This window comes from Oryza brachyantha, chromosome 5 (genome assembly GCF_000231095.2).
Source record: "Oryza brachyantha chromosome 5, ObraRS2, whole genome shotgun sequence".
In the NCBI taxonomy this organism is placed as follows: domain Eukaryota; kingdom Viridiplantae; phylum Streptophyta; class Magnoliopsida; order Poales; family Poaceae; genus Oryza; species Oryza brachyantha.
This window is the reverse complement of record NC_023167.2, coordinates 6,176,996-6,298,891: the sequence shown is the minus strand read 5'-3', so window position 1 is coordinate 6,298,891 and position 121,896 is coordinate 6,176,996. Positions and strand designations below refer to the sequence as shown.

Below are 121,896 nucleotides of genomic sequence, written 5' to 3'. Positions count from 1 at the left end.
TGTTCGATTTTTTGTCTGTTTGGACCAATCAATTGATTCTTTTTTGTCATAGATGGATAGAACATGGGTACGTGGGAGACAATTCACACCTGCGTATTTTATGTCTAGCTAATATGAAGTCCCTCAAATTTATAGCGTCCTATATTTTGTGTATTTTATGTCTCTACTTTGGTAGCTCATATTAAATCCTTGCAATTTGCAGCTTTCTATGAAAACTATGATGGAAGATCCTGAAGCCAATGGCGATGGACCAAGATCAAGTTCAGAGGTTGTCTCAAAGGTTTTATCTGAAGACATATCCAATTGTACATTTTTAAAGAATGCTGGCATGGAGACAAAAACCAGAAAAACAACATTATCAAGTGAAAAAGCACTCTAGGAAGCACTTGCAGCTGAGAAGCAGAATTCAGCTCTGCTTCGTGAAGAAGTTGATGCACTAAAGAAGAAGGCTGAAATTGCAGATGAAGCCCTGGCTAAGATGAACCAGCAACAGGAAGAGAACAATCTTCTAATTAGGCGAATCCTCAGCCTGACTGTGATGAACTGATCAATGTGATGAACTTCTATCTTTTGTGGTTGCCTTGTGGAATTTTGTGAATAACTGGAAAACTTGTGTGGAGGGTAAGACTTGTGAACTACTCAGTAGGTTTTTGTGGTTGACTGGTTACCTTTCAGTAGGTTTTTATTGGTGGACTGCCTGTTATCTGCTCTCCACTAGTTCTATAAACTTATCTGAACATGATATATACATATATATATATATATATATATATATATATATTAACTTATGTACTGTGTATGATATTCTGCTGCTGTATATATTTCAAGTTATTTCAATGTTGTGTATAAAAAAGAAGATAACACCTGTGACGATTCAATTCATCATAACATTACATATGTTGAAGCCACGTGGCTCAAACCTATGCATCCACGTGTCACCAATTTAGTTGCCCACGTGGCGCAGTAATATGCATCCACGTAGCGCAAAATTCACGCCCACGTGGCAAAACAGAACGTGTCCACGTGGCCCAACAAAAAGTGCCCACATGGCTGAACGGCACATGTACACGTGGCAGAATAAAAGGAGTCCACGTGACGCAACACATGTTGCCACGTGGAGGAATAGTGTGGTGCCACGTGGACCAATCCAATTCAGCCACGTGTTGTAAAAAGAGTATGCTACGTGTCATACAAAGGATCCACGTGTCAAGGCCATGTCACCTATCTACTGTCGGTGGCCAGCTGGAAACCAGTTTTATGATGTCGCTTACAAATGTCTATGACGAATCCTAAACGTCATAGGAGAAGTAGTTCTGTGACAACATGCTCTTCTTCGTCACAATTAAACTTCTGTGACGCGACTTCTAAGACGAAACCATTTTCGTCGTAATTTCGTCACAAAAGTTTATCTGTGACGATTTTTGCATCTACCATGACGATAATAGAATGTCATAGATATTATATTCTCTACTAGTGTTCGGTCTAAAATTTGCACTCCAACAAAGTTGCCAACCGGACCAAATCCTTCCCACTACTTGCCAAATATGGCCAGCTAAAAGAGACTTGCCAACCGTACGCCCCACACATGGACCCAGACATCATTTCCTTCCATCCTCCACGTCCCCCACCCAAGACAGTGGTCACAACCACCGCCGCCGACGCCGGCCAGGGCAACCACTGCCGCCATCGCCGGCCAGGGCAATCGCAGCCGCCGTCGAGACCGTCGCCGCCGTAGCCAGCCAAGACTTCCGCCGCCGAGACCGCAACCGTCGTCCAGATCCGCCGAGCGCCGCCGGCCTCCGCCCGCCCCTCCGCTCGCCGCTCACCGGGGATGACTGCCGCCGCCACCGAGAACCGCTAAGGGGCCACGGGGGAGCGCACGAGCGCCGCGCGCTAGCGGTCGCGCCGTGGTCGTCTTGGTCGCGGAGGCCATCGCTCGTTGCCGCTGCTCGGCGTAGCCCTCCCCGCCGCTATTGCTGCCCAGCCGCTCGGCGCCGCCATTGCTGCCCAGCCGCTCGGCGCCGCCGTCGGCCTCCGCTCGCCCTTGTCGCATCCGCGGCGGTTGTCACTGCCGTTGCCGCCGTTCGCGCGTGGCCGCCGCGCCGCCATCGCCCTCCCCCACGTCGGCCGTTGCCGCTGCTGCGCCTGCCGTCGCCGCTTTCGTCCAACGGGAAAGAGGGAGAGAGTGAGAGAAAGAGGGAGAGATTGAGGAGGAAAATAGTTAGTGAGGTTGACGCGTGGTCAATTATCATGGACTTAAAATGAAAAGGAGAGATGGAGATACTGTTAGAGTAAAAAACGAATTTAACTTACCAAATAAAAATTGAAAGTGACCAGATAAATATTTAGATAGCGAAATTTAGCTATGCAGTTAGAGATGCTACGAGGGAGGGAGGGAGTGCAAACTTTGGTGGAACCCAGAATATCCGACCAGCGTTTTCTCAGCAAAGCAAAGCAGCCAGCGTGAAGCGAAAACCAATCCCCACAGCCCCCCAAGTTTTTGAACTTCTGAACGGTCGGCGGCGGAAGGATGGGGAGGGCCGCCACCTCGGAAGGCGGCGGCGGCGGCGGCCAGCCGCCACTGGGGCTAGGCCCGGTGGAGGTGCAGGCGGCGGCGCCGTCGCTGCGGCGGTCGGAGGTGTTCCACGTCGTCAAGGAGCTCCTCGGCTTCGTCCTCTACATGCACCACCAGATCCCCTCGTAATCCACCCCCCCCCCTCCCCGCCTCTCCGTTTCAATTTCCTCCACCCGAAATGTGCCGGTAAATGGTCGATGTAGGGACGGGTTTAGTGGGTTTCAGTGTGATTTTTAGTCCTGAGCAGCTGATTCGTGTTCTGATTTAGTTTTTCATTGCGACTGAGGCGGCACTGGGCTCTGAATTTACTTAACCTAAGTTATCATGTGTTTGTTAGAGCAACCCTTACTGCTTGTGGATCTGATTAGGGTACGAATTGAGTGGATTTTGAGTTTAGATGAACTAGAATAGTAGCCCTACCTGATGGCTCTAGGCAGGATTGACAATTCCATTGATTGGAAATGGCTCTGAAATTTTTCGTGGTGTTCAGGGCCTTACTGTTGGGATTGAATTGGGCAACTCTCTTAGCGATGAATTAAAAACTAGGTCCAGTTTGGTAATAAGTTGCATGTATTTCCGTTGATTCTTGGAGATGTTTGTTTGGTATGTGGCCTTAGCTTGTTTTTTTTTCTTGTGTTAGTTGATGCGATATTTTAATTTACCTTACTGTAGCATGTCATATACTCCTGGTTCCATGTGTTGGTGCAGGGTGTGATGTTTGTTGGTGCATGCTCGTGTGCTTTTGTTCTTATGGTTTGCACAAATAAAATGGGAAAAATTGTTTTCCCTTGGAGAAATCAAAGTCTATGCATTTGTTTATCGTATAGAACTTTCTGTTGTATGGCTGTTTTTCCACAAAAAAATGCAAAAGGCTCACGTATGTTTGTGCCAACAAGAAGAAAAAGGTAAGAAACCAAAGTAGCAACAAATATATATGCAGAGGTTCAAAAGAACAAACCCCATAAACTTGCTGTATGACTGTTTGGTTTCTGCATGTGTTCTCGCGCTTCCCAATACCTGAGGACATAAACATGTCCAACCTAGTATGTCCAGTACAACAATGATAATGTTGATGCATTGGCGTGTGTCAGCTAAGTGGGGATAATTTTGTGAGGCTTACGTTTGGCACACATATAACATAAAACATTGCTATGCATTGGTGCTGGACTTCTAGGATGCATACATCACTGAAGATGAAACCTTTGAACAAATCTCCTGATACTGTGTTTTTAAAATTTGATCGTTGCACACCTGCACCACAATGGAAAAAAAGTGAACATCACGTAGTCTGGATTATGTTATTATCCATTTTGCAGATTATACTATTTTTTTGGGCGGGGAGCAGATTATACTAAGGCCGCGTTCGGCATGGAGGGTCTTAGTTAACTTATCCTTGGCACGGAAAACATACTAATAGATTAGTACATGATTAATTAATTATTATTTTTTTTAAAAAATATAGAATATATTAATATGATTTTTTAAAACAACTTTCCTATAGAAAACTTTTGCAAAAAATATACCGTTTAGCAGTTCGGAAAGCGTGCGCATAAAAAACAAGAGGATATAAGTTAATTTACAGGGGCATCGAACGTGGCCTAAGTTTAGCCAGTTATTCATGGTTTTATGTAATTATCACATGGATTTGTAGTTTATTTTGATTTTCCATATTTTCAGGGTATTGCAAAATCTTGAAAATGAATTTGCAGGTTTAAAGGAGGAAATGGTAAGTTCAGTACTCAGAAAACATGTTGCCGCTAGCATCTGTTTCTGTAACGAGCCTTTTAATATTTTGTGGGTATTTATAGACAGAGATGGCATTGCCGTCTGCAGAACTGAAACCATCTGATCAGAGAAAGTACAACAGACGAAAAAGGCAGGTTAGACAGAGGATCAAGAAGCAGGAGAAGTTAATGAATGGCCTCTCTAGCTTATGTTCTGCTCTTCAGAAAGCACTTGATGAAGTTCCTAGCATTGAAGGAGTTCTCCTGATCATCGGTGGTAGCCTTGTCAGGCCTTTGTTTGTCTATGACATTACAATTTCTCATGGTAGATTTGATGCTGGAAGTGCCAATGAGCATGGTATAAGCAAGTTAGCGCAGTCTGTTTCTCGAAAGGTGAGCTACGTTCTTGCTTAATACTCTGTGAATAATGTTTCCCCTTAGATCCTAGGGACTAGGGTGACTCCATATATTTAGAGATTTGTATTTTAGTTGAAGTACCATCCAGTTGAGATATGAATGTTGATGAAATTCATAATGTAGTAACCTTTGGTACCTACTTTAGACAGCAATATGGCAAAAGCGTATCTGAAATGTTCTAGTGTTGTACTTTTGCTCTGCTGTTGGCATTTTGTCATATAACCAAGCAGTGTAAGGAGAATCTTGCTATGTTTATACCCCCATTGCCAGGCATAATCATAATATTTTTACTTATCACTCTGCTTGCTTTGTCTTCATATGGTCCACTTTGAATAATAGCATGCACATGTATATTAAATAGGCCATCCGTGCTCTTATATCAAGCGGTGCTGGGAGTTTATCTTACACAGGTATCGGTTCTTCTGTATACTATATACTTGATTGGGAATGCCATCATCATTTTTAGCTTAATGATTTCCCTCCAATTTTAAAGGCCCTACCAAGCTGTTTGTTCTGGTCAGATGTCCATTTACATTGAACTTACCACTGGACTTCCTGCCGAAACGTGATTTTCGTTACAGCAAAAAGGTATTGTTCTTTTCCGAAGATTACTTTATGTATTTTTCTCTGCATTCTTTTGCGAAACATCTAATGCCACCTGATTAATACATGAGCCTTATCTTTTGACCACAGGTTATACCCCTCCATATGTGTATAACATGCAATGCAGCAGGCGTTGAAATGGATAATCAACAGATAACATCGATTATTGATGCTTCAAGTTGCAGTTCAGAATCTTCTATTTCTGATGTTATCTGGTAATATTTCTGCTCCTCTATTCACAACTTCCCATGGATCATTGTTTGCTTTCTGGTGCTATTTCTCACCCTCATGTAACGGTAACCAGTCTATATTGTCTTTAAGCAATGTTTCCTGGTGCCCTGCAAGATAAGTGCTCATCATGAGTCCATGTCACCTTATTTTTCTGAAGTTCAGAGCACTGCTGAATTCTACTAGAGGAGAAATTATGATTACGTATGTCCATAATTCCATTAGCAGTATCTTGTTAAACTGCATATGGTCTTGAAGGATAAAAGAAATTTCATTTACCCATCTTTCAATTATTTTCTTTTGTTGGCATGAAGTATTGCAGAGAATTATTTTGACAGAAATCTTGCCCATTTTGGTTTGATAAAATGCACTGATTTCCTTCTCTTTCTTTTCCCCTTAAAAACTACCTGCAAAATAGGATGTCGAGCAAAGAGAGTGCAATGCGTGTTGATGTTTATTGTTCTGTTTTTAAATATTTGGACATGTTTTGCCCGTTTTTCAATTTATCAGGCAGAGCTCCTGCCATTTTAAATTAAAGGGTGACTGCAGATATTTTGTTTCGTACTTCCGTAAATACAGGCAGTTCCAAAAACATCACATCGAATATTTAGATACCTAAATAAAGCATTAAATATATATGAACATTAAAATTAATTACACAGTTATGGAAAAAATCGTGAGACGAATCTTTTGAGCCTAATTAGTACATGATTGGTCATAGTGCTACAGTAACCAACATATGCTAATGATGGATTAATTAGACTCAAAAGATTCGTCTCGTGGTTTTTAGGCGAAATCTAAAATTTGTTTTGTAAGATTACGTTTAACATTTTAAATGTACGACCCTACTTGTCGATACGACCTCAACACAGCCACAGTTAACGGATGTGCATTAATTTTGCAGGTTTCAATGTAAACACACGGTAAGAGGCTTACCTTGCAAGTCATTGGAAGAGTGATCTGCCCGAGCATGTTGAAGCCGTCCAGAAAACAGTGGATGATGTAGCGATATAACTCCTGTTCTGACTTTGTAAATGCAAACCCAAAAGGATCGTAATCTTGTATGTTCTTTCAATTTCTAAGAAAATCCATGTGCTATGAAGTTTAGTTCGCGCCCATTGCCTCACAAAGTAAGAATTCTGCGTGCAAACTGCAGAATATAGAGCAAGAGCATAATTAAAGTGGAACCAGATCGTCTGACGTCGAGAGAACCTGGTCTGTCCGTTCGGTATCATATGAATCAAGCGAGCGAGGTGGGTTAATGGGCTCATGCTGTGCCCAAGACATTAAAATTGTCAGCTGTATTTTTTTCGTTTCTTTTTATGCTTGCAAGTCAAAAATTGAATTTTCAACTAATTTTAGGTTTTTTTCATCGTGGTTTAATTTTTAATCTTGGCTTTTATATCGCTAAAATCACGTATATAATTTAAATTTAAATTATAAAAATAAACAATGATAAAAAAAACTTCAAAATCAACTTTAAATTTAAGTTTTAAACTTTTAAATTTTCGCTTATAAGTATAAGCATAAATGAAAAGATGGGGATTATATATTTAGGTCGTAGCATCCTAGAGTTACATAATTGTGATGGGACCTTTATTAGAAAATATGGATTTAAAAGTTCCTCTAGCCAAGGAAAATCATTCCTCACACGTGAGAAAAAAAAAGTTGGAAACTTCCATATAGATCACCTAGAGCACTATTTAGATTTTGTGGCACACAAATGTGTGCTAGCAGTACTAAGGCCTTTTTTTGGCACACCCCAGGCTCCCAACTCCAAGATAGATTTATCTAGAGATAGGTTTTCTTAGCTCATGAATTTTTTGGATCTGGAGCTGTCTTAAACTAAGGTTATTAGACTGAGACATTTGGTTCATATTTTAGAAAGAAAAACAAGAGAACATAGCCAGTTAAAATGAGAAACACTTGGAGTCTTTAGCATTATAGGTTAATGGGAACTCCTTAATAAACACCAATATGATAACTCTTTTCTTATCAAGCTAAGCTACTTAAATTTAATCTGTATACAATCTATACGTTAGTATTATTTCACTAATAATTAAGAAATTAAAACCATACCAAGGATGTTAAGCTTACCAAAACTGTGAAGGAGGTGGATCCACCATGAGGCTGCAACCTCCCACACACTCGATCCCATAGTGTGGTGTATGTGCGTGTGTTGGGGGATGTTTTGGTGGTTGAATCCCCTCTTAACTGTGATGTGAGATGATAGGCTTGAACCCCATATTTGACTGAAAAATTGTATTAGAAAATTATTACGTTTTCATTAAAATTTATCTAAATAATTATATTTATTGTTGAACCTCAGAGTTGGTAAATCTCTGATTCCATCCTTGATGGTAACAAAAACACACCAAAATAATGAAATTAAAAGATAAAGAAGACAGGATACAATGGGTGCACACAAACAACCAAAGTATTAAATAGGCACAATATTGTATTGTAGCCATAACAACAATAGTAGGGTACACGAATGCAATATTTTCTGCTATTTAACATGGAATATATAAATATAAATTTTAATGTTTGAAATCAGATTTTACTGGTAAATATTGTTTGTCTTGGACATTTTTATATAAAAGTTGAGATATCAATACTAGCTTATCCATCTGAACAATTACAATTTATATAGGAACGCATTCTATATGTATTTAATTTTTTTTGAAATAATACATATTTTTATCTTTTATGTTTGGTTTGGACTTGTATCGCTATTTCATTATTATATTATAAAAGTAATTGACTTAATAATAAAACCAATTTTTAAACCTTTTGTCGTCCGCTATTGGAATATAAGGCATTATATTTGGGCCCCAATATACAGAACCAATCAACTTTCTATTATTTCATTTACATAGCAAAAGAAGTATTTGAAAACTTGAAAAACTTCCTATTACAAAATTTCGTCTGGGATAAAAAAGTTCACTTACAAAGCTTTTTACATGCAACATTTAATAGGAATGTTTCACAATGAATTGAGGGGAGAAAAGTGGACCTATAGTGATGCACAAACCATTCTTCAACAACTCCTAAAAGAGGGAAAAATAATTTCACACCTTGAAAAAAATAAAAAACATTTCATGTCAATATAAACATAACATTGAGTCTTAATAGGGGAGGATGGAAACCAAACCCTTTACCCTATTTTGATGAATAAAAATGTTAAAAAAATGTTTTTCTTATGCAAAACACACCGTATCCATATAAATATAACTGGAGTCTTAAGGGCATGCAAACTGTGGTGACCTGGTCAGCTAAGGCACGTCGGAGATTCCCCTCTAGCTTGGACCAACTCGTGTTCTTACAAAGCTACTCGTGCCCTCTACAAGGCACACTTGCCTTGTCAGGCTTTTTTTAGAGCATATAGTGAGGTGAGGGGAGAAGCACCTATCATGCACGCTGCGGATTAAAAAGACCAAGGTTGTCGATCTCCATCCGCACCGTTCCATCCACCCCGATCTGTGTCACCTCTGCTCCGATTTGCGTCATTGATAGAATGTGAGGGTGCACCTGAAATAAACAGGAATCCCACAAGCCACAACTGCCCAGGATGCAGTTGCGCACAGAAAAGGTATAAAAGCACAAGCTCAGCGAATTATACTTACTTATCAGCGAAAATATGACACGTTGGCCTAGCTTTTCAAAAAGACAACCAGACAGCAAGCAGAAGACCCAACAACACCACAGGCAAGCTCGAGCGAAGGAAGCGACCCTAACACGAACAACCTTGACGACGACCTGCTTTTCTGAACCACATTTTATGCAAGGGGTGAGTACAAGAGTACTCGGCAAGCCATAACCATAAATAAACAAATATATAACATGCAAGGAGTACAAAGGTATAGGGTTCATCAAAAGGGTTTTGATAACAATCCTATCATGAATAGTTTTGCCCTACTTTCATAAATATTTTGTTCATAAAAGGTATAAAAACGATATTTTAAAACAATAGCAATATTAAATCACTGTTATTCTCAACATTATCAAATCCACATTTTAATTATAAAAGAGTACTCATACCATGAGAATAGGAATCACCCTATGACGTATCTCCATTAACCGGGAGCACGGCGTATTCGAATACTGTACGACTCTGCAGTGTCTGCCCAGCTTTACCCGCACGATATCTATAGTTTGCAAGGCTGTAAATAACATAATGTAATACTGCCCCGAGCTCATCTAAGATCCACCTAGCGGGTTAAAGGATTTTGTGGCCGTTGGCCCCGTCCCGAACGTAGAGGGGGTGTGTTCCAACCCGCCACAACTTCCACCCACTATTGAGCATCTCAGAGGCACATCAGCTCCTCCTGACCTCTTTTGGGTATACACAGTACCCTGGGTACACACAGCACCCTGACTCATACAATTCTCACCAACACTCAGTGGCCAGTACACACCTAAGGCCGATATTGCCATATATACAGATAGGCTGTAGATCATCAATCCACTGGAGCAGCATACGCTAAGTTCGAATATCTCGATCATGCGGATGGACGCAATTACATCGCTTCACATGGCATAAGAAAATTATTCAAAACATCATTTTTACCCAGACTTAATCTCCATAGCACTCCAAACGAGGGATTCATATCAAAACACATTTTATACGGGGTTTTGGAGGTATTACCCACTATAATATTAATCTGATGTAGTATACAACCTATACCTAGGTCATCAGGGACACGATATGATAGTTTATGGTATTGGCAACGATAGTAAATTAATTATAGGGCAATAACTCATATAACAAGATTATTTGAAAATAATGGTACGCCAAAATAACTTTGAAAGTAAATAATGCATAAAATAACTAAGTGGTTCTCTACTTAGGTTCTCAAGTTGATCAAGGATAGAGTAATGGCTTGCCTTGCAACATGTGGTTTTCTAGGAGCTTCAACGTAGCCGTCTGGATCCACGTCAGCTCCTGTGGTGGCTTGATAGACCTTTCTTTTACACGATCTAGCGCACACACACAAGAACCAACAATAAACAAAACCATAAAACTAACAGCTATAAATAAACAATAAAATAGCAACAAAAGTTGGAGCTAGACAGAGATAATAGCTGAATGGGTGATTGAAGGAATTTGGAAGGTTTTTAGACTGATCTGGGATTAGGATCATGATTGCATATCTAGACAGTTATGATCTAGAATCAGAATGGTGTATAATAAAGATCGAAAGTAGGAGATATCAAAAGATTGTGACATGATTTTATGTGGCTTCGCATAACGCGAGATTGATTTAAATACCACATAATAAAGATCAAGGATAACTCGAGGTATGATTCGGATAAAACGGAAAATACATGTAGATAGTGGTTGATTGAAATGAAGATGATAGATTAAACTGTGTATATGGAAGAGGCTATATGTTAATGTGTCGAAAGAGAAGACGATGAGTCAAACGAGGTTATTTAGTAATAAACTTGGATTCAGGAGGATGACAACAATTGGGTTAATATATGAGCTATAATTACATGGTCGTACGACAGTTTGAAGCAGTGGTTCAAGAGATATTATGGTAAATTGAAGGATAGATGGAATTAAATGGGCTTTAACTATTTCAAAGAATAAGATTACAATTGGAGATTCAAATAGATATGGTTTAGGGCTTACAGTAGAAGACGATAATAGTGGAAGCTAGAGTTATGGGGGTGCGATGGTTATGCTATGATCCTATGTGGTCTTATAAGATGAGTGTATATATGAAACAACGAGCAACCTTGGGATTTAACTTAAGATATTGTCATGGACATGGGAGTTGGTATAGATAAAGCAATATAAATGAGTTTATGGTCAGTGATTGGTCACACATGATTAGATTAGGAATGAGAGTAACCGATTGAATTCTATACGCATTTAAGATTTAATTATGCGTATCGAAAAAGGGATGTAAGGATCAGGTATAGATAGCTTAAATCAAGGGGATGGCTAGATAGTGATGGTAGATCACTGAGTTATTGAATTAAATCAATAACTTGAATTGTATATGGTTTAACGTATAAGAATAAAAGAAATTAGGGATTAAATAAGGTCAGGTCGAAAGAAACAATATGAAATCGACGTTTCAAACATCGTCGATATATTAGGATAGACTTCGGATTTGACTGCATAATTATTTAGTGTACCGGAGTGGCTAACCAAATAATAATACCTGGAATCAAAGGTCAAGTTGATATTTGAGTGGTTTCGCCGGTATTAATGAATAGCAAACCATAGGAGCAAAATTAAGGTTACGACTTCGGAGTCTCGGATGGTGATGAAAGTGGTTTCATTGGACTCGAAATAATTCAAAGTGTCTAGAATAGGTCTTGAATTTGGAATCGAAGGTCAAACGGATGGTCAAATTGATTTAAAGGGCAAAGGGGAACTTTGGAATTATTTTCGAGTAGGAAAATCTCTATTTTCTCTCTCTTCTCTTTCTTCTTCCTTCCTTTCTCGTTCGTTCTTTCTCTCTTTCTTTCTTTCTTGTGCTCTCTCTTTCACAGGAGGCCGACGGTGAGGGTCGCAGGCGAGGGGAAGGCCGGCTCCGGCCGGGGATGGCTGTGCAGGCGGCGGGAGACCGAGGGGGATCGGTTCCCCTCGGTGGTGGCGGCCGGGAGGCAGCCGTCAGGGCTGGCGACGGCAGCCTGTAGCAGGCGGCGGTGGTACATGGCGCGGCGGCGCTCCGGCGAACCCAGGCGAGGCGCAGCGGCCAGAGAGGTAAAGGGGATGGCGGCGGAGGTAGCCGCGCAGGTGGCTGAGCGCGGGACGGCGCAGGGTGGCATGGCGCCGTGCAGCCGGTGGTGGTAGAACAGGGGAACGCCGGCAGCGACTCCGGCGAAGCTCCGGCGAGGGCACGATCGTGGGGAAGTTCAGGTGGAGGGCAGAGACCGTGGTGGCGCCGGGATTGGGCGCGGGAAGGCGCGAGGCAGCAGGGCGCCGGTCGACCGACGGCGACAAAACAGGGCAGCACCGGTCAGCAGCGCGGGAGGTGAACTCGGTGAAATTCCGGTGACGATTTCAACATGGGATGAGAGGGGAAATATTGGAAAGGAGGTATAGGTTCCATTTTTACCTTTAATTTTGGGAGGGAAGCTATGGTGGTGACCAATTTTGCGATGGAGCACCGGCGACATAAACCCTTGCTGTAGTCCGGCCGGGCTTGGAGGCAGCAATTCTGATAGTGACTGACTTTACAGCTTCAAGGAAATAAAGGAGGGGACTGCAACGACCTTCTTCATGGTCAGCGGCAGCAATACCGGCGACGACTCGGCCGGCAATAGTGAACAGATCGGGAGCAACGAGCTGTGCTCAACGTTGGCTTGCTTCTTCTCTCTTTTGTGCAAAACAGTGACGAGATGACAAACAGAAGGAATTTATAGGAAGAGGAAAGGCGGTGCAGCGAGGCGGTGGAAGGCAGCGGCAAGATGATATGCATCGTATAAAAGGGAGGAGTTTAAAATGGCGACGGCAATAACGTCGGTTGCGCTAGTGGCTGGCCGAACGAAGGAAATCTGAAACAGTGGAGAGAGGATGAGCATGATGACGACGACGTCGGCGTTATCGGTTGTGGCGCCGACCAGAGGCTTCGTTGAAGTTGGGATCGGTGGAGGCATTGGGCCGACCTGGGCTGAATGGGTTTTGGGCCGAGGGAAAGAATAATAAAAAGGTAAATACGGAGATTTCGGTATTTGGATAAAACTAGTATAATTAGAGATTCAGTATGAAGGTTGGATAGAAATCGGATGAAACGAAATTAAATAAATGTAATTGGAATTTCTGGATATCGAATGACTTCGAATAAAGATATTTATGAACACCAGAATTTTGTGGCATGAACTTGACAAGCGGATACTGGCTAAAGAAAATAAATTGATATTGATCTGTAGGATAAATTGTGGGAATTGGGTAATTGTTAATTACAGATGAATTTGAATTGATGACGGAGATTTAGGTGGATTGCGACGAAAGGAAAGGATAAAAGAAATGGAATGAGTTTTAAGAGCTCCAACTTGACTAAAACAAAGAAAAACAACTTAAAATATTTTCATAAAAATTTTACCCTAAAATTTCGAGGATGTTACATAGAAGGAGACGAGGGATCGACAAATGGGAGAAGGACCAAAGAGACCGCCTTAACGGTCTAGTTGCGGTCCTCTCTCCTTGCTCGCTCGTTGGAGACGCTTGCTGTAGCTGCGAGGGAGCGGCAACAACAGATCTGGACATGCCAAAGGAGTGGACGATGGCACTAGTGAGGAGAGATGGGAGCTGACGATGGTAGGACAACGAGGCAAGGGGAAGTGGAACCAGTGAGAGGAGAGTGCACCTGGGAGCGCCTAACGCCAAACTTCGCCACTGAAACGCGCGCACCGAGCTCTGCCACCATGACTCACTGTTCCAAGAGCTCCGCTACGAGGACTCACGGAAGAGAGCAAAGAAATGAGAGGCATCAGAGAGACCAAGATAGATGAGGCATGGAAATGATTAAAAAAAAGTTCTGTAGAACCCACTTAAAGAACCCTGCACTATGAGAGAGTATTCTATGCATTATTTCGTTCTACATGCTATGCTATTTTTACGTGAGACCACTCCATTAAAGAGCTTGCATAATGCATATCTTAATAGGAATGAAAAATCAAATCTTTTATAGTATTGGCATCGTCGCGAATATAAAAGAAGCCTTTTCTTAATCCAAAATTAATTTTTAGGGTCGACTGAATTTGTTATTTTGAGTTAGCATATCATTTGCACTTGACATTTCTTGATCTAGAAGTTTTTGCCCTAATTTCAATCGAACCCTATTATTTCCCCTTTTCGTTTGTCTGTTGAGCACGTCATAGGAGCGTTTTACCCTGCGCGACCGGCTCCCCCTCCCGGCGACGGCGACCCCCTCCGCCGCGCTATACTTTGGGTCTTTCAAACCCGATCTGCAGCTCAGCTCAGCTCAGCTCGTGACCACCGCCGGAAGCCGGGAAGGCGGCGAGCGCCATGGTGAGATCCCCGGACACCCACTTCCTCCTCTTTCTTTCCGTTCATCCGCGTGAATGGATTCGATGGATCTGGCGACCTAATTCGTGTTTCTTGTTTCAGTCGGCGCTGTTCAACTTCAATTCGTTCCTGACCGTGGTGCTGCTGGTGATCTGCACCTGCACCTACATCAAGATCCAGTTCCCCGCCATCCTCAACGATCGCACCGGGTAATTCTTCTTGTCGAATGCATCGTCGGGAAGAAAAAAAAGATTAGAATATTCAATCAAAGCGCAAATTCTTTCACCCTACTGCAGATCTTATGCTGCTCTCTAGATTTTGTAAGCGAAATACACTGGTCCGGCGCGCGCACCCTTACGTGAGCAATTTGCAGTTCTTTTTGGTCATAGAGGCAACTAAATCTAACAGTAAAAGCTAAAAGAAATCGCCTGGACGAACAAAGCTCTATCTTTAATGTGGAATTTGGGTCTCGGAGGTATTTGTATTCACATGCCATTGTCTTGTGTTCTGATAAAGAAGCTAATTGTGGATGAATTAGAGAACAAGTTCGTACTTGACCTTGAGGTTGTGTCCTTTTCTCTACCACCTATACCTGATTGAATTATTTGTACATGAATAATTTTGGAAAGCAGAGTGTCGTAGCTTTGTTTACTCCACCTTGATTTGGGCATGATTCATTTATTCAAGATATCTGTCTAATCATGCACTTTTACTGAAGTTCACATTGATTTACCAACTTGCATGTTATGCTAACAATGAGTACTGTTTCTGTGAAACACTTGCAGTTGTGTACAGTTAGTCCTTACAATTTCTTAGATTTTAGAAGGCCAAATGACGAATGGATCCTGTAATCCCATTACTTTTCAGAAAAGTAGAACTGTGGAAGAATGTCAATTACTTTCTATTTGAAGCTGCAGATATTATTACATTTTCTCATATATTCATTTTTGCACTTGAATTTCTTGACAGATTCCGTGGCTTCTTTTGGAAAGCAGCCAGAATAGGTATGATTCATTTCTTCCCAACTTGTTTCCATATTGCTTAAATCTCCTCAATGTGACTGTCCTTTCATTGTTTCACTTTGTGCTGTTGAGCACTGTTTTTTTTTGTTACAGTCCCTCCAGTTCCATAGTACTTATCGTTTTGGACAAGGACACAGTATGCAAAAAAAACCACTTTGACCACTATTTTCTATTGTAATATGTATAAAAATATCAATATACATAGGATTTTATTGAAGCATGTTTCAAGGTTAATCTATACATATAGTCTCCAAGTTTCTAAAGTAAATATTTTTAAAAATTTTAACAATATTTATAGTCAAAGTTCCAAAAGTTTGATCTTAGCCTTGTCTAAAATGACAGGTATTATGAAACTGAAGGGAGTAATACTTTTCTGTTATCATTTTCTATTTACAAAATATTTCAAAACATATTTTGTAAAAAATATCAACTATTTTGACTGTTTTAGGATAATGTTCATATATACATCATGTTCATTTGTCCTGTCAGATTCTTTGTATTTGACTAATGAGGGGAAAAAATCCCTCCTGATATTTTTGTCCATCTCTTCAATGGATAAAACAATAAATATATTTTTAACCAGGTAGTCAAAGTTTTGTTTCACTAGATTCACTATGTACTAAAATATTTGACAAAAAAGGGCCTTGTTTACACATATATATGGTAGCTATCACTGCTTTATTGCCATGGTCCTCATGGTCAATTCGAGTGGTAGTCTCTCTGTTGAGGCTCAAAATGTCAACTTTAATCTTTGAGAGCATTGTGGGCTAATGTACACTCCATCTTACTGAGAATAAATGCATTCCTAGTATCCTAAGGGGAAAAGACAAAATAAATGCATTCCTAGCATCATAACATTTTTGATGTGTGGAGTGAAGGTAGGTAAGACCGTAAGAGGGTATAAATAAACTTATCTCTAGAAATCATCTAATTTTGGGATGGAGACTATGAATGGGAATAGCGAGAAGTCACTAAACATGTAGTGTTTCTTGCTTCATTCTTAGTTTATGGAAGGTGCCCATAAGCTTTGATATAACGCTACAAATATGCTGGCCATCAACCACAAGTTGTGAACCAAAGATTTGCATTGCACTAAATATTCTTCTTTTCTGCAATTCCTTTTCTTCTCTATCAATTTTTCAACCCATGCATTTCACAAAAAGAAAAAAATTCAATCAATGTAACTTTAGGTCAAAGTAAAGGGCTTCATTGAAGAAAAGGTATCTAAAGTGTGGCTACTTTCCTTTGAGAGGAGATACTGTATCTGCTTTGTGTTTCTACAGTTTAACCTATGCGAGACTTTCATTAGAAATTGTCTCAGTTCCTATCAGATTTTGTATAGGTTTCTGGTTATTTTTCTTGAGCGGTTAATTTCCTATAATCCTATTTTCTTTGAACTTTATATGGCCTGGACAAATGAACTATGTAATTCTATTAAGACTAAAAATTGGTTAGCAAGAATCAACTATAGCTTATTAACTGCAGTTAAGTATGTATTAATCCCATTGTCATTGGGAATTGAAGTACAACTAGTAAATGCTGTGATATTTCTGATCTGGATCCTGGTCAATTGGGTCCTCAAGTCTCAACTGCATGTATGTAAAAATGATTGTCCATTTTTAGTGCAAGGTGATGGTTATGTGCTGGGGACAGCGCCAGGCCAAGTAAAGCACCATGGCAGATCTGGCTCTCTACACCATGTTGCTACTCTAGGTCTCAGGTCATTTAATTGAAAAAACAGTTCTCTAATTAGTAGGTTGCATGAACATATATGATAATTTGGTAGTTACTTATGTTAGCTACTCCCTCCAGTCATAATTTTTTGGTGTTTAGGACATGATTTAGTCACACTTTGACCACCAATAATTTCTCAATTGTTTAGTTTAAAAACAAAACAAAAAAAAGTATTGGCAGATTTGTCTCAAAGATACTATCATAATATCATAAACTTATAAGAATTTATAAACTTATTGTAATATAAAATTGATGGTTGAAATATTAAAACTTTGACCAGATCTAATCCTAAATGCCTTCCTGCTATCTAGTAAGTTTCTTCGGTGATAAGCTACCATTTTTATGTCTCCCTGCTATCTATTAAGTGGAAAGAATTAAATCCAAAGAGTATTAGTTTACACATCTCTCCATCTATTTTCTCGGTCTTGAATCTTTCTCATTGTCATAATTGGGCAAGATCTCTCCACTGGTGGATGACTATGGTGTGTGCCGCCCTTTCTCTTAGCCGGCCTGTCCAGCTGCACAGCATTTTGCTGAACACAATATTTAGGGCGATTGTTTTGTTTGATGTTCATTGATGTCTAAAATAACATATTGTTAACTACTTAACAGTGTCTTATAATGTCGCTAAATAACATATTGTTATATATATCGTATAATGCATCACTTGGTTCACTAAACATTTGGAATTCAATTTTTGTGGTTTTTTCTTTATCAGGTGAGCGCCTGAGCCCTTGGGTAGCTTTTGGGTGCTTAGCCATGGGGATATCCACTATCTTCTTCTAAGGCCTTCCTGATTTTAACCCAGGCTTCTGAAGAATTGGGAGGAACAGCGTGATATTGTTGCACTGTTTGCAAGAACCATTTTTGCTCCAATTTTACTGGGATGTGGATGTACTAGGTCAGGCAAGTGCCGCTTGTTTAATATCAGGTTGATGCCCTGTGTGCAAAGCAGAAATGATGCTATGGTGGTTATGATGCGTGTTGAAATTCGCTTATGTATTCTAGTGTCATTTAGATTCAGGAACTACTAGTGGTATATGGATGTGCCAGTTTACTGTACTGTCAGCCTAACCGAACATTTCTATGCTTGTAATTCGTCACGTTCAGTTATATTCCCTTCGCTCCAAAAAGAATCCGTACATATCTACGGGTCTATTTTAGGAGAGTTTCAAAAAGGTTCTGGGAAGCCGCCGATGAGAAGACAGTTTGTCAGAATCTAGAAAAAGGGCTCAGATGCTCACCTGATAATGAAAAACAACAAAAATGAATTCCAAATGCTCAGCGAACAAAACTGTTGAAAAACCTTCTAACGTCTAGAGGTTCTACGAGAATCTGCAGGTCACAGAAACTGTTCTAAACAGGCACTATGAATTCTTTCTGATCAAATGCTGGGGCTATTTGATCAGAATCCGACCGATCGTATTCATTCGGTCACTGTAAAGCCGTTCACTGATAATCCAGGATTATCGTCTGCTGTTCCGTTCACTGATAAAATGGATTATCGTCTGCTGTTTTTTCTGTTCTGGTGCAGTCCCATTACAAACTGCAGTGGTCCTAACCCGTTTCAGACTCATTTGGAACAAGGTGATTTTGTAGGATTTTCAAAGAATCCAAATAACATAGGAACTTTTCCTACATAGTCAAGTCCTTTGTATTGTAGGATTGGGCTAGCAAATCTCCTTTAGTGGTTGTTCAGATGGGACTAAACTTTTTAGCTGCACGTTACATCGGATGTTTGACACTAATTTGAAGTATTAAACATAGACTAATAAAAAACTAATTTCATAAATAAGAGCTAATCCACGAGACGAATTTTTAAGCTTAATTAATTCATAATTAACAAATGTTTACTGTAGCATCATATAGGTTAATCATGAATTAATTAGTCTCATTACATTCGTCTCGCGAATTAGTCTAAGATTATGGATGTGTTTTATTAATAGTCTATATTTACTATTTAGAATAAGTGTTCAAACATTCGATGTGACTAGCGACTAAAGTTTAATCCCTTGAAACAAACAGAACCAGCCCTCTCCACTTTTTGGAGGATTTGAAACCTAATGTGTTTGAGAAGTAACTCTTCATCTTGTCTCTCAACTCCATTCTAATAATTTTTTTCTCAAAAATTTCCGCAAGTTCTCAAGTTTACTGTGGGATATCTAAACTATATGTTTGATTACTGAGAATTACTACAGAGCGAAAATATTAATCGATATTTTCAATTCCCATAGGACTGCATATGTCATGATTTCTTTTTGTGAGCTAAGTTAGTTTCTTATGGTGGAACCAATTCACCGGTTTTGAGTCGCTGACTTAAACAAGGATGCATTTATTGCTAATAGTTCTTCCAATACTAGGCAAAGCATCTGATCGGATGTACATGCGTGGGTGAGTTCTCGTTTACGTATATTGTCGTCTACGTTTGTAACTTATTTGAAAAAAATAATGACATTCAAATTCTTGCGTTTCTTCCTGTTGAGTAGAATCGGTTTTCTCTTCATATGTTATCAATTTTATACTACTATAAAAGAGAGAGCAGTGGTGGTGACGGTGAATTTGCCACCTACTCTACCACCAATTCCCTCCTATTTTTTGAAAGAAAAAATAACATAGACATATATATCAAATCATTTTATTAACTCTATTTTAATAACATACTAATAATATTTTTAATAAAATTCCGTTATAACACGTTGGCAATATGCTAGTATTTTAAAAAAACTGTAATACATTGACCTACACAAAGAGGATTTCTCTAACATGAAATGCCACGTGACATGATCACTCGTCCAGGACAGCTATGGGCAGGCCCACTGATGCGTTGGGCCCCAACGATATCTGCAAGGGGTTAAAATGGGCCTTGATAGCGTGGTTTTGGTTACAAATGGGCCTGAAAATGGATTCAGCCCATGTTACGTTCGTTGGATTCCACGGCGGCTTCCTCCCATTCTCGATCATCCCCTCCCCTCGCCGGCGCGCCGTCTCCTCCTCCATGGCGACGCCGACGCCGTCCAGGTTGTTCGATGGCTCCCTCCCCTCCACACGCCCCCCAGCATCAGGCGCCACCGGACATGGTGAGAGGCTCGCCTCGCCTCGCCTCGCCGCCAAAAAGTCCTCACCTTGACATCTCATCTGACTCCTGCTATCTATCACCTGCAGGGAGCAGGAGCAAGGTGGTGTCGCGTCGCTCCCGGATCGGAGAGCATGCTGCCCCCTCGGTTGCTGGTGAGTCCCCATTGCCTCCTTCCTCGTTCCCTTCCCTCTGCCAGAGAAGTAGCACTCGAGCTCCATGGATTCGCATCCCCAATGGCTAAACTGAAAACAGCTGACTATGATTTGATCGATAGACCAATGGTTATCTAAGATGATTGTAACCTACTTGCTGGTCTAGCGCTTGTTCTGTGACAAACTATTTTCGGTCTCACTCGAATACTACATGTTATACTTACTTATTCTCGGTTGCTCCATATGTTCTATTTTACAAGATTTCCTGGTCCCGCCTAAATTCATCCATTGATCGGTGTATATGGTTTGTATGTATGTCTAGACTCATTAGTATTTATATGAATCTGGATCAGTGAAATAGAGAGAGTACCTTAATACATGAGAATGCCTTGTTAAGAAAATGGAAGCTAGCTTGTTCGCATGCATCCCGCTTCTATAACAAAAATATCGAGAAAGTCTTGATCTGTATACCACTGCCTCTTGAAATTTTGTGCCTCTTAGATGATAGTGAACTTTTACGGAATGTAATGCTCTTCTAGAACTTTACGCTGTGGCATTTAACTGTATTGTCACCAAGCTTTCTAACATGCCAACTTAAGTTACATGATATGTATAAAATATATGCATCATTTACAATGATCATAGACCACTTTCGGAAAGTAAATCCTTAGTGCATTGCTCATCATGTTCTGGGTTTTCCCAAATTGTTCAAGAATGAGTTCACTGCCACAACCTCTTGGCCACCCGATAGGAACTTCATACACATTGGTGGCTGCACCTTGAACATGTTGAGTAATGCTGACGGCAGTGTGAACAACCCTTCTCCACATATCAAGCCTGCCGCAACGGCCGATGACAGCATCTCTGCTTTTTTGGCATTGATTCTTGTCCAGATAAGCAGCAGCAGGCTCCCCACGCACATGTCGATGGTGAAGTAGGAGCCGGCAAAGAATGGCAGTGCAATTACTGTCATGCTGGGGATGTACCTGTGGACCCTCAACCCCCTCTTTTGTGAGACCAGCACAATGGCATCAATGATGACCGTCACACAGAAGGCGATGACACAGAACTCCACACAGTGCCTCGGCAACTCCTTCACCCCTCCAGTGCCGATCACCCCAATGGCGCGGTACAGACTCGCGAAGGGGCATGGGTAGTTGGACTGCTTTGAACCCACCGGTGCGTCAGGCTTCGCTGTGGACTGGAAGGCAAAGAAGATGCATGGGCTGACAATGGAGCCGATGGCCACACCGAAGAGCTGTCCGGTGACCATTGCACGTGGTGACGTCAGTGTCATGTGGCCTGACTTGAGGTCCTGCATCGCCTGCGATGAGATGTGGAGCGCCGCCATGATCACCCCGCTAGCTAGCAGGCTGGCCACGACTGCTCCAGGCTTGGCGATCCATGCCGCGAAGACAAAGGTTGTGAATTTGGCGTAGGTCGGTGCCACTGACCAGTCGGTTAGCCCTGTCGCATAGGTGTTGCAGAAGCTCACGACTGGGATGGCCATGTAGAGCACGATGACATGGTAGAATTTGATCTGGCTGAACATGGCTGGGATTGCAATCGTGCTGATGGCTGCACAAGTAATATAGGCTGCCACTGGGACAGAGACCGGGATCCGGTTGGCCAAGAACACCTCAATCCTCTTGCGATCATCATAATTGAGGCTTGGGTGTTTCTTGATATAGTTGGATAGTCCTGAATCATGCTCTTTGCTTAATTGGTAGAAGTTAATTGAAGCTGTAGTAATGAGTGTTAGAAAATTTATCATCCCGTCTGTAATGATCAGTGTCACACTGATGAACACCTGTTATATAAGTTTTATACATAGAAAAGAAACTTAGAGGAGCATGTCTCGGTAGCGAAAAACTAACTAGCAAATTGATCATGATACTAATGTAGCTTACGTCATCAAAAGTGCTGCAATGACTATGCACATAATTTCCAGTAGCAATACAAACAGCTCATGGTGAAGGTTAATTTAAAGGCGAAAATGTTGATTGGAATCTCAAAATTCTTACCCATGTGTAATAAATAATTAAAGAAAATATATGCTATGAAGTATGTACTCAGTTTGTTAAAGAATAAATGCAATGCATTCATGTTACATGAAAGTGTATGTAGGCCTTTTCTCCTTTTTTCTCTGCAATGCTGCCAACTTTTGCATTTACCCTGTCTAAGTGATAATACAACACAAAAACCTCAATTTTTGACACAATAGCACTAGTAACTATAACATCTCATCATCATCAACACCAATGTACAGTAGTGTGAACTTTGCATTGATATAAGATTATCTGTAATTTATCCTAGTATGGTACATATGCCTGGTCCAGCTTAAGCAATTACCAAGTTTTCATGTATTTCTTTTTCTTGTTTGCAGGTTTGCAGTAATCAATTCACAGATAGATGTGGAGTGGAAGTGTGGAACCTGCTGTATATTAAAAGAAAGAATAGTTGCACATATCTGAAAGTCATCTTATGATTGTTTTAACTTAATTGGTTATAGGAGTGAGATATTACCATTGTAGGAGATGTTCATATGCATTTTTAGTCCAGTATATAACATAATTGGTGGGAAAATATATCTTTGCATTGATTAGTAGCAGAAAAAGGACTGGGAATTTTAAATGACTCTACAATAATGTGCTTTTTTTTTTCGTACATACCTTATATCCATTTAGTCCATTCAAACTTGTAGGGCTGTCAGTTTGATACCATTGCCCACGTTTAGTTTCAAGGAAAGGATATAGAAATCCCCAAGAGATGATGGCCCCGAAAAGTAATCCAAAATTTACTATATGTGGGCAAATCATTCCAAGACCAATATATGTCGCAGAGAAATCAAAGTAGAACCTGTAAGCATGACATATATATATGTTAGTACTTAAACTGATATGCTTATCCTATAATATATATTTGAACCTGTACACATGCATTTACTGACCAGTGTCAAGTCCTACAAGTCGCATCAATTTGTTGATTCTATAATGCCTAAGATTCCTATGATCCATCGATGAATTCTGGACTGAGTATTTTATTCCCTACCCTCATAGTAAATAAAGCACATTGAGGAATTCAATCTCACCATTTGATAAGACATGTATGGCCTAATTGTCATTACCTATTTTCAAATTTGGTGCCACATCTTTTATGAGCTTGTCAATCTTGGACTTATATATTGTTAAATAATTGTTTATTACGTGTTTATTCTTTTTTGGATACAGATACATGACTTACATTACATACAAATTATTGAGATTATTGTGTAATACACTATTTACATGCAGTTTTCTATAAACCATTCTACATCTTTTGTGTATGATAATATGTTGAAACTCGAACACATTAACTATACACCAACTAAAATGCTGTATTTTTGTGAAGGTGGGGAGGACACAACTGCACCATATGTAACATCATTCTTTAAGAAAGATAGTAAGATACAATATATTTATCACCTGTGTTTGTATAATCCTAGTCCAAATGTTGGGAAGTGTTGAAATCCACAATCGTCGCCTGCAGTATAGAACCATTGGAACATAGACCAAGAAAAACTACCAAAAAATACTTTGAAAATAGTCGCAACCTGCATTCTGGATTACATGCAAATATTAGTGCAAAGATTCATAATATAGTTACATGAAATTCAGTTTGTCAATTTTCACTAAGAAAACAAGAGTTCATTACTTTGCTATGTAAGCTCCTTCCGGAGTATGCAAGCTATTAATAAGCTGAGCTATAACTGTTCCAGTTGGGAATAGTAATTTGTAGTCGATAATCATGACCTGCAGTATAAGGAAACCAACATAGGAGTTATGTTTAAGGATGAAATAATGCAAAACGATCGTCGAAATACTAAGTTCAAACTTCTAAAATTACAAATATAACTACGTCCATTAGTGAAAGAACAATCACCTGATTAAATGGCACATTCGATAAAACTCCTGTCATACCAATAAGGAATAGGTATACTATCCATTTTCCAGTTGGTACATGGTCAATAGTATCTCTTGGATCTGGATCATCAGTAAGTGATCTGGCCACCGTAGAAGTCATTCCAACGATATTGGTTGCAAAACCACCTAAATAGTGGTAACAAGAAAAATAGGCCAGTTAACTACAAAAGAGATGCAAAATGTAAAAAAACCTGGCTACAAATTGTGTCAATGTCTTTTTTCAAAAATTATTCCATTGTGCCCTTAAATACCTGACTTGTCCAGAAAATTAGTAATTACAGTTCTTGTTTCACACCTGAAAAAGCTACAACTCGTTGAAGAATAGCATTAAAGAAACCTACTATTTTATCACTTCCCTAGTTTAGTTGTCTGATAACCTGCAAGATGAGGTGATCTATATGGGGTTCCATGCTCAATTGCTCATGTGCTAGTCTTATGTGCCCTTTGAGTTGTGTGTGAGGGAGAGCCATGTGAGGCTGATGTGAGGGTCTGTCTATCTTTTTTTTATTCATTCCTTATAAGTAGTAGCTTTGTGTGCTATGTTAAACAAAAGTTATTGCCTTTTCCATCTAAAATAACATGTAGACTATAATAGTAGAAAGTTATATATTTGCAATATTTTTCCCAGGCATATAATGCTCATGCTTTGCTTACTTGTGAGGGTCAGGTTAAGGCAGGTGATGACGCAAGTGAGGAGGAACATGTTCTCCTGGCGTGTGAAGGGCAGCACGGCGAAGCCGCAGCTCTGCAGCAGCCTGACGAGCCACTTGAGGAGGAAGAAGCTGAGGATGCTCGCGGGCATGTTGAGCGCCGGCACGATCCCGGCCGTCATCTGGATCCTCATGCCGACGAAGCAGACGACGACGCTGAGCACCACCGAGACGGCCATGGACCGCGGCGTCACCACATCCCTGAACCCTGGCAATGGCTGCTTGTCGAACACTGCCTCCACCGACGTCGCTGACCTGGCATCGCCGATCGTCGCATCCATGGCCGGCCGGCCGATCAAGCTCCAGGTGAGGGGGGTTTTTGGGTAGTGTCCGGATGGCACAATTGGGAGGCATGCATCAGTTTTTTTGTCTGAATTGGGAGGTGGTGAGGAAATATAGTGTCGGCATGGAGCAAAAATAGCGCGTGTTGTGGAACCAATGTCGCTGATTCTGTTCCTTGTTTTCTATATATTGATGAAACGGATGTTGTTTGGGGGTTACACAGTACCGAATGCTTGCAAGTTGAGCACGGTTGCCATGGAATGGCAATGGACATGGTCGCAGCATCGGTGTCTACCGAATGCATTAACTAGTGTACAGAAAAACACAAACGGCCAGCCAACATGGATCGAACTTCAAATAGAAATTTGCAGAATATGCTAGTGCATTACTTTAAGACAAGATCACTCATGTCCGATTTGAAATGATTGGAAGATGGCCTTTGAAAAAAAATTGAGATGGCTTGGGTTAGGACGTGTTTGGTTGGCCGGATATTGTTGAATGGAAATGGGAAATGGGAAATGGCAGCTTAGTTCTTTGATATGTTATGTTTGGTGAGCGAAGCTCGATTGGGTGGCTCGGAAAGTAAATATTCCATGAAGACGATATGTTTGTAAATAAAAATAATAATTTATAAATAAAAATTTTATATACGTGTGTGGAGAATGTGGCGATATGTGCGAAGGAGAGGCCAGCATGTCACCTTGGGAGCTGGCATGGAGGGAGGAGGCGGTTGGGCGTTAGTGTTGAGGGGACGAGGCGGCCGGCTGGCCCGACTGGGAGCCTGGAAGGCGCCTGGGAGAAGAGAGGCAGAGTGGAGGACTGAATTAAAAATAGGATTTAGCTAAATGGGTTTTTGGTGGGCTACTGGGGCTGTATATTTTAGAGGTAGTTTAGATTTTAGGCCACGTGGGTTCTGACTCTCCATTCCTGCCCTGTCCCCGAAAATATTGGGTCCTGTCCCCGCTTTCGTGCGATGGAAATTATGCCATGTCCCTGTACCCATTAGGGCGGATCCCTGTCGGATCCCCTTTGCTGATGGGGAATTGCTAACCATAGCTAGAGCTTACCTCCATAGGGCCCTCTCATGTCTTGTTAGGTATTATGATAAATCAAGACAACAAACCTAGGACATGCCTTAATTACACTTGAATTCACAGTCCGTTAGTCCGATCGTTGGTCATCTGCAGGTCAAACTGCTATCATACTGTTGTTCTGGTCAGCTCCTGATAGAGTTTGACCGTCTTATTAGGAAAGGCTTGGGTCTTTCCATATCTAGCTATCATATTCCCCCCGTTTCATAAGATAAGATGTTTGACTTTTTTGTTTGTAATGTTTGATTATTTGTTTTATTCGAAAAATTATAGAAATATTATTTATTTTGCTTGTGACTTACTTTATTATTAAAAGAACTTTAAGCACGGCTTATCATTTTTTATATTTGTACTAAATTTTTGAATAAGACGAATGGTCAGACGTCGTAAAAAAAAGTTAAATATCTCACATTATGAAAGTCGTAGTTATAATGTAAGATAAACAAGGGGTTCTTTGGTCTTTTCTCCTTGCCACTAATTTTTTCTTGGGATTCTATGAATACACTTATTTTGGACTGAGTACTTACGTAGAAAAAGCACATACCGAGAAACTCCTGCTGACTACGACCGGCTTTTAAAATAGTGCCTATCAGATGACAGTGATTGAAATTTGTGAAATATATAATGCCTTTCATTTTAGAACTTAATACCGTGGAACTGAACTATATCATGCATCTCTTACATGTTGCAAACCAATTAAGCTCGCTCACATGTTATATATATATGCTCCATGACATATTTAAAATATGTGCATCATTATTTACAAAGATAATAATTAATTAGTAGTATATCTGAGTGCATCTATCTATCATGTCTTGGAACTGTTCAAGAAAGAGTCCACCACCTCGACTTCCTGCCCACCGGCCAAGAACTTCATGCACATCGGCGGCTGCACCTTGAACATGTTGAGCATCGCCGACGGCAGCGTGAAGAGCCCTTCCCCGCACATCAGGCCGGCGGCGACGGACGACGACAGCAGCGCGGCGCTGCTGCCCTCCATCCTCTTCCAGAGGTGCAGCAGCAGGCTCCCGATGCACATGTCGATGGTGAAGAAGGGCCCCGCGAAGAAGGGCAGAGCGATGACGGTCATGCTGGGGATGTACCTGTGGACGCTCCACCCCTTCATCTGCGAGACCAGCACGAGGGCGTCGATGGCGACGGTGACGCAGACGGAGGCGAGGCAGAACTCCAGGCAGTACTTGGGGAGCTCCTTCACCCCTCCCATGCCGATGATGCCGATGGCGCGGTACAGCCCCGCGTAGGGGCACGGGTAGCTCGACTCCTTCGACCCCACCGGCGCGCCGGGCCTCGCCGAGCTCTGGAACGCCAGGAAGATGCACGGCGCCGCCACGGCGCTGAGCGCCACGCCGAAGAGCTGCCCGGCGACCATGGCGCGCGGCGACGCCAGCGTCATGTGCCCCGACTTGAGGTCCTGCATCGCCTGCGACGAGATGTGGAGCGTCCCCATGGTCATCCCGCTCGCCAGGAGGCTGGCCACCACGGCGCCGGGGCGCCCGATCCACGCCGCGATGACGAACACCATGAACTTGGCGTACGTCGGCGCCACCGACCAGTCGGTGAGCCCCGTCGCGTAGGTGTTGCAGAAGACTATCACCGGCATGGCCGTGTACAGCGCGGCGATGTGGTAGAACCGGATCTGGCTGAACATCGCCGGCACGGCGACGGCGGTGACGGCGGCGCACGCGACGTAGGCCGCCACCGGGCCGGCGATCGGGATCCGGCTGGCCATGAACACCTCGATCCTCTTGCGCTCGTCATAGTTGAGGCTGGGGTGCAGCTTGTTTATGTAGTTGGCTAGCCCCGACGTGTCACCTTCTTGCCTCATCTGGTAGAAGTTTATGGCGGCTGAAGTGATGAGCGTCACAAAGTTTATCAACCCGTCAGTCACGATCAGTGCCACGGTGATGAACACCTGTCAAGTAAGTATATATGCACACTCAGACTCAGGGTGAGCTTGAGATCAGTAAGGAAAGAAGAAATAGAAAATCATGCAAAACAAGGTATCTTATGATCAGTTATGGATAAATAAAGTATTAGTTATTACAAACCTGAGAAATGAATTTTAAAACAACTTTTAAACAGAGATTTTTTTTGGCAAAAAACACATCGTTTAGTAGCTCGACAAGTATGCTGAGGGTATTTTTCTTTCTTTTCATTTGTTTCACTTGAACAGTGCTTTAAACAATTGATCTCACTAGGGAAAAGGGGGCTCTGATTGTGACACTGATGTGGTTTTTATCAACAAATTTAATTCCAAGTTACGAGCCATCACAAATGAGTGCATATCTGTAAGGAACCAAAACTATCTTTATGCCCGAAAGATTGTATCTTCCTCCTCCTGCTTGCTACACTCTATTAAAGGAGGAGAAAAATGATGGGTTAGCATGTCTAAAGAGTATTAAAGTTCTTTTGGATACTCATCATAGATAAATAAGGAAGACCTCAAAACGGTTAGGATGAAGTCCCACGACTATCATGTCCTACATAGCTATTCCTAGTTGCCATTAGGAACATTCTATCGCTAAAAATGCAACACACAATAATATGTTTATACTCTTTCTTTAACGCAATTGGACAGAAGATTATAGGACAAATGTTGTGAAAATCCTATGTCATCTTGAGATGTACTTCCCACATATGTTCTATGATATTATGGTAAACCTAACTGTCCACCACCTGGTGAAGCAAACAAAAGTGTGTAGTCCTATGTTCATGAGATATATAGATATACTATTTGAAAGGTACATGTGAATTTTGAAGGGTTATTTCGTACGGAACCGGATCCATCCAAAGAGAAGCATGATTCAAGGATACATGATTGAGAAAGTCACCAAATTTTATTTGGACTAGATGTTTAAGTCCAGGGCAATTGGAGTTCTATGGTTGAGGTACGATGACAGTCGTCTGGAAAGGGGTTGACAATTTGACATCGGAAGGAAAACTATAATGCTTGATCACGACCAATTTTACCGTACGTGTTACGGCATATGAGTGAACTAGTGTGGTACTTAGAGGAACACGAAGCAAAGATTCAGAAGGATAAATGTTAACCAATCAACCAATTTGGTCAGAAGAAAACACATTGCAGGGTTTCAAAAGAATTGTGTTTCAAAATCAGTCAACTTCGCAAGTGAAACCTTGAAATGATCGATTAGCACATGGCATGTACGGTATATTCAAATCTAGAAAGCATATGATATCGATGCAATGAGGAAAAAATATGAAATATGAGTTATGTGAAATTCAAAATGACGTTGTTGCGGTGTAGGTGGGTTGATCTAAAGAAAGCTAAGGTTGATTCACACTCGTAAATATGCAGTCCAATGGATACACAGAGTGATATTTCCAATTCGACCAATAAGAGAGTTTTATGTAGTTCGTGAAGGTAAAAGAAGAATTATTGAGGTATACGATGCGGTAGATTAGAAAGATTACAACAAATATGCCCCCATGCGCCCATGGGCCATGGTGCAGTGTGAGAAGCTACTCTTGAATAAGTGTGACAAGAAGACATTACGATGTACGCACGTGTAGACCATCAAGAAAGACATTACGTACCATGTATGCATATGAAATGCACTCAAGTATGTTAACGATATGTATTAAAACGTGCTGTGAGAAATGCATGGCTCTTAAGAAAAAAGTATATGTAAATTACAGGAGAAATGATTGATAAGAATTATTAAAATATGGTTTTAAAATGTGAGAACAATACTATAAATGAAATTAAAACACATCTGAATGTTCAAGAAGAATTTACATGAATTTTATAAAATGTGAGAACAATATTGTAAATGATTCATTAGAAAACAAGAATAAACTGGGTGAAGGGGTCCACCCGTGATCAAAATTAAATGTGACAGGTCTACAACTACATAGTATCACAACAATAGTGATTGCATATGATTAGTTAACAATTTATTTTTATTTTTAAGGGAACCTGTATATATTTATTTCGAGGAAACATATCATTTAGTTTGAAAAGCGAGCGCCACGATAAATAAAACAGTATCTAGGCGGAGAAGCACTTTCGAATGCTGCCTACCTTACTCAACCCTATATGATCTTATGTTTTGCGGTGATGTCACTAGCTATTTAATATAATATGATCGTAGGAATATCAATCATAAATAGTATGAACATTGCATGAATAATTTGATATAACTGTAGTGTGTTGGAATTTGATAACTTCATAATTGTGCAATTATCATGCATGCCTTTTTTTTTCATGTTCGCTGGCTGTGCAGTTAACCATGTCATAAATAAAACAAGGAATGGTACTTATTGCATACTGGCATATTGCATTGCATTGCAATGAGGTTTTCATTAAAAAAAATCAGAAGTATGTTATTACCATTATATTTCACATATATAATATCTTAATTGCTATATATGTGTATATGTCTGTGTTACTGATACGCCCCATGAAATTTTCCTCTTTCTATAAAAAATAGACTTGGAAAGGATGGCTGATATATAAGCCCTTTGGTTCCACATTAACCTTTTTTTTTTCTTTTAAAAACAATTAGTGAGTTGGTGATGTCGTGCTGGCAAATTCACCAACCACCTTAGAGTATAACATAATAAAAAAGGAATAACTGCATATATGTGGAAATCATCAGACGGTTTGTTCTCAATAGATATACAGATCATGATAAAATTTCAAAAATACGGGATATTAGCATAGTTGGATACCTTCATATGCATTTCAATTAATACTGAATGTATTAATTTGTGGGACAAAATTCTTTGCTTGCATTGATTAGTAGCACAAATGAGTGATAAAATTATAGATGATACAACAATTAATATGTGCTTATTATTTTCGTACACATATATACGTACCTTGTATCCATTTAATCCTTTCAAACTCGAAGGGCTTTCGGTTTCATACCACTGTCCTTGTTTAGTTTCAAGGAAAGGATATAAGAATCCCCAAGACACAATAGCTCCAAACAGTAACCCAAGATTTACCATTAGTGGGCAAATCATTCCTAGACCAACATATAATGCAGAGAAATCAAAGTAGAACCTGTAGGCACACAAAACATATATATGTTAGTATTTCTAGTGATGCATATCCTTTAAAATATATTTAAATTTGTACGTGGATTTACTGAGATCAGCATCAATTCCTACAATTAGCAGCAATTCGATCGATGGTTCCATAATCCATAATCCATAAGACCATCTTCCATCGATGAAATCAAGACTATGTGTTTTTTATTCCCTTACCCCTGTAATTAGTAAATTAATCACATTGAGCAATTGAGTCTTACAATTTCATAGGACACGTAGATCCCGATGGTCATTAGCTATTCTCCAAATTGCCGCTTTTACATAAGTATAAGCATAACTATGTTGAAATTAAATATTGTAAAACTATTAATTGTTTGCTCATTATTTAAAAATTAAACTACTGTTTGCTGCATATTTGATCCTTTTGTATGGGATACACAACCTATATACAAATTGTTAAGAGAACTGTATGATATGCTATATTGATATAACTAATTTTTTGTGTAACCATTCTAGATCATCTGTGAACGATACTATATATGGGCTTATTTGGTTTGGAGTCAATTTTTTTCTCTACCGATATTCTGGTACTGCCAAAATCTTGGTAAGTGTTAGTCCTACCAAATTTTATATATTCTATGAATTTGGTACCAAAGCAAACGTTAACGTACATATGGTACTATTGAAGTTGCCAAAATATTGTTAGGGCAAACATTGGATCCAAACCAAACAATATATATTCACACTAAAACATTGAGGAGTATTGACTAAACGCTTTGTAAAATGTCATCTTTCTGAGAACGGGTGAGGTCCCAGCTGTAACATATCAAACATATCGTTATTTAAAATATTGGAATATATATAGCTATCACCTGCGTTTATATAATCCTAGTCCAAACGATGGAAAGTTCTGAAATCCACAACCATTGCCTGAGGTATAGAACCATTGGAACACAGACCAAGTAAAACTACCAAAAAATGCTTTGAAAATAGCCATAACCTGCAGTCTGGATGAAACACAGATATTAGTGCAAAAATTCATGAATATAAAGTTAAACGTGATTCAGTGTTTCAATTTTCTTTGAAAAGACAAGACATAATTACTTTGCCACATAAGCTCCTTCAGGAGTGTGAAAGCTATTAATAAGTTGTCCTATGACCGTTCCTGTTGGGAATAGTAAGTTGTAGTCGATAATCATGACCTACAATAAAAATAAATAAACTAATGAATTAAATGTTTAGGAATAAGAACAATGCAAAACTATTGTGTTTTCTATATGCACATTAAGACAAGCTTTTTACAACAATCGACATGCCCATCAAGTACTAAATGGGTTAAACATTTTGAGCAATTAGTGGGGGAATGTTAACTCCATTTGATTGTTGTGACCAAGCACGAGAGGGATCTGATGGTTCTTATGTATCTGAGGTTTTGTCTCATCCTTAAAAGGTATACTCCAAGCCTTGGCTAACCAATTCACATGATCATCAACCAATTTAAACAAGATTAGAAAGTCTTATATTATGAAACAGAGGTAATATATACTACTGAACAGTACCTTTCCACAAATAAGGTACCAAAACTAACCCCATATGTGATAGTAGTATTAGAAATTTGTCTTTTCATCTACTCTCGTGTTTTCCTACAAATCTGAAAGGTATTAGTATAAAGTAGTAATCAGGAGGTACGTATCTCTATCGAGAGGTATATATATCTCTTTACTAATATTTAGGTATACCTACCTCTTTATACCTCTTAAGTACCAAAAAAGTCTTTACATCATTAAATTTAACTTTTGTTATGATCCTCAACCAATTTGATTTTCTCTCTCATGTAGTGGAGAGGTTTATGAGATATATACCTTGTAGGATGGGAGAAAACCTCTATGTATATCTATCCTTCCTATATAGGTTTTATCCACTAGCTACAAAGCTCAACATGCACACATGTCATGTCATCACCCACCAGCAACTATTATATTTAAAGCTCATACAAACATGTTAAGTAAGCTCAACATGCAAACATGACTATAAAGCTCAGCATGCACGCATGCCATGTCATCACCCATTAGCAACTATTCTATTTAAAGCTCATGCAAGTATACTACATAAGCTCAACATGCAAACATGGTATGTCATAACCCGTTAGCAACTTAAAGTTCATGTAATCATGCTATTTAAAAAATATATAATTTATTAGATTCTAAAGATTAATATGCAACCGTATCAAATCATTATCCTCTTTACTATTTTCATAATATTTTTTCATAATACTTGAACGTATATTCATCCATTATTTCAACTTATTTAACTTATATTCATCCATGTATCCCATGTTAAGTATATTAATGTATTATTCCAATATATTTAACATACATTCATTCATATATCACGCAACAAAGCGCGGGTATCATCTAGTATCCTATATTGCTGAACCAAAGACTCAATTGACTCAACATGCATTAGGCCACATCACCCATGGAACAAGAGCTGCCAATGGGATAATTCTCATGCTTTAACACAACCATCCACATTTATTATTTATCATTAATCGCTACATAACTCGTACATGTACTGACCCACTTAGTACGATCATTGCTATAAAGAAACCAACATGAGAAGTCATGTGATTTGATTTATCCTCTTTGATATCCTTGGATGGTGCTTTTATGGTTTAAATCGGCTCATAATCTTTCTCATACCCGTATATTGAAATTTCATAACTACATCGAAGATTGGGCCAGGTGGCATAGAAATATTTTACCCATGAGTATAGGTGGTAGTTTAGTCTACAGATTGATAGACATTGATGTATTCGCTCTTGTAATTTTTAGTGACTGTTTGGATGCATTTGGTTATGTGCATCTAGTTATACAGATGCCATAGTTGGACTCAATTTGTTTCTATCGTCTTAATGTATTTGACTTAGTTAAATAAAACTTCTATTATTTAAAAATATTGCACAAACTAACACACCAATATCCGTCCGTACAATCTCGGTATCATCTATTCCATCTGTTCCATATTATAAGATTTTTTTGGATTTGTTTAGATTTATCCATGTATCAATGTACATGTTTTCTATATGTATCTAGATTTATTAGCACACATATGAATTTAGGCAATGTCAGAAAGTCTTGTAATTAATATGGAACGGAGGGAATAGTTCTTTAGGTGATGTGGCTCAGTGCAGGATAAGTTTTATAGCAATTACTAAATCAAGTTCATTCAGTAATTTAAGTATGTAGGATTATATATTGTAGCTGTAGCGATGCATTATTTGTTGTCTTTGGGATGTAACTTGGACCACTGGCGTCTTTTCTATAGCACTCCATTCGAATGTATAAAGGAAAAACTTTATTTACAGAGCTGAGGAGCCTCAATGCTAACACATCAGCACTTTTTGAGACCTCCTTTTCTTGCAATGCTTTTATTTGCAGGCTAAGACGACAGATGTCAGTAGATGCAACTCGATCGACAAATGCAGTTTATTTAAACTTATGTGGTTGTAGGAGTACACACACTTAGTTACAATACTAGCTAATTTCATGAACTAACAAAAAGAAGAATTTGGTGCTAGTCTCCACTAATTTTATGAGTACACACATGCTGTGCTTTCAATATAATGGTTATGCACATATATAGCCACGTGATGTTGACATTACTTTAAGGGCAAAAGGCTGTATAATTTTTATTATTACTAATTCTTACTAACACCGATTGTGTCCATCTTGTTAAATCAAATGTTTAAATCGTTTTTACTAAGATTTTAGTAAGAAAATGTATGGTAATACCTACTACTATAAAGCCTCTAATAGGTGATGGCACATAGGTACCGATTTATTTAAAACCAACATCTATTGACCGTGTTCTACTTTTACGGGGCGGAAAATATAGAGCCATCACTATGGATACCGACACTACTTTTACTACTATAGGTGCTGGTTTATTTAAATCATGCACCACCATTGGTGCTAGTTGTTGGACTGGCACCAAGGTGCTGCCAATTTTGTGCCAACTCCAAATATGACACTAAAGTGGATTTTAGAGCCGACAATAGAAAGGGTTTCTACAGTGGTGACTGCTTTTTAAGTGTAGGTAGAGGATGCACAATGTCTATGGGGATTGTGTGAATTTTAAATTATACCCGCTTAAAAATACAAGAAATAAAAAGTACCTGGGTAAATGGTATATTAGCAAATACCCCTGCCAGACCAATAAGGAAAAAGTATAATATCCATTTCGTTGTTGGTACATTGTCAACAACATCTCTTGGATCTGGATCATCAGAAAGTGTTTTTGCCACTATAGAGGTCATTCCAATGAGAGAGGTTGCAAACCCACCTATAAAACATAACCATAAAATAGACCAGTTAAACTAGAAAAGAGGTGCAAATGAAAAAAATGGCCAAAATAATTTGGCTATGTTGTTTTAGAAAAATATTCCATTTTTAGGGAAGCAGTAGTGCTGCCATGGTGGAGTCGTGTGCACGTGACTGTACCCACCGGATTGAAATACAAGTGAGTACAAATATTACACATGTGTGCCTCCAATTGAAATTTAGTGAGTTTAGAAATTTGCGTATGATCTTTGCCTTTTTTAGCGTATGTTAAGGAAGCACGCTCACAAGTGCGTGAGTGCGGTGTGAGCACATAATGGTGTGTACACTGCTCTTAATTTTAATTAGGTACTAATACACCCGTGGATGGATTTACCTATATAGTTGTATGGCAACATTAGCTTCCCATGTCATCTGTCTTAGCCAAAATTTTTATATTCAATAATTTATTGTTAGATGCTTTAATTATAATCCTGCAATAAAAACAATTACTGATAATCCAACCTCTCCTCTTGTCCCTTAGGCCTTGTTTGGCAACCCGGGATCCTGGCCTATTCCCTGGGTGGCCATCCCACGAGTTATTTTTCACGGGCCAATTTTTTCGCACGTTTGGAAGCTCACGAGCGAGGAAGTTTCCAGCCTGATCCGCGTGGGATCTGAGGGGGGAAAAGTCACGCCTCTCGCCATCGGGGGAAAGATCCCCTCGCGTTTTCCCGTGCGAGGTCGTCGCCTCCGCCTCCAGTGGCCATCGCCTCTACCTCCGCCTCTCGCGATGCCGCCGCTCTGCCTCCTGCTCTCGTGAGACACCGTCACCGCCACCTCCGCATCTGCCTTCGCCTCGGCTCTGCCTCCAGCTCTCATGAGGTTGCCGCCGTCACCTCTTCCCCCCACCCCTCTCTCTCCCCCACACCGCCGGCAACGAGTCTCCCCCGCAACCTTCACAAATGACGCCCTCCTCCTCATCCACGCCTTCCTCTTCGAGATCTGAGGTCAGCCCGTTCTTCTTCTCCTCATTTTTTTTCTAGGGTTTTGGTTAGTGTTGTGACCTAGGTTTATGATCCTGTTCTTGATTTGGTAATCATATAAGTTGGCAACCTATGTTTTTTCTTCAATTATCATCAATGGTGATCATCAATGGTGGACGGGACCTGACCAGGCCGGCAGCTCGCCAGCTTTGCTGTCCATCACACAACTCATAAGTCTGAAACCTCTCGAAGTTGAAAAGTAGAAGACAACTCCATCTCTGTTTATGTTTTTTATTATAGTTTATTTTTCTTTTTTTTGATTTTTAGAACATGTATATGAAAATTTTATTCATAACATAGTTTTTCTATGTTATGTAGTATAGGGCCATTGCTATTTACTTTCTGGTGTCATTACTATATTCTGAACAAAAATGAAAATCATTGTGGTGGTCAGGCCTGCTCAATGAGATGGTTGTTTGAACTCTGAGCAGGAGGTGATGCAACTGTGCACTTTTGTTCTCCCAAAAAAAAAAACTGCTCGTTAGCCACTTGTTGATGATGGAGGAGATGAATCTGCTTACTTCATTTGTTTATCACTTAAAATTGCAGGATTCAAGAGCTCCATATTTACTTTGGTCTGATTGGTTTCTGCCATGTTTGCAGTAGTTGTTTATCACATGGCTTTAAAAACACATGTATTTTCGCATTATAGCGTTCCTTTTCTATCTCATGTTTATGCAGCAACACACTAAAAAAACTCTGGTGAGTAAGCTACTCAGTAGCTGAATATTTCTTGGAGTTTAATTCATTTGAGCAAAGTAGAGCTCACTCTCCTTTTTTTCTTTATCAAATCCTGATATGCAATTGCTAATGTCAACCATGCCGCCATCCTTTGCAGGGTCAAACTTTGAATTGCTCATGATATGATAATTGCTGTGGTTTGGGAAGAGAACTGCCTGGGGAATTGATGATGATCTCCCTCCACAAAATATAGGATTAAGATTTAAGAGGCCTGTTGCTAATCTGATGCTGTTGCTAATATGATTGCTGATTGCATTGAACTACTTTGTTGTGGCTTTGCATTTTCAGGAAAATATTTGTGATTCTCGAAATTAGTAGTAACAGAAACTTACTTGTAGCACAAATATCATCAGATATATTTGTGATTGAGCAATGTAATGTACTGAATTACTCCAGTATCTGAATGTTCCAGCAAGAGCAAGCTACTTCTTTTTTGTCACAATTGTGTTTTTTTGTCAGAGGAATGAATGGATCAGTTCACAAATCCAATGCTTGAATTGTTGTTCAGCAATATGTGCAGCGATATGTTCAGTTATTGCTGTGAATTTGAAGCTCCTCCTCACCTTCCCAGCGCTGGACGCCGCCGCCTGCGCGGTCCCGTCCCCGCGGCACACCAAATGATGCTGGGGTTTCCCCCCGACGGGGATTTCGTGACATTCTCGGTGACATTCTGTCACTGACATGCGGGCCCTGCGTGGGTTCAGGCACATGCAGGGCTTACATATTAGTGACAGAATGTCACCGAGAATGTTACGGGACAATGTCACTGAATTTAAATCCTTTCTCCCTTGGGTGGAAGCATAAGCATCTTTCCAGGGAATGAAAGAGGATGCAAATGTCACATGAAAAATTCCCTCCCAGGAATATGTCCCTGGGGCCTTAATACCCTAGCTGTCAGGCCAGCTATTCCTGTCCCTCCAGCTGTAGGTAGGTTTGTCCAAAATTTCTAGGGTTACCATGCCAGCTGGTGATTTATTTGAATATATGAAGTAATTTCTTTTGTGGAGAAGCAATATGAATTGTTGGAATAGGAACAAGATCGGCACACCCTAATATGTTCTAGGGAAGTTCTACTGCATATATAAAAACGACGAAGAAGAAGCACATTTTCTAAACATGCATACCCGCGTGTTACTCTACTTCCCAATGAAACTAAACATTCTCAATTCCTGAAATAGGAGATCATGGGACCCCATCTGGATTAATTTCAAGATGAACATATACAGAGTGTGATGTTTCAAGACAGTTAGGACGTCTTGTGATATGCGTGATGAATAATTGGCAAAAGTTGTAATTTTTTGGTCGACTAATGTGATCAAGTTTCGAAGAACATGTTTCCGCTATATGTTAATTTCTTTGTGTTTGATACATAGATGAAGTGAGGAGATATAATCATGGTGAAAGATGAGGGACTGAGATTACGACATGGTTTCTACGATTAGGGTCAATTTGCGTATGTCACTGGATGGTCATTCTTAAGCTTGGGCAACATGGAAATGATACATGATGTGGAATTAATAGGAAAATTATATACAAGAGCAATTAATTTTACCATTCTTAAAGACGTACCATAAGGTAATACTGTTTTCTATATAAAATTTAGTAGAAATTATCAAATTTTAAGTAGAAAACAGTGCTACCTCATAGTAATATTCAAGGATGAGAAAAATACTCTATACACAAATATGGTCCATGGCTTTCGGATATGATGGAGTTGGAACTGCTAGTGGGCCAGTAGTTTAGTTTGTAACTTAATTATGAGCTTATGAATCCATATGGATTAGCTGGGACAAGTTAGATCGATGATTATTACACCATTTCCACTTTGTGGTATAAAAGGTAGATTGGTAGGGATGGCGAAGTGCAGCGAAATAAAAGAGAAAACTATTGTTTTTTAGGGCTTGGAGGATTAGAGTTAAAATAGATTGAGTGCTTTTGTAGGCACCGCTGGAAGATGACTTCATCAGTTATGTTCAGAAAATTCATCCTCAAGTCCATTTTATTATTTGGTTATTGTGCATGGTGAGTTTGACAAAGTTCTGCTAATCTTAGATACTTGCAGATTTAGGTTAACCGTTGAATCTGAGTGAAGTTTTTTCTATTAGTTTTGTAGTGAAGTCTAGTTTACGCAGGCCAATTTTGATACAAATATATTGATTAGTTTTTAATCCATATATGGCTTAGCTCACGCTTGTCATTTTTCATTAAGATTAATGTTTACCTTAGAAGTTTAAACCCATCAATTCCCTCTATTGTTTTTCCTTCTTTTTGGCAAAACCTGAACCTAGCTAGGAATTTTTTTTTTGAGTTATACACATAAGACGGATTTGAATCATTGAAATTCGAACGATTTTCTCATTCAGCAGTTTAGGTGATTTTACTGATCCGTACTCTTGCATCGCGTGTACTGTATCAGCGTGATTAACTTTAGGAGCAATTTCGTTCTTTATCATGTTTTGATATCTGATACTGATTTTACCTTTATTTTCGATTTTTATTTATAACCCTTCTTTTTTTAACTCAATCCACATTTAGCTCCTATTTTAGATGAAAGTTAGCGGACCTAAATAGTGAAATGAAATAAATATAAAAAATAACTAATTCAAAATTTATTGAATGACATATTTGCCCCTGTTAGTAGCAACTAGCAAGACAACAGGAGAGAGGGAAGGGGTTATTCGCATCGTTGTCTCCTGCAACCGAGCAGCAGTTGGGTGGGGCGGGCAGGCGGCGGCTTCTGGGAGGAGAGAGAGGCGCTGGGCGGGCAGGCGCTCGCTTGGCGTCCTAGGAGGGGAGGCGGTGGTAGGTCCAAGGGACGACGGGAACGGCTAAAATAATTAACGACGTAAAAGTTAACGGCGTTAGAAAAATAAAAGAAGTATATTAGAACTGTTAGCTAATTTTGTGATACTTGAAAAAAGAGTTTCCACCAATCTAAATACGGAATAACATGTAGTACGTATTTCCTAGAGTAATAACCCAGAAAGTGTATCCCTGCAACATTTACTCGCGCATTATGTACGCTGTGCTAATAAGTTGCTAATTAATTAATTATTAATGCTTACCAGTGACGGTGAGGTTAAGGCAGGTGACGACGCAGGTCATGAGGAACATGTTCTCCTGGCGCGTGAAGGGCAGCGTGGTGAGGCCCCCCTTGTGCAGCAGCCTGACGGAGCACTTGAGGAGGAAGAAGCTGAGCACGGTGATGGGCATGTTGAGCGCCGGCACGATCCCGGCCGTCACCTGGATCCTCAGGCCGACGAAGCAGAAGACGACGCCGAGCACCACCGAGAGCGCCATGGACCTCAGCGTCACCTGCGCCCCGAGCTCCGGCAGCGGCTGCTTCGCGAACACCACCTCCACCGACGTCGACAGCCTCGGGTCTTCGATCGACGCGTCCATGGCGCCGGCCGGCGACGGTCGAGAGAGAGCTCCTCTCCTCGCCCCGGCGAGGAGTGTCTGTGATATTGGGAAGACACAAGTGGGTGGTCGTCTTCTTCTTCTTCTTCTTCTTCTTCTTCTTCTTCTTCTTCTTCTTCTTCTTCTTCCTCCTCCTCCTCCTCCTCCTCCTCCTCCTCCTCCTCCTCCTCCTCCTCCTGTGGGGTATAGCTAGCTAATCCTTGGAGCCCGGCCGTACGTGCATGGGTTTGCCTGAATCGGGAGGTGGCGAGGGAATGTAGTGTCACTGTGTGGAGAAAAAATAGCGTCAGTGTTGCGACGGGGCTTACAATCAAGCCACTTGATAGCTCGCGGGGCCACGTGGATAGCATGACGATCGAACACTACAAGCTTTAATTTAGTTACTCTGTTTCATGTTATAAGATTTTTTAGATTTACTTATATTCATTCATATATTAATGTATAAGTTTTGTATTTGTATCTAGATTAATTAGCATACAAATAAATAATCTAACTATGGAAAAAAATATTATAATGCGTAATAGAGAGAATACTGGTGTTTGATATTTTGATTGGGTGGGAAAAGACTTTTCCGGTACGTAAAACCATCAAGTTTATAAACGTTTGATAAATTAAGTATTAGTGTGTGATTTTTCTATTTTTTTTAGAAAGACGTATCGTTTAGAAGTTTGGAGAAAGTGCTCGTAGAAAACGAAAGAGTTTTGTTGGGAACTACCCATTACTGATTGCAGCCTTAGAATAGGTTTTGATCTGAAACACGTGCCGTTGAAGGCAATGTACCTAAAATTTTAACCATTTCCTTCAAGATTTGTAAAATTTTTGTGTGTCAAAACCATTCAATGGAATGGCAATGATAAATAGTCTCAACGTTGTTCTCTACGTAAAGCGCGCATTAACTCTAGGGAAAAGCTAAAGCACGGTGTACTATGCCGCATAACGCATGGAACATGATGTCCATACGAACAATATCCGCACATATGCCATGCAAGCGGTGTGAGGCTGCATTTATTCTATGTGTTGTCTCTCGCATGCATAAGCATTTTCTCATTGGGTCAAGACTATTGTTGGCTGGGCTTATGAAAGTTAGCACGCTTCTATGGTCCTAGGTTAGCATTGCAGCGCATGAAGAACTTGTAGCCACGCATGCTGTGTTGGAAACATATGATGGGTTTTCCAATACTAACAACATCTCAACCTGTTACTTGGGTTAGATTTGTACATTCTTTTATCATTTTTTCAATTTATCCTTTTTGTTAAAATTAAAATATTTTAAGGTGTCATTATATTTTAGAGTATCTTCCTTATACCACTGAGTGTTGCCGAAACCATCTTGTTAGAAGATATGTCAACTAATACTACCTTAGTATCAGCTACTACCACCATAGTATCAGCTAGTATTGATGTAGTATCATATCTAATGTCGATGAGGTATCATCTTTTGTACCTTACAGGAACCATTTTATTTCAGAACGGAATATGATATGATGGCAGCCCCTAACTATATTGTATACAAATTTCAAAACACCAAAATACATAGATCAAACTTTAAGTATTCCTGCATAAAAACGGTAGTGCGTGAATTTGCCTTTTGCAAAACACAGAGCATCTCTAAGAGATTGCTGAAAATTGATTCCCAAAATTTATTGAGAGTTGTCCCAAAAATAATTATCCTCGTAAATTTTTACCAAATCCAACAATGCTCATATATTTAGAATTCTTAATTTAGTTAGTTTGCCCCGTAGGCATGACTCCTATAAATTTTTCCAACTCCAACGACACCTAGACGGAGACGGCACCCTTGGTGCTTGGGTGGAGTTGTTGAAGGACACCGAAGGCGGGCGACCAATGTAGGGGAAGGAGGCTAGGCGCGGGCGGCGGTAGCTGAGCGACAGGGGGAAAGAAGGCTAGGAGCAGGCGGAGGCGGTCGAACGTCGCTGGAAACGGAGGAAAAGCACGAGAAAGGAAAAAATATGCGTCGAGAAAGAACAAGGACGTGTGAAAGATGATTTTTTAATCTATTGGAGCAATTGGGAGTACCAAAAATACTTCCAAATCTGGCTCATTTTTGGGTCAGTATTAGCAGCAGCGTAAAATTGGAAGTATGTATTAGAGGCTATTGGAGATCAGTTTCTAGGATAATTTTCCAAAAGTAAGTTTTGGAAGACTAAGGCTGCGTTTGGATGCATGCCTTAGTTATCTTACCACCCTCTTTTTCCACGCGCACGCTTCCCAAACTGCTAAACGGTGTATTTTTTGTAAAACTTTTATATAGGAAAATTATTTTAAAAAATCACATTAATCTATTTTATATATTTTAAATAATTATTAATTAATTAATCGTATACTAATCTATTACTACGTTTTTCGCGCCGGATAACTAACCCACTCCACCCCACTCCCGAACATGGCCTAAATTAGCCATGATAGATATGGTCTTAGCCCTTGGGGAAACAGTGCAACCACTCTAGACTCCCAAATCTAGGATCCCCCAACCCCAGCATATAAAAGGCCTGCAGCCATAGACGGCCCAACAAGCAACAAGCAGTCCAAGTGACATCACTCTTCAGCTACTTACCATTAGTTTGTTGGGCATTCGGTCTATCTACCCTATTGTGCATAAACATGATTTACTATCATTATCCTCATGTGACACATCCAACGGTCTGAATCAATATATACTAGATCGGACGGCTGAGATCAGCAATGCCTCCCTCGCTCCCATCCCGAGTGCCCACTCCCTCCACTGCCTCCCATTTCCTAAACCCTAGCCGCCGCCAATCCATCCACGGTCGCCCTCCCTCCTAGGTCGCCCTCCCGCCACCGCCGCCCTACTGCCACGCCACTGCCGCCACTCCCTCCTCAGTCGCCCTCCCTCCGTCGCCCTCCTTCCTTAGTCGCCCTCCCTCCGTTGCCCTGCCTCCTCAGTCGCCCTCCTGCCGCCACTCCCTCCTCGGTCGCCCTCCCTCCATCGTCTTCGTCGCCTAGCTGATTCCTCTTTCCATTCGATTTGATTCGACTCCCGCGGTTTGCTCACGCCGCTGGCTAGTTGCTTGGGGCGCGGCCTGAACCCTAGGAGGTGGATTTGGTGCTAGGCGGGGACGACGGCAAGGAGTGCACCGACGGCGGCGAGTACCTCAATCGCCATGCCGTCTTCTCCTGCCTCACCTGCGAGCCCGCCGACGTCGAGGGTGTCTGCACCGCCTGCAGCCTCGCCTACCACGACGGCCATGAGGTGAGGTGTTCGATCTTTTGGGATCATCATACCGTGAAAGAAAACAAATTTGTAATGAACAATTAAATGCTCACTTGTTTTTCCTGAATCTACGTTAGCATGCTATTGATATGGATACTTTTTTTTATATATACTAAATTATTTACTTAGCTTTCTGGAGTCTCGACTTGGCGCTTGAATAATTAAGGACGACCCATTTACTCTACACAAAGCAGACAGAGCATTCACCTTGCTGCTTTTGAATAATTCATCTATAGTATACTCGAGATGAATGAATTCGTTTACCCATAAAAACCGAATTCTGTTATTTCAACGTTAAAAATATGTTTGGCTCATAAAAACATAAGTTTGATGTCTGGGTCAAATATATATATATACATCTACATGGTGTAGATCATTTTATACATCTACACAGGGTTCCCCTTACCGTTACCGCCGTGAAACCATAGTACCGCGCTCCCGTGGATCCCGTATGGTAACCGCAAAAACCGCAACGAATTTGAAAACAAAAAATTTGAATTCAAAACCGCACGGTTTTGCACGGTAACCGCGGTAAGTACTGCTGAAACAACGCATGAAAATGGTGGAAACAGTGGTTTCCCGCGCGGTTTTTGCAGCTAAAACCGCGGTTACCGCAAGGAAACCGTGGGTGTGATGTCAAATGAAAAAAATATTAAAAAATCTTGAAAAATAGATGAAAAATAGGAAAATATTTTGTGACTATATTTGCGAGTTGTGACATAGGAAAATAGGAAAATAGGACATGTTTTAGGGAAAACAAGAAGAAAATTTTCATATGAACTTTTCTAAATTTTTGATATTGCAACATACAATACACCGACATATGACTCATATCACCCATCACCAAATAATTCACACCAATAACAAGTAATAACTTCATTTTGATTACTGCGTCACAACTATAACTACTACGAATTATTACTAACGTGTACGTATAATTTTTCTCCATACATATTTTCCATATATCCATCGTTGTATATTTGTATTTCAACATTATGTACCCTACTGTCTAGTGTAAATTAATAATGACTTAACAACAAAATATTCTTAACCATCTTCCTATGAAATATTATTTGCAATAGGCTATTTTTTAATTTTTTCCCGAAATTCTTATTTATGATTTTTAGTTACGGGAAATAAATTTTTTCCATGAATTTCTTTGAAAAAACTACATTATATATCAACATATACAGCATATATTTTTTTATTAAATTTTCTTAAATTTTTTAAATTCTCCTCAAATTTAAACTCAGTTACCGCGGCTTACCGAAACCGTGCCTTCGCGGAGGGCGCTGTTACCGGCGCGGTAACCGCGGTTTCGGTAACCCTGCATCTACATGGCGCATCTCACAAAAAATATAATAATAAATAATTCTTTTAGACTTGTACTACTTGTGTTTATCAAGATTTAAATCATAGTGTACTACAAGACATTGTTATGTTATGGACAAATGCTGATCTAATTTCCTTATTAATGTGTAGAATCAACATTTTATTTTTATTATGAATTAAGGGACATTGCAGCGACAGTGAAGGGGAAAAATTTCTTTCTGGAAAGTGATATATAGGTACCTACTTTAAATCTTGATAACAGATGGAAAACTAATCTTGATTGTTCCAATGATTGTTTGTTATAGAGAAAAAGAAGACTTCTAAGTTTCTAATTGTTCCATCACTATAAATTGGTATGCTTGTATATAGATTATACGTTTGTAGTTATATGGACTCAAATCCTATAAAATTAACACAAGTTATAAAATTTTAAATCTATAAATCTTAGGAGAGTTTAGTCCCATAATTAATGGTATAATGCAGGAAGTGTGACCTTTCAATTTATTAGTTGATTATAGTTCAATTATGATGAAATCACAGCTGATGGTTTTAGAATAAAGCGAGGATTAGGAATAAAATGAAGAAAATAAGGCCTACGTGTAAATTTATTTATGATTTTGTTATTTAGTGTTCTTGTAGGAAGTTTTTTAAAAGAAATAAGTCATTGATGTGTACACTAGATTGTTCTTTAAAAATTGAGTAACATATGATCTAATAAATGCTAGAGCTTACAAAGCTACCGCTGCTGCTGTTGGAGCTTATAAACTTGCCCGACTCATAATTGCCCTTTGAAAACTAATCCTTGTCTTCTTCTTGCAATTGGTAGAATTAGATGTGGTCAAAATGTAGTTCAAGGTAATCCATCTAGAAGTGATAAGTAAGCTGTCTTTTTTTCAATGGTCCCATATAAATGCTCTACTGCAGGCAATGCTATCTGAATTATTTTAGGATTATATCACTTTTGTTTACTATTTAGATAGATGGAGGGATGGCATATATATATATATATATACACGTGGTGGCGCTACACAGCGCGTCACACAGATGATGCGTGCTACGAAATAACATAGCGTGTCACACATCGATCAACCAACCACCCTCCATGTGTCAGCCCACCCCCTCTCACCACCACCGCCCCCAATAAAGCTAGTGGAGTTAAAAAGATAACCAACAAATACGAGTGTTTAAGTTAAAAAATAACTTATATATGAATCTTTTCTACGATACATCGTGGAGTTAAATTTTAACTGATGATAACATAAAAGAAATGTGTGCATTTACTAGTTGAGGAGTTAAAAATTAACCAATAACCTCCACAGATTTTTAGTCCCATGAAAGTTTACGGAGTTAAAAATTAACTAATGACAACACGGAAGGAATATGTTCGTTTACTGGTTCATTTGTAGTCGTTCGATCTACAGATAAATTTTAACTATCATTCAAAATGTTTGCGTGAGATTGCTGCCTGGGAAAATGACCTAGTTATTGCGATGTTGTACTTATTGAGATAAAAAATAACTTACCGATGGTCATGACAAAAATACTTTCGTTCATGCTTAACATCTGTTTGGTCAAAAAAATAACTAAGACAAACTCTCATCGGCACCAAACTAACAATTACATGGCTCGGTACGTGATAAGTTAAAAATTAACTATTGTGTAAGATAATTATTTGTTAGCTATAGTCAACGATGATCAAAACCTTAGCAGCATGCTTGAGTTAAAAAATAACTCACTCAAATAAGCATGTCGTGTACCCAATCACGTTGTGCCATATCCAGTATGAGTTAAAAAATAACTGGCTTCGCAAGTAGCATGGTGTTGCATGTTGAGTCAAAAATTAACTTAAAAATGACTGTCCACATATTGAACAATGTGTTGGTTGTTTAGTTAAAAATTATCTCGCGTTCACTAGCTTGTATTCGTGCTTTAGTAAGTTAAAATTTGACTAAAAATAGTCAAAACTTAACTCACTCTATTCTGGGCACCCCGCAAGTAATTGAAATAGTTCAAATTTAACTTCATCTTGTATAAGTGGGGTGGTTGCTCTATTGGTGTGTGGTGTGGGGCCTGGGTTGGTTGGGGTGTGTCACGTGTTGTGTATTGAGGGTGGTTGGTTGATTGCTGCGTGATGCATAGGCTGAATTGATCATTCAAATGATATTTTCTTTATGTACTATATATAATTGAATTCCTCTACTAGGTGTTTTCTGTTTGTTGCCTAAATTGTTAGAGAAGAAATATGACAGAGTACGTTGTATTTTCTAGGCTGAATTGATCATTTAGATGGCACTCTCCAAAACTCTCTGTCACGCCCAGAAATTCCTCACACGAATTTCTGAACTTAATTGTGTATTAAATCCCTGTCCAGGACCAGCCAGGGAACACAAAAAGACAATGTTGATTACATAACCATCGTTCTTAGAAACAACTGAAAATTACACTTATTCTAGCGGAAATGCAGCGGAAAGAAAAACAAAGGGGATAGACTAGCTCCAGCGGGTACGGCTCCAGTCCATAGGCAACACTTCGACGGCGGAACAGCTCACTCCTGAGAGGCACCTCCATCGGACTCGACTTCTAGCTCTGGGGTGGGAAAGTTAAGCAAGGCTGAGTACAAACCACCGTACTCAACAAGTAACACGGACAAGGGGAAAAAATAAATGATGCATAAGGATTAACAAGGACAGGCTAGGGTTAGTTGCAGTAAAGCGGCAGTTTAAACAAATAACAGAGATTAAAAGAACAAAGGTAATTAAGTACAGTAAAGCATAAATAAAATAAGCAGTTGTAAAATACCACAACACTGTCCAACGTTACACCACGTTGCAACAGGCCCAACCACTACTCAACGTTACACCACGTTGCAGTAGTCCCGAGTGAAAACCAATTACTCAAGTTATTAAAGGTTCACTAATCACAGTGAAGCTGGGAGCTCGCCCGTAACCGTGGGCACGGCTATTCGAATAGTTTATACTCTGATCAGAGATGTACTACTGTACCCACAAGACACATCTCCACTACACTTGAACGTGCGCCGACATACCACCACGGCATACCGGAAAGGAGACCGTGATAGGACCCGTTACACAATCCTCCCTATTTAATCGTACCACACTTCAGGTTTCACCCCCTCCTTTACACCAAGTCGGGCAGTCCCCTCTTATGCCTTGGTAGATCCGGAAGCAGGAGAAGCTTTCGTTACACCACGATTGCCCGTCCATACTCCATCACGCCTACCCTTGCCTGGGTACGTCAAATAGTTCGAAGTCGTGCTTCAAATCCCACCTTACCCATTTCGGCATGTGGTTAGCACTTAATCACTTCTAGGGTTTCCCGTGAACCGGTCCTTAGTTGCCATGGGTGCGACTCTCAAAACCATGCACCCACAGCCCACCATTATCAATATTTTAGTTGACATTAACCCGAACCGGGTAATGAATCATTATCTCAGCTATTCAGAACTAAGCATGATTAAATATGATCCCATGAGCTATTTGTTCTAAGCATGGCTAAGCATTAACCTAGGCCTATCTCTAGTCAAGTTACCCCTGGTCCAGCAATGAATAAAGTTGAATAAACAACGGCATAATAATAAGGTTACCCGAAAATTAACATAAAGTAAATACTTTAATTAAAACAATGCATATTTAAAATAATAAAGCGGGGAATTTGCAATAATGGGTTCAATATGTTCAGGGATGAGTGTCACTTGCCTTGCTCTGACCCTTGGGGAACTTCGGCGACGATCTCGAAGTAAACCGGCTCTTCGGCGGGGTCCGAATCTAAGCGACAAAGCACAAAAATAAATAAAACAGGCACAAACTCTACTAAAACAGCAAAAGAAACTATTTTTAATGGATTCTTGATAATTTTATGAATTTAATAAAATTTGAACGGACCTAAACGGAGACTAGATGAATTACTTATGAATTTTAGAAGTTTTCTGGGTTTTTTAGCTAAACAGAAAAGTCCTAAATCAATTATTGCGCAATTAATGGGCCTGCTGACGTCAGCGAGGAGAGAGGAAGCTGACGGCTGACAGGTGGGAACCACCTGTCGGTGAGAGAGAGGGGAAGGGAGAGACTGACACGCGGGCCTGGGGAGGAGAGAGAGGAGGAGGGGCGCGGGGAACGGCTGACGGGTGGGGCCCACTCGTCAGCGAGAGGGGAACAGAGAGGAGGGGAGCAGAGCGCGGCTCGGGCGGACGGCGGCGGCCGGCGGGAGCTGCTGGTGACGTGGCGGCGGCGGCGCACGGCGACGGCGACGGCGCGACGACGACGACCGGCGTCCGACGACGGCGCGACGGCGACGACGGCCGAGGCGGCGACGCACGGGCGCACCCGGCAGAACAGCGGCGACAGCGACTGGCGAGCGGCGACTGGCGAGCGGCGAGCGCGGCACGCGCGGGCGCAAGCGACGGCGGCTAGACGTCGGCGACGCGAAGGCGACGACGACCATAGCGGCCGGCGACGAGGGCGAGCTTCGCACCCGTCCGGCGACGGCGTGCGACTCGGCGGCGGTCGGCCGGGAAGGGGGAGAGAGAGGGGAGGAGGATAGGGATGCTCACCGGCGGCGGCGAGAGCGCGGACGGGTCGGCGAGATCGAGGCGAAGGTGGCGACGCGGGTTGGAGCGGGAGATCGGCAGCGGCGGCGGAGATTGACAGGCGGCGGCGAGGGGGCCGAATGCGGCGGCGAGGTCGGAGGAGCTGCGACGCGTCCACCGGCGACGACGAGAGCCCGGGAAAGGTTGGTGACACCGAGGCGGAGGCGATGACGTCGCTAGGCGGCGACGACCGGCAACTGGCGGCGAGATTGCGCGGCGGCGGCGAACGGCGACAGCGCGGCAGCGACTCGAGCGACGACGGAAAGTGAGCGACGGCGCGCGGCGGCTCGGGATTTATAGGGTGGCGACACCGGCTAGGGCGGGCGGAGGTTGGAGACCGAGTCGGGGACGACGCGGTCTCGGCGGCGGCGGTTGCGGCGGCGGTGGTTGCGGCGGTGGCGCGGAGTCGGACTCAGCGCGGGGACGGCGCGGCGCGGGCTGGCGCGGAGGCGGCGAAACGGTCACTGACAGGTGGGCCCCACCTGTTAGTGGCGCGAGAGAGGAGGGAGGTGGCGCAGACTCGCGGCGCGGGCGCGGGGGCCCCACCTGTTAGTGGCGCGAGAGAGGAGGGAGGCGGCGCAGACTCGCGGCGCGGGCGCGGGCACGGGAGCTGGGCCGAACGGCGGCCTAGGCGGGGGCGCGCGCGGGCGGAGGGAAGCGGCCGGCGCGGCTGGGCCGGCCGAGCGGGAAGATGGGCCGGCTCGGCTGGGCCGGCCCGGGAAGGAAGAAAAAGGAAAAGAAAAGAGAAAAAGAAAAAGAAAAAGGAGGGAGGAAAATTGGACTTCGGCCCAATTTGAGAAGGAAGGGAAAAAAAGAGAGGAAAAAGGAGGGAAAAAGGAAAACCCCACTTTTGCCGAGTTTTAAATTAATTTGTTTGGCCAAATTTTATACTTCTGCAATTTGAATTTAAATCCAGTTAGTCGATTTGCGAGCCTCGATTTAATTGAATTAGGTTCTTTTAGAGGGATTCTTCCTGAGTTAATTAAGCCAATTGTTATTTACGGATTTCCTTTTACGGTTTAGGCTTAGGACGAAACCCCGGGCGTGACACTCTCCCATAACTTTAAATATCTATATATCTTACTTGAACTAAAGGCTAACATCAGTTTTGCATGGTTCTTTAATTATCAGTGGATTATTTTAGCAGCATTGGGTTGTTCCATGCATATAAATTTGCACATGTTAGCAGCACCAGAAATTTTCCCATAGCTTCTATGTCAAAGCTTTGTATTACCGACTTGTTTAATCTACTGTCAACAAGTAAAATTTATGTCCATTATAACATAACCTTGCGGTGCATATCCCAAAGTAATATTCTAGCTCAATTCTTCTGTGTTTGTGGGTGTTATATCATACATAGTTGGAACTCGGATTTTAATTTATTTGTTAAAACTATAAAGAACTGACCTAAATATCGTTATTAGTATTTGTGTCATTATTTTAAGAACATATGTAAATACCGATGTCTATAGATAGCAACAAATCTAAACAAGTGTATTTTCTATTAAGGTATATTTTCCTATTTAGTTATATATTACACTTGAGCATTAGTGAATTCCATGTAAGTTCCATATAGGTAATGATAAGTTGCTAAAGTTTGCATTTGAAGATAATCAAACTTTGTCACTGCAGTTCTTTTCATTTAGAAAGAAAAGGTTGATTGTGCTGAAATTTTATAATTTAAATTGATTCTACCCTCTCAGTCCATTTTACTAACAAACTGTTTAATATCATTTTCTTTTCAATATAGCGGTACAGTTGACAATAATTATTGTTGACTTCTTTGAGTCCTTGATTCTTTGCCAATGAGTTATAAGTCAAATAGCATGTCTTTTTATATGAATAAGTCTACATAACCCCCAACATTTTGCCATCTTATTACTTTACCCCCTCACCTAACAAACCAGTTATTTAACCCCTAGTCTATCTAATACCGTTTAGATTACCCCTCACGGTGGTTTTGCTACTTGTTTTGCCATGCTGGCAGATTCTTTTTTGAACATGATTTTTTGATGTCTTGTATATTGCACTAATTCGGGTGAACATGATTGCATATGAACTAATTTGGTATTGTGTATATTGCACTAATTTTTTGCTACTCTGTTTCATGAATGACCGTGAAGTATCCTATTTTTGTGTCATGTTTAAATGGATTTTCTCCACATTTATGTTTTTTTAGTACTACTAAAGTAGTGGACATATGACTTATTTCTTGCACAAGTATGCAATTCAAGTTTTAATGGTAATATTGATAAAGGAAAAAATTAGTTAAATGGTACCGATAGTTTTCAGTTTCCGATGATCTGGCAAAAAAACTTTCAGTTTTCTAATGCAAATGAAACTGTTAGCTTTCAGTTTTCTAGTCCATATAAAATCATGTTCAGCATGGCATAAAAAATAATGCAATATACAAACTACTCGAATTAGTCCATATGCAATCATGTTCACCCGAATTAGTGCAATATACAAGGCATCAAAAAATATGGTTAAAAAAAACATCTGGCAGCATGGCAAAACAAGAAGCAAAACCACCAAAACCATCGTGAGAGGTAATCTAAACGGTATTAGGTAGATTAGGGGGTTAAATAACTGGTTTGTTAGGTGAGAGGGCTAAGTAATCAGGTGGTAAAACGTTGGGGTTATGTAGACTTATTCCCTTTTTATAAGACTGTGCTACTCATGCATGGAATTTTATAATGAACTCAAATATAACGTGCTGCTCCTTTCCAACCTGTATATACTATGAGTTTTTCTCTCAATTTGGTATATGTGGTTTTGAAGCAGTCTTCGAAATAGCTAATGTACAGTTAATACTGTACTGCACGCTGCTATTAAGAAGAAAATCCATTCAGAACATTGCCTCATTCTGTAAGATGTAATGCAAGACAAACATTGTCAAATTTCTGTTATGCTATAATTATTTTCCTTTTTTACTTGGGTTTGATCATTCCATTACACCGCCCAGACTTTTGCATGATTTTGTCATAATATTCAAGTAATATCTATATTTTCTTCTTAGCATCTCAAACTTTGGAGCGTCTCACAATATTTTTTAATTTCCTTGACTTAAACTACTATATTTGTTTTGCTATCCTTAAGTATAGGACTTATAATTAACACAAGTTAGAAATTACTATAAACCTATAGATTTATACCTCTTACGTATTGAATTATATATCTAGGAAACTTAAAACATCTTTAATTTTATTTTTCTTACACTGAATTTCATCTAAAGTTATACATATAAGAAATGAACTCCATCATTTGTATAATAAAACAGTTCCTTAGAAGCATCGGTTCTCATTGCATTCTAATTTTTTTTGTTTGGAATAGCTAGTGGAGGAGAAAATGAGACAGAGTTGTTTTAGTACATCAATTCCCAAACCTTTTTTTCTTTGGTCACCAGATTTATAATTTATTCTTGTACGATTGGGAACAGACCGTTTCTAAGTGTCGTTGCCACTGCTTGTCGATGCGTCGCCTGTGTTGCATGTCGCTGACCTGTTGTTCACATTTTCTTCCACCTAACAATTTTTGCCTTGCTTTTCCGCACTTAACCCAGACAAGTGAATATAATGCAAGCTCTAGAAGAAGTCTATAGTCTGCCACATTTCACACTTATTTAGGTGGTGATGGCAAATTTTTTTTCTTGATGTCACCTACTTTGTCTGCCTGCTACCGTATGTGTGCATGAGGCCAGTCTGTTAGGTTAATAGCTGTTGAAGTTGTTTGATTAATTAATCAACTAATAAAGCTACTCAATGTGCTGAAATGCCACAACAATTGTTGTGTCTCCAGAATCAAAAATAAATAGATGCTCTGAATTATTCTAATTTGATCAGCACCTTATATTAACGTAATTTTATAATTCTCATCAATACCATGTAATTTTCAAGATAATAACCTAATTTAGAAATTCTCCCATGGGGTACTATATCAATTAAATATATAGATGTTGTGATTATAAAAACTTAATTTATAAATACATACTTTTACCAATTTACTAGCATCAGGAAGGCTTGATAATATCCAAAAATTATAATTTTAGAAACTCTACCATGGGCTATCTCTACGATGGTTTGATAATATCAAAAAAATCTTATTTTAATGTGTTGGCGATATAATAATTGTAATTTCATTTTTTTCTTATGTAAATCTTAATTATATCTTATTTATATATGCTAGCTTGTCAAAAGACATATCGAATTTTCACTTCTTTGATTTGTCTTATAAAATATTCCATAGCGTTAGCACGTACATATAAAAAGTAGAAAAGTGTTTTACTATGCATGCCCATTTTTCTGTTTTTTAATTCAGCGAAAAGTTACAAGCCTGTGTTACGATGGAGTTAAAAGTGGGTGATAATTTGGCTCTCATATCACTGAATTTCTTTATCATATATACTTCCAAATATCTAATTATAATGTTGCACACAGAGAGGGAAAGCTTTGTAGAACGCAATGAGGGGATGGGGGTGCTTTACGACCAAACTCTTACACTAGCTGTATTGCCTTCTTTAATGAAAAGTGAACAGAATGCAACTCGCTACCAATTTTGTTCATTGCTTCTGACTACCAAGAAAAAATAGATTTGTTGTTCTGAATTGCCTACTAACAACACAAATATACCAGATTGTTAGTAGAAGCATGTGACAAGAAAATCCTGTAGTATGTAATGCAAAAAGCCCTACTTGTTGTGTTAATGCTGAAGCAGTTTGCGTTCCAATTTCAATGGTTTGCATCAAACCTACAAGGATACACAATTTGATCTCATTTGGATAAGAATGATACCGTAAATTTTGTAATCTTTTGTGATAAATTTCTTAAAACATGCATTGATACTTCTCGATTTGTAGGAATGACAAGATTGATTTATACACTGCACATGCACAATTATTTTAATATTGTTGTAACATTAACATTGTTTATGCATGCCATAATTCTATAGGCACAAGAACAAATGCTAACCCCACAATCTATATGTTAGGTATGGATGCAAAGAACCAACCTTACTACGAGCGTATAGTATTTGGGGAGATAACAAACCAAATAAATGTACCGCGAACAACTCATCCAACACCTAATGAGGTGCAACATAAGAGGGAACAAGCTAGTAGAAGACAACGTGAATGTCCTGCTAGGAAGAAGGCAATAACAAATAATCCATATCATGGTATATTATAACAATTGTTTTCTACATATAAATTGGTGTCATATAGACATGTATATGCCATTGGGAACATAATTTTGATTTCAGAGGCTACACAGTGCATATACAGTACAAACACACTGTCCACACCAATGCAAATGACTTCTTTTTCTACAAAAAGTGAAAATGACAACGTCAGTTAATCAAAAATGCCCAAGGATGATAGAGAAGAAAAGAAAAGAAGGATGAACAAATTGACATTGACAGTACTGTAATATCAAGCGCACTAATGTACTCGACAAATGATTCTCTTTCTCACTTGATAGGTGACAATGCCCATCAGATTGTAATGTCCGAGCAACGGAGGGAAGAAAGGAACAGAAAGCAGCATGAATACCGTGCAAAGAAGAGAGCTGAAGTAAACAATGTTGATGGAAATACAATGTCGGATACCTCAATGCAACCGACAACAATTTCAGTTCTTTGCTAAGTGAAAGCGATAATGTTCGCCAATCTCAAAAGTCCGAGGAACAAAGAGAAGATAGAAACAGAAAGCAACGTATATATCGTGCAAGGAAGAAGGCATAGTCAAACAAAGTTAATACAGAGGATAGTACACCGGCCTCATATATTATTGTTAAGTTTAGTGCCATGAGCAAAATCTAATCTTAGTAAATCAATCTAATTTTTCCTTTGGTGTAGGTACTTCCTCTACCATTGGTCAAGGGTCAGTATATGGAACAACATGTTCTACCACAATACAGGCCAAGAGCATAGCCGACAAAGAAAATATTGATCCAGATGATCCAACAGATTGGCTTTATAGAAATGATAATTACAGACGACGATGCAATAAGAGGAAGGCAACAACCACTAAAGAGCATGGAGAATCCACGGTCCGAGGTGAACACATTATCTAAAATTTAAACCATTTATATATGTTTCAAGAGTTTCATGATATTATTTACAATCTAATATAATGTTATGAATTGCAATTTTATTATCCGAAGATGGAATTACACAGGAGGATGCTCTATATTCCAATTATATTGAATTTGATAGTGAATTATCTAAGCATACGTTGCCTGAATGTACCACTAAAGGTCAGTTTTATGAGATAGCCTAGTAGTATATAATATTATTGTATGAGTTAAATGATTTTTTTTATCTTATATAGATCATGTTGATGCATTGATTTTTTTTTCATATTTAGTAGAAGAGGGACTGACTCAAGAGAAAACTACACAAGTGAGAACCATTCATCCGGATATTCCAGATTCCACTTACATTGAATTCGATGCTAGCCTTTTTGAGCCCCCGCTATCAAATTTTGAAGCTAAAGGTGAGTTTGATAACTAATTTTAAATTCATATGTTATTAACTTAAACCAAAACGTATATGATCTCATGAATATAGTGACTGTAATAGATCAAGCTGGTGTTCTCACATAGTCACATGGACTGCTTTACGTTGCACTTTTGAGAGGAGTGTCAAGGGAAACAATAAGGATTTTGGCCAAGCCAAAGAAAGAAATAGACTCCACTGGAAAGAGCACAAAGAATATTGTATATAAAGACGTTCTTGACTGGTAGTTAATGAGGATGATTTTTAATTATTTATATGCGAAGCGGAATATGAAGTCCACTGAATCCTCAAGAGTTTAAATTTATAATGCAAAAAATATTTCTTTACCAATTTAGAACTAACCACTATCATTTGCTTTTTTCAGAACAAGTCCAAGCCGACGGTGGGTACTGTGTGATGACCATTGACATATCGAGAGACGGTGCAAGTACATTAGTTATGACATACCTACTTCTGGCACATCATGACATATATTGTTTGGTAGCAAATAAGACTATAGCTTTCATATTTATCATTATCACGCGTGGACAATTCTTTGTATTACTCTTGGTAATAATCACTCGTATACTGCTTTGCGAGTTATTCATGCTAAATTATATTTCATAATTTATTTAATATTTAAAAATGATATCTTAAACTCTATTATTTTATAATGTATTATCGAACCTATGGCACCGTAGCGTTAGCATGGACACATTATTAATTTGGTTAATTTGTTGGTTAATTTGGTTAGGTCTTTTGGTCATCAAGAAAAAAATGTTATCTAAAACTAAAGATCAGAATTATTTTGCCAAAAAAACTTAAGATCGAACAATTCTGCTTTGGTTAATTCGTTTCAGTCTTTGGTCATGACTGAAATTTGTGACAGATTGTGTAGGTAAAAGTTCAGCCAAATTAAAAAATTGTTTTCTGGTATGTTTCGTATTTTATAACATTTTATATAAATTAAATAGTGTAAAATAATAAAAAAATATACAGCATAACAATTTACCAAGATAACATTGATTATAGTTGCTTTTACTTCCAATTTATGCTCGAAATCACCAAAAATAAAATATTTATGATATTTTTCTAATTTGGTGAATAAGGCCATTTCAGTGAATCAAGGATGGTAACTGAATTGATCAAATTAATTTCAATTAGCTACTCCCTCCGTCTCATAATGTAAGACTTTCTAGCCTTGTCTAGATTCATATGGATGCTAATGATTATTAGACATATATATAAATTAGATACATTCATCAATTGATGAATTTAGGTAAGGTTAGAAAGTCTTATAATATAAAACGTAGGTAGTAGTAAAAACTGCGTGACTCAGTAAGATTGCCAGCATTTCCGACGTGACCTGGCACCCACCTCGCTACCGTCTCACCTTTGTATTTATCTTTAATATATACTCCCTCCATCTTATAAAGTATTTATAAGATGTTTGACTTTTTTTTAATGTTTGACCATTCGTCTTATTTAAAAAATTATAAAATATCATTTATTTTGCTTGACTTACTTCATTATCAAAAGAACTTCAAACATGACTTGTTATTTTTTATATTTATACTAAATTTTTGAATAAGGCAAATGGTCAAACGTTGCAAAAAAATCAAACATCTTACATTATGAAACGAAGGTAGTATATCTATATCTATACTATTATAAAAAGAAATAAGGATTCTACCATGATTTTCGTCCATCATGGGCCGTCGGGCTGCTTCGCCAGGCCTCCACGGGCCGCCTGCTTCCTTCCTGGGCCGAGCCTCCCGAAATGGGCCGTTTGCGCAGGCGCCCCTTCGTCTTCATGTCCAATGCTTCCAGAACCGATCACCTCTCCGATCTGCGATCCGGACCTGATCGATCGATCCAAATCAAAACCGCAGGTAACGACTCGGCGCCACCACGAGCGGCCAGCCATGGACGTCCTGAAGCGCGAGCTGCAGAGGATGCGCCAGCGCCTCGAATCCGACTTGGGCGGCCAACGGCCGGCCGCAAGCTCCTCCGACGTGCCGAGATCGAGCGGATCTGAGAAGCCTAGCGCCAGCTCCTCCTGCAGAAGCAGCTATGTTCCCACCGCGCCGCGTCGCCCTCCGCTCTAGGGGCAGCTTCCGTTGGCGTCGCGGCCGACGTGTCACGGGCGGAGAACCGGGGTGACGAGGAGAAGGACGCGCTCTACGGCTGATGCGCCAGCCGGCCACGCTCTTCGGTGAGGACGACGCCGTGTGCCTCCACCGTGCTCGAGGGCGACGTCGACGCAGCGGAGATCGGGGAGGGGCAGACCAACGACTTTCTCCATGATATCCAAGCGCTGTGGGCGAAGGGCGTCGGTAGTGAAGCCCAAGGCTAGCGCCACACGCACTGTGAAGGGAAGAGCGGAGGTGAGGTGAGCCAGGTGAGGGAGGTACCGTTCGATCGAGGAGCTCTGTGAGGAGGACAAGATCATGGCCTTCTTCAAGTAGAGCCAGGAGATGGACGAGATGCCCGATCGAGGCGGACGGCGAAAGGGAAGGCAACGGTGGGCAGTGGCCACTTGCAAGCAGTGTGAGTGCTACCCTGAGCCGCTGTGCAATAGCATTCATGTACAAACATTTCCTTGGTTTGTTTCAGAACAAAATTGTGTGACTGTGGGTGCAGTAATTGAATTGGTTGAACCATGCATTGAACGACTCTTATGCTTTCGAAACCCCAATTTTGATGTAAGTTTTTAGGATCGATGTCCTTAAAGAAGCATATATGTAGCGCAGATGTCTGACAACATTAGAATTTAGTGGATAAAAACATGTTAGGAACTTGGGATTCTTCACTAAGGAAGGGGAAATGCAGTCCTTGCAGGGCACATGATATACGGGGTATATAATAGTGAAGAAACCAATAGGTTGTGTGAACTTCCAGTTGAAAATGCACTTCATAAGACATGCAACAGTTTTGATGAACGGGCTTAAAAAACAGTTTTGATGAACTCCAAACTGCCTTTGTACATTTGTATTGTGGCATATTGTAGATGCACAATTTATGGGGTTGTGTCATCTAGATTCTCAAACTCTCAAAATGCATATGTGGATCGTATAATTTGTTAAAGTGTGTTATTCCAATACTAAATTGTCACAGCCCCTCCATGATCCACATGGAGATGATGTGGCATGCCACATGGACACTAAAAAATAGACTCACTTAAAAATTTTACTTTTCCTTATTTTCTTTTCCTTTTGTTCTGCTTGTTCTTCTCTTTTTCCCCCTTTTGTCTCCTCCTTGTATTGCAGGACATGTCAGCTTCTGTATGGCATACCATGTTGTTAACACCAAAATTTGGTAAATTTTCGTATTGGATTCGGATAAGGAAAGGTGCAATCGCCGATAGAAATTTTATCTGGAAGAGTTCGAATCCGACAGGGAATCGTGAAGACCAAGGCTTGGCGGTGTAAATTTATCTATTAATTAGAGTTAGTTATGATTTGTTTTCTCTATAAGAGATTAGAATCCGATTAGGACTTGTATGTGTTTTATCTACTAGGAGTTAGAGATAAAGTCCACATAGGACTAGTTTGTTATTTCTTTTTATCTATTAGGAGTCGTATGTCGTGTCCAACACGGCCTAGCCTCAACCCGAGGGTATAAATATGTATGCCCGGGGTCATTGTTTTTCATCTACACATCAATTAGATCAAGTTCTTTCGGCGCATAGCCACCCTCTTGTCCGAGATTCTCAACTTCGGCGGAACTTGGCACCTGACGCGGGGCTGCATCGCTTCGATCTCCAACAGAGGGGTAAGTCCATCGTTTCGCCGGGCCACAGTAATCGTTCGGCTAGATTAGAACTGTCTCGGTTCAGTCTGATCTTCTAATCTAGTTGCGCGATTACTAGTTACCGTATCAGTTTCAACTTAGATCACTTTTGTATTTTGAGCTGATCTGGTCGACCACTTTGGGCGATCTATGTTGGTTTGATATTCACTATTTGACATATTCAATCTAGTACTGTCTCGGTTAGGTCCGATCTAGTAGATTGCATTTATCAGATGATTTATATCAGATCAATATATTTTGTTCATTGTTTTATCGGAGTACCAGCTGATAGGTTACCAGTCATCGGCTCATTAGCTTGATAGCAATCTAGATCTGTTTAGTATCTATCCTGACATTGCTAGGTTTAATCTTGAACTGTCTCGGTTGGGTCTGATCTTCTATAATTATTTTTAGCAATCTGGGCTAGGTATTTTATAGATCTTGGTTGTTTGTCTGTCGTCTATAGCCGATGATTTTTGCCGATCTACATGTTTATCATATTTATATCAATAGAGTAGCCGACTGCTTTGTTGTATTATTTCTATACCAATCGGCTTGATTTAGTTAGATCGGCAGTTATTTATGTTGCATCGGCTTATGAGGATTATATGCAAATTGGTTTTAGCCGATCGTAGCAAATGATTCATTATTTACTCTAAGTAAGTCATCAGTTTATTTATTAGCCTTATCGATCTTCCTGTTTCCTATAATCATATCGTGCTCGACTGCATACTCTCTTGGTTAAGTCCAATCTCTGTATGTCTAGTTCAACCTGGTTATAGGGGCTTGTTCAATCGACTAAGATTAATAATTGACTTGGTAGGTTATGTTGGTCTAATATTTATTTCAAGTTTATTTCGATCCAGTTTCTAGCCGATCCAAGCTTTTTATAACCGATCGTTCATTCTATCGGCTAATTGTTACAGTATCAACATCCGATCGGCCGGATCCTTAGTTACCTATCGGCTCGATAGCCGATTGGATTGTTTTACAGTTTATCTTGTCAGTTGCAGGATCAAACTGACTGGCACGCCCGCGCATCATTCTAAGAATTTAGGTCCTGCACTGGAGCTGTCTAAGATTGACTCCCAGGCCTACGTGTGTGACCGTTGATTGTTATTTTCAGCGTCAACACATGTCAATGCCGTGTAGGATCCCAAAGGAACCGTGACTTTGAGGCTGAAATTGCATACTCTGATAAGATCCAGATGTGTATTTTGAGAATATAGGAATTTAGATGACACACCCTTGCAAATTTGTAAGGACCGTCTATGCATTTGTGTATTTCACTCATATTGCAAGATTCCTTCCTTTCCAAGAACACCAAAGTTACATTGTCTACTTCCTCCGTCGTAAAATAAACCAATTTTTCACTTTTTACCTATAATGTTTGAATCTTCGTCTTATTTAAAAGAAAATTGTGATTAACATATTTGTTTTTATTAGATGATAAATCATGAATAGTGTTTTATATGTGACTAATTTTTTTAATTTTTTGAAAAATTTTCAAATAAGACGGATGGTCAAACGCGGGACACGGAAACCGAAAGTTTGTTTTATTAATGGACGGAAGGAGTAGTCAGGAAGCCAGTTTTTATACACTTAAAACTAACAAGTGATTTGAGTGTGTTGGCGTGTTGCTATATGTTTTGATGTGCTCTTTTCTTAGTTCCTTGTAGTATGAAGATAGTGACAGAACCTGGCAATCACAACACATCCAGTGAACATGACATCAGATATTACATGTATTACTCTTAAGTTTCAATCATTGTGTTCTCATATTATCACTTTCTCACGTGATGCTTTCAGAGTAAATCTCTGTAGCACAGAAACACTATATTTGACTAGTAATGTGCCCGTGCTAACGCTACGGTGTTAAATATATTAATTGTTATCATATAAAATACAATGAGGCTTAAAATCGATCCAAGTTATATATATCAAATATTAATGTAAAGTGCAAATAGTATGATATATATATATACAACCTGGTACCATCAAATATAATATTTTTATGTTACGAACAAATTACATCCATATAGAAAAACATAAGCATTCGGTAACACCATAGCTAATACAATGTAACAATTTTATTAAATATATCATTTAGCATTAGCAATACACTTAATGATATCTCGTGCGGCAACAGATATGTTGCTTTCACACTCATTCTCTTGGCATCCCAATAGATGTATCAATGAATGTCTCCTCAGCTCATAGCCATCCTACACATATATTTATTTATAAGTTAGAATGTTATGTTCTATCATAATAAATAATAAAAGAAAATGTTTTGATGCTAACTTGAAAGCAGGCAATTGTAGTTCATTATTTCTCCATGCACGAATGAAAAGAAGAACAAGATAACTAGATAGTTCAGTGACAAATAAATTGTAGTTCATCATTACTTACTTTTGATTTATAAAAAAATAAATTAGATGGTTAACTGGTGAAATTTTGGAGTAAAACATACCTGTTGTGAATTGGCACGTTTGAAACATTTATTTGACTCCAAAGATTTATATCTTCAGCCCACGTAGATCTAGGACATTCTATGCGCATGGCTTTTTTCAAATGCTCGGCAAGGCATAATAATTTTTTGATATATCTTCCATTCGGGTTATTTTTGTAAATAGGATTAAGAGGATTAGGATCTAGTATATGTAGTTTTCTTTTATTTTGATCCAATATAACCAGAATAAAGGTTCCACCCTGTTCTATTGGTACGAGAATCTGCAAAAGGTTATCCATTAAGATAGATACAAACATACACAAATACGAGGAATGTTTATATCAATCATACCGATTTGCATCTTGCAATGTTATAGTCAGTTTTGGACCAGCTACAAACTGTCTTTGCCAGTTCAACAATATCAAGATTTTGATGAAATTTTGGGTGTTGACCAAATCCAACACTAATCTGTATGATATAAACAACATTAGTTTTAAAAACATATGCCAAAAGGGGTTAATATAATTTATATAGTATAAAAATGTTACCCAAAATCGCAAGTCCAGACAATGCTTTGATACGAGAATCTGCAGCAGCATCAGTTCAGCTATTAAGCCCCCCATATATAATCCTCATAAGGATATCATGCATACAACTGAAGCTGACAACGTCTAAATAGGTGGATGCGTGTGTGTGTTTTCCATTACAATGTGAATACCAGCAAACAAAAAGTGGGGTAGATATGCAAATCATTTTCGTTTTATGAAGAGAAAAACTCTGTAAGCAATCAGATGTCCACGAATTAAAAATAAAAGACAAATATAAAGAAATTTGAGGTTAAATATAGCTGGTTATGGAAAATAGGGGAAAAACTATATACACGGTGTGGAGGCGGCGGCGGAACCGGCGAGGAAGAGGCAGCAGAGCACCTGGCGCAGAGGAGGCGGCCTCGGCACCTGGCGCAGAGGAGGCGGCGGCGGCACCCGGCAGAGAGCAAAGGTCACGTCCTCACAAAGCAGAATTGAGCTGTGAAATTGAACTTTTGTTATATTATATAAATTCAAGTCATGCATTTAAGCACATAATCTGAATTTAGTGGTATATCTCTGTAGCTCAGAAAAAACAGGACTTTACTTGCTGCTAATTATCGTAAATGAGCATACACATTATTCTCAAAATTTTGGAAATTAACACAATGGATCAAAACTGAAATCTTCAGTTGTAATAACATCTCTGAAATTTTGCTACTGGGGAAAAGGAGATGGTGTTGTGTAACCTTGGATTGATAGGAGAGGAGGTGGCGTCCAACGTGGGCGATGGTGGCAGTACAGTTATACTATATTAACCTGATAAAAAAACGGATGAAATCAGAATAATGTATGCAAAAACAATGCTCGATCAGTCGGGAATCACCCATATTTTTTAATTTAATCACTCAGTGTTGACTTTAATCACTTAATGTTGACTACAATAGAATGCAGATAAAATTCTAAAACAACCTAAATCTATATAAGTGATCCATTTTTATATATGCTGGTTAAGTCATTAGTTATATCCAAATAAATCTAAGGAACCATATGGCAAAGCTTAGTGTTGACTTTAATCACTTAGTGTTGACTACAATAGAATGCAGATAAAATTCTAAAACAACCTAAATCTATATAAGTGATCCATTTTTATATATGCTGGTTACGTCATTATAGTTATATCCAAATAAATCTAAGAAACCATATGACAAAACTTTGTGTTAACTTTAATCACTTAGTGTTGACTACAATAGAATGCAGATAAAATTTTAAACAACCTAAATCTATATAAGTGATCCATTTTTATATATGCTGGTTACGTCATTAGTTATATCCAAATAAATCTAAGAAACCATATGGCAAAGCTGCATTTTTGGCAGATGGGATGCCCGACAGCATGTATAGTAGTGTTCACTTGTCTGCATAGCTCCCTTATCGTACCCATATATCATCGACATTCAAGATCAAAATCAGTCAAACTAACCTGGACATTTTCAACCTAAAAATCAATCAAGCTAACCCTAACTAACTTTTCATTGCACTGGAGTACAAGCGGAGAGCAGATGATACAATCTTGTGACAGTTGAGGAGTAGAGGAGGAAAGAATACCTGGTTGGCGACGGGAACGGGGCGCTGGCGGTGGAGAAGCGGCAGACAGCAGCAGCGTAGGCTGCAGTGGGGACTGGGCGGCGGCGGTGACGGACGGAGGCATGGAGAAGTGAAGGCGAAGGAGACGACGGGGACTAGGCGGCAGATGGCGGCGACAGACGGCGGAATCGGTGGCGGACGGAGGCACGGAGAAGCGGCGGCAGAGGCGGCCTACCCGGCTGCGTGCGTGCGACCGAGGGAGGGAGCCCGTGTAGAGGGCTACGGCGGCGGCCTCGAGGTAGAGAAGGAGGCGGCGGTCCCGGCATAGAGGAGACGGCGGCTGGACGATAGGCGGCGACAGCGGGAGGGAGCGGAGTGGTGGCGGGTAGGGTTTGGGAGGCGGCCGGGTGTAGGGCGCTGGGGACGGGAGGGAAGCCGTCGGAGAGAGTGGCGGCCGTGGCGGCAGGGCGACCGAGGGAGCGCGACGGAAGGAGCGGCGGCGGCTAGGGTTTGGGAGGCAGGCGGAGGGGGGTGCGCACGCGGGATATGACGGAGGGAGGCATAGCTGATCTCGGCCGTCCGATCCAAATAGATTGATTCAGGCCGTTAGCCGTTAGATCTATCCAATGAGTAAATGAGTAAACTGAGTTGGTGCACTATAGGGTAGATCTAATTGTTCTCTTTGCCGTTGTAATAGGATGGCGCTATTCTGAATCTGGAAAGACAAATCAATTATCTGTTTGCAAGTTATACTTTTAGAAGCTTGGTGATTCCTTCGTGATTTCCTTTTCTTGATCCAATTTCTGCCTCATGATTGCATGAGGTTTCTCTACATATTACGTAAGTCAAATAAGAGAGAAATATATTCAACTTGGTCTGGACAGTTGGGCCTTTGTTCTGTGCATTAGAAGAGGGCCGCGTTCGTTAGGATGATAGATAAGTTACCTTATCCGGCGCGGAAAACGTAGTAATAGATTAGTATATAATTAATTAATTATTAATTATTAAAAAATATGAAATAGTCTAATATGATTTTTGAAGCAACTTTCCTATAGAAATTTTTTGCAAAAATACACTGTTTAGTAGTTTAGGAAGCGTGCGCATGGAAAACGAGAAAGATAAGATAACTTAGCTGGACTGCCGAACGCTGCCGAGGAGGGTTGGAGTATACAGAAGTTCTCACGATATTGTTGATGCATTTTATCTACTTTGCTGAATCTATATTCAAAAATTATGAATTTATATATTTCCATCACAACATATCTGATCAAGTTATTTAGAAGCCCAAAAAAAGTTTATTATCAGTACATACAGTATTCGACCAATCAAATAAAAACACCTTTCCAAATTCAAAAAATAAATAGTGTTTATTTTTTAAAATTACCATTAAATCAATATTTATAATCGGTACCACAAATATTTTCAACATTCGCTGCACATATTTCGATAGGGATGAAATTTCTAAATTTTAGTTTATTCTAAAAAAGTCAGCATTGTATTGAAGTTTACACTAAATAGTTGAATTCATTAATATAAAAATTTCCGTATCATTTACAAAAATAAAATAAAATTGTATTGTTAAAGCCCGTTGCAATAAAATAAAATTATATGGTTAAAGTCCGTTGCAACGCACGGGCATTTGCTAGTATGTATATATACATATATATATATATACATATATATTAATTTGATATATCTTTAATATATATATACACTTATTTCTAGAGGAAATACACTGTTCGGCAGCAGAGATTTTGAAAGTGTAGGATCGGTTTAGTCCCACCTCGGCGGGTGATAGAGAGGAGGCATCAGGGATAGGCTATAAAATGAGGCGGATCAAAGCGTGGTAATTCATGATCCTTCAGGCAGTTAAAGGGAGATGAGGAGTGGTAAAATTTCGCTATTTTTTACTGCGAGAGGGGTGCCCGCCCCAGCCAAGCCTGTTACGATAAATGGGGCATCCCCGTTTCTACCATCTGATCCCGAAAACTTTATTAATATTGCGAGTTCTGAAAACTTTGTTAATATTGCGAGTTGTTTTGACCAGGAGTTTTCATCGAATTTCAGGTTTTGTTTTGTTAATGGCTTGAAAACCTTTTGATTTCTTAATGGATTGCGAGTTTTTTTATAAATAATACCATTTGAGTGGAAAATGCAAAACTGTGGATCTGAGGTGGGAAATTGCAGACATTGAATATTAAAATGTATTGAGTGATAATAGGAGTGAAATAATAATATAAAATTAATGGTTTTATGAATATACCAACTATATTACATTAATCTGGTGATAACAATATTTGTTACGGACAAACTCTTTGTATCATAATTAGTGGGTGTTCGTATTTATTAGGTGTTCATATTTATTATGGTATTTATTATGAACGAACTCTTATCCAGTGTCGTAATAGTTGGTGTTCATATTTATTATGGACAAACTCGTATTCAGTACTGGGATAGTGGGGTAGATTTAACTAAATATACCTTTGTGCATAATACATTTATCACATAGAATCAGACGCCAATGTGAGATGTGGTTAGGTTGCTACATCATATGTTTTTGCTGTTGAACAAGGGCTAAGAAGTTCACACTAAATATAGTTATAGTGGTGAATATGGTTGGAAATAGAGGGTAGTGGAAATTTTATATAACGGTAGTTAGAGAAAATATGTTAATGCGACCGTAGGATGATGGTAGGCTATTATGGCATTACTCGTAAGGAGGAAACCAATCGTGAGACATTTAGGGGAGGCAATCAATATGGAAGTTGACCAAGAAGCCGTTGAACCTATGTAAGAGGTTTGTGTCCCTTGTGCGACTTTTACTATTATTGCGATGGAAGAGCCGATTATTTAATCCTGTGTTGATACTTGGAACGATGGCTCAGATGGTGAAGACTTGAATCCCCTTTGTGCCCAAATGCAAGAGAGGAAAATGAAGCTACAATGGAACAAATAAAAATGGATAATGAGGAGTTCCAAACTATGTTGGTGGAAGGACGCGATACGCAGAGTGGGATAAAAAAAGTAGATTTATCGGAGGAGTGGACAACTATTCCGTTGAGTTGTTTAACCGTCAATAACGGTGGTAGCTCCATCTAGCTATACAACTATGAACAGACTAAAGCTAGCCAAATCTTTCATGACAAGGGCATTTGCAAGATGTAGTAAAGAGATGTACATTTTTGCAACGAAGAGAGTTTAGGGTCAACATGTCTAATAAGATAACATATGATGTGAAGTGTACCAGGCGAGGATGTAGCTGGAGAGCACACGGTTACAAGCCATAATATGATAATTTATGGGTGGCTCAATAGTTGTGGAGCACATGTGTAAGTTATAAAATAGTATATGACATGACAACAAACTTTCAACGCTTTATTTGTCACGTGCTATGCTATATCTCGCATAGTAAGCACCATTGGTGCTATATAATGCTAACAAGTCCCCGCTTTACACCTCACTACACAAACGAACCTCGCTCTCCACCTCATTTTTCAACTATGATGCCTAAAAGAGGTTTCTGAGAGAACCCAGAGTAGAGAATGGATCCATGTGCTTGGCTATTGCTGCCATGGAATGACCGTCTATTGTGCTTATGTGGTGATCGATGCCATCTTAGAGCATCTCCGAACATAGATACTACATGTAGGAGGTACTAGTATTGTCGAAACTTTTCTCGGGAGGTATGGATTGTAATCCACTACCGTGTCAATTTGTCCCGTTGCAGTCTATCTATTGAAACTATTTATTTTGAGGACCCAGAGTAGAGAAGGGATCCATGTGCTTGGCTATTGCTGCCATGGAATGACTATCCATTGTGCTTATGTGGTGATTGATGTCATCTTAGAGCATCTCCAACCATAGATACTACGTGTAGGAAGTATTTGTATTGCCGAAACTTTTCTCAGGAGATATGGATTGTAATCCACTACTGTGTCAATTTGTCCTGCTGCGGTCTATCTATTGAAACTATTTATTTTGAGGACCCAGAGTAGAGAAGGGATCCATGTGATTGGCTATTGCCGCAATGGAATGACCGTCCATTGTGGTTATGTGGTGATCGATGTCGTCTTAGAGCATCTCTGACCTTAGATACTACATGCAGAAGGTACTGGTATTGCCAAAACTTTTTTTGGGAGTAGGGATGAAAACGGATCGAAAACAGACGGAAACCACCTTTACCGTTTTCGTTTCCATATTCTTTTCGAAATCAAAATCAAAATCGGAAACCACGGATATGAAAACGGAATCGAATATTATCGAATACGGTAATGGATATTTATCGTATTATAAAAACTCTCAAACTGAGGTTTTAATTTTATTTCTAAAACAATAGATCAAATTTCAAACATTAGCAACTAACCACAACATTTTTTTATCATTACAACCAAGTTCATAAGTTACCTTGTTAATGATTGTCTAAATTCCAAATAAAGACTATATTGACAAATTATTATAGTAAATACAAATCACTCAAATTATTATAAAAGTTCACATATGATATTATAAAATAAAATATGTATCATAAAATTTGATACAAAGTAAAGTGATTTTATATGTTTTTTGATTAAGGACTTAAGGCTAGCTTGCTGAAGTGGGCTGAGCCATTTTGGTTGATATTATGAATTTATGTCATATAGGCCTGCAGAAAAATTCCGGAAAGTTTTTGACTAATTCTGATTTCCGACAGATAGTGTCCTTACTGTATCCGTTTCTGTTTCTGAGAAAAAAATTCCGAATCCATTTCCGTTTCCGATAAATTCCAAAAAAATTCCGACCGACGATTTCCATTTCCGAAAACTGGTTTGAAATCCGAAAAGATTCCGAACCATTTTCATCCCTACTCAGGAGGTATGGATTGTAATCCATTACCATATGAATTTGCCTCGCTGCTGTCTATCTATTGGAACTATTTATTTTGAGGACACACACTATGAGCTGGGCAGTTGGCAATCGATTTAATATGCCAATCTCCACGTGAAGATTAAAAAACGAGGTCGTGAGTCATGTTCAGGGGGTGAGCAGCGAACGCAACAACAAACCAAAAGCCACCAACATCGCATTACCCTACTACATTTTCTTCTTTAATTGCTTTGCCATTGACAATTGTGTTGGTTAGGGAAACATATACTACCTCCATTTTAAAATATAAATATTTCTATACTATACATTTAGCATAGATTCTCTCTTAAACAATACAATGATTTCCTTTCCAAGCATCCGATTGACTTTGGAATCAGTATAAAAATATTCATATTGTGATATAAAATTTGAATCCTAGAAAAAAATTATATTTTGAGAGAGAGGTTGTACTAATAATATACACCTTTGCATTAATTGCCTAATTCGGCACATCTTGAATCAGACAACGCCGGCGCCTAGCGCGTGTTGCCAACTGCCTACAATCGGCATGACTAATTGGTACTAAGATTTTAGATTACTACAAATTAATCCAGTCCTTCCGTGTACTAAGAAGATATTCCTCTATAAAATTGATATTTGTACCATCATTTGTGGATTTGTATCAAGAAATGTCAATAGTAAAATGCAAGGTATTAAAGGCCCCTATTTGTAGTTTCAGTCGGCCACAAAAACCTCAAGACTGAGCTTGATAAACGCTTTATACTCATATAATGTATACATGCGTACATACCTATATAAACTTATCCAAGAGACTACCTCACATATCTTAAGATTGACGAAATTACTATATGTACTTCGATAGGCGCATCATATATTATTGAACTAATAATTAGACGTAAATACAAACACCCGAGCATATCTTAGGATTAACGAAACCACTATATGTGCTTCGATGGGCACGTCATATATTATTGAACTAATAATTAGACATAAATACAAACACCCGTGTGGAGAGACTTAAACCTACGTGGGAAGGTTCTACTTGTGTGATGAATTAACCGTAGCGCATGAACTTAATAGAAAGATTAATTATTTTTCATTTAAAATGAGGGAATTGTAAGAATTGCAAACAAGACTTTGATTTAAAAATGAAAACAAGTAGGAAAAATTCATGCCATTCATAGCCCTAAATATGGCTCACAATATCAACTGGATCCAAGAGATGGGGTTAATTAGCTTATCTATATTGGCGCTAGCATATAAAGCGACGACCATGGTAGAGGGACTTCCACATATGTCCGACACATTATATGATAGCTCCAACGGTCCTAGCTAAGTTCTAGGGCTGGGCTTTGGATCTTATCTACAATTAGAGTTCTAAAAATCTTTAGTCCTAAATGTTAAATATTTATGAGTAGAGAAAGTATACAGTAGCTGATAGACTGGTATGTAACTATCAATTGGCGTAGTAGTTTGAAAATAATCCATATGAAGTGCCATATTGATTGATAGAATTCCAAACATTGTTGTTGGAAGATGGTTTCATGAAGATGGAACTAGCAGCAGAGAGCTAAGTAACAGTCAAATGGAACTTTCCAAAAAAAGAGGTTTACCAATGGAATGAGGGTCTAAGAATTCGGTAATTTTGACTGCTTTTGACTAAAAGGTACTAGATTCTAGAGTGGATAATTGGACCTGAGAGTCCGTGGCAAACTGGCAATTGGGAAATTACATGTGGTGTGGGTCAATCTTCGGGGGGTGCCAGATGAAATGAAGGATTATTTGGGGTTATGTGAAGTGGGATCATACATGGGATGAGTGTTGACATTGAAAATAATTACCAACGTGTCACACATGAAGACCTGGGAATCACTTCTTAGAACATTCCAGTGCAGACCTAAATTCTTAGAAATCGGGCGTGCCAGTCAATTTGATCCTGTAACTGACAAGATATAACATGGAAAAGCAGTTAAACCGAAACTGCTATCAGCTGGACGGCTGATACCGTTTCAGGACCCTAACCGATGAGCTAGACAATCGACTTTACAGGAGTTTCATGATGGTGTATGAAAATATGCCCTATCGGCTAAATTATGAGTAGGACAATCACCAAGTGGCTCAATCAACTAACTAATTTTAAAAGATCAGACTTAACCAAGACAGCTTCGAGATTAACCAGCCGATTAGATTGATCTGGTGTTTATCGCACATGCAGTTAGCAGCCGATAGAAGACTAAACATGGAATCTGTGCTGGAATTGGCATAGCTAATACCATGTCGACGAGAACGTTACGGGTTTTATGGTTAGCCTAAATGGTGACATAAAATTCGTGATTTCTCACGTTTAGGGAATCAACGGTGCACCCGTGATTAGGGTCTGAGCTGTATTTACACAGGCACTGCTTAATATCGCCCATGGCACTTAAATGTGCTTTTTAGCCTGTGCCTAAACTTTGAGTAAACCTAAACATACTCGGTACTAACTGCTCGGCTATAACGGTTAAGCTAGTCAGCATGACCTACCTCTCGGGCAAGATAATTGTAATTATCTGTTTGAGAAAACATGACAATTATATATCTCCAAACCACTCGGGTTCAAATCACTCAGAAAGAGCAACCAGAACCAGTACCACTCGGGTCCGAAAGCACTCGGAACAGTGCTGCTCGAGGCGAGACTCGATATTTTGAGGGATGCATTTACGTAACAGCCCATAGAAGACTCTATGTTTAATTGTTACGCATTTAAGCATAGAGTCAGGGGCTACACCTATTAGGTGCATCTTCGATGCACCTAAGATTTTTATACAGTCCATGTAAGATTCTATGTTTAATTGTTATGCACTTAAGCATATAGTTGGGGCTACACCTAGTAGGTGCATCTTCGACGCACCTATCTTTTTCCTTCATTCGAGAGCCATCCACGGCCTCTACAATCATCACAGAGTACTCGGGATCACTCGGGAAAGCACTCGGGGAACGTCCAGGAAGCACTCGGGTAATGTCAAGCATACTGTGTGAAGATACACATGATGATTAATAATCTACACGGATGATTTACGCGGCTATGCATGACTCTAGGGGCTGCTGTGGAATACCTATACTATGGGTATCCCTAGACTATACATATGCGTATGGTAGGGGGTTACCGAATAGAAAAACAATTATATCTCTATGGTATCAACCGAAGTTTGGTAACTGTAGGATTGCATGTCGCGTATACTGGATCCGAGTTATAACCAAATTAGGATACATCTTGGTCTAATCAGATTAGGACTCTAATTTATCTGTAAGCCATATCCCCACTATATAAGGGGGACAGGGGCACCCCTCATGGGGGACATCATATTGAGATCGGCTATCTTCTAGTTGATTTGTCCACAATCGAATACAATCGCCAAGCAGGAGTAGAGTATTATCTCGTATATCGAGAGCCTGAACCTGAGTAACCATGTGTCTTCATCCTAACCATCGATTTTTATATCTCGCTAGCCATCCCATATATATTGCCAACATTCAAATCGTTGACATTTACATTACTTGTAAACTTAAACCTTACCACCTACCAGCCATGGTTATTTAAGATTAACAGAAGAGGTTAGAAACATCGTCTGTAAATAGTCAGATGGCCTGGAAGTTCTTGCTACATGGACTATCGATCGTACCCCATCTATTTGTACATCAAATAGCTGAGGGGATTAAGCAAACTGGAATCACCTTACAGTAGGTCACTTGGATCACTAGAGATGTGGAAAGGGCTGAGGGCTGTTAGGTGGTTCTGTTGATCATCAATAGCTTAATGCATTTTTCTTTTTAGAAAAAAGCCAGTTAAGCATACAGTAATACAATTTCCCTGTAACTATAATTGAGGTCTCTGTGTAATATCTCCTTTTTCTAAAATCATGCTGCAGATGTACTCTTCACTCCAGAAAATTATAGCACTTCCAGATGAGACGAGTGTATTGCGGACATGAATATACATTGGTGAATATCCAGTGTTCCTTTTTCAACTCCAAAACTGATCTTCATTGGCCTGTTATTTAATGCTTGAAGTATCTAAAGGAATACCTAAAGGAATATGCTGCAAATGCCGCTGATCTCCGCAAGAGGAATACACCCACGGTATTATAGTTATACAAACCATATAAATTCATTGTTTTCTTACCAATCCAATTTTGTTACACATTATTTTATACTGTTGTTACTTTTACTCCCAAGCCTCTCTGAGAGATTCCAGTTCATTTGGTGTGAGCAATTTTTGTTTCACAGTGCAGGCATCTGAATTGTTGAGAACCAACTATTTAGTTTGGGTCTGTCTAGTGATTAAATGTTTAAAAATTTTAATTCCATCAATTAAATTTGGCTATTATCATTGGATGATAATTCGATGGCATACACATAAGTCAAAAAGCTCGTACACACCCTCACCACTCAACCCTTGTGCATTGCACATGTTTGACGGAAGAAATAAGCTCAAACGTTTGATTAATAGCGAAAATGGTTTAGTTTAGTACTATCTAAAGGTGGCGGCCTGGGCGGATGTCCAGACTGGCCACGTCACCTCCATTTCCTTGGCCGTCGGATCCGGCGTCGGTGGATGGATTTGCTGCGCCGCTTCCTCGCTGCACGATTCCTCTACCGAGTCCGTCATTTACCGACAGACCGATGTGGGGCCCAGCTGGTTGCGTGTGATTTTACCTCCTCGTTGGCACCGTGCGCCGCCCAAAATTTAACGTGCATCCACCCCTCCTCTCCCTCTCCGATTCCCCCGCTCCGCCTCCCAAAAATTTCCCCTAAAACCCTAGCTCCCATGCCCTCCGACGGCAAGCCCGATTCCCCTCCGCCGCACGGCCCGCGGATCCCCCCAGCCGCCGCCAACGACGAGGAGAATGAGGACGTCGGGCCCAAGGAGGAGGACGAGCCGAACTCGGGCTGGAAGCAGGGGTGGCGGAAGAGGAAGGGGGAGGCGGAGGCGGGCAAGCCCGCGCCCGCGGCTCCCGCCGTCGAGAGGCCCTCCAGGGAGAGGAAGACGGTCGAGCGCTACTCCGAGCTCGACTAGAACATCGCCGTCATCATGCAGACCGTCTAATTGTTTGCCCCCGCCGGCGGCGGCGCCGCCGATGGCGCCTTGCTGGAGTCACTGTCTAGGGTTCTGCTGCAATACTACCCTCTCGCCGGCTCCGACTTCTTTCGCTCCGACGGCGCCGGCGCCTCCGGGATATCCAAGGTGAGAGGCAGGGAGGGGGAGAGGGTGACAGCTTCCTGTGCGTCCGATCTGGCGGCTTGGTGGTACTGTTTCGATGCGGATTCGATTGGTTCATGCCGAGGAGAGGATCGGATCTTGGGAATTTTGATTTGAGCAGTGACTATATCACCCTTCTCATTTTAGTTAAAGTAGTCTTCATTTATTCTATTGATGATTAGTTTTGTTCTTTTTTATCTTGTGGATAGTTGGCCTAGGAATCTTGGGGAATTCTCACTACAATCTCAGACTTTCATTTATTCATTTAGTTCCAACGCTATAAAACTACAGTTCTCAATGTTGTAGCGCAATTATTTTGTCTTCATATTTCATTGTTTGTATTTTTTTTAGTTCGTACGATGCTTACATGGTTTATTTATACATTCAACCTTCACCTATACTTCTTCATGTCTAATTCTAATGAACATTGACTCAGTACTTACTCTCTTAATAGACTTGCATCTCTATATTTCTTTTTTTAAGCCCAGTTCATCTTGCTGCAGAGATACCATATAGTACATGGATTTCCTTGTTTGGTTTTTCACTTCTTTCATTTCATTTATTTATTTCAGTTAGACCTTTTTATCTTGTGGATAGTTGGCTTGGGAATTTTTGGGGATTCTTGCCACAATCTCAGACTTTCATTTATTCATTTAGTTCCAAGGCTATAAAGCTGCAGTTCTCAATACTGTACTGCAATTATTTTTCATCATTCATATTTGATTGTTTGTATTTTTTAAGCTTGTATGATGCTTACATGGTTGATTTATACATTCAACCTTCACCTATACTTGTTCATGTCTAATTCTAATGAACGTTCAATGAGTACTTACTCTCTTGATAGAGTTGCATCTATATATTTCTTTTCTTAAGCCCAGTTCATCTTGCTGCAGAGATACCATATTTACTTCGATTTCCTTGTTTGACTGTTCACTTTTTTTCATTTATTTATTTCAGTTAGACCGGTCAGCTATACACAATATGTGCTGTCGTTGGGCTTCCTGACCATACTGTCTGGCTAGAGGGAATGAAACCAAAGGTTTGGAATTGACAGTACATGCTATTGTTACAGTATATGACCTGTTTGCATGTTAACTGTGATTTCCTGTTATGTGTGAGTTCATAATTGTACGACAACATTTGCAGCTTGAACTGGCAGCATCAGCTTTGTAAGAATCGTAGGCCAAATCCAGATATCAAGACTTCCTTCACTCATCATATGTCAAGGGCGTCGAACCCCTGACTGGCCGGACCTCGGCTACGCAGCTCGTAGCCCTCGGCCGTCTTCTCCGGTGAGGTTATTCCCCTCAACCGTAGGCTTAACAGAGAGAGAGGGGAATTAGGATAATGATCTTGCCTAGTTTCTTTCAAGTCCGGTTACAGGAATATAAGGTCTCTCGGCCACACACGCATGGAGCTAATTGCTCCTTAATCCTAGGCATGCAACAAACCTTTCAACTAACTATCAATTTTCCAATCTTAGCCACTGGATCCTGCGGCTGTTGCTGCTGCCTCTTGGGCGCGTTCAGCGCGCTCCTGCGCACGCCGCATGTCACGGGCGCGCCGTTGCCTGACGTAGGGGCGGCCGTACATGACATCTCTCCCCTCCTCGAAGACCAGCTCGTCCTCGAGCTGGAACGCTGGATGCCGGGCGCGGAAGTCGTCGATGGCCTCCCATGTCGCTGACTCGGCCGGTTCGCCGCGCCACTAAACAAGCACCTGGCGGACACCACGTGCCAAGCGAGCCCGCACCACCCGGGCTGGTTCAGGCACCACCGCGCCGTCGATGGTCGGAGGCAGGACTGGTGGCGACGGCGGTGGCGCACCCACGAACTTTTTCAGCACGCCAATGTGGAACACATCATGAAGACGAGCGCCGGCCGGAAGCTCCAAGCGCACAGCCACGTCGTTGATCAACTCCGAGACGCGGTACGGGCCGACGTAACGGGGCTTGAGCTTCCCAGCTACCGTGCGCGGCAGTGAGGCAGCGGCGCGCTGGCGGAGACGTAGAAGAGCCCAGTCGCCGACCTGGTAGGTGACCAGCCGGTGCGACTTGTCATAGCGGTGCTTCTGGACGGCCTGCGCCTGCTGGAGGCGGTAGCGCACGTCCGCGAGGAAGGCCTCCCGTGCCTCCATCTCCTGAGCCACTGCCTCGACCCTCGCCTCGCCCGGCTCGTAAGAACGGATCGAGGGGGGTTCACGGTCGTAGACCACCCGGAACGGCGTGTCGCGGAGGGAGGTCTGGTATGCGGTGTTGTAGATGTACTCAGCCCATGGCAGCCAGCGCAGCCATTGCCGTGGGCGATCGCCAGTGAAGCAGCGTAGGTACATCACAATGACGCGATTGGCCGCCTCCGTCTGACCGTCGGACTGCGGGTGGAACGCCGAGGACATGAGTAGCTTTGTCCCCATGAGCCGCATGAGCTCACTCCAGAAAGAGGACGTGAACACCGGGTCTCGGTCGGAGACAATGGACTGCGGCACCCCGTGCAGCCTGACGATGTCGGTGAAGAACGCCTGTGCCACGGACTCAGCGGTGTACGGGTGCGCCAGAGGGATGAAGTGGCAGTACTTGCTGAAGCGGTCGACGACGGACAGGATCACCGTCTTGCCGTGCACGCGGGGAAGCGCCTCCACGAAGTCGAGGCCGATGTCCGCCCAAACGACGGAGGGGACTGGGAGGGGGTGCAGCAGGCCGGCGGGATGAAGGTGTTCTGACTTGTACTGTTGGCAGGTTGCGCACGCCCGTACAAAGTCCTGCACCAGGCGCCTCATGTTGGGGAAGTGAAAGTCGCGGCGCAGTCGGTGGAGTGTGCGGTGAACGCCCTCGTGGCCGTCCTCGTGGACAGCTGCGACGATCTCCGGCAATAGCGGGGAGGCGGCGGGGATGTAGAGGCGCCCGTCGAAGGTGACCATGCCGTCCGTCACAGCCCACGGGGCAGCGCGTGTGCCGGCGTGTACCTCGTCGTGGACAGCCACCAAGGCGGGATCCATGGCCTGGGCGTGACGCAGGCGGCTGATGAAGTCGAAACGGGGTGCCGAGACAGCCAACAGCTCGCCCTCCTCGGTGTCGCGGCGAGAGAGCGCGTCCGCCACGACGTTCGTCGCACCCGACCTGTACTCAACAGAGAAATCAAAGCCCAACAGCTTGCCGACCCAGTGATGTTGTGGGATCGTGGCCAGACGCTGGTCGAGCAAGTATTTCAAGCTATAGTGATCGGTCTTGATGACGAACTACCGACCCCAGAGATACGGCCTCCAGTGCCGCACCGCCTGGATGAGGCCGATGAGCTCGCGCTCGTAGGCCGCGAGAGCGCGATGCCGGGGAGCGATGGGTCTGCTGAAGAATGCCACCGGATGGCCCTCTTGTACAAGCACGGCGCCGAACCCATGTGACGATGCGTCACACTCGACGATGAATATCTTCGCGAAGTCCGGCATGGCCAGCACCGGTGCAGAGGTGACCGCAGCCTTGAGGGCCGTGAATGCCGCACCCGCGCCGTCGTCCCAGGCGAAGCCATCCTTCTTGAGGAGCGCGGTCAGCGGGGCCGCCACCGTGCCGTAGTTGTGCACGAATTTGCGGTAGTAGCCCGCCAACCCGAGGAAGCCACGCACTGCTCGTACCGAACGTGGAGCTGGCCAGTCGACGATGGCCTGCACCTTGGCCGGGTCCATGGCCACGCCCGCCGCCGAGATTACGTGGCCCAGGTAGGCGACGGACGGGGCAGCGAACGCACACTGTACGCTTGACAAAGAGGTGGTGGTGGTGCAGCTCGTCGAGCACGGCGCGGAGGTGTCGAAGATGGTCCGCCCATGTCTTGCTGTATATGAGAATATCGTCAAAAAAGACAAGGACGAACCGGCGGAGAAACGGGCGGAGGACGTCGTTCATGAGCGCCTGGAACGTCGCCGGCGCGTTGCAGAGGCCAAACGCCATGACCAGGAACTCGTACAGCCCATCGTGAGTGCGGAACGCCGTCTTGTGGATATCTTCAGGACGCATGCGCACTTGGTGGTATCCAGAACGCAGGTCCAGCTTGGAGAAGTACCGCGCCCCATGGAGCTCGTCCAGCAGCTCGTCGACCACGGGAATGGGGAAGGCGTCCTTCACGGTGAGCGCGTTGAGGGCGCGGTAATCGACGCAAAAGCGCCAGGACCCGTCGGGCTTCTTGACGAGGAGGACCGACGACGAGAAAGGCGAGTCGCTGCGGTGTACGATCCCTTGCTCCATCATGGCGGCGCACTGGCGTTCCAGCTCGTCCTTGTGGGCAGCCGGGTACCGGTATGGCCTGTCTGCCACAGGCTGCGCGCCCGGCTGCAGGGTGATGCGGTGGTCGTGGGCGCGCTGCGGTGGCAGACCGGTCGGCTCGGCGAAGACGGAGCTGAAGGAGTCCAGGAGCGCGTCGAGGAGCTGCTCGCTCGCCACAGTGGCGCTGATGGCTGTGGGGCTGGAAGCAGAGACGCCGGTCCAGCAGATCGGGCGCCCCTGGGAGTGAAACGTCATGCGCCGGCTACCCAGGTCCCACACAATAGGCCCCAGCGCGCCCAGCCACCGTGTGCCAAGGACGACGTCGTACCCAGCCAGCGGCATGACGAAGAGATCGGCTGGGAACGGGGTGCCGTCGACGGTGAGGGGGGCGTCACGGAGGACCCCGGCGCAGGTGACGCGCTCGCCGTTGGCAACCATGGCGATGAGACGTGGCCGCTGGTGAAGGGGCAGTCCCGTGCGCCGCGCCGCTGCCTCGGAGATGAAGTTGTGGGTGCTGCCGGAGTCGAGGAGGGCGACCAGCGAGGCGGCACCAAGCGCTACGGCGATCTGCATGGTGTCAGCCACAGGCACCCCAGCAAGGGCCTGCAGGGAGAAACAGGGGGCTTCACCGTCGGCGTCCTGGGCCGCTTCGTCGGCGTCGACAATCTCCACGCCCTCCACGAAAAAAATACGCCTGCAAAACCGGTTGTGGCCACGCGTGTATTTTTCATTGCAGTTAAAACAGAGGCCCATGCGGTGCCGCTCTGCCATCTCGTCGGGGGTGAGGCGCCGTTGGTTGCCCTCGCCGCGGCCCTGCTGGGCGGCCACCGGTGGCGCAGGAAGCGCCGGCGGCTGCTGGGGCGCTGGAAGCGCTGGACGTGGCGCAGGTGCGGGCAGTAGACCGCGCGGGGGCGCCCGGGGTGCAGGCTGCGCCAGCCGGTCGGCCTCCATCAACTCCACTTGGCGTGCCAGGCTCATGGCGGACGCGAGCGACTCCGGATTGTGGATGCGGACGGCATGACTGAGTGGTGGCAGCAGGCCGCCGGTGAAGAGCTGGACGCGCTGGTGCTCGTCGAGACGACCCGCGCGAGGGAGAAGGGCTTGGAATCGGTTTACATACTCTTCCACGGTCCCTGTGCGCCTGCACTCTGCGAGCTCGAACAACGGAGCTGATCGGAGGGGAGGCCCAAACTGCAAGTTGAGGAGGTCCTTGAATCGTCCCCAGGACGGCGTGCCCTCGTCCTCCTGGAGTTGGATGTACCACAGCTGCGCGACGTCCTCCAGGTTGTACGAGGCCATCCACACGCGCTCCTCCGCCATGGTGCGCTGCTGGCGGAAGTACGATTCGCACTTGTTGATGAACAGCATGGGATCGGACTTGCCGTCGTAGCGGGGGAAATCCAGCTTCTGAAATTTGGGTGGACGATCCAGATCGCGCGGCACCTCGGCGCGGCCGCCGGCGCCGGACTCTGACGTCAAAGCCGACTTCTCCTTCATGGCGGCCATGTCAGCCTCCATGGCGGACATCTTGGTGGTGATGGACTTAAGCATCTCCATCATGTCCTTCATGGACGGCTCGGCCATGGTGGCTGGTTGCAGGATAGAGTCGGTGGGTGATTGGGGTGAAGGTGGAGGGCTGGTGTGTGGTGCAGCGGCTGTGGATGAAGACTTGGAGCGAGTGGGAGAGGATCGCCGTGACTCTGATACCAGGTTGTCAAGGGCGTCGAACCCCTGACTGGCCGGACCTCGGCTACGCAGCTCGTAGCCCTCGGCCGTCTTCTCCGGTGAGGTTATTCCCTCAACCGTAGGCTTAACAGAGAGAGAGAGGAATTAGGATAATGATCTTGCCTAGTTTCTTTCAAGTCCGGTTACAGGAATATAAGGTCTCTCGGCCACACACGCATGGAGCTAATTGCTCCTTAATCCTAGGCATGCAACAAACCTTCCAACTAACTATCAATTTTCCAATCTTAGCCACTGGATCCTGCGGCTGTTGCTGCTGCCTCTTGGGCGCGTTCAGCGCGCTCCTGCGCACGCCGCATGTCACGGGCGCGCCGTTGCCTGACGTAGGGGCGGCCGTACATGACATCATACCTGCACTCCGCCAAATGGAGGTCGTGGTTCACCAGTTTATGTACCACTGGCAGCGGATCCAAAGGTCGGTGGCACATACCAACCACTCACAGCTCATACTGTATGTTTGAGATTTACCATTTCTTCAATGCATGATTTTTCCAAATGCCTCCTGTCACTTTTATTTAATACAGCTCCATTCATGCATCCGTTCCAAGCTCCCGTTGGTCCATCTTTTGCTGGTTGGATGACAAATGCTGCTACTCCTGGTGCATCATATGTTTCATCTGCTGTTGTGACAGCATCAGCACTACCTGTTGCACCAAATGAAGGTAATGCGAGTGTACTGTTCTGACCTGGCCGTGCAATGTTTCATAATGTACAGCTTATTCACTAGGTATTGCTGTTTCTCTGACATTTTTCCTAGGTCATTGTACTAATGATCATTGTTTTCTGATTGGACATCTCTGACTTAATGCCAGTGTTCTATCTGATTCAATTATGTTCACAAATTCATTGTGTTTGAATAAAAAATGTTATAAGTTTAAAACTAGTGAATAAGAAAAGGTGAGTTGGGAAATATCCTGTCCGATCCATATTATAAGAAATTTATGGTTTGTCCCCAAGTAAAACTTAAAGTTTGATCAAGTTTATATGAAAATATAGCAGCATCTACAATACTGAATTGGTTTCATTAAACCCACAATCGAATATATTTTTATAGTATATTTGTTTTCTGTTCGAAATTTATGTTTTTCTATAAACTCAGTTAAAGTTGAGCAAGTTTGACTTTTGATAGAACCAAATCGACTTAAAATATGTAACGTAGGGAGTAATAGATAATCCTGTTGGCCCATAGAATAAAGTGACAATTGCATATCTGACCCTACTTTTAAGGCTAAATATGGATTTGACTCTTCTGTTTCAACTTTGCAAATTTGGCCCTCTTTTTCAAAAGTGAGCCATCCGTCTGACCCTGGTTGATGCATGCCATTAGGGTTTAGGGTAAATGAATTAAAAAAATAAATTTGAAATATGAATGAACTATTCTGCCCCTCAGTAATATTTTCCATCTCTCTCATCTCACTGTCTCGATCTCAGATCTGAGAGGGGAGGACTGAGAGGTGGCCGAGCGGGGCCGAGGGAGGAGCGACGTCGAGCCAGCCAGCGGCGGCGTCAGGCAGTGGGCTGGTGGGCGTGGTGTGGGGGAGCCGACACGTCGTCGGGCGAGCCAGCGGTGTCCTCGGTCGGTGGGAGGAGGAGGGCCCGAGCGGGGTTGGGGGAAGGGGAGGAGGAGGCCGCTCCATGCCGTGCCCCATGGGCCCTCTCTCCGGCGGCGCGGGCGAGGAGACGCTCACGATGCTATAGATCGGGCGGCGCGGCAGATCGGTCCAAGAGGCCACAGCGGGCAGGAAGGAGGCGACCGCCGGGGTGGTGGGGCTCATGGACCTCGTGGAGCCGGGGCTTGCTTGCGGAGCGACACGACACACCTCTCACTGCTCGGGTACAACCCTCACATCTACTATCGGGGCCCTGACGCCTTTGAGTCCATGGGCGCCGGCCTCGCCATGGCCCCCGGTGACATCGCCTTCAAGGTTAGGTTTCTCGGAGCACCAAATTATGCGAGTTGCTCTGGAATTAGTAAACTAGCTGAGGTTTTACTTTGGTATTCGTAACTGATTATTGATAGTTTGGATCGTAGAGCGTATTCTATATTGCTCGAATCAATAATTTCGGCCATGAGGATGTCCCATAGCCTAAGTGGTGCAACGCTCCGAGGCATATCAGCATAAAATATCTGAATGGATGGGGTCTCCAAATAAACCTAAATAATTAGGGTAACCATCCAATATCATCGTAGACTTTGACATATCTTGAAGAGGGCACTACAAAGGCTCTAAGCCATCGGATATGAAATTGAAAACACAACTGTTGGAATTAGGGATGAAAACGTATCGAATATGGTCAGAAACCAACTCTATCATATTCGTTTTCATATTTTTTTCGGAATCAAAATCAAAATCGAAAACTCGGATATGAAAACGGAATCGAATATTATCGAATACAAATACGGAGTGAATACGGATCGAAACAAATACGGTGACGAATATTAATCGGAACATAAAAAACATCTTAAACTATCGGAACATAAAAACATCTTAAACTAAGCTTCACGTATCATTAAAGAAATATAACTTGTTATTTTTTAATATAAGTATATAACTTATCAATATTTTTAAATATAAGTAATTACTAATACCATAAAAAGAAATATCCGTTGTGGTTGTATGGTCATGGATGCCTAGACTATTTGAAGCTAGCTAATCAGAACCAGTTAAGGTTAACACTAGTTTGGCTGTTGGGATGGACTTCTTTAGATCTAGCTGATTTGATTGAATGATAATGCATAGGTTCGGATATCCGGAAAAAAATCCGGATACTATCCGATGGATATCCGAATATGACGGATATTACTCGTATCGTATTCGTTTCTGTATCCGAAAAAAATATCCGAATCCGATTCCGAATCCGAAAATTTCCAGAACTATCCGACCGAAGCTATCCGAATCCGAAAAACGATCCGGTCGGGCGGAAATTATCCGAATCACTTTCAACCCTAGCTGGAATAGCCACACCAGTCATCTACGTCATATGCTCATTAACCACTCGATGGTGGCAACCAAAAGCGTACCCCAGATACTCGATCTCAACAAAGGCATATTTCCCGGTTATCTTAACCATTTCAAACCTATCCTCATGTAAGACTAGTCGCCTAGGAATGCAACATAGTTTCATATAAATCATCTCAAGTATATCCAAATAATAAGTGGTTCTAAGCATAAAGCATAAATAGTCTTGATAAGGTTCTAAGTTGTACTTGGCGACAAGCTATACATATTGGTTCATACGGTAAGTGTGCTACCCAAAAGCCCATAAGAAAACTGACTAGTGTAAATCCCTAGTTAGAACCATCCTGAAAATCTGTAATATCACAAGCTGCATCAAACTACTCATCTAAACAGTCATTACCTATAGCAGGGTCTGAGCAAAAATAAGTAAAAGGAAGCAAGAAATCAGTATATTAATCAAACTAATGTACTGGCAAGTCGGGAACAACCCTAGCATACTACATGTTGACCATATTCAAGGATAAGCTGTGTATAGGTTAATTTACATAAATGTCAGTTTTAGTTCACAACATATTTTACAACAAAATTTTATAACAATAGTATATAGTAAGTAAAATTGGTAACATAATGAATAAATAACACATATCTACCCCTCAAGGTAGATCATCACCACTTACCATCATCTCATCACCACTTACCGAACTTTACCCTAAGTTCACTAACAAAACAATCCAACCTTTTTCCAAATTCACAAGAGTTTATCAAAATCACCATCTATACTCATAACACTTTACCATGCCGCTCATGACCGTGAGCGCGGCTAATCGATTAGTTTTAGACTGTGGAGTTTGTACAACTTTTAAGCTCACATGATATGGATCGCTCTAGTTTGTTCGATACCCGTCGGTATCACCACACTCTACAGATTGAGTGTGATCTAGAGGCCATAACGAAATCGTTATATTGTTTATTGTCTAGTCTTGCAACAACACGATGTATGTTTTACCCACGCTACTAGCAAAGTAGCACCAGTAAGTAGCGGGCCCACGCTTTAACCTAGCGCCGTAAGGAACCCTGCCTGGAATCCCTCATGAGGCACGATACCGTTGTATTGGACAGACTGCCTGCGCAAATCATCACATACCACAAGTCATTAATTAATTTCATCACAAACCATAGGAAGTTCTGAGAAGTTACCAACCCAGTAACCCATACCCTTCGGCCTACTAGGATGCAAGGCTAAACTCTAAACAACTTAATAGGTTAATGCCAACTCATACTTAGCACATATGGTTTATACTATTTTCATTAGTTGGTGACATAGAGTGAGGTCCTTAATCGACCTAGGCGAACGCTCCCCCTATTGGTGTACAAATACCACCATATGTACATCACTCGCTGCTCAAGTCTAAAAACAAGTTAGCTCCATTTTCAGTTCACAATACTCGCACATTTAAATTTCTGTCCAGCAACATCAAAATAACCATTTTCACATATAACATTTATCAAAACGAGTAATTTGCAAGGCGGTAACCGAATATAAGCATATAGCAGTAATATAAGCATAGTATAATCCTAAAGAACACAATAATTGTATTCAAAAGCACCCTATGGTTATAATCAGCGAGGATTCAATATTTCAAGGTGGATTATGCAACAGCTAGGTCATATCTACCATTCCCACATTTATATAATTTCTTTTTACCAAAATTAAGGCTAGCTAATATATGCATGTTTGCAATAGAATCATTTAGCCCAATAAAACATAGAATCAATATGGTCAAAGGAGGGACAAACTTGTCTACGTCTGCAAACCCCTGAACCTGGTCGTCAACAAACTTACCCAATTCTTCTTCGACGTACTCTTTCTCTATGCAAAATACACGTATACGATAAATACAAAAATGCATAAAAACAAAAAATGTATGAAAATGCATGAGACTTATGTAGTGAGTGTGTGCTGAGACTTATGCAGTGAGTGTACTGGTCTCAGGTGGTCTCTAGTGAAGGAATTTTTGTTTTGTCACTTATTTTACAAAGATATGCATTTTTTGATTTAAAAGGTTTTAAAAAAGGGCTAAGTTTTATTAAGCAACATTTTTCTAGAGAAGTGAATAAAATTTCTTTTACAAAGTTATATAGAGCATGATTTTAGAAAGTTAACAGAAGTAGTTTCACAATTTTTAGAGCTATATTCAATTTGTTATGGATTTAACAAACTCTAGGCAACATTTATGGTAAAACAAAAATAAAGAAAAAGTTTGTCTAGAAAGTACATAGTTTTATATTTTTGTAAAATAGTTTTATGGATCTAACAAAGTTGGTTTCATAATTTTCGGAGCTAAAATGAATTTTAATTTTAGAATTATGCTCAATCTCTACTTTAAACAAAATTGAAATAAATTTCAAAATTAAATTCCAGCTGGGTCCACAAGTCAGTGAGAGGCGTTTGTAGAGAGGCCCTCGGAAGCTGGGGGAATCAACGCGTACTCCTTTGCCACATAGATAGCAAGGTTCATTAAGAGTCCTCGTTCTTTTGTTTATTTCCAAAAAGGTTCTTGCTATAGTAAATTTGAGTCTTGGCATTTTTTAGATTGATCCCTAGAGTTGATTAAATTCAAGAAATCAAGTCCCTAGCTAGCTCGCAAGTGTGTGCAGCCGTGGGTGAATTGGGTTTTCGGCTCGCCGGCGATGATCGATGGCCCAAATCGTTTCGAGCACAAAATAGGAAATGTAGAGGGGTTCTTGCGCATCTATGAGTGGTGGTAGTGAGGGAAATGATGGCCCGTAGTTCCACGCATGCAAAGGCTTGGGTAGTGCATGCATGGGCATGGTTAGTGCAAAAAGGGTTGGTGCATGAGCGTCTTATGGTAGCAGGGTGCTCACCAAGTGAAGAAACGGAGGCAACGAGGTCCACGAAGCGGCGAAGACGATCGACGGTGAGGACGGGACACCCACCACGTGCTTGACAAATTGGTTCTAGGGAAAAAGGGGTACGACTGAGCTCAGCGTGATGCGTAGATCATGTTCCATGAGAAGAAAGAGAGGGACTCATCGGGGGTACGACTGAGCTCAGCGTGATGCGTAGATCATGTTCCATGAGAAGAAAGAGAGGGACTCACCGGGGATGCACAACGACAACGGCTAAGTTGCCGGAGCCGAGGAAGATGGTCGAGCCTTGGGCATTGATGTGGGGAGTGTGCCCCTTGCTCCTCGCGCGTTGGCTTGGAAATAAGGGATGTGGGGAGTGTGCCACTTGCTCCTGGCACGTTGGCTTGGAAATAAGGGTGGAGTGGGGGAGTGAGAGAGATGACTAGTGCAATCATGGTGTCCCTTGGGCATCCATTGGGCATGGGGGCGGTGGATGTTGTGAGGGGAGAGTGGAAGGCTGTCATGTGGGTCCTAGGGGTGGGAGGTTGCCATGTTGGTCCTTACCGTGGTGGACGTCACCGTCCTTACCGTCGGCCACCATCTCCGGCGCTCCGTGGACCTTATTGCCTTCGTTTCTTCACTTGGTGAGCACCTTGGTACCTTAAGACGGCGGCGGTCGGAATAGCTTTTTTGGCGTGACTGTGCCTGCTAAAAATTTTGAGGGGGTAGATAACATATACGAAAACTTAGCTGTGCAAATTTCCTTTTTAGCAGCCACCTAAATAGGATCCACATGGCAGCCTCCTACCCCTAGGATCCATATGGCAGCCTTCCACTCCCCACACAGCATCCACCGCTCCCATGCCCAACGGACACCATGATTGCACTAGTCACCTCTCTCTCTCACTTTCTACTCCACCCTTCCTTATTTCTCACGCAAACGCACAAGGAGCAAGGGCACACCCTCCACATCACGTTCCAAGTCTAAGAAGACACACCCTACGCACAGAATGCCTAGTGCTCGGCCATCTTCCCCGGCTTCGGCGACTTAGCCATCATCGTTGTGCGTCCTTGGTGAGCCCCTCTCTCTTCCCTCCTATGGAACGTGATCTACGTATCATGTCGAGCTTACTCGTACCCCTTTTCCCTATAACCAATCTGTCGATCACATGGTGGATGTCACTGTCCTTATCAACCAATCTGTCGATCACATGGTGGATGTCACTGTCCTTATCGTCGGCCACCGTCTCCAGCGCTTTGTGGACCTTGTTGCCTCCGTTTCTTCAGTTGGTGAGCACCCTGGTAGCTTAAGACAGCTCTTGCACTAACCCTTTTTACTAACTAAGCCCTTGCATGCACTAACCAAGCTTTTGCATGCACATGCATGGGCATACTGAGATACACCGCTGCTGTAGCTCGTGTTTCATGGGCTACCGACCATCATTTCCCTCACCAGCACCGACCATCATTTCCCTCACCAGCCTCTCTACATTTTCTCTTTTGTGCTCGAATCGATTCGGTCCACTGATCGCCGTCGGCGAGCCCTAGACCAAGCTCAAGCATGGCTGCACACACTTGTGAGCTAGCTAGCGACTTCATTTCTTGAATGTAATCAACTCTAGGGTCTAATCTGAAAACTAGCTAGACTCATATTACTATAGTAAGGACCTCGTTAGAAATAAACAAAAGAACGAGGACTCTTAATAAACCTTACTGTCTATGTGGCATGGGAGTGCGGGTTGATTCCCCCAACTTCCGAGGGACTCTCTGCAAAACGCCTCTCACTGATCGGTGGACCCGAATGGAATTTAATTTCAAAATTTATTTCTATTTTGTTTTAAGTAGAGAATGAGCCGAACTTCTAAAATTTGTAGAAAATTCATTTTATCTTAAAAAATTATGAAACCAATTTTGTTAGATTTATAAAGTTGTGAACTATTTTACAAAAATATAAAACTGGTTACTTTCTGTACAACTTTTTTTATTTTTGTTTTGCCCTAAATGTTGCCTAGAACTTGTTAAATCCATAACAAATTGAATATAGCTCTAAAAATTGTGAAACCACTTCTGTTGACTTTCTAAAATCATGCCCTATAGCTTTGTAAAAAGAATTTTGTTCACTTCTGTAAAAAATGTTGCTTAATAAAACTTAGCCCTTTTTAGACCTTTTTAATTATTAAATGCATATCTCTGTAAATAAAAAGTGACAAAATAAAATTTTCTTCACTAGAGACCACCTGAGACCAGCACACACTCACTACATAAGTTTCATGTATTTTCATGCATTTTTTATTTATCATATACGTGTACTTTGCATAGAAGAATATGTTGAAGGAGGGTGAGTTTGTTGACAACCAGGTTCACGGGTTTGCAGACGAAGGCAAGTTTGCCCCTTCTTTGATCATATTGATCTAATGTTTTATTGGGCTAAATAATTCTATTGCAAATATGCATACGCTAGCTAGCCTTAATTTTGGACAAAAAATTATATAAATGTGGGAATAGTACATATGACCTAATTGCTGCATAATCCACCTTGAAATATTGAATCGTTGCTGGTTGTAACCATAGGGTGCTTTTGAATACAATTATTGTGTTCTTTGGGGTTATACTATGATTATATTGCCGCTATATGCTTATATTCGTTTACCGTGTTGCTAATTACTTATTTTGATAAATATCATATGTGAAAATGGTTATTTTGATATTGCTGGATAGAAATTTAAATGTGTGAGTTTTGTGAACTGAAAATAGAGATAACTTATTTTTAGACTTGGGCGTTCACCCGGGTCGATTAAGGATCTCACTCTATGTCACCAACTAATGAAAACAGTACAAACCACATGTGCTAAGTATGGGCCGGTCTTAACCTATTAAGTTGTTTAGAGTTTAGCCTTGCATCTTGGTAGGCTGAAGGATATGGGTTATCGGGTTTAGATAACTTATCGGAACTTCCTGTGCTTTGTGATATGATGAAATTGATTAATGACATGTGGTATGTGATGATTTGAGCGGGTAGTCTATCCAATACAACGGTATCGTGCCTTGTGAGGGATTTTGGGCTGGTTCCTTACGGCGCTAGGTTAAAGCGTGGGCCCGCTATCTAGTGGTGCTACTTTGCTAGTAGCGTGGGTAAAACACATATCGTGCTGGTGCAAGGCTAGACAATAAACAATGTAATGGTTTTGTTATGACCTCTAGATCACAGTCAATGTGTAGAGTGTGGTGATATAGACGGGTATCGGACAAACTAGATTGATCCATATCCCGTGGGCTTAAAAGTTGTACAAACTCCGTAGAGTCTAAAATTAATCGATTAGCCATGCTCACGGTCATGAGCGGCATGAAGTGTCATGAGTATAGATGGTGATTTTGATAAACTCTTGTGAACTTGGAAAATGGTTGGAATGTTTTGTTGGTGAACCTGAGTAAAGTTCGGTGAATGGTGATAAGATGATGGTAAGTGGTGATGATCTACCTTGAGGGGTCGATGTGTGTTATTTATTCTTTTACACTAAAAGTTTTACTTGCGATATACTATTATTAAAAAATTCCGTTACGAAACATGTTGTGCATGTTGTGAACAAAAATTGACATTTATGCAAAATAACATATACACAGCTTATCCTTGAATATGGGCAACATGTAGTATGTTAGGATTGTTTCTTGCTTGCTAGTACATTAATTTGATTAGTGTATTGATTTCTTGCTTTCTTTTACTTGTTTTTGTTTTTGGCTTAGACCTTGCTGCAGGTAATGACTGATCGGATGAGGAGTTTGATGCAGCTTGTGAAGTTGCAGATTTCCAGGATGGTTCTAACTAGGGATTTGCCCTAGTCGGTTTGCTATGGGTTTTTGGGTAGCATGTTTACTGTATGAACCAATACTTATGGTTTGTCGCTAAGTACTACTTAGAACCTTATTAAGACTATTTATGTTTTATGCTTAGAACCCCTTATTATTTGTATGTATTGCTTAAGATGATTTATGTGAGACTATGTTGTATTCCTAGGCGACTAGTCCCACATGAGGATGAGTTTGAAATGGTTGAGATAACCGGGGAATATGACTTTGTTGAGATCGAGTCTCTGGGGTATGATTTTGGTGTCCACCATCGAGTAGTTGACGGGCATATGACGTATGATCACTGGCGTGGCTATTCCGGTGGGTCTGTCTTCTATTTTGTATCTGATGGCTTGGAGCGTTTGAAGTGCCCTCTTCAAGACACGATGAGGTTGGATGGTTACCGTAACTATTTGGGTTTTATTTGAGACCCCATCCATCTAGATATTTTGCGCTAATATATCTTAGAGCGTTGCACCACCTAGGCTTTGGGACGTCCTCATAGCTTTGGCAAGTTGAAATTATCGAATTTTAAATTATATATCAAATTAACCTCAAATCAATTAAAGAAAATTCAAATTTGGAAGTATATTAACTTACATGTCAAATTTATTGAATTTGGAATCATATATATCAAACTAACCTCAAATCTATGAAATAAATATCAATTTCGAATTATAGTAATTTAAATTGAAATTTATCAGATTTGAAATTATATATATCAAACTAACATCAAATCTATGAAATATAGTTCAAATTTTTTCCAATATTTCTAAATAAATATTTACATTTATTTTCTATAAGTTAATATACAATAGTGTCAAAAAGAGCAAGGGCAAATCGGTCAAGTCCTTCTTCATTTAACGGTGTTAGATGGCCTTCACGAAGTAGGGTCATTCAACTGTATCGTTTTTAAGACTAGTAGTCATGCATGTGCCATGCACGTTTTCTATGTTATATGTCATAGTAATCATATAAGGGCATGTCTAAAAACTCATCGTACAAAGGACAATCTATCAACCTGACTCTGGACTAATTAATTTCTCATTTACATTCCGTCTGGTTAGCATATCTAATTAGAGTCAACGCATGTACAAAGCAGATTTTATGATCATCTCTTCATTTTATGTGCAAAGAGTTAATGTTTTACTGACTCCATGCAAAACAACTAATTTTCTCTCTCCTATCGTCTCTTCCACATCAACGAGCATGTAGTGGTAGAGACGACAATAAGAGCCTTTTGTATGTGCCCTAAGAACATACAAAATTTACTGCATTTTCAACTATATATAATACAAAGTACATAAACAGATTACAGTTTACGAACTATATGTCGATGATAATGTATTTTGACATACTATTTTAGAAAACCCATTTAAACACTAAACAATGCAAAGAAGCTAACAATCCCAAATATAAAATTTGTCATAGCTTGATAAACACTTAAAAAGCTAAAATCAAAACATTTGTCTTTATGCCATTGAAATGGACTGCAGCATTAATCGGAAAAAAGGACTCCACATCTCCACCATGTACACAAGAGCTCATCTTTGCGCACAATTTCAGATATACCCTTAGCTTGATCTACAATTAAAATAGCATTTAAATGATCACCGATGAGTTTATATCTCCTGCAATGCAAACAGTAATAGTTTATAGGAATTGCAAAACACGTAAATCATTTGTTAAAATCGTCTTCATATTTTCCTTGACCAGAACACTTATTTGGAATGTACCATATTGCTAAAATATGCACAACCAAATGCAGCCGCTGAAAAGATCAATATTTTTGAAATCCGACTACCCATTTATCAGACCACTATCCTTCATGAATTCCACAAAGGAGACTCTAGTCCACTGTTAAACTGGAAAAAGGGAATCAACTCTAAAAAATGGAAAAGCCATTCAGTAAAATTGGATTGGCATATACCTTTTTTCATTCAATGGAATCATGGAATCCATGACAACAGCTTTGGTGAAGCTACAAATAACAAATAATATGTATCCATAATTAAGATGAAATGGTTAAAAGTATGGATATCACTAAACTTGGAACACAGAAACATCGACCATAAAAATATGGTTCCTTATCACTGTAATTATTAGAGACCGGATTCCAAGCAAATTTAGAGCCTCCATTGGCCCGAATATTTTGATCAATCCAGGAAGAGCCTTATAATCCAAAAGCTTTATGGGGATCTTTCTATAGAAAACAATATATCACACAATCAGAATCATAGTTTGTTGGATAAAATGCACCAACACACTGCAAAATTTAAATTATCAGAGAAAACACATATTTCCTTTAAGAGATGTTACCAAAAGGGACTGCAGAAAAATGAATACATAAGGACAAAACATCTTAGGCTCTTGAGTAGTCTTCAATTAAAATTTTGTGCAGAAAAGGACTATTAGCAGCCTTGAAAGGGGAAGAAAAATAGAAATTCATCTCTGCTAGGTTTGCAGAATATACTGCAGGCAGAATGGACCAGGAAATGGGAAAAACATTAGCAATACAAATCATTATAACATCAACATGATCATATCTAAAATATAAGATATTATAGTAACCTGTCACCATAGGATACCATGTGTTGATTGCTTGCTAGCTGCATCGAGTAGTGCAGAATGAAGAGAGCAAATCAAGCAAAAAAATACATATCACAAATACACCTGATGTATTATAATGAATGAATGCACCTTCCCGCTTCTAGATCGCATCTACTCCTCTTGTGTGAAGTGCTCTCAATTCTCATTGTTAACATGTTGACAGGGAGCAAGCATGCAAATTGCCATGGTGTAGGGAGCAAGCGAATATCAAAAGCAGAATCTGAAATATGAGAATCACCTTGGCTATTTTTATACTCCATTTGTGTTCAATTGAGCCATGCATACTATTACCATGGCATAGGGAGCAAGCAAAATCATGGGCAAGGTACCTGCCTTTGGAGAATGGATGGCTTGGCCGATAGTGATTGCAGTGTTGTCCACCTGGAGGAGTTACCGTGGCCGATGCTATGACCTGCAGTGTCGATCAATGCCACATCGCTGAAGGGCGACCACTGCATCGGTGGAGGTCACGCGTACCATAAGCGATGACAGTGATGGGTGGAGGTTGTGCATATTGGTGGCGATGGCAACAACTCAATCTGCCATCAAAATCACAATATTTTCAACTAAAATGTGCAGCTTATATGACAGTCATATTCATGTAAGAGAAAGAAAGCCTGCAATGTGAGCGAGGAGAGAAATGCACATATACAGATTGAACTGATATGGATACTAAAGACCCGCACATAGATAAAATGTTACATCTGAATCTGTGCTTGATCTCTTCACTTCCATCTGTAGAAGGAAAAAGACATGTCGATGTCAAGCCTCGACCTACAAGTTCTGCTTGAGGAAGCATTAGTGCAGATAAGAGTCAAAGTTTTTCACTCCCACCTGCGACGGCCACCATGTGTCGAGGAGCGTCAGAGCAGGGCGGGCGGTGGCCTCCACGCATCGGGGCGGCGTCGCGCGTCGAGGCGGCGGTCAGGAGCGGGGCGCCGCCGTGCGTCATGGTAGGGCAGGGAGCGGCGGAGCAAGGCGAGCGGCAGCCTCCGTGCGTTGGGGCGGCAGTCGGGAGCGAGGGCGCCGTCCTGCGTCAAGAGCCGGGGGGAGGGGGGACTGGAGAGCAACTTCGCTGGGCGGCTTTCATGGAAGAGAGCGTGGTCACCCTTGTGTGTAGGATTACAAGAGAGTTGTTTCACATCATTTTGAGCCATTGGATATGTGCATTTAACGGTGCATAATGGGTGGAGCAAATCCCTGTATACATTTGTTGATGTGACCATAAAAAAATTACAACTACTCATTTTTATATTAGTATAGATGAGGTCCAAATTTGCAAAGTTAAAAAATAGGGTTAAATCCATAGCTCGCGTTGAAAGTAGGGTCAGATTTGCAATTGCCCCGTTATATAGGTCATGTTTGGTTTAGGTGACTAATCCATTAGTCCCTCTAGTTTAGTCTCATTTAATCCCTAAAAACCTAAACAGGAGGGATTAAAAGGGAATAAAATTATATTAGTATATTAGTCCCTTCCATAGGTAATTATTAGGACTAAAACTTTCTTTTACACCTGCCTCCTAACAAAAATTTTTATATATGATGTACTTTTAATCTCTTTTAGTCCCTCTAACCAAACAGTATAGACTAGATTTTAGTCCAAGGACTAATTTTTAGTCCTAGGACGAATGAACCAAACACCACCGTAGTACAGGCATCAACTATTTACCAATGCTATGTTCTTGGTTCTTCGCTGTTTTGCATAGTCTTTCTAACTAATACATCTAACACCCCTCCAGGGATAAAGGTGTAGTTCTATATGGCAACAAAAAAAGTGTGCATGAAACATTTATTATTTCTGCCCCGTATGTTCTGATGGGAATCTATTGTTTTCTTTTGCCAACCCTTTTTAATGACATACAATTTGTCATATTATTTCCTCAGCTGTCCTAATTTTGAAACAGCCAACTATAATAGAGTATCAAAGTGCACAATCTGATCAACTACTGAACCGATTGAGGCCTGCTGGACATGGTGTTAGAGCGAATGGAGAAAACTGTCTGTATAGCTCCCCAGTTCTTCCCTGGCTCTGTTACCTGTACGGTTAATTGTTATGTCCTGCTTCGTTATACCTTCACTTTGTCGTTTCCTTTCTTATACAGCTTTACATATAGACAGTCATCTAAATCACTATCTTATGATCCCGTATTTTTAGGTCGAATTTTGTTTCTTCTATTTTTTAGATCGGCCTCTTCTGCGTGGCACCAGGCGGTCAACTTTAAAAGGCCAGGGCCACTGATTAAGATAAGACTGTTCTACGCATATTATGTGTTCCTTCCCAATCAAAGTACTCGCCATTATTCCGTTCAATTCACACTTTTGTACGTCAGCTGCGCTGAGAACAAATTGATCGATTTTGTATGCACAAGAGTTCTATTTCTTCATGGCATCGACCCTTTACGTGCTTATCTTAGTCCTGCTTCATTTGTGCCTCATTTGTTCTTTGATGCCTGCTGTCTGCTTTTGTATGGAATGAATTGTTTGTCTACATCATTACTACCGCTTTCCTCCCCATTATGTACAAATTGCACAGCTAGCTTCGTTATTAATTTTTTTATATAATATCAAATATATCTTTATCTTTTATTATAAAATATAAATATTGAAAGTGGTGATATAATTTTAAACTCTAGACTAACTTGATCAAACTTTTACATCCGATGCTCCATGGAGTTAAATAATGGCTTCTTTTATATTATCTTAATAATATAATAGATCTAATAATAATAATAATAATAATATAATATATCTAAGATATACAAAATTTATGGTAATCTCTTCCTCCCTCAATCTTTGTATTAATATTACCGTCTTCTCTTCATATCTAATAATATTCTTTCACATATTTCGATCAAAAAAATATTCTTTCACATATCTCTCACCTACCAAAGATGACATATACTTATTTGTGATGGTCTCTAACCTGTTTTAAATAAGATAGTTTTAAATAAGATAGTGTTTCTCGTTATCGATACTTCGATTACCAAACTTCTTATATTTACAATATTTTCATGTTTACAAATAGAGTTGTACAATGTTATATTATTCTATTTCTACATGTTAATTAATGCATGCTTACCTTGCTCTTATTTCTATATATGACTCACTATATGCCACTTCACCGCTACAGTGGAATATTTACATGTCATATGTAAAAATAATTATTCGTCAAACTAAGATAGCCCTTGACATACCAATGTCATTTGCGGCCATCGGCCAAGGCTATCGACTGGCCTGATATATTTACAAATACAATAAACTCTCGCTGGAGGTGCTTTTAATCACATTGACAATACCATATTTAATTTAATGAAGATGGCTCCATGGCCAAGCATGCTAAATTGCTGTGTCGATGTCTTTAGGGCACGTACAAAGGGCTCTTATTGCCATCTCTATCGTTGCATGCTCGTTGACATGGAAGAGAGGGAGGTTAGAAAAGAGAAACGTGATTGTTTTGTATGGAGTCAGCCAAACATCGACTCTTGGCGCATGAAACGAAGAGACAATCAGAAAATATGCTCGGTACGTGTGCTGACTCTAATCAGAGACGTTGATCAGATGGAATATAAACATAGAATTAATTAGCTTGTAATTATGAAGAGTCAGCTTGAAACACTGTCCTTTGTATGAGGAGTCCTTTGTATGAGGAGTCTTTTCTACTGACGTGGCTTGAGATAGAGCCCATAATAAGCTCTACCATTAAACATGCCGTTAGTGTTACCGTGTGCTGGTTTTCCTTTGACATTATTGATGCCTATTGTGGTGCCGGAGATTTTTCCTCCCAATTTTAATATTGGATGGTGTACATGAACTCTTTTTCAACGTTTTTTATTTTTATCCCAAATTTTACATATTTCTCAAATGTAGTTATAAGCGAACTCTTTGGTTTAATTGAAGCCATTATAGTACATGCCCACACTTTAATGAGTGGCTTACATTTTCTTGTTTTCGATTAATATTGCAATAGTTTATAGCCATTTGTGAATAAGCGTGAGATATTATTGCACTTTATTTGTATTTGTCTTGATAGTATTTATCTATTTATAGGAATTTTGGTTATTTCTAAATTATATTTCTCCCTGGTCCTAATTTAGTATTTTTTCCCTTTTTCTCCAATTAATATGCGAATTCATATATTTATATATCGTATTTCTATGTGGACAATTCTCTGAATATTATTTTCTTTTTAATACGAATTTCTAAATTGTATTTATACATGGTTAAGGGAGTAAAATTCTGTAAACTCATAAAACATTAGTACCCTTGAACTTTTGCTCAAATATACAAATTTATTCAAATTGGTTAGCTTATCCGTGAGGTTAACATTTAGTAAACTGTTTTGAATAATGACACCCACGTCACGTTTGTTCTTCCACTGCTGGTTGGCTTGTTGCTGGTCTTCACATATACTACTATATATAATTATAGTACTATATATAATCGATTATGTGATCTATGCGCATTGGCTGCTTGCAGATTGCAGTCAATGGTAAATATCATGCTAAGCATTATGGTCGTTCTTTTTCTCACACGATACCCAATATTGGTGATTCACACGATTTATACAGCATACTTGTCCATTTCCAGATTACTATTTCCCATTTGATTCTTTTCAATTTTTCTTGTCTGTTTCCAAGTCATAGTATATTTCTGTTTTTTTTAATAGATGGCTCCGGACTTAATATCAATTATTTAAAATTTTTAATCTAAAATTTGGACTTTTATAACCTATGTTTGCACATGGACTCTTTATTATTATTTTTCTTTATTCTTAATTCCATAATTGTATTTCTAACCAAATTCTTTTTTCGATTAATGTGAGGTTTTCTAGCCCACGAGAGTAAATGTGGTGGTTGCTTCTTTTTCTATTAATTTTTATATATAATAGATTAAAAGAATAGACACGATTTCGTTCTCTAGTCAAACTGATCTAACCTAATTGGTTGTGTTATTAGAAATGGAATATTTGCTATTTCTAAATACACAATTATCTTCCTATACAACTATAACTATCACTCTATACCATTATAATCTAGACTTATCATGATCTAACGGCATATATTTTTCTTTTTCTCTCCGAATAAAGTGGTAATTTCTAACGCTATTCTATATATGAATCTAAGTCTATATATGTAAAAAGTCTATTGACCTATGTAAATACGACATATATATGAATCTAAGTCTATATACGTAAAAAGTCTATTGACCTATGTAAATACATGTCGTATGTTCAAAGCCTGAGTAATATTTAATAAATTGTACTATAGTACTTTTAAATAAAATATGAAAGCTAAGTCTCGACATTGGATTTATTTATTAAGTTGTATTGCAATGCTTTGCAAAGCCTGGGTGGCAGCAGAGGCAGACAAGAGTCCGGAGATCGATCAACCGGCAGCGTATGCCTGCCGGGCTATCGCTGAGACGCTGCTTTATCAAGAGTCCGGAGATCAATTTGATACCGATCGCGTTTTCTCGCAAGGCTTGCGACTATCCACGGCTCGTATGATCTATTTACTTTACTTTAGATCTTAACCTTTAACCTTATGATTTAGATATATTATAATCTAGATTTTTTCTTTTTTTCAATTAATCTGCACCGTTATAGTGTAAATTCACCATGATCTAACGGTGTATATTTTTTCCTTTTTCTCTGATTAATCTACGCCGTTATAATCTGGATCTACTGTGATATAACGGTGTAGATTTTTCTTTTTCTCCCATTAACGTGATAATTTCTATCCCCTCAGAGCGAACATGAAACCTCCTTTTCGATCCTTTTCGGGTTGTCTCTGTATTATAATTGATAGATAGATTGTAGATTTAACTTTTTTTTCGTTTTTATCCGGTTTTTAAATTTAAAGCAACCGGGCTGATCCTACTGTTAGGGAAAAAAACAAAATAAGAGAAAAGGTGAAAAGACAAGACTACCCTCATCCCGTTCCACGCACGAGAGGAGGGTTCTGGAGCGGCGGGCGGCGCGCGGCGGGGAGGCAGCCGGTCGCACGGCGGCGGCGGCAGCGGGCTGCGCGCGCGGGAGGCCACGCGGCGGCCGCGGGCAGGGGCGCGCGGGGAGGCAGCGGCGCGTCGGCGGCTCGCAGTGGCGGGGAGGCTGCGCGGCGGCCACGGGCAGGGGCGCGCGGGGAGGCAGCGGAGCGTCGGCGGCTCGCGGCGGCGTGGAGGCTGAGACTGCGCGGCGGCCGCGTGCACGGTCTGTGCTATTTTTCAGTTTATACGGCCACTGGATTTTTCTTGTGCATGCTTAATCTGGTTGAGTGTTCCATCCTTATATGAATGTTTTTATCAGTTTTGCCTGTTTGAATTGCTATGAAATTGTTATCTGCTAGCTGTTAGGGCTGTCAATTCTTGGTTGCTTGAAAATTTCTTTCCTAAACATTCAGATGATGTGTAGTTATGGAGCCTACTGCCCTGATAATTTCATATGTGCCTGTTATTTCATTGGCAATGTTCATCGTGAGGTTAAAATGTAACTTTTGCATTGTAGTATTGCCAATCTATAGTTTCTTATTTGAACTTGTGAAATTTTTCATGCCAGGATGCTACATGCTATTACACGAGATTTTTTGCTCGAGTCAAAATGCCCATAACTTGTTCACTAGCAGCTGACCAGGCCAAAATCCTACAGTAATTTTTTTTTCCTTATCTCAATAGGACTGATTAAGTAGGGTGTTATCATCACTCGTTTGTTTGATATCTCTGGACTATTATCTCGACAGTTAATCTGATATGCTGGTTGGATGTGAAATATATTGATCTACAGGCTTACAGTGCAGTGTTACAAAGTTCAGATGATGATACTTTCTATTTCGGCTTCGTTCTAGAATGCGACCTGAGATTTCCTATTAGCTAGGTCTGATCATAAGGTAGCTGAAGACAACATCAACGTTGTCTGCTTCAGAAAAGCCGGTTTGCCCCGGGGCAAACAGACAAAACCATGTCAAAATTTTGTTTAAATTAATTCAAATTTGAGCTGAATTTAGATCAAAATTTAGTACAATTTGTCAATTTAATCAAACTTCAGTCAAATATCAAACAAATTTGTCACAAATATTAAACATAAATCAAATATTACAATTAAATTATTTGTTACAAGGGACAGATGTACAAAAGTAAGCCAAATGTGCAATAAGCATTTACAAAGTAGGGTCAAATATGCAAGAATAAAAATGTCCATTCATGTCTCATTTAACACCGTTATGCTCACTTACCTGACTAGGGTCAGCCGATTGCTTCAAATTTAAAAACCAGGGTCAAATCTGCAGTTAGCTTTTAAAATAGAGTCAGTTATGCAATAGGCAATAGCCCCTTACATGTTCTATCTTGGTTGGCTTCAGCATTCATACCAACTTCGTTGTGCATTTTTTACATGCCTTGTGCTAGAATATAGAACATAGGATCAAATGAAATGAAGGCTTGACAAGCCTTTACTTTCATCATGCTGCAGGTTACTCTACTGCCAAACCACACAAAGAAGAGAGCACTGTGGTACCAATGGGCATGAAATTCAGAGTTGTTTGCAGGAAGTTGTATGATTACGTCAGGTATGATCTTAAGGAGATTGCTTTTCCTTCATCCTTGCCAGATCCTCCACACATCAAGAAGCGTCGAAAGCTCACCTGGAAAGAAAAGTGGTGTGTTCTGAAGGAGGCAACCAGGCTGTATGGGGCTTCTTGGGTTAGAGACATTGGCCCTGAACTCAGACCAAACGACTACAAGAAGGCCAAAGAGGAACCTGACATCAAGACTGAGGAGGGAAGAAGCGAGCCTACTGCTGTTGAGGACTTCCTCGGCGCACTAAAGGGTGGAGCAGAGAAGGCCAAGCCTGCGCTACAGCGGCTGTACATGGCTCGTGCCTCAAACTACACAGATGCACTGAAGAACTATGTCGAGTCCTACAAAGAAGCTCTGAAAGAGCATTTGGAGGAAGAAGCCATGGGTAAAGGCCATCGGCAAGGCAATGAGGCAACAAAGCCACCGCAGTCATCGTCATCGTGATTTTGTCTGAATATCTCATGTGTGATCTGTGATGCACATTGAAGTTTCAGCACGTCGTGTGTATGTGTTCAACCGCAGTTGATACATTGTAGCAAGAGGCTGTCTAGGCTGTAGACCGAAAAAAAGGCCGAATAGTGATTTTCATCTCGATTGCAGCATGCTTAACTGAAAACAAAGCTGCACTAGTGTCTACTCTGATGAAAACTTCCTGAATAACATTATTTCTTTTCTTTCCCTTCTGGTTGAACAAGCTAGCCTTCTATCTTACTTCTAAATATATACCAGCATGAGGGAGAAGCTGTGTACAGGGGCCTGTAACATGCTATGCATCATTAGGTTTGTTATTCTCATGTGACTTAATTACATTAATCTGGTCCTGTATCAGTAGTAGCATCTGAATCTGCATGGCTGGTTGGTGAATGACTTTGGTCGATCATTACTGGAGTTCAAAGGTAACCAACGAAGAACAAACAACTAGCCAATGAGAGCACATTAGCATACAGCTTTAAGTACTCAAAAGAAAAGTGTTTTAGCAATGAGCATATTAGTATCTAATTTCTTTATATTGAACACCAGAAAACCTTGATGAACAGCTTATAGATTTGGCAAATGCTGGTTTCCAGTTTTAGCTTCCTCTTATCACCGCCATGGTGACGGCCGGCCAGACTAAAAGAAGCTCTGGTTAATTACCTGGTGTAGTTATTAGTTAATTTCCTACTCCATAAACAATTTTATTTGGAATAATCAATTCATGGTAATGGTTTTCTATTATTGCTGGAGTAGTTATTAATTAATTTCCTACTACATAAACAACCCCATTTTATTTAGAATAATCGTTTCGTGGTAATGGTTTTCTATTATTTTTGGAGTTAACTAGAAGTTTCCGTAAATGAATTAGCTTCTTATCCATACATGAGTTACCTAGAACCTTCAAGAAATATTCCATTAGCCTATTAGTTATACATGAGTTAACTAGACAATTCAAAAAAAAAAGAATTAGCTTCAACAGGGAGAGATGTGTCTAAACACTGTGGTTTTGTGATATTTACTCAAAAAATTAAAGTATACCAGCTAGCATAATTTACTTTAACAGGCTGTAAGAGAATCTATTAAACATTTCTAGAATACATTTTTCATGTCCTTGAAGGTGTTTCCAAATTTCTTAAGAATGAATCCACCACCTGAACTTCTTTTCCGCTAGGAATAAACTTCATGCATATTGGTGGATGCACTTTGAAGATGCTAAGTAGTGCTGCTGGCATTTGAAATAGTCCTTCACCACATATCAAACCTGCTGCAAGTGCTGATGACAACAACTCTGCACTTTGTCTGTTGATTTTAGTCCAGACAAGCAGCAATGCATGACCCAAGCACATGTCTATGGTAAAGAAAGATCCAGTGAAGAACGGTATTGCTATTGCTGTCATACTAGGCACATAATTTTGAACTCCCCAACCTTTCTTCTGAGCAACCAATCTAAGGAAATTTATGGCTGCTGTGATGAAAAAGGCAATAAGGCAAAACAAAATACAGTGCTGTGGTAGCTCCTTCACACCTCCGATGCCCATCAGCCCAATGGCACGGTAGACACCTGAATAGGGACATGGGTATTCTGATTGCCTTGATCCAATCGGAGCATTCAGTTTGGCAGTTGTTTCGAAGGCAAGGTAGATGCATGGATTGATAATAGCGCCAATTATGACACCAAAGATCTGTCCTATGACCATAGCCCGTGATGAGGTTAGTGTCATGTAACCTGTCTTAAGGTCTTGCATTACCTGTGAAGAACAATGAACAGCTGCCATGGTTATCCCACAAGATACAAGACTAGCAATAATGGCATCAGGTTTGCCAACCCATGCTGCGATGACAAAGATTGTGATCTTGGCATAAGTTGGTGCAACTGACCAATCCGTCACTCCTGTTCCATAGGCATTACAAAAGGAAAAAAGTGGTGCAAAGGCGTATAATGCTGCCACATGGTAGTATTTAATCTGATTAAAGATAGATGGAATAACAACTGAGCATACTGTTGCAAATGTGATGTATCCAGATAATAATATAGAAATGGGCATTTGATTTATCAGAAATACTCCATTCCTTTTACGATCATCATAGTTAAGGCTGGTGTGTTTGGTGCTATAGTTAGTCATCCCTGAGTCCTTTTGTTGCCATTTGTGGTAGAAATCAATTGAGGCCCTAATGATGAGTGTGAGAAAGTTAAAAATGCCATCAGTCAGGATCATTGTTATGCCAAGGAATACCTGCATATAACTTATGCATGTGATACATCTTAGTCAGAAGAAACTTGTGTGATGAAACCAATAGAAAAAATGTAGAATTCGTGTAACAAGCAATATTGAACAGTTTTGAACAATTAATATAAAAACAGTGTAACAACAGACCAAACTTTGTTGGCAAAACTATCAGAAACTACACTTTTAATTAATAATTCCAGAGAACCATGCTTCACTTTATAGAAAAATTTCAAAAGACCACATTGTATGAGTTACCATGATAACGCACCCATTGGAATGATTGCTTGTGGCATCTGAAGGAAAAATGCAATGGAAATGTTGTTTTAAGATAGTTTGGACAGATGCAGTCGATTTATATAAAATTTACTCTAGAAAACCTTTTGTATCATATTATCAGGTTTAGGTGCAAGTGCGATAGGCATTTGTTGGGATTGTGATGAAACAAAATAAAGCAATGATAATTCCGAGAAGAATCTTGCTAATGATTTGATTCCATAGATTATTACTTAACTATACATATGAAACCCAAAATGATCACACATGTTTATTCAGATTGGTAACATTTCAATGTAGCATAAACTTTTTTAATACCATGACTTGACAATGTAAGCTATCCATGCGATCAACATGTATCCTAACTATAATAAATTACATTAATATAGTGCCAACTGTTTTGTTGGTAATATTATTTGTTTTTCAGGTTCATAGTACACAAACTCATCATGTAAGGGAAACAAGGGACTCAATCGGTGTCACAATCTACATTAGAATGTTGAAATATGAAGTGTAACTTCATAATTATTCAAACATACTGCTGTATTTTGTCCATTTAGAAATGTTTCTTCTCTGTCTATGTATTGTGTGATATCGCCATGGCTGTACACCGGTAAATTAATCAGATTTATGCTTGTGCAAACATATTGCACAATATCCATGTTGTCGCCAAACAAAATATTGTTCTGGCATATTTTGGTTAACTGTGTGTTCAGTGGGGAGGTTTGGCCTTTGACTCTTCAAAGATTAGGTTTCTACTCTATACTCACTGATCATAACACTTGTTGGGAATAGTCCCATATTGAAAGTTTAGGGGGAGTGGCACCAACTTAAAAGAGGAGAGTTTAGGAGGAGTGGCACCAACTTAAAAGGGGAAGAGTCTCTCACCTCATGGGCTAGCTTTTGGGGTGTAGAAAGGCTCCTCTCGGTTGAATCAACGTCTCTCCCGGTTTTGGGCCATCAATTGGTATCAGAGCTGGGCCCGCAATCTCTCTAGTGCCCGTGCACACTCGTGTGGTGTAAGCCCGAAACCCAGTGGACCGTGGGTGTGAGGCCCGTATGTGCCTATGTGCTTTTGGGGTGTAGAAAGGCTCCTCTCGGTTGAATCAACGTCTCTCCCGGTTTTGGGCCATCAATTGGTATCAAAGCTGGGCCCACAATCTCTCTAGTGCCCGTGCACACTCGTGTGGTGTAAGCCCGAAACCCAGTGGACCGTGGGTGTGAGGCCCGTATATGCCTATGTGTTGGGCCGATCAGTGGACCGTAGGTGTGAGACCTGTATGTGCTCATGTATGGAGCTGGTCAGTAGGGGCGGACCCAGGAAAAAATCATAGGGGCGCTGAACAAACCGGCTGCCCTGTGCGGGTGCGCCCCTGTCGCCCTCCGCTATGCCACGTGTGCCGGGCTCCGTGCCATGCCACGCGCCGCTACCGACCTAGCCATCGGCTACCATGCTGATGACCGCCTCCGCCGCTCCGTGCATACATCGTCCACCGCCAGCCGCCTGGGATTGGGTGGGTGTGAGTGTGTTACATCGTCCACCGCTAGCCGCCTGGGATTGGGTGGGTGTGAGTGTGTCGGCTGCCATGCTGATGACCACCTCCGCCGCTCCGTGCATACATCATGGGTGTGAGTGAGGATTAGGGTATTGTGGTGGGGAGGGGGTGTAGATTGGGATGAGAATGGACGGTTTGGATGAAAATGGATGGCTGAATGTTGATGACTGTGTTCTAAGTGGGCTAGGCCGAGGAAACAAATTTGCTAGGCTTCTTTTCATAACGGTCTAACTAACTTCATCTTGTACCTCCAAACACGAACTGAAGAACTTCATACCCCATCCCATAAAACCATGGAGAAAATTTGTATGGGGGCTTAGGGGGTCTCCATGTGATCGGCGCCGATAGTGGAGGCTCAAGACCCCCCAGCCCCCATGCCACCTCCGCCGCTGCCGGTCAGGGCTAAGGGGCACCAATGTGTGACTTGGGATTGTTGGAAATAGGGGGAGTGGCACCAACATAAAATGGAAGGAGTATCTCATCTCATGGGCTAGCTTTTGAGGTGTCAAAAGGCTTCTCCCAGTTAGGCCAGCGTCTCTTACGGTTTTGGGCCATCAACACTCAGGTCTTTTTAGTTGGTAGTCAAGGACGGTGGAAGGGCTAAGGAAGAATGGAAAAAAAAAGGGGTTTAACCCCAAGATTATTTTGGTAGCTTGGGAGATTTAGAAGCATAGAAACTATTGTGTTGTCAACGGAGCTAATTCAAGTGTGGAAGCGGTCCTCCAAGCGGTAGAGAATGAGGGCCTATTTGGTGCTTGGCAGAAGCATCAAGATTTCGAGAGCTTTTTGCTAAGGCTATAGTGCTAGCACTGTAATAGAAGTTAGAGCTTTGTGCTTGTTGCTTTCATTGGTTCGTGTTGTGTGTTGTATGACCCTGGTGGTGGGGTGCTGGGTTTGTTTGCCCTTTTCCCCATCACTGTTATTTCCTCTCCTTAATGAAATGATACACATATCTCTTGCATGTTCTAAAAAATATATTGTTGTGGCAACTAAGTGGCACCAGGAAACTAGGTGCATGTTAGAATTAAAATATGATGTTTCATGTAAGTGCAAGGATATATTCTAACTTTAATAGATGTGCCATGAGTAACTCTGTACATCTATAAGTTAGATTAAAGTAAAAATAAGCAACGGTAAAAATCATACTCCGTATTGTAATGGATGACGTCATTAACTTTTTGACACATATTTGACTATTTATCTTATTCAATAATTTTATACAAATTTACAAAAATAAAAGTTATAATTAAAATATATTTAGTAATAAATCCAATGATAACAAAATAAATAATAATTATATAACTTTTTAATAAGATAGATGGTCAAACGTGCACCAAAAAGTTGGTGGCATCATCTATTAAAATACAGAGGGAGTATTAAATTGCAGCTAATAATTACTTTTTTAACGTACCTTGTATCCATTCGACCCATCCAAACTTGTAGGACTATTTGTATGATACCATTGGCCCTTTTTACTTTCAAGATATGGGTATAAGAATCCCCAGGATATGATAGACCCAAATAGCAACGAAAAGTTTACCAGTATTGGGCAAATTATACCGAGGCCAATGTACGTTGCTGAGAAATCAAAATAGAATCTGCTGACAACATTATTTCATTAGTATGTTAAGTGTTGTTTAATAAATATGAATGTTGCTACTGACATGGATCTTATTTATATTAAAATCAATACTACCTCCCACATTAATTTTACATTTTTTCTGTCATCAATCTATGTTACAGAATGTTATTGAAAGAAGTTCATACAAACTCCCCTTTACACAAAGCCAATATTTGATAATTTGATGCAATTCAAATTGAAACTCTATTTACATATGGAGAACAAAGTAAACAAACATATTATGTGACAACACAAAATATAGGTTTCAAAGCTGTTAGTTTGGGGGAGGAGTTCGATGAAAGGATCACTGTTAGGAATCTGCAAAAGATTCTCAACTTATTCACTGAGCCTACAAATATGTGAGAATCCAATACTTTGATGACTTTGTCCTTAATTTATCAGGGCTGAGGCACCATGCTTAATATAAAGTAGGAAAAAAAGAAAAATAGTACTTGCATTCTGTTTTCCCAGATCAATTTGGAAAAATATGTTGACCTTAGCATTTAACAAATACCATGGCAAAAAATATAATATATTATTTAAAAATAGTATGGTTTGAGCTTTTGAAGAGTGCAATTTCATCTGACCATTCTAAATACTACCTAGATTAGTAAAGGAAGAATTGTATGACTACACATTCTTCACAAGCACACCTCTACAGGAAGTGGAAAGGATAATGTTTATAGATACATTCTGTACGGTCCTGTCAAAGAAAAAAAATTAGAATATATATCTCACCTACGCTTATATAACTCTAATCCAAATGCAGGAAAGGACTGGAAACCACAATCATTTCCTGCAGTATAGAACCACTGGAACAAAGACCAGGAAAAACTACCAGCAAATGATTTGAGTAGAGCCATGACCTGCAGACTGAATTAATGATGAATGTTTGGTTAAAAGATTCAAAAATGAAAATGTGGTCTATCTAATTATTTTTTAAACAAGAAAAGGACAAAGCATTTTTACTTGGCAACATATGCTCCTTGAGGGGTGTGGAAGCTGTTAATTAGGTGAGCTGTAACTGTTCCCGTTGGGAACAATAACCTGTAGTCGATGAGCATGATCTAAAGTGAGAAGAAATAATGTAAGTGAGCCTGAGCTACGAAATTTGATAATTTGTGTGATTACATTCTATTTATTGTGGAAGTTTGGTTTACAAAGTAAAATTTATTAGTTCCATACTGAAACTGTATCCATGTATTAAATCTTGTGAAACTATTCTCGTCAACAGAAATACCTTAAATGCCTTCTTATTATTAGCAGAAAAGTAGACCGTCCGTTCCAAGAAAAAACAAGAACAACTTCTAGGTTTGAATCTAGACATAATGTATGTCCATATTCAAACCCAAAATTCATTTTTTGAAATAGAGGGATTACACCTTTAGCTCAGACATTTTACATTTTCTTTTTCAGTTAATATAAGGATTAATACATTAAGCTATAATTAATCTTGTCAATATCCATGAACGAAAAATCATAGATCGAACTATGGATAGGCAAAATTCAGTGATATCAAAGTACTGTCAGCTAACTTGACAGGCTGCAGATAACAACTTATATCATGCCGTGCTCATCATAAGGACCGCATCAAGATTGTAAAGACCTTACATAAGTATTATGCCGATGGATTATATTTCTTATAGTGAGAATCTATAGTGTGGTTTTCCACTATCAACGAAAAATTTATACCCTCCTTTGAGACATCCATTTAGAATAATACGGTACATGAGAAAGTCCCAGGGGACCTTCCGGCTAGCACCACAAACAGTAAAACCGATATGAGAGCCCTTTCTCTCATATCCAGCGTTTTTAATAACACGATACATGTCTCTACTATTTAAAAGCAGAGTTGTATGTTATTTTCCCCATCCCCACTTCACACAAAAACCACCGCTTCCTCCCCACCACACGTTATGCAAAAACCACTGTTTCCACAAAAACAAGAAACAAAATTAAGTGATTTCTTTAAAAAAACCGTTTCTTTTTTCTATGGGTCTATATACTTGTGCAGTCCATCATCAATTATATGGGTCTATTGCAATGCATAGAGTATATTCTAGTAATGGTTAATGAAAGAACATTTACCTCCTTAAATGGTATGATGGACAATATTCCCATGAGACCAATAAGGAAGAGGAATAACATCCATTGTCCAGTTGGTACATGCTCAACAATTTCTCTAGGATCTATATCATCAGCAAATGTTCTGGCAACCGTGGAAGTCATTCCAATGATATAGGTAGCAAAGCCGCCTAGAAGAACCATAAACAACAAACACATATCAGTGGATGGATCAGAAAATGCTGAGCTAAAAAAAAAACACATCATGTAAAGAAAGTGATCAGATAAAAAGCAAGCATATAAACGGTAGATTATTTCATTTTTCCAGAGTACTGATGATTATACTTATGAAGAATGATGCTTTAGACTTCAAAGTTAAATTATTTGTGAACCAGGCATGTATTACTACTGAGTTGTTATATACCAGTGAGCGCGATGGTGATGCAAATGTTGACACTGGTGAGGAGGAAGATGTTCTCCTGGCGCGTGAAGGGCAGTGCGATGATGCCACAGCGGCGCAGCAAGGTGACAACCCATTTGAGGCAGTAGAAGCTGAGGACACTGGTGGGCATGTTGAGCCCCGGCACGATGCCGACCACCATGTGGATCCGGAGTGACACGAAGCAGAAGATGATGCCGAGAAGAATCGCTATGAGCATTGCCCGCGGCGTCACCTGCCCCCATACCCCTGGCTGCGGACGCCCCTCGAATGCCCTCTCAACTGACCATGCTGTGTTCGGGTCACCAATCGTCGCATCCATGGCGGGCTGCGGTATGCTTGATCGAGCCTCTTGATCAAGTGAGAGCTTCCCTGGTCACCTATGGCCATTGTGTGGTGTGGGGGTGTCACTGCTTCGTTCCTCCTCTAGGAGGAATGCATGCAGGCTTTGCTTGGAGCCGTGTGTTCTGAGAGGTGGAGCAGGAGTGTAGCTGGGGAGGAACAAACATAGCATGGAGAATGAATGCTGGTCGGGGCACCTGGTACTTGGTGGCTGTGAGCGCTCGAGGGGGGATCAATCAAGGATGTATTTTAGTTTGTGAGTACAATTATAGTTTAAGTTGATAAATTAGTCAGTTTTTTCTACATGCTAGAAAATACTATTAAATGATACTTCCTCCGTTTCATAATGTAAAATGTTTGACTTTTTTGGTTGCAATGTTTGATCATTTGTTTTATTCAAAAAATTATGGAAATATCATTTATTTTGCTTGTGACTTACTTTATTATTAAAAGTACTTTAAGCACGACTTATCATTTTTTTTATTTGTACTAAATTTTTGGATAAAACGAATAGTCAAACGTTGCAACCAAAACAGTCAAACATCTTATATTATGAAACGAAGGTAGTACTCTATTGAAAAAAAATCAGCCTTTTGCATGCAAGAGGAAAATACAATACTATTATTCAGTATACCAAGTTAGTCACCTTTGTGGCAGAGACACTTCAAGGTACTGAGGCCGTCGGATGCTCATGTGCACTTCTCAGAATATAGTCAAATCACTGCATCAGAAATAGCATTACTCTGCAACAAGAAGATTAAATTCAGGATGAGGATTTTGGGCATGACGGCGACGAGGTGATTTTGACGGCAGGTAAGTTAAGGAATGAGTAGAAGAGGACCAACGATGGCGGCTGGGTATGCCGTATGGCCGTTGGGGAGACAGCATTTACGTTGCTCCAGCTCCACTCGAACGTTTTTGGCACTATTTAAACTTTTTTTAAAAAAAATAATTATGAAAATAAACTGGCTTGAAAATTTATTTCCTGCGCCACAAGAGTTGGTGTGGAAGTCCAAGCCTCCTATACACCATGAACACCCAGGGCCGACATGGCATGTGAGTCAGCAAGGTCCCCGCGCGCCTACCCCTAAGACACGGACCTCATGTATGTGTATGTTCGCATTATCGATTCCAACAGATCTACGGGACTTAATACTGCAGTCGCTACTCCAACCAGTTCTTGTATTCTGACCCAACACTTTTTTTACCCAAACAATTCTTCTCGGCTTCGGCTTTGTCGTCGAGAAAGCAAATTCGTTTTTGTCTTCCGTGGCTTAGTGGAAGGACTCTCTTATAAGATGTCTATTTATCTTCGTAATTTTTTTAATATATATGGTATTGTATGGTTTCGTATATAGGCACAGATTTGGCACTAGCGCGAGGGTGTCTTTAGCCCCTACTACTAGCACGTGGACCATAAGGATCCCTTAAGCTCCCACTAAAAATTTCTTCCATAGATATGTAAGATGTGGGGGCTAGAGGTGCTTTTTGGTGGTTGGAAGGAGGGTCTAGAGGTTAAAGATGACGGTAATGATGTTATTTGGGGCCACATAGGAGAAGGAGCCCATGAATCACTCTCATTTATATTTTGGGCCACCCACTTGGCCACTTAGAACGAAATCCAGCCATTCATTCCCCTCTGCTTCTCTCCCAACTGTTGATTCCCCACCCCACCCATCCAACCTACTAATTACTGGTCTCCCATGAATCGTATGAACTTTAGGTGGTGATTGTGGTGTAAATTGTAATAGACCATAAATACATATTAAATCACGTATTAGGTTCATCCGTAGACTCGTAGACTTGCAATATGTTTATTGTGTAAGTATTTCCGATCTTTAGCTCCTAACTCTCCTAGTTAGGGTAGTCCTGGGAATTTTTGTAAGCATTACTTAGTGAGTTATAATCATCAAAAATATGATTTGATTGGAGTGGAGTAATAATTATGGACAAAAATACTAGATGCCGAGTGTTTTAGGGTTGGGATGATACATCCATTAGAAGATACGTCTCACTCTCACCAATTTTTAGAAGTTCTAAAATTATTTACATAGGTTGAAAGCACTTTAGATTGTTTTAAATATCTTAAGAATATTTTGAAACTTTGATAATGCATGGTGTCATTTATGCCTTAAAAAATAGTTTGAAATACAAGTTGTATTAACAATAGGAACAAAGGGAAATACTACCTCCGTTTCGTAACGTAAGATGTTTGACTTTTTTGGTCGCAACATTTGACCATTCGTCTTATTTAAAAATTTAGTACAAATACAAAAAATGACGAGTCATGCTTAAAGTTATTTTGATAATAAAGTTAGCTACAAGCAAAATAAATGATATTTCCATAATTTTTTGAATAAGACAAATGATCAAACATTGCAAGCAAAAAATTCAAACATCTTACATTATAAAATGGAGGAAGTATTATTTAGTAAGGTAAATTGTTTTAATAATTTAGATGGTAAAATAAGCCAAAAACTGGTTTACGGGGTTGTTAACACCAAAATTTGGTAAATTCCCATATTGGATTCGGATAAGAAAAGGTGCAATTGCTGATAGAAATTTTATTCGGAAGAGTTTGAATCCGACAGGGAATCGTGAAGACCAAGGCTTGGCGGCGTAAATTTATCTGTTAATTAGAGTTAGTTAGGATTTTATTTTATCTCTAAGATATTAGAGTCCGCTCGGAACTTGTGTGTGTTTTATCTAGTAGGAGTTAGAGATAGAGTCCGTATAAGACTAGTTTGTTATTTCTTTTTATCTATTAGGAGTTGTATGTCGTGTCCAACACGGCCTAGCCTTAACCCGAGGGTATAAATTAATATGTATGCCCGGGGCCATTGTTTTTCATCTACATCAATCAATAGATCAATTACTCTCGGAGCATCGCCACCCTCCTAACCGAGGTTTCTAACTCCGGTGAAACTTGGCACCTGACGTGGGGCTGCATCGTCTTGATCTCCAACGAAGGGGTAAGTCCTACATTCCGCCGGGCCACGTAATCGTTCGGCTAGATTAGGACTGTCTCGGTTCGGTCTGATCTTCTAATCCAGTTGCGCGATTGCTAGTTATCGTATCAGTTTCAACTTAGATCACTTTTGTGTTTTGAGTTGATCTGGTCGACCACTTTGGGTGATCTGTGTTGGTTTGATATTCGCTATTTGACATATTCAATCTAGTACTGTCTCGGTTAGGTTCGATCTAGTAGATTGCGTTTGTCAGATGGTTTATATCAGATTGATATATTTTGTTCATTGTTTTATCGGAGTACCAGCCGATAAGTCACCAGTCATCGGCTCATTGGCTTGACAGCAATCTAGATCTATTTAGTATCTATCTTGACATTGCTAGGTTTAATCTTGATCTGTCTCGGTTGGGTCCGATCTTCTATGACTATTCTTAGCAATCTAGGCTAGGTATTTTATAGATCTTGGTTGTTTGTCCGTCGTCTGTAGCCGATGATTTTTGCCGATCTACATGCTTGTCATATTTACATCAATAGAGTAGCCGATCGTCTTACTGTGTTATTTTTACATCAATCGGCTTGATTTATTTAGATCGGTAGTTATTTATGTTGCATCGGCTTACGAGAATTATATGCAAGTTGGGTTTAGCCGATCGTAACACGCGATTCATTGTTTATTTCAAGTAATTTGTCAGTTTATTTACTAGCCTTATCGATCTTCATATTTCCTATAATCATATCGTACTCGACTACATACTGTGTTGGTTAAGTCCAATCTCTATATGTCTAGTTCGATCTGGTTATAAGGGGCCCGTCCGATTGACTAAGATTAATAAATAACTTAGCGGATTACGTTGGTCTAATATTTAATTTAACTCTATTTTTATCAAGTTTCTAGCTGATTCAAACTTTTTATAGCCGATTATTTGTCCTATCGGCTAACCGTTTCAACATTCATATCTAATCGGCTAGATTAATAGTTACCTATCGGCTTGATAGCCGATCGGCTTGTTTTATCATTCATCTTGTCAGTTGTAGAATCAAACTGACTGGCACACCCGCGCATCATTCTAAGAATTTAGGTACTACACTGTAGTGGTCTAAGATTGACTCTCAGGCCTTCGTGTGTGACACGCCGAATCGCATTTTCGACGTCAACAGGGGTTATTTGGTCCATTCAATAAGTTTACAGGAGTAAAATGGACTTTTTAAAAAGTAATTTGTGGGTGCTAAATTTTTATATGCGTGTTCTTAGTGTCCTAAAAGGTAAACATAGAAAATAAACTATAATAAGAAAAGAGATTTTTTACCATATTTAAAAAGTATCTTGATTTACTATAGTATAAAAATTTGAGCTTTGCTCCGGTCCTTTCTTTTGTACCACGAGATACTAAAATTCTCACTTATGCTACCCACCTCATGATCAAGCTAGTACTAAAATCGTGACCATTGGTGATGATAGATCGAACGGTCACGATTACACGGTATCTCGAGGTACAACTTGGTCATGGGGTGGATCGATATCATTGGTGGAAATATTAGTACCTCACGGTACTAGCACCTCGTGGTACAAAAGAAAGGACTGGAGCAAAGTTCTAAGATTTTAGTACCCTGCGGTAAAATGTATGTTAAGGTACCATTATTTTGTATTAAAATTTTTGTTACTCAAATTACTTCTCAAGGACGATAAAGAAACCTAAAAAATTAATTTAAGAATTTAAATTCTGGTTACTAATAAATCAATCAGAACCAGCGCCTCATCAATGAAGTTATCTAGAAAATAATCATGCAAATTTTCCTCTGGATTGAGATTTCAAAGGTACTACATACTTACACCATGAATGAAATACTGGACACTAAGAAAATTAATGTCCTCAAACTCGACCGGACAAGAACATTATTATCCAGTCCTCCCGAACTTGTAGCATGGAATGCCATGGCTTGGCTTGATCTTGAACATATAACATGATCAAGCCTGCATGTTCCTAAGCAGAAACTACACCAATATTTACTCTCGAGGGGCGCAGAAAGCGAGCGCCACCTGATCTAGCCAGTAGCAAGTATCTACATTTACTTGTCGTCGTCGGTGGCGGCGGGGGCGGCGTCGTCCACCGTGTCGTCGACGGCGACCACCTTGGCTGGACCGAACCAACCCAGCCCGGTCACCGCCGGCACAAGCGCCTTCCTCGCCACCGTGCCGCGGCCGGTGTCGCCGCCGTTGGCCTTGCCCTCGTCACTACCGCCCTTTGCAGCCGCGGCAGCACCGGCAATGTCCTTGTCGCCGGCGGCGTCCTCCACTTTCTGGTGGTGGTGCTGCTGCTTCTTGCATTCGTTAAGCACTAGGTCCCGCGGGGGCAGGAAGCAGTCCATGGAGAGGCCTACGACGTTGAAGTCCACCTCCTCGATGCTCCACGTCTCCTCCATGGTCGTGCACGACCGCTTCCCGCGCGCGGCGGCGTCGGCGTCGGCGTCGCCGGCGCTGTCGAACCGGGACAGCGACACGACGGTGCGTCCGGCGTGCGCGATGTTGATGCCGTCGACGGCGCGGTAGTCGCCGACGGACGACTCCATGGTGGTCTCCCAGTACGCGCTCTCGCCGGCGGCGGCGCCGTGGAGGCGGACGCGCAGCAGGTGGCTGTCCTCCAGACGGACCAGCAGCCCCGTCCTCTGGCTGAAGTAGCCCAGCACGGCGTGCCGGACCACCTCGACGTCGCCGCTGCTCCTGGCGCGCAGCGCGGCGTGGCTGGCGTCGACGCGGAGCACGAAGCAGTCGTCGCCGTCGATGCACCGCTCGCAGACCCACGCCGCGCTCGAGAACAGGTCGGCCGTCGACTTCGGGTCCAGACCCTGCACCGCACGAAATAATAAAATTAGTTAATATAATCAAATCAAATCGGTAATTAACATACGGGTTTGCATGCACATGGGAGCACGTTCGTCCGCCCGGGTTGTCCGGAGCGATACACCATGTTCGTGTTTGCAAGTTTGATTGGCTCAATTATTACAAATTAATTTGAGTAAAATTTGATCTTGTCAGGTCAAAATGTGGTGAAAAATAACTACTTGAAAGATGGAACCAGGAATAATTCAGTACCTGGACGCATCGGCGGAGCGGCCGTGGCGGGCCACGGGAGGCGTGGGCTTCCTGCCATGGCGTCTGGCGCCACGCGACGTTGCCATCGCTGCCGGCGCTCATCTTGGTGCCGCCGGCGACGACCATCTCCACGCACCACAGCTCCGGCCTCTTCTGCCACACCACGAAGCCGCCAGCCACCTCGCCGCCGCCCTTGCGCTTGTTCCCACCCTTGCTCGCGATCGTCCTCATCCGCACCTTCCCCATGGCGTACATGCTCGTCGCTGCGCCCAGCGCGGCCTCGCCGCCGGCCGCCGCGACGTACTGCTCGACGATGTACCTCGCCTTGGACGCCTCGATCAGGGGCTCCTCCCCGGCCACGTCCCGCCGGGCCGCCACCATGGCCTTCCTCGCCTCCACGCGCTGCGGCACCAGCGGCGCGCCGACCACGCCGAGCATCAGCTGCACCTCGGCGCGCGACGGCGCCGCGCCGCCGTCACGCCTCCGCCCATTCCCGCCGCGCTGCTCCATCCTCGCCCGCACCCACGACTTGACCGCGCCGCCGCCACCGACGCGCCGCCCTCGCCGCCGCGGCGACTCGCGGTGGAGCTCCGGCACCGGCACCTCGAGCACGGTGTCGAGGCCGTCCTCCCGGTCAAGGTTGGGACACACCTTCCTCATACCCAAACTGCGCTCAACCACACGACGGTGATCAAAGAGAAAATTGAAGACGACGCAGCTGCAAATTGCAACGAACACGATGACACAATGGCAAAGCATGAACACGTCTATATATATATTGGGATCATGGATGGATCATGCCATCATGGCTAGTGTGGCGGCACGTTCTGCTACCTTTGCTTCACCCAACAATTCGCCACAACTTTTATTGGGTTATTGCTGCAACAAGATACGTCATTTTCTCGCATATATTCTGCAAGGGATCACAATAACAATTCTTTAATGCAAAAAATGCATGAGACGGATGAATAATCATTTGCGAATGATATTTACTCCGGTCCAATGAAAAGTACCTCGAGGTACCAAATCATTTCCAATCGTTGGATCTAGGATATGCACTATTAGATCTAGCGATCAGAAATAATTGGGAACCGCGAGATATCGATATCTCGAGTTATTTTTTGTTGCTTTTTGTTAGACTGAAACAAATCTCTTTGCGAATTCATGTAAATCAACTTGGTGTGTGTAGGGTTAAGTGGCAGCACTGCAGGGTGAGAAGCGATTTGGACAGATAGATCTGTGCTCTGCAAGAGGACACAGGTAGCTGATGCGAGATCGGAACACCAGCAGCGAATTTGCTGCAGGCATGTGCAGCGGCAGAGTAGCTGTTGATGGAGTTAATTATACGGAGATTGGCCTAATCCTGGTTTGGGATTGTGATTATTGGTAGCTTATTTGCCTTGTCGATCCGACAGCGAAATAATGTAGGACGGACATGGCGAAAATTCGGCGTTGATTAGGGGGTAGAGAGGAATGCGGTGTGTGTGATCCGACCGAATTAATGTGGATACTCCATATCGTCTAAATCGCCATAAATTGTGTCTGTTTTTAGGGAGCCCATGGACCTTTATTACGTGCGTGCACTCCCTGTCGATGCCAGGAATGGTAAATTGGTCTCTTTTGATTTGTTGTCAGTCAAAACTCTTTAAGTTTGACCATATTTATAGAAAAATATATAAACATCCATAACAAGAAATAAGTTTAATTGAATCCACAATTGAATATATTCTTATGTTATATTTATTATTTGTATTATTTATTGAAATGTTGTTGTATTTTACTATAAATTTGGTTAAACTTATAAATGTTTGAACCTATAATATGAACTAGAGATACTAGTTTTTTCCGATGGTATGCTTGCGGCTTCTCCTCGATCGTCATGTAATAAATACACTAGATGATCGTTTAGCTAATTTGGTTCGTTTTTTGTCCGAGCTAGTCTGATATGATGTGAATGGGAGGGTGATGCTTTCAATTTGAGGTTTTTCTCAAATACTTGAAGTGTTATATACTCTATTTCTTTTTATTTAACTCCATTAACTTTTATATCTATATTTCATTATTCACCATATTTAAAATGTTTACACAAATATACAAAATTAGAAGTTATTTTAAGGTTGATTTGGTAATAAATCAACTCATAAGAAATAATTGACAATTATATAACTTTTTAATAAGACAAATAGTCAACGTAGACTAAAAAATTAATGGCATCAAATTATATATATATATATATATGTATATATGTATGTATAGTAAAACTATTGTGTACACCCCTACGGAATAACTATCGTATACCACATTCTCTCTCGAGGCCTAAACTCACCTCTCATCCCCTTCCAAGAGCCTAAAACCCCCCTCTCACTTGGTTAAAAGTCTGATCAAAACGCTCATTCATCGGTCAAACCCACTCGTTGACTTTCCCCGTAGCCCACCCTTTGCTACTTCCTCTAGTATTGAAATAGTGTAGTAACATGACAACTAAAATATAGTATCATGATGGCTAATTTCCAGTAACAATATCAAAAGATAGTCATGAGAGATCTAGTTTTAGAAATTATTTTTTAAGCATCGTAGTGAAAACAATTTAAAAAAAATAGGACATGAGATATATTGCTCTCTAATGATTGACAATACAATCTTTTAGTTATCCACATGTACTAGTTCTACTACCATACTGTGTGTTACTATATTTTCGTTGTGATGTTCATATAAAATTTTAATAACTCGTAAGTTTTGGAATAACATATAGTGCAAGAAAAATAGACTATTACCAATTAGCCATGCTCATAGTCACAATTTCCGTGTTACTGTATTTCTATCACGATGTTACTGTAATTGTATAGTAATAATGCACATATTTTTTAGTAACATAGTGTGTTAGTATAATTCATTATAAAGTTAATATAATGTGTTATTACATGGAAGCAACTATATTCTTAATTTAGCATGTGTCTTCGATTTGCATGGTAGTGTAGATGTGACATTCATACGCAGCCATACTTCAATAGATTGTCAGGACGTGCGAGTGTTACTAGGTAGAAGTTACAATGTTACTGTGCAGCTATTTGCCATCGCATTAGTGTATACTTGTATAATTTATATAGATATTCTTAAGATTTTAAACTTTAAATAACTTTATCTGCCAACTCATATATTCCTTTTTAAAACGTAAAAAAAGTTTGTACCTCATTCTTAGAAAGATGCTTTAAAAAAATAGATCTCTCGTGACTATTTTTTGACGTTTTTCCTTCATATAAGTTGTACTATTACTACACGATGACCTACTGTTACTGCACAATTCCAATGAAGCGACGGGTGGCCTTAGACATGGGAGAACCCTTTAGGGCATCTCTAATGTGCATGCTAAGAGGGTGCCAAGAAGAGGGAGAAAGAAACATGAAAGGTGCTATACATTGGACCAAAGGTGCTAGCTTAAGATTTGAAAGCACCTGTTGCTTTTTCTAACACCTGGTGCTAAGGACTTTTTGTGAGAGAGTTAATGCTACTGCTGTACTACAAGTCTATCCATCAAATATTTTTATAATATATGGAAACCATCTTAGTATGGACTATAAGATTCTATACATTAGAGCAATATTGAGCTATAGTGCTAGTGGCTGACGTGTCCTTTCTAGCAAATTCTAGAGAACTAAACACTAAAGTTGCCCTTAACCGCCCTTTGGTTAAGGTGGGAGGTGGTTTTGGGGCTTTGGGAGGAAGGGGTATAGAATAGTTGTCCTATAGAGGTACATAATAGTCTTGCTCTATGTATGTATGTATGTATGTATACCATTGGATTCAGATTATTTTCAAACTACATAGTCCTGAAAAATTATACTTTGAAAATATTATACATAAAAATAAGTCATTTAAATAAAAAGAGAGTTATGTATGATGATAATTTGTATAGTGATAAATCTAGTACCATCATCCTTATTTGATTGAATTTTGGAATGGGTCATAACGGGTTCCCAAAAATTATCATGACTGAGAAATGTTGAATATTTTGATAAAAAAATAAATATTAGAATAACAAGTAATTTTAAATGAAGAGAGTAAAATTCATAAATCAGTTAGTCATTAAACATGAAGTACATACGGTATACCAGTGCTAAATGCTCTACTTCAAGAAAAACTCAAAACTAGATATGAAGAGAAATTTCTTGTTCTTTTCCTAAAAATAACAAGTTCTACCAACTACTTATTAGATTAGTTTTGGTTGTACTATCTTATTAGATTACTACAAATATTAATACATGTTTTAGTAGTCGATAGGTAACAAAATATTCAACCGATCGGGTTTTGGTGTAGCGGTGTTTAGCCGATAGGCGAGACAATCCACTGCTGAAAGCACGGATCGGCTGGAAACTTGATATAAATAGACTTGAATAATTAAATAAACAATGAATGCTTTGCTGCAATCAGCTAAATCTAATTTGCATGTAATTCTCATAGGCCGATGCAACATAGATAATCGTCGATCTAACTAAATCAAGCCGATTGATATAAAAATAACACGGTAAGACAATCGGCTACTCTATTGATGTAAATATGATAAGCATGTAGTTTGGCAAAAATCATCGGCTATAGACGACGGACAAACAACCATTATAAAATATCCAGCCTAGATTACTAAGAATAATCATAGAAGATCGGACCCAACCGAATCAGTTCAAGATTACGCCTAGCAATGTCAGGCTAGATATTAAATAGATCTAAATTGCTATTAAGCCAATGAGCCGATGACTGATAACTTATCGGCTGGTACACCGATAAAACAATGAGCAAAATACATTGATATGATATAAACTATCTGATAAACACAATACTAGATCGGGCCGAACTGAGATAGTATTAGATTAAATATGTCAAATAGAAAATACCAAATCGCCCAAAGTGGTCGATCAGATCAACTCAAAACACCAAAGTGATCTAAGCCAAAACTGATACGATAATTACCAATCGCACAACCAAATTAGAAGATTAGACCCAACCGAGACAGTTCTAATCTAGCCAATACGATTATCTTGGCCGGCAAAACGTAATACTTACCCCTCAACCGGAGATCGAGACGATGCGGCCTCGCGTCAGGTGCCAAGATCCACCGGTGTTGAAACCTCAATGAAGAGGGTGGCGATGCGCCGAAAGTAGTTGATCTAAATTATGATGTAGATGATTTAGAATGACCTCGGACATATATATTTATACCCTCGGGTGAATAATAGTCCATGTCGGATACAACACACGACTCCTAATAGATAAAAGGAAATCACAAATTCTATCTCTAACACGACACACGTCTCCTAATAGATAAAAAGAAATAACAAACAAGTTCTGATCGAACTCTAACTCTTTTAGAGATAAATGAAAAATCTTAAACTAACTCTAACTACTAGATAGAATTAAGTTACACGGACTGTGACTATTCCTGAATCTACCTGTAACATCATAGGCCAATCGCACTCTATCTCATACCCAATCCATACTCCATCGACTGAATCTGAGTTGTATTCCACTTGGTCTTCTGTCCAATTGTCCTTTTTCCTATCCGATTCGGTCTTTAATCGTGATTTAATCCATAGCGGCAATTTGCTGAAATCTGGCATTAACAGTCCTGCACAGGAGCGTTCTAAGAAGTGACTCCTAGACCTTCGTGTGTGACACTTCATCAGATCATATTTTGATGTCAACAGCTAGACATTAAACAAGTTCTAG

At 40.8% G+C, this 121,896-nt stretch overlaps 9 protein-coding genes, 2 long non-coding RNA genes and 1 other non-coding gene across 18 annotated transcripts; 6 read left to right on the top strand and 6 right to left on the bottom strand.

Annotated features, from left to right (window-relative positions):
* Nucleotides 1-2,230: 2,230 nt before the first annotated feature.
* LOC102710979 lies at nt 2,231-6,685 on the top strand. The gene is made up of 7 exons (XM_006654123.3): nt 2,231-2,700; nt 4,253-4,301; nt 4,384-4,692; nt 5,078-5,126; nt 5,210-5,304; nt 5,410-5,534; nt 6,452-6,685. Exons 1-7 carry the CDS (start codon nt 2,531-2,533, stop codon nt 6,504-6,506), a joined length of 852 nt encoding a protein of 283 aa, XP_006654186.1. The 5' UTR covers nt 2,231-2,530; the 3' UTR covers nt 6,507-6,685.
* Nucleotides 5,325-6,571, bottom strand: LOC121054403. Its single transcript, XR_005811785.1, has 2 exons — nt 6,484-6,571; nt 5,325-5,657 (listed from the first exon to the last, which is right to left on the bottom strand). It is a non-coding gene; the product is annotated as an uncharacterized LOC121054403 (long non-coding RNA).
* Nucleotides 6,686-8,788: 2,103 nt separating the features above from the next.
* Nucleotides 8,789-13,251, bottom strand: LOC102711259. Of its 2 annotated transcripts, XM_015837679.2 has the most exons (4): nt 12,627-13,251; nt 10,435-10,527; nt 9,174-9,314; nt 8,789-9,078 (listed from the first exon to the last, which is right to left on the bottom strand). In XM_015837679.2, the coding sequence occupies exons 1-4, from the start codon at nt 12,685-12,687 to the stop codon at nt 8,975-8,977; spliced, it is 399 nt and encodes a 132-aa protein (XP_015693165.1). In that variant the 5' UTR covers nt 12,688-13,251; the 3' UTR covers nt 8,789-8,974. The 2 variants fall into 2 exon arrangements, with proteins under 2 accessions (XP_015693165.1, XP_015693164.1); XM_015837678.2 differs by having other exon boundaries at nt 8,789-9,314; nt 12,627-13,248.
* Nucleotides 13,252-14,283: 1,032 nt separating this feature from the next.
* LOC107304156 (protein kish-A-like) lies at nt 14,284-18,473 on the top strand. Its single transcript, XM_015836935.2, has 5 exons — nt 14,284-14,542; nt 14,642-14,748; nt 15,509-15,543; nt 17,185-17,281; nt 18,014-18,473. Exons 1-5 carry the CDS (start codon nt 14,540-14,542, stop codon nt 18,015-18,017), a joined length of 246 nt encoding a protein of 81 aa, XP_015692421.1. The 5' UTR covers nt 14,284-14,539; the 3' UTR covers nt 18,018-18,473.
* Nucleotides 18,474-20,173: 1,700 nt separating this feature from the next.
* Nucleotides 20,174-23,200, top strand: LOC121054390. The gene is made up of 3 exons (XR_005811751.1): nt 20,174-20,372; nt 20,458-20,523; nt 22,910-23,200. It is a non-coding gene; the product is annotated as an uncharacterized LOC121054390 (long non-coding RNA).
* Nucleotides 20,804-25,476, bottom strand: LOC102711431 (probable metal-nicotianamine transporter YSL3). The gene is made up of 6 exons (XM_015836946.2): nt 25,140-25,476; nt 24,445-24,611; nt 24,217-24,314; nt 23,988-24,122; nt 23,196-23,382; nt 20,804-22,333 (listed from the first exon to the last, which is right to left on the bottom strand). Exons 1-6 carry the CDS (start codon nt 25,474-25,476, stop codon nt 21,206-21,208), a joined length of 2,052 nt encoding a protein of 683 aa, XP_015692432.1. The 3' UTR covers nt 20,804-21,205.
* A 1,670-nt stretch (nt 25,477-27,146) lies between these two features.
* On the bottom strand, nt 27,147-41,277 carry LOC102711885 (probable metal-nicotianamine transporter YSL3). The gene is made up of 6 exons (XM_006654126.3): nt 40,780-41,277; nt 35,786-35,952; nt 32,713-32,810; nt 32,481-32,615; nt 31,435-31,621; nt 27,147-28,501 (listed from the first exon to the last, which is right to left on the bottom strand). The coding sequence occupies exons 1-6, from the start codon at nt 41,114-41,116 to the stop codon at nt 27,377-27,379; spliced, it is 2,049 nt and encodes a 682-aa protein (XP_006654189.1). The 5' UTR covers nt 41,117-41,277; the 3' UTR covers nt 27,147-27,376.
* A 25,772-nt stretch (nt 41,278-67,049) lies between these two features.
* LOC121054576 lies at nt 67,050-67,159 on the top strand. Its single transcript, XR_005811964.1, has one exon. It is a non-coding gene; the product is annotated as a small nucleolar RNA Z279/snoR105/snoR108 (small nucleolar RNA).
* Nucleotides 67,160-74,778: 7,619 nt separating this feature from the next.
* On the top strand, nt 74,779-94,792 carry LOC107304298 (protein TPR1-like). 5 transcript variants are annotated; one of them, XR_005811772.1, is made up of 3 exons: nt 74,779-75,262; nt 76,235-76,316; nt 93,717-94,792. XR_005811772.1 is itself a non-coding variant. In XM_015837647.2 (3 exons), exons 1-3 carry the CDS (start codon nt 81,609-81,611, stop codon nt 93,782-93,784), a joined length of 282 nt encoding a protein of 93 aa, XP_015693133.1. In that variant the 5' UTR covers nt 81,589-81,608; the 3' UTR covers nt 93,785-94,792. The 5 variants fall into 5 exon arrangements, 3 of the variants coding, with proteins under 3 accessions (XP_015693133.1, XP_015693132.1, XP_015693134.1); XR_005811771.1 differs by lacking the exon at nt 93,717-94,792 and adding an exon at nt 90,842-91,158; XM_015837647.2 differs by lacking the exons at nt 74,779-75,262; nt 76,235-76,316 and adding exons at nt 81,589-81,684; nt 81,794-81,931.
* Nucleotides 94,793-99,738: 4,946 nt separating this feature from the next.
* Nucleotides 99,739-101,957, top strand: LOC102712167. The gene is made up of 4 exons (XM_015837413.2): nt 99,739-99,761; nt 100,107-100,195; nt 101,016-101,056; nt 101,154-101,957. The coding sequence occupies exons 2-4, from the start codon at nt 100,149-100,151 to the stop codon at nt 101,564-101,566; spliced, it is 501 nt and encodes a 166-aa protein (XP_015692899.1). The 5' UTR covers nt 99,739-99,761; nt 100,107-100,148; the 3' UTR covers nt 101,567-101,957.
* Nucleotides 101,958-102,475: 518 nt separating this feature from the next.
* On the bottom strand, nt 102,476-110,143 carry LOC102712443 (probable metal-nicotianamine transporter YSL3). 2 transcript variants are annotated; one of them, XM_006654128.2, is made up of 6 exons: nt 109,763-110,118; nt 109,363-109,529; nt 108,244-108,341; nt 108,013-108,147; nt 107,065-107,251; nt 102,476-103,830 (listed from the first exon to the last, which is right to left on the bottom strand). In XM_006654128.2, exons 1-6 carry the CDS (start codon nt 110,097-110,099, stop codon nt 102,700-102,702), a joined length of 2,055 nt encoding a protein of 684 aa, XP_006654191.1. In that variant the 5' UTR covers nt 110,100-110,118; the 3' UTR covers nt 102,476-102,699. The 2 variants fall into 2 exon arrangements, with proteins under 2 accessions (XP_006654191.1, XP_040380392.1); XM_040524458.1 differs by having other exon boundaries at nt 103,672-103,765; nt 109,763-110,143.
* A 4,705-nt stretch (nt 110,144-114,848) lies between these two features.
* On the bottom strand, nt 114,849-117,002 carry LOC102717803. The gene is made up of 2 exons (XM_040524424.1): nt 116,179-117,002; nt 114,849-115,931 (listed from the first exon to the last, which is right to left on the bottom strand). The coding sequence occupies exons 1-2, from the start codon at nt 116,935-116,937 to the stop codon at nt 115,155-115,157; spliced, it is 1,536 nt and encodes a 511-aa protein (XP_040380358.1). The 5' UTR covers nt 116,938-117,002; the 3' UTR covers nt 114,849-115,154.
* Nucleotides 117,003-121,896: the final 4,894 nt, after the last annotated feature.

Coding starts and splice junctions, on each gene's coding strand:
- LOC107304298 (XM_015837646.2), top strand. CDS start 81,609: ATGACATCATACCTGCACTCCGCCAAATGGAGGTCGTGGTTCACCAGT. Junction 81,721..81,793: donor AACCACTCACAGCTCATACT/GTATGTTTGAGA, acceptor TATTTAATACAG/CTCCATTCATGCATCCGTTC. Junction 81,932..93,716: donor ACCTGTTGCACCAAATGAAG/GTAATGCGAGTG, acceptor ACATGTTGACAG/GGAGCAAGCATGCAAATTGC.
- LOC102717803 (XM_040524424.1), bottom strand. CDS start 116,937: ATGCTTTGCCATTGTGTCATCGTGTTCGTTGCAATTTGCAGCTGCGTC. Junction 115,932..116,178: donor CGCTCCGCCGATGCGTCCAG/GTACTGAATTAT, acceptor CGTGCGGTGCAG/GGTCTGGACCCGAAGTCGAC.
- LOC102710979 (XM_006654123.3), top strand. CDS start 2,531: ATGGGGAGGGCCGCCACCTCGGAAGGCGGCGGCGGCGGCGGCCAGCCG. Junction 2,701..4,252: donor ATGCACCACCAGATCCCCTC/GTAATCCACCCC, acceptor CCATATTTTCAG/GGTATTGCAAAATCTTGAAA. Junction 4,302..4,383: donor CAGGTTTAAAGGAGGAAATG/GTAAGTTCAGTA, acceptor GGGTATTTATAG/ACAGAGATGGCATTGCCGTC.
- LOC107304156 (XM_015836935.2), top strand. Junction 14,749..15,508: donor ATCCTCAACGATCGCACCGG/GTAATTCTTCTT, acceptor ATTTCTTGACAG/ATTCCGTGGCTTCTTTTGGA. Junction 15,544..17,184: donor TTGGAAAGCAGCCAGAATAG/GTATGATTCATT, acceptor GTCCATTTTTAG/TGCAAGGTGATGGTTATGTG.
- LOC102712167 (XM_015837413.2), top strand. CDS start 100,149: ATGCCCATAACTTGTTCACTAGCAGCTGACCAGGCCAAAATCCTACA. Junction 100,196..101,015: donor GACCAGGCCAAAATCCTACA/GTAATTTTTTTT, acceptor ATCATGCTGCAG/GTTACTCTACTGCCAAACCA. Junction 101,057..101,153: donor ACAAAGAAGAGAGCACTGTG/GTACCAATGGGC, acceptor CATCCTTGCCAG/ATCCTCCACACATCAAGAAG.
- LOC102711259 (XM_015837678.2), bottom strand. CDS start 12,687: ATGTCGCCGGTGCTCCATCGCAAAATTGGTCACCACCATAGCTTCCCT. Junction 10,528..12,626: donor CTTCCCTCCCAAAATTAAAG/GTAAAAATGGAA, acceptor TGTGTGCGCTAG/ATCGTGTAAAAGAAAGGTCT. Junction 9,315..10,434: donor AGAAAACCACATGTTGCAAG/GCAAGCCATTAC, acceptor AATGTGGTTCAG/AAAAGCAGGTCGTCGTCAAG.
- LOC102711885 (XM_006654126.3), bottom strand. CDS start 41,116: ATGGACGCGTCGATCGAAGACCCGAGGCTGTCGACGTCGGTGGAGGTG. Junction 32,616..32,712: donor GAAGGAGCTTATGTGGCAAA/GTAATTATGTCT, acceptor TGTTTCATCCAG/ACTGCAGGTTATGGCTATTT. Junction 28,502..31,434: donor AAGGATTAAATGGATACAAG/GTACGTATATAT, acceptor CTTACTTGACAG/GTGTTCATCACCGTGGCACT.
- LOC102712443 (XM_006654128.2), bottom strand. CDS start 110,099: ATGGATGCGACGATTGGTGACCCGAACACAGCATGGTCAGTTGAGAGG. Junction 109,530..109,762: donor CATCACCATCGCGCTCACTG/GTATATAACAAC, acceptor TGGTTCTTCTAG/GCGGCTTTGCTACCTATATC. Junction 108,342..109,362: donor CCATCATACCATTTAAGGAG/GTAAATGTTCTT, acceptor TTCTCACTTTAG/ATCATGCTCATCGACTACAG.
- LOC102711431 (XM_015836946.2), bottom strand. CDS start 25,476: ATGGATGCGACGATCGGCGATGCCAGGTCAGCGACGTCGGTGGAGGCA. Junction 23,383..23,987: donor CTAGGATTATACAAACACAG/GTGATAAATATA, acceptor TCATGCTTACAG/GTTCTACTTTGATTTCTCTG. Junction 22,334..23,195: donor ATGGACTAAATGGATATAAG/GTATGTACGAAA, acceptor CTTATATAACAG/GTGTTCATCAGTGTGACACT.